The sequence below is a fragment of the Budorcas taxicolor genome, chromosome 13, assembly GCF_023091745.1.
Source record: "Budorcas taxicolor isolate Tak-1 chromosome 13, Takin1.1, whole genome shotgun sequence".
NCBI classification, from domain to species: domain Eukaryota; kingdom Metazoa; phylum Chordata; class Mammalia; order Artiodactyla; family Bovidae; genus Budorcas; species Budorcas taxicolor.
Window position 1 is genome coordinate 81,298,874 of NC_068922.1, and position 144,179 is coordinate 81,443,052.

The window sequence follows — 144,179 nt, forward strand, 5'->3', positions numbered from 1 at the left end:
GGATGTTCCATTAATCTACAAATCTCTTCTTAGATCAGTAAAGACCTTGTCTTGGTTACTGTAGCTTTAATAGTAAGTCTTGGGTTCAGGCACTTGAAGTCTTCCTGTTTCGTTCTTCTTTTCTGCATTCACTTATGGAGTGCCAACTGTGTATGCAGTCTTGCTCATTTGTTTACAGATTTATTCAAGAAACATCTGAGGGTGACCATTACACCAGGCTTGCTTTAGCTGCTGGGATTTGGTGGTGATAAAAAACACACAAACTTTCTGCCCTCATGGAGTGTACAATCCACTGGAGGTTTGGGGTTGGCACATTGGACTGATAACCAGACAAGTATGTAGATTATATTTGTCAGATATATACGCTGTGTGTGTGGTCAGACAGTAGTAAATGCTATGAAGAAAAATGAAGCAGAATGAACTTGTGGACATGGTGTGTGAGGGGAGAAGAGGGTGGGAGGAGTTGAAAGAGCAGGACTGACATAAACACCATCATAACCCGCCTGCCGTGCAGGAGACCCAGGTTCGATCCCTGGGTCGGGAAGATCCCCCGAGAAGGGAAAGGCTACCCGCTCCAGTGTTCTGGCCTGGAGAAGTCCATGGACTGTATGGAGTCGCAAAGAGTCGGACAGGACTGAGCAGCTTTCACTTTCACTTCACTTCACGTAAACTGGATCGCTGGTGGGAAGCTGCTCTATAACAGGGAGCTCAGCTCTGTGCTCTGTGATGACGCAGAGGGGTGGGATCGGCGGAATAATGGAAGGGAGGCTCAAGAGGGAGCAGATACGTGTACTTAGAGCTGACTCATGTTGTTGCAGAGCAGAAGTTAACACAACACTGTAAGGCGATTATACTCCAAGTAAATAAATAATAAATATTTAAAACAGAGAAAAACAGAGCACAGAAAAGAGCAGAGATGGAAGAACGCTCTGAGGAGGTGATGACCCCAAAGAAGGAGGTGATGACCCCAAAGAAGGAGGTGATGACCCTAAGGAGGCGATGACCCCAAGGAGGCGATGACCCCGAAGAAGGAGGTGATGACCCCGAAGAAGGAGGCGATGATGACCCCAAAGAAGGAGGCGATGACCCCGAAGAAGGAGGGGATGATGACCCCGAAGAAGGAGGTGATGATGACCCCAAAGAAGGAGGCGATGACCCCGAAGAAGGAGGCAACCCCAAAGAAGGAGGCGATGATGACCCCAAAGAAGGAGGCGATGACCCCAAAGAAGGAGGTGATGATGACCCCAAAGAAGGAGGTGATGACCCTGCAGAAGGAGGTGATGACCCTGAAGGAGGTGATGATGACCCCAAAGAAGGAGGTGATGACCACAAAGGAGGTGATGATGACCCCAAAGAAGGAGGTGATGATGACCCCAAAGAAGGAGGTGATGATGACCCAAAAGAAGGAGGTGATGACCCCGAAGGAGGCAATGACCCCAAAGAAGGAGGTGATGATGACCCCAAAGAAGGGGGCAATGACCCCAAAGAAGGAGGTGATCATGACCCCAAAGAAGGAGGTGATGATGACCCCAAAGAAGGAGGTGATGATGACCCAAAAGAAGGAGGTGATGACCCCGAAGGAGGCAATGACCCCAAAGAAGGAGGTGATGATGACCCCAAAGAAGGGGGCAATGACCCCAAAGAAGGAGGTGATGATGACCCCAAAGAAGGAGGTGATGATGACCCCAAAGAAGGAGGTGATGATGACCCCAAAGAAGGAGGTGATGATGACCCCAAAGAAGGAGGTGATGACCCCAAAGAAGGAGGCGATGACCCCAAAGAAGGAGGTAATGATGACCCCTAAGAAGGAGGTGATGATGACCCCAAAGAAGGAGGCGATGATGACCCTGAAGAAGGAGGCGATGACCCCAAAGAAGGAGGCAATGACCCCAAAGAAGGAGGTGATGATGACCCCAAAGAAGGAGGTGATGACCCAAAGAAGTCAGGGGCTGACTCATTTAACACGGTCTCTTTGGGGCAGAAGAGAGAAGTGCCCAGACACTGAGCAGAGTGGGGAATGTTTGGGTGAGTTTTCTCTAGTATGTTTGTAAGGATTTTAAAGTCAACCCACTTAGTGGTCATTTCCATGGTAAATAGAGAGAGCTGGGCGACAGCCGAGTTGCGACTGAAACGGTCTTAGAAGATGGATGCTGTTATGTGAAGAACTGGATAAGAGTTTTCTAGAAACAGGAACAGCAGGTGCAATGGCCCTGAGGTCAGAAAGCCCTCAGCATGTTCTAGAAATCAGGTTAATATGGGGGAGCCTTTGAGATGAAGCCTGACAAATAAAAGAGACCAGGGAATTTCCTGGTGATTCAGTGGTTAAGACTCCACGTGTCCACTGCTGGGGGCCTGTGTTTCATCCCTGGTTGGGGACTAAGAACCTGGAAGCTGAGCGGTGCCACCAAAAAAAATAAAGACAAGATACCTATAGGTGCAGGTGTAGCTGTAGGTGTAGGCATAGGTGCCTGTGTGTGTGCACTCAGCTGCTTCAGTCGTGTCGGAGTTTTTGCTTCCCTGTTGGCTGTAGCCCGCCGGGCTCCTCTGTCCACGGGATTCTCCAGGCAAGGACACTGGGGTGGGGTGCCGTTCCCTCCTCCCAGGAGCGAATCCACGTCTCTCAGGTCTCCCGCATTGGGAGGATTCTTTCTGCTAGTGCCGCCTGGGAAGCCCATAGGGCTTCATGAGCCAGAGGTTAAGAGTTTGGATTTTATTCTGTAGGACAGTGAATACCACTGGGGAGCTTTAAACAGAGGGAGTGTTTCTGTATGTCATTCAGCGTAACTTCAGTTCAGTTCAGTTCAGTTCAGTCGCTCAGTTCAGTTCAGTTCAGTCTCTGCCACCCCATGAACTGCAGCACACCAGGCCTCCCTGTCCATCACCAACTCCCAGAGTTCACTCCAACTCATGTCCATCGAATCAGTGATGCCATCCAACCATCTCATCCTCTGTCATCCCCTTTTCCTCCTGCCCCCAGTCCCTCGCAGCATCAGTCTTTTCCAATGAGTCAACTCTTCACATGAGGTGGCCAAAGTATTGGAGTTTCAGCTTTAGCATCAGCCCTTCCAATGAACACCCAGGACTGATCTCCTTCAGAATGGACTGGTTGGATCTCCTTCTAGTCCAAGGGACTCTCAAGAGTCTGTATTTCAGAAACTTCAAGTCTTGAGAAATCGTTGAGGTGTGGCTATACCATCTGGCGGCTTCTGGTAAACCCCGTAATCTGGGAGAGTTTATGAAAACCTTTAGGAATGAACCTCACATTTTGACTATTGAATTATCTTGGGTGCATGCAGGGACGCTTCATTTTATCAGTATGAGGTATGAGCTTTGATATACGAGGTGTGCACGTGTGTGTTCATGTGTGCGTGTGTTTGAATTCTTAATCTTCATGAGTCATGAAGTGTATTTCCACATTTCAACTAAATGAATGGCTTATTTTTATAGTTTTTCTCTGTCTCCCAGCTTTTAAACTACCTTTAATTTGAAAATAATTTAAATTTATCCACCAAGCTGCAAATAGAGAAATAATGTAGATTACCTTTTTCCCTTTATATATTTACCTATTAACATTATTAAAATTTTACTCTGTTTGCTTGTTTGGTCTCTCTCCACACACACACATACACACACAATTTCATCCTAAACCATTCATGACTTACATTCATCATGGCCCTTGACTCTCAAATACTCGAAGTATGTATTTGCTAAGAATGGGGATTCTCTCTTACAGAGCCACAATAGATTACAAAACTCAATACATTTATCCTGATGTAACAGTTTAACTTACCATCCAGATCCCAGTTTTCATCAGTCAGCCTTATACTGTTCCTTTTGACATTCCCCTTCCAGTACAGGCTCCTGTCTAGGGCCAGGGTGTGCACTTAATTGTCATGTTTTTTAGCCTCCTTGGACCTGGAACATTTCCACAGCTTCTCTTTGTCTTTTGTGAGATTAGCATTTTTGAAGACCGCAGTCCTTCCCCTGCCCTCTGCCCCACTGTAACAGAATGTTCCTCTAATTGTGATTGTCTGATTGGGTATAAGTTACGCATTCTTGGCTGCAGTGAGGCACAGAGAGGATACTGTATCCTTCTCAGGATACCCTCTCCGGAGACAGAGGATGTCCACCTGTCTGTCTTGGTGATGTTAAATACCCACAACTTTTCATCTGGTGTTTACATGAGGTAGGGGAGAGGGGAAGAAACCTGAAATAACAAAGAGGCAGATGACTCAGCATTTGTTAAGTTCCTGAGTCATCTGTGTTGCTGATTTAACCACCCAAAGCAAGGCTTTGTATAATCACAAAGGACACACACACAAACACACACACACACACTCACACACCCAAGTTCTGATCCTCTTTGCATTTTTTTAGCTGCCACCAAAGTCCTGTTTCAGCAGATGGGGCATTGGAAGAAATAATGTGAAGGTATTTTCAAATTCTGCATTGAAGAGTCACATATAATCATTACTTATATATATAAAATTATATAACAATTCTTTGGGTCTTAAACCAAGGAGGTGGTGCCATGGTTATGAGCTTTGTGGGCACCAAGCAAGCATATGGATTAATTTAAAGCAGTAGTTTTCAGCCTCATACATTCTTCTGGGTGCGTTTAACACCCAGTGCTGGGCACACCCCTACTCCGATCAACTGAATCAGAAGTTCTAAAAGTGAGGTTCATGGATGGAAGAATTTTAAGATAAAGAACCACCAGCTTAACGGTATGATTCTGGAGCTTCAATAATCCCCAAAGGTCTTTAACTTTTGGTCAAGGGCTCCCTTTAATAGCTGAAGTATATTGAGCACCTACAGTGTGTCACGGACAGCCACAGATTTTGTTTACAGAGCACCCACTTTCCCTTCTATGGGAAAAAGCTCCCTGGTTTACTTTGGCCAATACCACCACTGCCTGCAGCTCATGTGGTTCTGGGTTATTGTTGTTTAGTCGCTCAGTCATGTCTGACTCTTTGAGACTCCATGGACTGCAGCATGCCAGTCTTCCTTCCCCATCTTTCACCATCTCCCGGAGTTTGCTCAAACTCATGTCTGTTGAGTTGGTGATGCCATCCAACTATCTCATCCTCTGTCATCCTCTTCTCCTCCTGCCTTCAATCTTTCCCAGCATCAAGGTCTTTTCCGATAAGTCAGTTCTGCACATCAGGTGGCCAAAGTATTGGAGCTTCAGCTTCAGCATCAGTCCTTCCAATGAATTCAGTTCAGTTCAGTTGCTCAGTTGTGTCTGACTCATTGAGACGCCATGGACTGCAGCACACCAGGCTTCCCTGTCCATCACCAACTCCCGGAGCTTACTCAAACTCATGTCCATTGAGTCGGTGACGCCATCCAACCATCTCATCCTCTGTCATCCCCTACTCCTTCTGCCCTCAATCTTTCCCAGCATCAGGGTCTTTTCCAGTGAGTCAGCTCTTCAAATCAGATGGCCAGAGTACTGGAGTTTCAGCTTCAGCATCAGTCCTTCCAATGAATATTCAGGACTAATTTCCTTTCGGATTGACTGGTTGGATCTCCTTGCAGTCCAAGGGACTCTCAAGAGTCTTCTCCAATACCACAGTTCAAAAGCATCAATTCTTTGGCACTCAGCTTTCTTTATAGTCCAACTCTCACATCCATACATGACAACTGGAGAAACCATAGCTTTGACTGGACGGACCTTTATAGGCAAAGTAATGTCTCTGCTTTTTAATACACTGTCTAGGTTTGTCATTGCTTTTCTTCCAAGGAGCAAATATCTTTTAATTTCATGGCTTCAGTCACTATCCACAGTCATCTTGGAGCCCCCCAAAATAGTGTCTCACTGTTTCCATTGTTTCCCCATCTATTTGCCATGAAGTGATGGGACCAGATGCCATGATCTTAGTTTTTTGAATGAATTTTAAGCCTGCTTTTTCACTCTCCTCTTTCACTTTCATCAAGAGGCTCTTTAATTCCTCTTCACTTTCTGCCATAAGGGTGGTGTCATCTGCATATCTGAGGTTATAGATACTTCTCTTGGTAATCTTGATTCCAGTTTGTGCTTCATCCAGCCCAACATTTCATATGATGTACTCTGCACAGAAATTAAATAAGCAGGGTGACAATATACACCCTTGATGTACTCCTTTCCCAATCTGGAATCAGTCCATTGTTCCATGTCCAGTTCTAACTGTTGCTTCCTGACCTGCATATAGATTTCTCAGGAGGCAGGTCAGGTGGTCTGGTATTCCTGTCTCTTGAAGAATTTTCCACAGTTTGTTGTGATCCACACAGTCAAAGGTTTTGGCGTAGTCAATAAAGCAGATGTTTTTCTGGAACTCTCTTGCTTTTTCGATGATCCAACAGATGTTGGCAACTCGATCTCTGGTTCCTCTGCCTTTTCTAAATCCAGCTTGAACGTCTGGAAGTTCTTGGTTCACGTAGTGTTGAAGCCTGGCTTGGAGAATTTTGAGCATTACTTTGCTAGCGTGTGAGATGAGTGTAACTGTGCAGTAATTTGAACATTATTTAGCACTGTCCTTCTTTGGGATTGGAGTAAAATCTGAACTTTTTCAGTCCTGTGGCTACTGCTGAGTTTTCCAAACTTGCTGGCATATTGAGTGCAGCACTTCCACAGCATTATCTTTTAGGACTTGAAATAGCTCAGCTGGAATTCCATCACCTCCACTAGTTTTGTTCATAGTGATGCTTCCTAAGGCCCACTTGACTTCAGACTGTAGGATGTCTGGCTCTAGGTGAGCCATCACACCATCGTGGTTATCTGGGTCATGGAGATCTTTTTTGCATAGTTCTTCTGTGTATTCTTGCCACCTCTTCTTAATATCTTCTGCTTCTGTTAGGTCCATACCATTTCTGTCCTTTATTGAGCCCATCCTTGCATGAAATGTTCCCTTGGTATCTCTAATTTTCTTGAAGAGATCTCTAGTCTTTTCCATTCTATTGTTTTGGGGGGCTGACCCTGAATCCTGACTTAAGAAATGTACATTATTTCCTAGGTTTGGCCACTTGATCTGTTCATGAATGGCTTAAGTTGGTCAGATAAGACCTGAGTTAAGATTTTTGTTGGAATCACTGGCAAAAAGATGCTTTAATTCCACTAGGGCTTAAAACTAAGAGAATGTTAATGTGAAGTTACCAGGGGCTACTACAGAGAGGGAACCTATCTAAGAGTGAAGCCAACATAAAGTAAAGCAGAAAAAGAGATGAACTTGGTGGATATTGGTTTGAGCCCCTGTCCTGGATCCAGCCATGCCTGAACTCCTAGATTTTTTAACTATATGAGCCAATAAATTCCTATTTTACTTAAGTCAGTTTCAGTTCAGGTTCAAGAAGCAGGCAAGCCAAATCTCAGCCATAAGGACCTGATAACTTGACCTAGAGGCAAGAAGAGGTGGAAAGTAATCAGAGGTAGAAAGGCCTTAGAGAAGGAGGGACGTTCAAACACTGGTCCTCTGGCCTGTGGCGTGGGATGTCACAATCACCCACCCTCCTGGACTCCAGCTTCCTCTCCAGTGTAGCAGGGGTGGGCTAATAAAATTCAAGAATGCATTTGTGGAGTTGGTGGAGCCAAACCCTCCTGCAGAACTGCTTGGTTCAGATACTGCAAAGCTTGCTCCATCAAGCATGTGTGCTCAGAAGCCAAGCTCCAGCGTCCAGGAGGGAGCTCATGGCAAAGAAATGATAAACTAGTACTTGCTAGTTATTTACTGAATCCAGGCTGCATGCCTTCTGAAGCCCTTTACCTGCACTGTTTTGCTTATTCCTTACAGAAGGGGCAGATATTTCAGAGAAGGAAACTGAGGATACAGTGGACCAATCACTGGCTGTTACAAGAGCCCAGGAGTTCAGCCGCAGGCTTGTCTTCTTCCCAAAAGGTGCAACAAACTAGTCCTGGGGGGTTGCCACCAAGAAACCCCTTCCAAAAGGTTTCCGGGAATTTTACGAAGAGCAGTTGTACATCCATTTGGACAGGAGTTTTTTAACCTCATAGATATGTTCAGGGCACCAGAAGATGCAAAAATAAGCCAAACGCAAACTTTCCTCAGCATCTTCCCCTTAGATACAGAAAAACAAATCATAAACGATGCTCAGTAATGAACTGGTAGCCTTGACGGGCTCCAGAGCAGACCTCTAATCAGCTGGGATTTCAGGCCCCGTCCGTGGGGGGGAGGGGAAGACTCCTGCAGAGAATGTTCCGGAAAAATGTGGAGGGAGATGGGGGGCAGGAGGGGGAAAGGAGAGAATGAAACAAAGATTGGGAAGGAGGCAGGGGCGGAGGGAGAAATAGAAGTTGAGAGAGAGATGGGGGGAGGGGAGGGATGGGGGAGGGGAGGGATGGGGGAGGGGAGAGGGGAGAGAAGGACTGAAAGAGAGAGACGCTGGACGGACAGGTAGATGCTGCTGTGGGCGGGCGGTCTGGGAGGGCCGCTAGGCACGGCCCGGCCCTGGTCCCTGCAGGCGCCCCTGCCGTCCCCACCATTTTGTTCCCCGGCAGGTGTGTGAGACCAAGGCTGGGTTCAGGGCGCCTCCGAACAGCGGACCCGGGGTTGGGGGAGGAGCTCCCGGGGGCGGCCCGCTGGCCCTGGGCCGGCTCGCGCGGCGGCGGGGGCGCAGGGAGCGCGGCTCGGGCCTCCCTCCCCAGTTCTGCAAAATGGTGTCCGCGCCGCGGGCCCCGGAGGCTGAGGCGCTGCGCGCCGCGGGGTGCGGCTCCCCGCACGCCGCCTGCGCCCCGCGGCTCTCGGCTCCAGGCTCGGACGCCGTGTCCTCAGAGCGACCTGTGCTATCTGGGGCCTCGGACTGCTGCTCACAAAGAAGTCACACCGAAAGGAAGCGGGTCCCTCACGCCTGTGTAGCCTTCACCGAGAAGAAGAAACGCAGGTGCCCTCTGCTGGGCGGGACAGGCGGGGCCGAGGCGGGGAGGGGAGCGGGCTGAGGGCGGGGCCTGGGCGCCGGCCCCGAGACGGAGGCGGGGCCTGGGCGCCACGGGCGGGGAGTGGGGGGGGCTGGGGGCGGGGCCTGGGCGCCACGGGCGGGGAGTGGGGGAGGCTGGGGGCGGGGCCTGGGCGCCGGTCCCGAGACGGAGGCGGGGCCTGGGCGCCACGGGCGGGGAGTGGGGGGGTGCTGGGGGCGGGGCCTGGGCGCCACGGGCGGGGCCTGGACGCCTCTCTCCGCGCGATAGAGGCGGAGCCTGAGCGCTGACGTCCCTGACATAGAGGCGGGGCCTGGGCGCAGGCTGGGCGTCAGTCCCTGAGTTAAAGGCGGGGCCTGGGCACGACGGGCGGGGCCTGGGCCTCTGTCCCTGAGATAGAGGCGGGGCCTATGCGCGAAGGGCGGGGCCTCCCCACCTCTCACCTTCTTGTGTGACTCGCTCCCACCCTTCAGGCAAAGGGAGTCAAGCTGAGTTCTTTCTGCAAGGGGAACTAAAAACCAAAACTGAAACTGCTTTACAAGTCACTCGTTCACTTTAAGAGAACTGAAAATTTCTTCACTGGGATTTTTTTTTCCCCTGTCAATAAATGTTGAATTTCACAGGTGCCAGAGAAGCAGGGAGAAGGCAGGGGTCTTGCGGGACACTGCCAACTTGTTCATCAAAGAGAAGGGTTTGGGGTCTCACGTCCTGGCAAAGACTGTGGCTGCGCCAGGCTGGCGGGGGCCGGGGCTTCGAGGAGATGGTGGCCAAGTTCCTGTCCATTCATAAATTTTTATTGACACTTTGAGAATAAAAGAGGTGCTATTTAATGATCACAACATGTCAGTACGAGTAATTCTCGAGTGTGCCAGGCAAGGCAGACTCTTTAGCTCAGCATTGTCCAAAAACAACTTTCCACGATGATAAAAATGTTCTAGATCTGTGCTGTCCAATAGGGTAACACCAGCCCTACATGGCTACTGATCATTTGAAGTGTGGCAAATGCAACCTGGGAGATTACTTTGTCCTTCAATTTTTGTTAATTTAAACTTATTTATTTATTTTTTAGCCCCACTTCAGGGCATGCAGGACCTTAGTTCCCCACCAGGGATCCTATCAGGGGCTCCCTGTCGTGGAAGGGTGCAGGGAAAGTCATTTAAATTCAAACATGGTTGCATGTGTCCAGTGGTGGTGCTAGAGGTAAAGAACCCAGGAAACATGAGAGACACAGGTTCGATCCCTAGGTCGGGAAGATCTCCTGGAGGAGGGCATGGCAACCCCCTCCGATATTCTTGCTTGGAGAATCTCTTCAACAGAGGAGCCTGGCAGGCTACAGTCCATAGGGTCGCAAAGAGTTGGACACGACTAAAGTGACTTAGCACACACCCACAGTGACTAATCGTTTTCCTGGTAGCTCAGCTGGTAAAGAATCCGCTTGCCAATGCAGGAGGCCCAAGTTCCATCCCTGGGTCATTAAGATCCCCTGGATGAAGGAAATGGCAATCCACTCCAGTATTCTTGCCTGGGAAATCCCATGGACAGAGGAGCCTGTCGGGCTACAGTCCATGGGGTCATAAGAGTCAGGCACGACTGAAGTGACTTAGCACAATAAGAATTGGTTGAACAAATACAAGCTCAATAATCAAGTCACTGTGCCCCATGTCTGCAGTGGCATAAACTCAGAACACTTCTCAGAGAGTTCCAGGAACTTGGAGAAACACAGCTTCGCCTGGGAGAGCCGAGATCCCAGTGACATTTCCTGTCCGGAGTCCAAGGCTAACCCCAGGTCTGGAGAGTCTGCCTTGGTATATGGCACTGCCATCAGCGCTTGGAAAGGTTAGCTGCTGCCTGTTCCAGCACTTTCCTGGTAGTGTCCTAAAAGCTGGCAGAGTGAGTGTGTCCACGTGATTAGAAAAGACCTTTTACCTTTGAGGTTTTACCAACAGCTTTTAAAATCTCTCCAGTTGTCTCCTGGTGTTATAGATTTGGGAAGTGGCATTGTTGTTTCTAATTATAAATTCCTAGGTGATGTCATTCAGTCCCCAAACACCCACTGGGGCAAGGCTTGATAGAGAAAGACAGTATGCTAACAAGTTATCTGGAGGTGTCAGAAAGAAATGAGGAAAAACAGTACAGTTTGGGGAAATGTTTTCCAGGCTGCTTTCTGGTTTTAGCAACTGCGCTGGAAGAGATAAGATACACATGGCCTTTATAAGGAGGCAGCGGGATCTCCAGGGGACATGAGGCAGGAAAAAAGAATCAGGCTGAAAGCATCCGATCATCACATATTCACTGAGAAACAGATTACAATATAGCAAAAGAAGCTCTTCAAGGAAGGGCTGCTATGGGGACCTCTGGGGCCAAGATTCAGTGCGCTCTGGGACGACTTGACTTCAACTCGATGGTATTTAAATAATCTGCCAGGGAGAAAGCAGATATAGTGCACACGGTCACATTGAGCGTTGAAACTCTCAGTTTGACAATGAGTAATGATCAGCCATGCCCAGAGGCCAGGCTGACACTCTCTCAGAAACAAGCGGGGAATTGAAGCAATTATTCAGTTATCCATGGACATAGCTACTGGCCAGGGCTGCATCCCCGATTTAGCCCAGAAACAGTAACACTATTATAAGCTGTTTGCAATGTGTGGGTCTATCTTGAATTTATTAAGGAAAGGAGATTACAGAAAAATCCAGAATGTCGTTGGGAGTGCAGTAAGACTGAGTCACACAGTGAAGTGGGAGGTTGAGGGCCTCTTACCACTGAAAGGAACATCTTGCTTTCGGCCAAAATGGAAATAAAGATTTGGGTTTAGATATTTCAGATGGTCACTTCTTCATGTCACCCTTTATTATATGCGCGGTTGCTGAATTTCACATTGCATTGCATTTGTGGCCAAAAAGACAGAAAATGTTGAAACAGGACATTGTTCAGTTGTTTAATCACTAACTTTATACAGCCTCGATGCACTTCTTTCCCAATTGTGAACCAGTCCCTTGTTCCATGTCCGGTTCTATCTGTTGCTTCTTGACCTGCATACAGGTTTCTCAGGATATAGGTAAAGTGGCGTGGTATTGCCATCTCTACGAATTTTCCAGTTTGTTGTGATCCACATAGTCAAGGCTTTAGCATAGTCGATAAATCAAAAGTAGATGTTTTTCTGGAATTCTCTTGCATTTTCTGTGATCCAATGAATGTTGGCAGTTTGATTTCTGATTCCGCTGTCTTTTCTAGATTTTTGAAATACTATGAATAAAGTAATATTATTTCAGCTGTTCCTTAATTAGCCCCTTCTGGTGACTTTGGTGGGCTACAAAGAGGGAGAAATGTTTTATTCCTCTCTTTATTTCCTCCATTCAAAGTAGCTTTGCATGTCACTCAGTTGTGTCTGATATTTTGAGACCCCATGGACTATAGCCCACCAGGCTCCTCTCTCCATGGAATTCTCCAGGCAGGTATATTGGAGTGGGTTGCCATTCCCTTCTCCAGGGGCTCTTCCCAACCCAGGGATCAAACCCAGGTCTCCCACATTGCAGGCAGATTCTTTACCATCTAAGCCACCAGGGAAGCCCCAGAGTATAGTTTACCTACCTATCGAAGAAAACCCAAATATCAACAGCTTAAATAAGATTTATTTTTTCCATTTAGTAAGAAATTCAGAGGCATGGGTGTAGTATGGGTTTTAAGACCAAAATTTTGGGTCTTATTCTTCTAGTCACATAGTTTTTCAGGTGGCAGAAAAGGAGGATGGAGAAAGAGATCGCCTGAGACTTGACCACTCCTCCCTCTCCCATCCCCCAACTTGAAGGAACTTTTGGGAAGTATACCCAGGGACTTCTGACATTTCATTGCAAGTGAAAGTGGCTCAGTTGTGACTCCATGGAGGAATTCTCCAGGCCAGAGTACTGCAGTGGGTAGCCTTCCCTTTCCCCAGGGGATCTTCCCAACCCAGGGATCAAACCCAGGTCTCCTGCATTGCAGGCAGGTTCTTTACCAGCTGAGCTACAGGGGAAGCCCTAGTGGTAGCCTCTCCCTTCTCCAGCAGATCTTCCCGGCCTAGGAATCAAACGCAGGTCCCCTGCACCGCAGGCGGATTCTTTACCAGCTGAGCTTACATTGGCCAGGACCAGTGAAGTGTTAAAAAGTCTACTTCATAAGGAAGCTGGGAAATGTAGTTTTTAAAGCAGAAGTTTTTAAAGTCTCTCTTCCCATTAAGGTTGATATTCTGTTAATAAGAATATTATTGACAGAATAATATGGATAGGCGTTGAGTAGGCTTCACCACATCAAAGCATCTTAAAACAAATTAAAAAACCCTTTCTATCTAGTTTTGCAAAAGTAATATTGATCGTCTTTATGAATGACATTTATAAGTCCCACATAGAAAGACAAGGCTCATGCCTACTATTAAATACTTATATCAAAGAAAACCAGTTAGTTAAGACGAATGTGTGTGCGTGTCTCCCTGAGGGTGGCTGCATTCTTGCTGTGTGACGGGCTTCAGGACATGCCTCCTGGGGTTCTACGTGAAGTTGGTGTGACTTTGTCTGTCAGCCCCTCCGTCTCCTTCCATTAGGACCTGAGCTGAATGGGATCCTCCTGAGAACTAGCTTCCGCAGGAGTTTCTTAAGTCTGAAACACACTGTCTAGAGCAAGTTCAACTTCATTAGTGATTTGAGGAGAGATTTATTGAGCCAGAGGGAAGACGTCTGTGAATAGAGTGTGTCTACTTTGGTTAAGTAACTAAACAGTCACGGTGTTTGAATGGTTTTTAGGTTCTGGTCTGAAACAATTTCTCTGTGAGTCAGAAGGAAAAAAAAAAAGAAGTTGAAGGGAGAGGCTGGGAACTGGGGCTGGGGGACGAGGAGCCACATAGTGCAGGGTCTTACGAGCACGTTAACAGGTTGAGCTTCAGCCTGTGGCTCAGGGCTTGCAGACTCTTCAGGACCAGGCAGTAACGTGGGTCCACGAGGTTGGTCAGGTCAACAGAAGAGGGGCAGAGGCAAAGCCCCCAACTCCCCATGGGGACAGCCACTGCTGGGCTCCAGCCAGTTAACTCCATGTGAAACTGCAGACCCAGTTCTGCCAGTGAGGCGGATCGTTCAGGAAAAGCCCAATATCTGAATGTTTATATGAAATCAGATTTGATTATGTGGAGTCAAATTTTATAAAGCTGGGCAAAGTGCTGATCCAATGTGGCTGCGGCTGGCACCTTTGTGAGCAATATGGTACTAGTGAGACTCTGAAACTCTGAGAAGGGGGGCCGGGGCACTGAGTATGGTCTGAAATGGCAAAGAGGGGAGCACAAGGGCAGGGGTCTTCACCGATGGCAGGAAAGCCATTGGGATGCTCTCGTCCCAGCAACTAATAATACAATGAGTCACCACCGCACGCTGGTCTAAAGGGCCATCTTTAGAAAGTCTATAGATAATAAACGCTAGACAGGGTGTGGGAAAGGCAACCCTCCTACACTGTTGGTAGGAGTGTGAACTGGAACAGCCGCTGTGGGGAACAGCATGGAGTTTCCTCAGAAAACTGAAAATAGAGCTGCTGTCTGATCCAACAACCTCACTCTTGGGCAAACATCCAGAAAAGATGAAAACTCTCATTCAAAAAGATACATGTACCCCAGTGTTCATAGCAGCACTGTTTACAATACCCAAAGCATGGAAACAAGCCAAGTGCCACAGATATGTGTGCAGACACACACACACACTCACTGGAATATCACTCAACCATAAAAAATGAAGCATTGCCATGTGTGCAACGTTAGGTGGACCTAAAGAATATCATACTGAGTGAAGGAAGTCAGGCAGAGAAAGACAGATACTATATGATATCACTTATATGTGGGGTCTGAAACATGATCCAAATGAATCTGCATTCAAAGCAGACTCACAGACACAGAAACAAATTCATGGTTACCAGAGGGGAAAGGCAGGGGGGGAGGGGTAAATTAAGAATATGGGATTCACAGACACAAACTACTGTACGTAAGATAGATAAGTGACTATTTACTTAACTAGTTATTTTTATTTAACCATTTAACTAAGGAAGTAGAAATAGATAAGGGTGTACTGTATAGCTCAGGGAACTATATTCAGTATCTGGCAATAACTATAATAGGAAATCATCTGAAAAAATATATAACTGAGTCACTTAGCTGTATACCTGAAACTAACTCAATACAGTGAATCAACTGTATTTCAGGTTTTGAAACAGCAGCAGAAGGGGTGGTGTGGCCGCACGATAGTGCTGAAGAACTCTGTGTCGGAGGACTGAGGTAGACTGCTGCTGCTGCCGCCTTGGAAGGGGCGTTAGTCAACGTGCATGAACATAAACAGGAAGAAGGACCCACCCAGTGGTCTGGATCGACTGGTTTTAACCAGTCTATCCTAAAGGAAATTAACCCTGAATATTCATTGGAAGGACTGATGCTGAAGCTGAAGCTCCGGTACTTTGGCCACCTGATGGGAAGAGTCAACTTATGGGAAAAGACCCTGATGCTGGGAAAGATTGAAGGAAAAAGGAGAAGAGGGTGACAGAGGATGGGATGGTTAGACAGCATCGCTGACTCAGTGGACATGAGTTCGAGCAAACTCCGGGAGTTCTTGGAGGACAGAGGAACCTGGTGCGCTGCCATCCATGGGGTCACAACGAGCTGGGCACCTCTTAGCAACTGAACAACCAGACAACAAAGTGGCCTGGAGGCCCAGTTCTCAGTGCCCCTTAGAGGAGTAAAGTCCCACTCTAGTGCCCAGACAGCCAGAATCAAGAGTATTCTCTGTTGCCTCCTTGTTAGTGATGATGAGGAACCAGAAGCCAGCTAACAATGTCCATCGTAGAGTTACAGGTAAATGAACTCCGGTCCCTGGTGTATCTGAGCTGGAAAGACACAAGAAACACTCAGAAAGATAAGACGCACTAAAACACTTCCACACAAAGCCACGCCCGGCCTCTTCTCTCCTCTCTCACACATTCTCTCAGTCTCTGTGGGCGCAGGTATAGGACCCGAAGGTGCCCCTCTCCTTCCCTCAGCATTCGCAACACTGGATACCTTTGTTGAAGCAGAAAGTTTCCAAGATGAGGGATAGTGGTCACCAGGGAATCTATGTTTAAGTTGTTAATTATTTTAACTGGGAAAATGCCTTTCTGGATCTCCTGTGTAGTGGGAAATTAAATGAACGTGGAGGATGATGCATCTGGCATTTTGCAAGGACTGTTGTAGCAGGGAGTGGTGAGATGACAGCATCTTGAGGGGTAAATGGGAGTTTAAGAGGCAGAAATCAAAGCGAAGGGAGAGAGCTGCGTTAAGGTTACCGAAAGGCCTGGTGGGGGTGGTGGGTGGGGGAAACGAGAGAGAGTTCCTTGTTGGTTGGCTTTGAACGGGGGTGACTGAAAATCTCATTAAAATGGTATTTTGATTCCCTCTCACAAACCCCATGTGAAACCCCCTTTCACATGGGGTTTGCTTCTAATTTAAGATCACTCCTATGACCAGCATCCCAACTCTTCTGATGTAGAGAAGTCTAGAAAGATTTTGATAGGAAATTAAAATTGATTCGTGGGATAGGACCAGAATATCTGTATAAAGGCAACACACTCCTGGGGAGAAAATGTTGCTTGAAATAGGATACAAAGGAAGGTCTGCCAACAGAGAGATGGTTAAGTATGTTAGTATAAGAATCAGTGGGGTAGGCTTTTATGTGGTTATTAAAAATCACATTTTCCAAGTTTTTAAATTGGAAAACATGCAGAAATGCTGATAATCCAATGTTTGATTTTAAAAATGCTTGCCACAAAACTTTATGTGCAGTTGAGTCCAATTGCAGTTTACGAAAATAAGTCTATCAGCATGAGGGAAAAAAAGAAGGAAGCATTCATTTGGTAACTGTTTTTCCCTGGGTGATGGGGAAATTGGTGATTCTATTTTTCATGCATTTCTGTTGACACGACAATTTTCTATCGAAAACAGGATTGCTTTTTTAATTCCCCAAAAGAACTGTTTTTCAAAACCGTCGTTGGAAAATCGTCTCTGAGGGACGACAGCCAAGGGAGGATTCCTGTTTGGCGAAGAAGCAGACAGGCGGGTCCCAAGCAGCCTTTGGGGACTTCCCCCCGCTTTTGCCTAAATGTCAAGTGTCGGGCATTCACACGGTTAAAAACGACCTAAAATGAGCAACTTCCCCAATGCTGGATGACAAGTGTCAAGCCCTCTGCCCCTCCCATCCCAGGGGGCTGTTGTGAGTTCTTATCTTTATAGGAGAAAATGTGGAACTTGAGTGGGCTGGAGCCACAGGCTGGCAGCAGAGATTGGGTCCTTGTCTCCTTGGACGGACCCTGGAATCCTTCTGGAACACACAGGATATGTATGAACATGATGGAGCAGAACACAGTTCTCTCCCTCCTGCCGAATCCCACTTCATCGCACCAACATGGCAGGAAGAAAAATGACCTCATGGTTAAGCCTGTAAACTTGGGAATCAAACAAACCTGTGTGCAATCTTTGCGTTTTTTTCTTTTTTTTTAACCTAACAGTTCTGTGGCTTCCAGCAAATTCTGTAACTTCTTTGTACTTTTGTTTATTCATGTGCAAAATGGTGATAAAGATCACCACCACATTGGGTTCCTTTGAAGATGAAATAGGATAAAATACAGACAGTGGATGTGTGCAGCCCTATGGACTGTAGATTTTTATTCTCGGATTACCTATTTGCTTCTCACCCTACCTTAGGGCCGTCATTCATGGGATGAAATAAGAAAGGATGGTTTGGGGAGAAAGATACTCTTGGTAACCTGCAGATTTTCTTGTGAAAAGTGAAATCTCCCAGTTCCAGGTTGGCATCTGTTGGTAATCAGGTTGGCTCCAGCCAATGAACCAATTTACTGAGCACTATTACTTGCTGGGATGGCTTCCCTGATGGCGCAGGTGGTAAAGAATCCTCCCGCAATGTGGGAGGCCTGGGTTTGATTCCCAGGCTGGGAAGAACTCCTGGAGGAGGGAATGGCAACCCACTCCAGTATTCTTGTCTGGAAAACTCCATGGACAGAGTAGTCTGGAGGGCTGTAGTCCGCAGGGTCGCAAACAGTCGGACACGACTAAGTGACTAACACCTGCTAGGCAGTGTGCTTAAGCCCTCTTATAGGTATATGACCAGTGTCCACATAGATTATATTATCCCGTTACGTTTTATTCAAATAAGTCCTGATAACAGCCACTTCTCAGCACCTCTTCAGCAACGACGCTAGTCTCAGCCACCATCTTCTCCCAAGAAGTCACAGCAGGAGCCTTCTCCTTGGCCTCCCCTCAGGCATTCTTTCCATTTCCAGTGAACTTTGGAGTCAACCAGAACAGGAGAACTACCAGTCTGGAGAGAGAGTAATGTTACATACGGGGGCCCAGGGACTCTGGAATCAGGGACTGGATCCTGCCTTGCTCAGTTAGTTGCTAACATACCTTCAGGCACAAGGTAGCCACTGACAAAGGTGCTTTCCATGCTCCTGGTTGCGGGCTCCGAGGACGCCAGCCTCGCCGTCACCCATCACCCATCACCCGTCACCCGTCACGGCTGAGACAAGCAGGCGTCGAGTGCAGCTGGCTGTCTCTGATCGCCAGGGTAGTGCCTTCACTTAAGCAGACTGCTGGCATTGCTTCCTCCTCTCTGCTCCACCAGCACAATGAGAGGGAGGCTTACCCACCCAGCACACCCTAAGATTTGAGAGGGCTTCTGCTCCAGGAAACACAGTACATAGCCGAGAATCTTTCTCTGCAGCCTTTTAAAGCCAGCCCTTGGATTAACCAGACGTCTGATGAGCATTTTTTAAAAAAACATATGTCTACTAAAAGTGAAAGTACTGTTGTTTTTGTTTATAAATACATCAAAACACTCAGATCTTTTATTGATCTGTGCTGAGGGAGTTGTGGGTTTTCATACAATGTTTTCTGAAAGAGTGAAAAGCGAATACCTCAAAACGAGAATAGGATCTCACATGGTTTTATCATCTTGTGCAGTTCATTTTATTACACCCTGGTCTTATGGAAGGAATCCCATTTTGGTTTAATCTTTTGGGGCTCCCTGCTCAGCTAACTTGAAGGTTTAGCTTGGGATGTTTAATTCCATAGTCTATGATTATTTTAGGAAATTTACTAAAAAGCCAAAACACAACTATAGAGTGATCCACTGTGGTGGAGTTCAAAGCAGAGTGCTCTAGCAATTCACACACGACGGAACAGCAAAGGGGGACGGCTTAGCCAAGCTGGCACCTGACACGAGAGGCCCTAGGCCCTACTATATTTCCTGGGGCCAGAGATTGCGGCCGGGCATCCTGTGAGAAAGCAGAAGCGGGATGCACACGCGAAAATTGTAACACTGCGTCACACCATGTCGCTTAAGTGTACAAAGCACGGGCTTCTAGTGTTAGAGAAGCTGCCTGTCAGTGCAGGAGACATAAAAGAGGTGAGTTCAGTCCCTGGCTTGGGAAGGTCCCCTGGAGAAGGGAATGACGACCCACTCCAGTATTCTTGCCTGGAGAATCCCATGGACAGAGGAGCCTGCTGGGCTACAGTCCACAGGGTCGCAAAGATCGGACACAACTGAAGTGACTTGGCCATGCAGACAAAGCATAGTACAAAACAGTTTGCATTGAACTGGATAGTCAGGCAGTCAATATGTATTTTATTAATCACCTGCTGATGGCAAGGTACTTTCATAACTATGAAATAGTCTATGTAAAAACAATCTGAAGGGAGTATGTAAAAATAAGGCTGAGTCAGGAAGATGGGATTATCATGGCTTCTTTGTCTTTATTCTCCCCTAATATTGAAACATATATGCTTTCAAATGGGACCTGATTAAACTTAGAAGTTTTGCACAGCAAGGGAAACCATCAACAAAACAAAAAGACAAGCTACTGAATGGGAAAAAAATATTTGCAAATGATATGATCCATAAGGGGTTAATATCCAATATATATATATAAATAGCTCATATGACTCAACATAAAAAAAACAAGCATATTAAAAATGGGCAGAAGGCCTGAATAGACATTTTTCTAAAGAAGACTTGCAGATGGCTAAGACCACATGAAAAAGATGCTCACTAATCATAAGAGAAAATGCAGCTCAAAACCACAAGGAGAGATCACCCCATACCTGTCAAAATGTCTGTTATCAAACAGAACAGAAATAACAAACGTTGGCAAGGATGTGGAGAAAAAGGAGCCCTCATACACCGTTGGTGAGAATGTAAACGTAAATTGGTGTAGCCACTATGGAAAACAGCATGGACGTTTCTTAAACAATTAAAAATAGAGTTACCAGCAATCCCACTCCTGGGCATATATCTGAAAAGAACACACACACTAGTTTGAAAAGATAGATGAACCCCAGTGCAAGATTTATAATTACAAGCATTATTTACAAATGCCAAGATATGGAAGCAACCTAAGTGTCCAACAACAGGTGGTTAAAGAAGATGTGGTATATAAACATACACAATGAAATGCTACTCAGCCATGATAAAGCGTGAAATTTTGTCATTTGCAACAACATGGATGGAGTTAGAGAGTATTATGCTAAATGAAATAAGCCAGACAGAGAAGGATAAATATATACGATATATACAGTATATTTGTATATATATATACATATATACACACCACCACCTATGTATGGGATCTAAAAATAAACTAGTGAATATAGTAAAAAAAGAACCAGATTCAGAGAAATAGAGAACAAAGCAGTGATTGCCAGCAGGGAGAAGGAAGGAGAGAGGGAAGGTCCAGGCGTGGGGAGTAAGAGGTCCAAACTGCTATGTATAGCGTGAGCTATAAGGGTATATTGTGCAACACGGGAAATTTTTGAAGAATATTTGATTTCAGTATTTTTTTTAAAAAAAAGGATGAAAATATTTGAAGCAGCGTAACGAGAAGAGTTGCAAATGCTGATTTTGTGCTAACTTAATCTCAGGCACTGCTCTGAGCAGGCTGGGAATTTGACCTGGTTTATCTCCACAGTGATGGTATTATCAGTAACATCACTGCCCTTTTACAGTGAAGAGACTGAGATATGGTGTTTTACATAAGCCCAGTGTCTTAGAGATGGTTCACAGGAGAGCCGAGTCCCAGAGTGTTCTTGATTACTACTTTAAACCTATCGCACGAGAGTATGGAACACACTGTGTGCGTGGGATTTCTCTGATATTTGGCCTTGCAAGTGGCTGCCTCCCCAACCATCCTGGAGTGGTCTCTGCTTTTCTTATCACTCCCAGACCCAGACTCACAACTGATACTCAATCGGTCAATGAATAAACCAATCCCTCTTTGATAAAGGAGGCCAGGAATTGGGTCATCCACTTCATTTTTGCAGAAGTGTTTGTCAACACCATGGAACTTTTAAAGAATTATTTCTTTGTGTCCACCGTTCCAAACTGAAACAGATAATGGCTACTCAGTTCACAAGACAAGCAAATACTTAACCTGAGAAGACAGTGATAAAACCAGGGGCTTGTTTCACTCTGGGAATATTCCAGAAACCAAGTTTGAATAATTGCTTCATGTTCAGTTGGACACAGGTTCATTCCCACTTTGACTCACACATAGAAATACTCCTGTCTTATGAGTGATACACACACACACACACACTCCTATCTTTCCAAAATGCTAATTATGCGTGAACCAGTCACTCTTGACTTCAGAACGCTGAGTCCTTCAGTGTTAGCCCTGACTCCAGCCTTTCTCTGATCTTCACATGCAATCCAACAGCATACCCTGCCCATCCCTCCTTCTAAATCTGAGACCTACTCAATAGGCCAGCACTTGTCAATTTTGGTAAATATTCCATGTGTACTTTAAAAAGAATATATATTTTGCAGTTATTGGTTGCTTTGTTCTATAAACATTGATTAAACCAAGTGTATAAATAGTGCTGGCCATTTTTTTTTAATTGCTACTAACTTGCCTTTGTTGGTTTGTTTTTTAGTTACTGATAGAGGAAAGGTGAAGCTTAGAACTATGATCGTGGATTTCTTTCTCCTTCTAGATCTGGGGGTTTCTGCTTTAGATACATCACAGCTATATTAGCAAGAGTGTGTAGATTTAAAATTGTTCTTCCTCCTCATATCTGTAAATGACAAGGATAGAATAGGCTCTCAACAGATGTTTGCTCCCTGCGCCACATAACGGGTCAGGCACGTGTGTTCAGGCATGTCCCAGTCTTTGTGACTCTATGGACTGTAGCCCGCCAGGCTCCTCTGTCCATGAGATTTCCCAGGCAATACTGGAGTTGCCATTTCCTCCTCCAGGGGATCTTCCTGACCCAGAGATCAAACCCACATCTCTTGAGTCTCCTGCATGGGCAGGCAAATTCTTTACAACCAAGCCACCTGGGAAACCCCAAATAAAGGGTCAGGTGGGGACAGCCCAGAGCCTTGGCTCTGATGATCTCTCTTTATTCCCTGAAGGAAGATGCCTGCATTTCCCTCTGAGTCAGAGTCCACAGCAAAAAACCAAAAGTCTATTCTGGTCATTTTTCCAGAGTCGCTCTGGGAGACTGCTGTGGCACCGAGGAATGAAAGGAACATCACCACCACCACCCCCATTCCAGAATTTCCTGTCTTGTCTTGTGGTTGACTTCAAACATTTCACCTCCCGCCTCCCTCTTTCTCACCATCTCTTCTTCACTGCTAAAGAAGTTACACATTTGCAAAGGAAATGATTAAGCAAATCCAGAGATCTCGGCCAGGGGACCTGATTTTTTCAAGGCCCCCGTTTTCTGAGAGCTGAAGAAATCTGTGCGTTGAAGGGTTTGCTCATGCGTTTTCAGCTGTAGTCAGGACTGGTGCACGATTTCCTGTTTTTGTGTCCTCAAAACTGCTAAGCTGCTTGTGAACGACTGGCCGAGAGAGGGAGGGGCGGGGGCTGCGAGGGAGGGTTGTGAGCCCAGAGGGGTGGGGCAGGGCTGCGCCCTCCTCGGTTGGGCAGGACTTCTGTGAAAGTGGAAACGTTTTTCGGTGTTTTATTTTTGTCGTTTGATGGCGGCACAGTCGAGGCTGGAGGCAGAGCCTCGGATTCTAGACTTGAAGCTGGGGGCTGGAGTGGTAAAGAGAGGAAACAAGTTCTAGCAGGAATTTTAATGCGCGTCCAGATACCCAAACGGCAGCTGAAACTCAGTGTGCTGATAAGTGTGAACCTTTCTAAGGCCCAGGGAGGGTGTCTCCTTGAAGCCCGTGCAACGCACGAGGGGGCCTCCACCCTCAGCTGCGCTTTAGGCAGGCGGGGAGGGACGTGGCTTGGCCTTCCAACCCGGCCTTTGGACCCAGAGCCTGCATCCTAACATCTACTCTGTCCTGAAGGCAACGAAGGGGACCGGGTTGTCACAGGGACCGCAACAGACATGTTCGCGTATGTAGACCCAGGGAGAGGGTGGGGCCCGGACCAAAGCCGCGCCCTGGCTGTTGTTCCCTCTCTCTCAAAGCGGGACCTCAGGTTGTGCTGGGCATTGGCCTGTCGGCTCTTACTTCCTCTTTCCACGCTTGCCTTCAAACTACCTTTCCCAGGATCCTTGGAAGCCAAGTGGCTTCTCGTTCAGGTCAGCCAGTGGGAGGCTCTGGCCCCAAGACAGTTTGTCCACCCATCAGCACGAAAGCAGCGGTTCTGGAGAGCAGCCCCCCAACCTGCTCTCCTCCCCCTCCCACGCTCCCTCCCCCACGCTCCCCGCCCCCCACGCTCCCCCCCATCCCAGCCCCTCCCCTCCCACCCCAGCCGCCCTCAGGCAGTCCTCCCCTGCCCCTACAGGGCTCTCTGTTTCCCACAGGACCACGGGTTCCCTCGTCTGGTAACCAAGCCTCCCCCTGTTTTCTGTCTGGCCCGAATAGTAGCTGTGGCTTCCTTCTGGGTCTCATCTCTGCATGGTCTCCTTGTCACATGGTTGCCTTGTCAGCTCGTCCAGCACCTTTGAAACCAGTGCCGTATTAACCCCCCTTCTGTTAAACTACTTGGCACAAAGCTAGGTCCCCTGACAAAAGCCTAAGGGAGACACAGATGTTTGTGCTTTAGATACAGACCCTGAGACGAGAGGTTGCGTGCAAGTCATTTATTTGAGAAGGGGTTCCAGGGAGCACGAACGAGGGAGGGTGTATTTATGAGCCTGTTACTACTGTGGGCTCTTGCTGGGGATGCCTGTGGAAACGTGTAGAAGATCCCCCGAAATACGGAGAAGCTGAGCTATTTATCTGTCATCTTCCACCCCTCCTTGGTTGAGGGTGCCTCTGGAAACGTGAACTTTCAGGCATTTCCAGGAATCCTGCACGTGGGCTGAACAAGTTCCCACAGCCCCTGGAGGAAGCCATCAGGAAGGAAAGCAAATAATGGAGGCACCATGGAAGTGAAAGTTAGCAGGGCTGTGGGTGAACTCAGAGTTGGGCTGAGGACCAGCGAGGCGTCCACAGCACCTGCTACTATGGCAACATGGCTAAGCGGCAGATACAACCAAGGGAAATTAGAGGGAGACCTGAGTCCCCTCCCCTTAATTCTACTTTACTTTCGAATGGGATGAACACCAGGGAAAATCAACATGTTTTCCCTCCCTTCTTTCTCTTTTCTTGGATGAGTCAGACAATCAGGTTACCAGGACAGGGAGAGACAAGGATGCCGCTTACGGGTGTCCCAAGGACTGGGTGGACTTTGAGCCCTTGAAAGAAGACATACCTTCTACCTCGGGTAGATGTCCTGGGCATCCTCATCAATATGCTTTCTGAGCAAGTATTTGCCAGGCACTCTAGTAACAAGCCATAAATGCATTGTCTCATCTCCCTGGTGGCTCAGACAGTAAAGAATCTGAAATGCAGGAGATCTGGGCTCCATCGCTGGGTCAGGAAGACCCCCTGGAGAGGGAAACGGCAACCCACTCCAGTATTGTTGCCTGGAGAAGCCCAAGGACAAAGGAACTTGGTGAACTGCAGTCAACGGAGCCGCAAAGAGTAGGACATAACTGAGCAAGTGATAGACTCCAGTAACAAGCTATAAATGTGTGTCTTATTACTCTTCTCATCACCTCTAAGTTCCCCGGTTATTTCCATTCTACAGAGAAGCCAACTAAGGCAAAGTAACTAACGATCTCACAGCCTAAGGCCATAGGTGTGGGTGATCAGCTGGACGATGGGGCTAAATGCCAAACTCACATATATGACGCTTGGAAATAAGCATTCAAGCATCCTTTCAAGGACCAAAGCCATTCAGAGGTTTTATCTGAGTATTTCTTATACTCTGTGAAGAGGTTTAAAAGTAAAATGATGGCGCTTTATGGTGTCTGCTAGTTGAGGTCACTCAGGGATCCAGGGAATATTGGTTGAATTGAGTTTGCATTCGGTCCACCTGCAACCAAAGTATAAATCTGATTCTGTAACCCTCCAGCTCAGATCTCTTCCCTGCCTCCCTACTGCCCACAGGAGAAGGTTTAAGCTTCTCACTGCGGGCTCCTTCTGCGTGTCCCTGTCGATGTGGTCTTGCCTCCTCTCCAGCCGTCACCATCTGTCTTCCCCACAGTCTCACTCCAGCCATGCTGACCTACTTGCCATTCCCTCCGTAAACGCTGGCCTTTTGCACTTCCGTTCTGCTGGAAGCCCCTTTGGCCATTCTTTATGAGTTAGTTCCACCGTCACCTCCTGAACCGGCCAAGCTCCATCCCCGTTAGTCTTGAGGCAGATTCTTCCTCTAAGCACCCCCTGCCGTGCGTTTATTTATATTACAGTTGTCTTTGCGTCTATCTGTATCTCTCACAGATGCAAAAATATGCCTTTAAGAAGAGCTTAGTTGGGTTGCAACCTTGGCTCTGACCTGTGTGTCCGCAGGCTAAGTTGCTTCTCCTCTCTAAACCTTGTTCTCCTCACCTGTAAAATGGGCAGTAAACAAGAGACTCCTTGTGAAGCACAACACCTGACCTGTACTGTAAACTCCAAGGTTGGCTGTGATTATCTTTGCATGTTCAGAACTGGTCTTTTTTTGGTTGACACTCAGTGAAGTCAGAGCTCAACCTTGACCAGTGGTTTTTAATTTTCCCTGCATCAGAACCACCTGGAGGGCTTGTGAGGCTCCACCCTGGGTCTGGAGTGGGGCTAGACAATTTGCATTTCTAATTGGCTCTCAGCTGATGCTGATTGTTATGGAACCACACTTTGAGGACCACTCAGCTGGGCACCTGAGGAGGGAAGATGGATTAGAGTGATCCAACACATGGAGTTAAAGTCAAGCCAGAGCAGAAGGCAACCCTCTTTCCAATGGATACGGCCTTAAAATACTTATCAACTTACCCATCCAGATGCTATTTATTCAGTATTCACTGTGCCCAGGTATTGTACATTGATGATAGGGCAGTGAATGAGACAAGAAGGTCCCTGCTGTTGATGGGCTCACAGTCTAATGACCCCGGTCTGCAGGGCAAGGGTCATAGTTGCTCAAGTCCCATCAGGAACTTGAAGGGGCCTGGCTGGCTTGGGAAATGGGTAACTTTAAAAATACTGATATTCCCAGTTGCTTTATTGCTTCCTGCATCATCAGTTACCTTCTCAACATCAGGCTCACAGAAATGATAAATCAAAACTGATGACGGTGATCCTGTAATTCCCTCGTGTGGCACTGCTGAAGTCGACTCATTCGGGACATGGCAGAGCTAAGTCCCAGAGGATCAGAGCCAGGTTATGACAAAACACCTATTACATAAAGTGGTAAATATCCCTACTGTTGTTGTCGTTATTAACTAGCCAGCTTGAGTAGGGGTTTTCAGGTACTTGGTGCTAACATTCCCTGTGCGGTAACAGCCCTCCTGTACTGGGTTTTTTTTTTTTTAATGTACCAGCCATTGCACAAAGGGTTTGCCTTGCTCCATCTCAATCCACGCTCACAGCAGCTCCACAAGTTATGCACCATTATTACTCTCCTGTTTAGGGAGCAAACTGACAGGGTAAGTCACTTGCCCTCTCCTCTCGTTGGGTGTGAGGGTGACCTCCATGCTTGGCAGTGACACCAACTTAACCATTTACAATCACACTACCCTTCTCAAGCTTCTTCTAAGTCTGAGCTGATAAAAATGGAAAAACTAACCAATAACCAACCTTACCTTTGTTTGGGGGACTGAGAATCACAGGGAGCGATGGACTCACCAGGTTGACCCTCTTACCCTAGTTCTCGTCATTAAACTTAACCACTTTCCAGGAGTTACCCAACAAACACACTGTTAAGAGTTGCTCAGCCCAACCTCCTGGTCAGCGGTCAGAGAAAAGGGCCAGGCTGGAGATCTGGGCTCTAGGTCTTGGACTCCCTCCTGTGGCCAGATTTAAATAGAAAAGCTTCAAGGAGAAGAAATCACGTGTGATCAGGGCCAGATCCAGGTGGGGCCATTCTGTTAAGGAGTGCACCTTCGGGAGGGGAGGAAGCCTTAGAGCGACACCATTCCCTCTCACAGTGAAATACAACAGGGGATGCAGCTAAGTCCAGTCAGGGCACACGGCTTTAACTCAAATAACTCAGTCAAAAAGCAGCCTGCAAACCGTAAAGTGTGCCAATGTAAGGATGCTGTATCAGTGCCTTTGGTAAAAGTGAAAGTGTTAGCTGTTCAGCTGTGCCCCCATGGACTGTGGCCAGCCAGGCCCCTCTGTCCACGGGATTCTCCAGGCAAGAATGCTGCAGTGGGTTGCCATTTCCCTTCTCCAGGGGATCTTCTCGACCCAGGGATGGAACTCAGGTCTCCTGCGTTGCAGGCTGATTCTTTGCCATCTGAGCCACCAGGGAAGCCCAGCTGTTACCCTCACTTTCATAAAATTGCCCTGGTTTTCTATCCAGGCACTGGCAATGGCTAGTTAAAGGGCCAGGGGGTAAAGAGGCTCCAGTGAGTGGCTTTCCAAGAGAGGGAAACAAAAGAGTTAAGCTCCTCTGAAAACCAATTTACGCCAAGGACTGGATTCTGACGGGCATTCAGGCCACTGCTAGAGATCTGAATTACAAATTTACAGAATTTGCTGCTCTGTAAGTAATTCCTTTTCTTCCTAATGGAGCCCGTAATTTCCGGGGTTGTGGGGGGTGGCGGGTGTCACTTGATTTCCACTAATAGAATGAACAAGATGTATACCCGAGAGGAGCTTAATTCTACTCACCGTGCGAACTGCCTTTTTTATTAATAAAAGGGCGAGAAAGGGCTTGGGAGGATAGTCAAAAGCTGATAAGAATCATTTTAGATTTCTGCAAAGCGCATTCCCTGTATTTGCAACTTGGGTGAGTTAATACTGGCAATCATCTTCCTTTCCTCCCCTTTCAGGTAGCGTGGTGAGCAGATTCTAGATCAGTTTGGGATTCTTTGACAAAAGAAATGCTGCTCATCAGGCCTGCTCCCTTCCAGGCACTTTGAGAAGGAGCCAGCAAGGCGCAGACTCGAACCTGTTGGAGTCTCATTAAATGGGACCCCAGTGCATCTGTTTGCACACAAACAACAGCAATGCAGCTAGAGAGTCTGTGTGTGTGTGTGTGTGTGCACGCGCGCGCAAATCCCTGATAATTTGTTTAAAGGGCAGGGGGGCACAACAAAACCACAAGGACTTCGCTCTCTTTCTCTTTTCCTTCCCTTTTTGGCATTTTCCTTGGGTGGCATGTGCCCCTCTCCCCAGGATGAATTCATGAGAGACCTCAGGGGCTGCTGAGAACAACGTGATTTGAGTGAATTCTTTTACGGATATCAGTCTAGACGTCACCGTTGGCTGGATCTGGCAAGCAGAGTTTCCCTGTTGTTGTTGTTGGTTTTCCCTGACGGTGGCCAATTCAGCTCGACAGCCCAGGTCCTGCAAAGGCCACGGAGACACTTCCATGCGCACCTGAAAATAAATAATAAGTTAACAGGCATGTCAGCTTCAAAAAGGCACCTGTGCCCCCTCCCCCAGGTGTTAATTTCTCTTTCTGTTTTGGGGTGCTCTTAACATTTTACTGTGGGTGGTTTTGCTATCCAAAGGGCATTCCTGGGCGCTGCCGCTTAAAGAACTTCAGCCCCTCTGGAAATCTGTCCCTGGAGCTTTCCTGCACTCATTTGGGGAGTGGCTATTCTTTTCACCCCTAATCCAACAGGAAGCATGGAAACTAGTATTTATTGCAAATGCGTCAGGAATGGGCTTTCCAATCAAAATCAAACAAACCCCACCAAACTAAAAAAACGGAATTTTAACTTGCTTCGCAGGCTACAACTGGCTTTAGAATCTTCCCAGTAATTTTTAGAGTCCTCTCTGGCTTAAGTTTTCTTAAAAACAGAACAAGCAATTTCATTCAAAGATGGCTCTCTTTTTTTGGCCAGGAGGATGGGAAACCAGTTACGGAAACCGTTGGCATGCTCTGCAGCAAGATTCTCAGCAGAGAACTTCTTTTTAAAAGTTTGAAAAATTTTTTCCGGGGTGGGAGGGCTCCTTTGGCATTAGTGAGTCAGTCTCGCCCTGGAGACATTTCTCATCAGGGCAAAAAGCCCCTGTGTCCAGTGGGGTGAAACTTGCAAATAATACTGTCACCTCTCTCAACAGGCTGGCGTGGCCAGAGCTCAAAGGTCATGCCAGGCAACCCCCGCGGTGTTTAGAGACGAAGCAGTGACCGGCTGCCCGTTTGCCTTGAATCACCCCATGTGCTGTGATGGGGATGATGGAGGGAAAGTCACCCCCTACTGAGGTCTTCCCCAGAGGGTTTTTTCCCCTGATCTGGGCCAAGTTAAGCATGCAGACATGAAGCAGCATGAGGTCATTCTCAGCTGGGTGAGTCACAAACAGTGAGGAATGTCCAGGTTCGGGCAGGAGGGCTGGAGAAGCCAAACCCACCCCAAGGAGAAAGCCTCTGGTCTTTTCTGGAAGCTGAGCTCTCAGGTGCAGCCAGCCGGTCCAAGCTGGTAGCCAGTGGGTCCTGGGAGCCAAAGGCCTCCCAAACTTTTTTTGGTGAAATATTTTTGTCCTGAACACATTTTCCAAAGGCCTTTTTGCCCAAGCCACAGTTTTCTTTGCCTAAGGTATGGACTTCTCAGGAGCAGGCGTTCAGTGCTGTTTCTAGCCACGGTGCGGTGGACTGTACACGCGGTGGGTTTGTAGGAGCCGCGGGGCCTGCGGCTGTCAGTCACGCATGTCCGTTTGCCTGTGTAAGGCTGTGGACGTGTGCATGCGTCTGTCTATTCTGTATGAAACACGTGTTCCTGAGTGTGTGTGCATCTGTGGCTATAAATACACACCTGGGTGTATGTGTCACTCGTGGACACTCGGACTGACTCTGAACCTCCAGCCCAAGCGATCCCAGCTTCTCAGCTCAACTGTAGAAGTTTGCCTGCCTTAACACCTCCCGGGGTGGTCCATGACTCACCAACAAGGGGACAAAGGCCAGCCTCCTTGCTGGTAAGTAGAACCAACTTTGTGGTACGATTCACGTATGATTCAGGCTCCAGGGCCCCCTGGGAGACAGAACAAAACTGCGCTCCAGCTGAGACCAGACCCTGCCCCGTCCTCCTCTTCCTTCCTTTTCTCCAGGAGCCCGCCTTCAGGCTCACACCGGCACCGAGTCTCTGTGTCAGGCTCTTCTCTGTCAGTGTGGCCAGAGGCAGTGTGTATATATTACACACGTGTGTGCGTGTGCATATGTGCAAACATACACGTGCACACATCTGTGTGTGCACATGCCCACATATGAGGAGATTGAGGAAGATCTGGGAGAGGAAATAAGATGCAGGGGGGCATCGATCTTCTGACATGGGAGATAAAGCCACCGCAGACACAGAGCTCCTGGCCTGCTTTAAAAGCGGAACATTAAAAGATAGTTCAGATGCCAAAGTACTTTTTTATTAAGTCAGAAGAAGATACAGTATACATGGTATCAGTCGATCATATGGCTGGGTTTTGAGCTACACTTTAATACACCATGGTCCTATGTACCGCTCTGTACAAATATTAAAAAAACTCAGGTATTTGAGTAATCTGTAAATTTTTATTATTAACTGCGGTTATGGGAGGGTTTTATCAGAGCACATCCTGAGAACATTAGGAAATTACAGACAGGCTTGAGATAAGTGTCAGACAGAACAGATGAAGCAAGCCCCTCAGCCATCTGAGAAACATTAATAATGTAAGATTGCAGAGACCAAATCTTTGTTGGGGATACGGGATGCGGGACGAAAACGGAGACCTTGGCGCCCCCTCGTGTTGCAAAAATAAACTCGCAACGTCTTTTATTTGGTTTGGTTTGGGGTAGTTTTTGTTTTTTTGAAGTTGTAATCCTGGCCCTTGTCACTGAGCCTCAAAAAGCAGTTGTTTTCCCAAATCATGTCAAGTCCTCTCCAGTCGATCTTTTCCCTCCCATCAATAACGTTCAAGGACCCTATTTGAAAAACAACTTTCATTCATTCCTTCGTCATTCCCCACACATTCCATTCCAGAAAACTGGCAACCTCCCAACAACACACAGCCCCACGGTCTCCCTCCTTGAAACGTGAACTTAAACAAACGGATTTTCGCCTCTCCTCTTCAAGCCGAGAGGATGAGCACGCCTTGACTACAAAGCTTAATTCCTTCCAGCAGTCTTTTCCCTTCTGCAGCTTACTTGCCCCTGGCCATTTTTCATAACTTAACCAGAATACAGTCCTCTCTGCCCCTCCCCGACCCTGCTTGGGACCCATCTTCAGACCTGCCTAGTTAACCTGCTAAGCCATCTTTACAGTTAGTTACCAGGGAAGACTGGACCACAGCCGTAAATAATACACCTCAATATACAACAGCTCAGGCTTAATTCGGAGGCAGACTTTCATGGGATGGCCATCAGAAGAAAAAGTATACACATGGAGAGGGTTTGGGGGGAGACGGAGTCGGGAGGAGACGTCTCGGTGGCGGAACCTGATGGGAGCCGTGAAGTTTGTTTACTTGGATTTGCCCGCTGGCCCGATGCACACGGGGTCTGTTTGCACTTGAGCATCCAGCATCCGCTTCGGTCCCTGGAGGAAATACAAAAGAAGGTGAAGATCCGTCATATCAAAAACAGCAATCGCCAGTTATGTAGCACTTTATGCCAGGTGCTGTCGCGGGCGGTGGGTAAGAGAATGGTCTCCGCTGAGCTGCCTGAGTTCCATGCCTGTGTATATTCCTTTCCAGCTTTGTGAAATCTTGAACAAATGACTGAACTCTGTTTCCTCATCTTTAGAATAAAGGTGATGACATTTATCTCAGAGGGTTGTTCCAAGACAAAGCGAGTCCTGGCTTATGATGCGCTAAGAACAGTACCCGGGGGTGGGAAGGCGGTGTAGAGGACAGTCCCCAGGTGGAGCTAATTCCCATCAACCCTCTGTTCACCTTCTAACCATACTGGCTGTTTACTCTGCCTACAAAACATCTCTGCAAAGTTTTCATGTAACACCAAGTAGGCTGCTTCCTATCGGAGTCCAAGCAGCAGGTATAGGAGGAGGAGAGAGGGGCCAGAATGAAGGCTGTCACCAGGAGGGCAAAGGTCACATGGGCAGCGGCTGTCGGTGTAGCTTCTGGGGAGGGAGGCTGGGCTGGGCGGGGCTGAGGGCAGCTAGAAGCTCCTTTTCCATAGGTGACGAGGTGGCAATGGTCCCCTGACTGGTGACAGGCCTGCTGCTAGCACTGCCCTCTCAGGAGAGGGATCAGGCAACCCCCCGGGAAACATGCCCAGCCTGGAAGCCCTCGGGGCTTGACTGGATCTTTGCAAAGTGGCAGGAAAGCCCTCCCTTCTTCTCCACCACTGCTGGAGTCTCGTGACAACAGGAAGATGGAGGGACTAAGGCAGAAGCGTTTCTACCCCAAAGGGATGTTGCCATCATTAAAGAGGTGACGAATGCCAGGAAGCCTGGCCTCAGACAAAGGGCTCGGTGACGTGAACAAGACTTAGTGTCTACCCACCGCTCACCACCTCTGCAGGCATCACGGCGCCAAAGCACCGTCAGCTCTCCAAGGCGGTCCGAGACGTGTGCTGCCTATCTATTTGGCTGTGGCCCCTCTACGGCCGTTTCTGCACTGTAGCAGCAGAACAGTCCATGAAGGCTGTAAGCAAGGGCCCAGCATTTCCTCACTGAACAGTTTTAATAGCTTTCCTGCTCACGTAGGAGCGGGCCAGTACTCTGCGCAGCCCGCACAGCCGGCTGAGCTGCCCACTGCCCGAAACGGAGCTCCTTTTATCCGCCCCGCGCCAGCATCCCACCCGCCTGCATGCACCGGGCTCTCTGCCCCTGGGCCCCAGCAGGCGCTCAGGGTTTGTCTGGCAGAGGTCCGGCCACCTGGTGGCCAGCCAGCCGGTCGCCTTTGGAGGCGGGACCCACAGCCGGGGCCCAAAAGCCCCGAGAGGGGAGGCGCCCCGACTACCCACCAGGCCCTTGAAGAAGCCCCCGAGGGACTGCCGCCGCTTCTCGGGTCTCTTCTGGGGCTTGTCCCCGTTCGGCAGCGAGTTCGCCTCCGCGGCGGCCGGCTCCACGCCCGGGGCCAGCTCTTTGGCTTCCTGCTTGTCGCCCTTCTGCTTGTCGGTCTCCGCGGCGGCCTTCTTGCCCTTGGACGGGCCTTCTTTGCCCTTCTGGCCCGCAGCTGCCGCTTCCGGCTGTGGCGGAGCGACCACCTTCTCCGTGGGGTCCGAGGTCTAGAGCAAGTTCAAACAAAGTGCATTTTTAGTGGCGGCAAGACAACGCTCAGGAGGTGAATAGATACGTTCAGACAGAGATGTTCGAAGGGTGGATGGGGTCTGTGTGCTCGTGAGTCCTGGGGGAGATGGAAAAAAGAAGAGATGTGTAAATGCTTTCCGTGGTATGAAATCACAGTGGGGACGTTTATTTACCGATCTGGTCATTCATTCATTGATGACTGCTTCCGTGGCAAGCATTTTTTACTCCTTCTTCTAGAACTAAAAACTGGGTTCTTGGAGAACCACTACTCTCTGGTTTATTCCCTGCGGTTTTCACACGCTAATTTCATCCTTGGACAAGGACACGTGACCCAGACCTGGCCAACCAGAGCAGTGGGTATGATTGGGCTGCTGGGATTGGTTCAGACTGGCCAAACACAGCTAAACCTCAGCTGATCTCAAAGCTTTGCTAAACAAGCAAGAGAGAGGTTTGTTCCCTTTCCTTTGAGCCGGAAGCTGTGAAGGTAAAAGCCTGGAGCTTCAAGAACTATCACCATTTCTAGGAAAAAAAATCTGCTTGAAAAAGAAACCTGGGGACACAGAGGAAAAGCAGAGATGAGAGCGGACGAGAGAGAAGGGGAGAAAGACCCCATGTGTCGTTGCCATTGCGTGTGCCCCGGGATCTAGCTGTTCCTGAAGCCCCCTTTTCGCATGAGCCAGCTGTGAGAGGGTTTCTCCCACTTGCACCACGTGTGACTTTTCTTGGGTACGCCTCCTCGTCTCTACATGATTGTCTCCCTTAATCTCTGGTGTGACACTGCCATTTCACAAGACAGCAGTGAAAGAAGGCAGCTGTTTTATTTGTAGTTTTGATGGACATATTTTCCATGGTAAAGTGCAATGTTCACAGTCCTACTTGGTTCCTATGGTTTGGAGGGATGAGGCTGTAAAATCCAAAATTCTAGGTAAATTACAGACGACCAAAAATCTATTAGGAGGTCAAAGCCTTTTTCCCAGAGTTTATTTGAACTGAAATGACACTGGGGGCCATACAGATAAAATAAAAACATGAAAGAGGCTAAGGGTTAGGATAATCAAGCAGTGACTATCTCCCCACTTGTAAACGGCTGACTTTATTTTTTGGGGGGCTCCAAAATCACTGTAGATGGTGATTTCAGCCATGAAATTAAAAGACACTTACTCCTTGGAAGGAAAGTTATGACCAACCTAGACAGCATATTCAAAAGCAGAGACATTACTTTGCCAACAAAGGTCCGTCTAGTCAAGGCTATGGTTTTTCCAGTGGTCATGTATGGATGTGAGAGTTGGACTATAAAGAAAGCTAAGTGCCGAAGAATTGATGCTTTTGAACTGTGGTGTTGGAGAAGACTCTTGAGAGTCCCTTGGACTGCAAGGAGATCCAACTAGTCCATCCTAAATGAGATCAGTCCTGGGTGTTCATTGGAAGGACTGATGTTGAAGCTAAAACTCCAATACTTTGGCCACCCCATGTGAAGAGTTGACTCATTGGAAAAGACCCTGATGCTGGGAAAGACTGAAGGCAGGAGAAGGGGACGACAGAGGATGAGATGGTTGGATGGCATCACCGACTCAATGGACATGAGTCTGAGTAAACTCTGGGAGTTGGTGATGGACAGGGAGGCCTGACGAGCTGCGGCTCATGGGGTTGCAAAGAGTCAGACACAACTGAGCGACTGAACTGAACTGAAAAGCAACCTAAGGCCAAAGAACTATTTCCCCAGTTTAAGAAAAACAGTTCAAGCAATGCTGGCCTAGATGTTGGGGAGACAGATTGGAGCAGGGGAGACTGTGGTGAGCTGAATGTCACATGCCTTGTTTAAAAGGGCAACAGCTGCTCAGATCCACCAAAGATATGACTAGATTATAGCTCGGCACTCTCAGATCTTCTAGATTTTTTCAGTGGAAACTTGAAATCGAATTACGGTAAATGCAAAATATGTTTGTTTAAAAATACTGACAGCAGAAGCTTTAAAGCCCTGTTGATAGCAAACACCCAAGCGCAATTATTCCTGCGGTCACAGTTGGCCCACTGGGCACACACGCGCAACTTGTGACTCATAAAGCTTAGGTCACAGATCTCTATGGCAAAGTGGTAGTTTTGATTCAGAAGGCAGAGAGTAATCATTTCTCATCAGTGGATCAAACATACCTCTTAGACGTGAGCAAGACAGAGAAAAATTGCCGGGTCCTGAAGGCTTCCCCAGACTACAACACCCCGGAGGAAGGGTTTCCTCGGAGCAAAGCCTCAGGCATCCAGGGCTCTCCGAGAAGCTGCTGTACAAGCACACCTCCAGAGTGTTTTTGTCGGATCCCAGCCCCCTAAGTTGTAGCAGATGCTAAGATGTCAAGTATGACAGGCACCCAGAGCAGACACTCGCCTTAGAAGGAGGCAGACATCCCAGCACGCTGCTCTGCAGAAAGGCAGAAACCAGTGACTCTGCCACCCCCGTTCCCACACCCCATTAAATGGCTTTGCCCCGTAGAGGATTTTAAGACACAGCAAGTGACTGAGAACTCAGTGTCTGGAGTCAAGACAACATGGCGTGGCTCTGGTTCATCACACCCTTGCTGTGTGACCGGGAATGAACGGTGTGACCTCTCGGCTTCCTCTTCTGGAAAGGAGTGAGAATACAGCAACGAAATCGCACCTCACGGCACTGCTAGGGCTGCAACAGCTGGTGACGGAAAGCCCCCGGAGGAGGGGGTGCCTGGATGCCAAACACACAGAGGGCAACTGTCTGGGCCTCTCTGGGAGTGAGGGCGTTCCAGGACACGGAACATAACAGCTTCAAAACCAGGAAGTTACAGTGTGCTCGGTCGTGCCTGACTCTGCGACCACATGGACTGGAGCCCGCCAGGCTGCTCCGTCCACGGGACTCTCCAGGCAAGAGTACTGGAGTGGGCTGCCACTTCCTCCTCCAGGGGTCTTCCCGACTCAGGAATCGAACCCTGATCTCTTGTGTCTCCTGCATTGCAGGTGGATTCTTTACCACTAGCGCCACCTGGGAAGCCCCCAAACCAGGAAAGTCCTGGGCAAACTGGGACGAATTGGTCCTCCTGGCTTAACACTCAGCGGTGACTTTGAGGGACGGTGGGTCCCAGTGCCAGGGACAGAGGAGGCGCTCAGGAAATCTTTGCTGGATCGGGTGCCCCCATGTCTCACCGGCCTCGTCCTGGCCCTGTTCATTCTGCTGCAGCCGCCAGGGCCTCCTCTCCCTTGCACAAGCTGACTCTGAAAGCAGAGCCGCCTCCTGGCTGCGCTGCTGCTGGGGTGTCTCGGGGCTTCAGAGGCCGCGTCTTTCCCATCAGGTCTCAGCTCGGCTGTGCTCCTTGGAGACGCAGCCCCAGCTGAGGGAGTCTGAGGAAGCCTGACCCCCTTCTTGGGGAACACTGCTGAGTTTTCTTTATATTTGGGATTTCTTTGCTCATGTGGAAGTGTTCTGACTCCCTCTGGTAGAAGGGAAGCTCTGGAGGATAAGAAACCTCTGTGTCTTTTCCATTGCTCTATATCCAGCACCTCGCCTGACACATGGTCAGTCTGGAATGAATGGCCAGCAACTGGCCTTTCCAATGTTTCCAAAACAGTTCCCTTAGCTCATCACTCAGGTGTGAAGTGGGGAGTCCCCACAAACAGCTTTCCTTTGACACTGTTTTTATAGAAGGGAGCTTTCAGTGGGTCATGTCTATTTACCACATGGTAATGCCATCCCTATTAGCTTAATTTAAAAAAAAGCTTAGAAGCTAAATTCTGGAAACAATACATGACTGAGTCCTTTCCTTCAAAATGAGCTAAGAATTTGGACAGTGTATGATTGCTCTGTCATGAAATGCAGAAGATTCAGAATCTTTGCTTAGGGTTTGACCCTATACATTCTGGAAATTTACAACAAAACTTATTCACATCTGAGTCATCTGAGTGTGTCCCCTCCTAGAACCCAGGGACGTTGGCAGGAAGCTGGAGGATAAGATCATCAGAAGGTCCCATTTGATTCAGACATAGGAAGCCAACCCAGGCTGGGAATGCCTTGTGCTTTCTGTTTGTGGAAGCATCAGTTAAGGCTTTTATAACTCAGAGAGGGAAAATCTAAAAGGAGCAGAGAATGTCTACCCCTCCTCCTAAAATTAAACTAAGCATTTGTCATCTCCTAATACTACACACAAATCTTCTCATCTCTGTATCCAAGACCCTGGAAAACAGAATTCTCAAAACATTCCTAGATGAGTGTAAATAGAATGACATTTCCAGCTCATTCAGGTTTCCAGTGACTACAGTCAGATTTTAGAATCAAAATGATGGGCATTATTGATTCATGATCAGATTCCAGACAACATGTACAGACATATGTAAATATTCCATAGTGAATAACAGAAGTTTATCATGTTTCCAAGACAGTCACCTTTGGGAGTTTTAGTTCCAAGGGGGTCTAGAATATAGGTCTGGAGGAAGGGTGGGCATAGTAGTCAGGTAAAAAAGAAGGATAAAACCAATCTGAATGCCGTAAAAGGCAATATAGTCCATGTGGAAATGTGTAAGAGAACCCACTATTACAGGAGCAGAGATGATCCATTATTCAGTAATTGCTGGAATGTGTGTGTGTCTGTGAGATGAACAACATCACAGGGTAGTAATTTATCATCAGAAGCCATAGCTGTAATGAAACAGCAGCAAAAGCTATGACTTTATATGTGGGAGTCCTAATCCCCAGTGCGGAAGTGTGTGGAGTAAGGAAGAACTGGGTTGGCCAAACATTCATTCCTGTTTTTCTGTAAGATATTACAGAAAAACCTGAATGAACTTTTTGGCCAGGCAAATAATTAAGGCTAATTGAGGTCGTTAGAATGGGGCCCTGATGCAACAGGATTAGTGTCTTTGTAGGAAGAGACACCAGAATGCTCCTTCTCTCTCCTCGCCATGGCATCCTGTCGTGGCAGCTCATGCTGTTAGACAGCAACTAAACCTCGCTGACTCCCTCTAACCAGGAAATCCTCTGCCAGGAACTTCCTAAGTGCCTCACATGCATCAGTCAGTTCAGTGCAGGCGCTCAGTCGTGTCCGACTCTTTGCAACCCCATGAATCGCAGCGCGCCAGGCCTCCCTGTCCATCACCAACTCCTGGAGCTCACTCAGACTCACGTCCATCGAGTCCGTGATGCCATCCAGCCATCTCATCCTCGGTCGTCCCCTTCTCCTCCTGCCCCCAATCTCTCCCAGCGTCAGAGTCTTTTCTAATGAGTCAACTCTTCGCATGAGGTGGCCAAAGTACTGGCTTCAGCTTTAGCATCATTCCTTCCAAAGAAATCCCAGGGCTGATCTCCTTCAGAATGGACTGGTTGGATCTCCGTGCAGTCCAAGGGGACTCTCAGGAGTCTTCTCCAACACCACAGTTCAAAAGCATCAATTCTTCAGCGCTCAGCTTTCTTCACAGTCCAACTCTCATGTCCATACATGACCACTGGAAAATCCATAGCCTTGACTAGACTCTGTTGGCAAAGTAATGTCTCTGCTTTTGAATACGCTATCTAGGTTGCTCATAACTTTCCTTCCAAGGAGTCAGCGTCCTCTAATTTCATGGCTGAGTCACCGTCACATGTATAGATTCATCTAAATATGACAGGCCTATAAAGCAGTATGTTTCCTGGCCCCATTATACAGACAAGGAAACTGAGGCCTGGAGGGATTGGTTATTTGCCTTTAGTCACACAACCAGAATACAGCTGAGCCAGGATTCAAACCCAGGCAGTTTGAAGCCCATAGCCCATACTCTTAACCATGTCTCCGTATTGCCAAAATTAGAAGAATATTGATGACATTTTCTTGGAGGTGTATTTCTAAGTTAAGAAAGAGTACAGATTATAAAATAGGATGTTGAGCATGAAATGATTCCCACTGGGGAAAAAAAGGATATAGTTATAAAAACATAACTGTTTCTTCAGGATGGAGAAACTGATAGAAGCAGCCCACATGACCCCATGTCTTCCACTCATCTATTCCAGAAATAGCTGCTACTAAGTACCAGGCACCATGCAGTGTGATGAAAAAAAAAATATTTATAACAGGTCCCTGGTCCGTTCCTTGCTCCACAAGTGCTCCAGGAAGGGGTGGGACAGGGAAGGGGAGACAGGTGACTAACGGACAAATGAGTTACTGCAACATGTAATAAGCACCATGAAGTAGAAGCACGAGGTGCAGAGACGATGGCTGGAAAGGGGACAGGTTTCTGAGGAGGTGACGTTTAAGCCAAGATGTGAAGAACGAGGAGGAATTTTCCATGTGCAGAGAGGGAAGAGCGCGTGTGAGACTTTACAATAAGAAACAGCTGAGGAAAGCCAGCTTGTCCGTGAAAGTATTTGGAGTAAAAAATGAAGGCTAATTAATGTCATAAAGATGGGGCCCTCAACTAATAGGATTAGTGTCTTTGTAAGAAGAGAAATCAAAACGCTCATTTTCTCTCCTCTCTATGGTGCCGTATGGTAGCTCACGCTGATGAACACAGTAATGGACATTTATTGCATCTTCAAAGTCCAAGACGGTGCCTGGTATACAGTAGGTGCCCAACCTAGAGATGTCGGATGTGTTGGCTGTGGCTGAGAACTGATTGGACGTGAGGCTCGAAAGAACCAAGAACACAGCAGCTAAACCCACCACCGAACCGAGCTTACAGATCACTTACTTGGTAGCTGGCGTCTTTCCCATCTATTTCTTCAGAGTGGGTGATCCCTCCATCCCCTTTCACTGACTAAAATAACAAACAGACAATGGCCTTTCAGCGACCACGAGCACAGCAACAGGGAAAAAGCAAGGGAAGTTCTGAAATGGATGACCTCAGTCATTCATTGCTGAGGTGCAAGGCCAAGATAAATGGAAGACCCATGAGAAACGCGCTGCTCATGAGGCATAATTTCCATGCCGTCTGTAACCAGAGTCTGGCTAAATTCAAGTGCTGGTCTCCAAAAACAACAATAAAGTCTTAAATCCTGAGATTATGTTATTCTGGGGTAAATAAGTGATGATGAAAATACTGATGTTGGAACCAGAACATCAGAGAACACGCGGAATGTATGAGTAAGTGAAGAGTTAAACCGCTGGTAGCATTTAAGTGGGGGTGTCTCGTTGTAATCCTTTTTGCCCCTTGTAGAGAGATGGGTTACGCTGAACGTTCTCTTTTCTGATGCTTAGCACCCTCGCCGTGGCCGGTGGCATCAGGGACGTGCTGAACGGGGTTGAAGTCACAGCTTTGGCTCCTTAAACCGACAATCTAAACTAGAGGCTCTACCAGCGTGATTCTGGCGCCAGCCGCATCAGCGTCTCCTGAGAGCTGTCCAGCCCAAAGGCCAGTGAGGATCTGCGCCCTGCACACAGGTTAGACCCGTTCAGGTGGAAGCCAGCTCTCTCCTCCCTCTAGGCTTCCTGCGTCGCTCTACAAGGCCCGTCTCTTGAGAACAGTTAGCAGAGGAAAGGGTTCTTGGTTGTTATTTTGCTCCCTACAACCAGCTCCTTCAGGTCTCACCTAGAAGTTTGACCTCTCTGGGGTTCCGGGGGCCTCTAGAATTCGGGCTGTGTTGTCACTGACCCTCCTACTCAAACACGCTCTATAGGGTCCTTTAGAACACAGCGCCCTGCCCTCACGAGCTGGCCGTTAGGGAATGCGGGAAGGCAGAAACCAGCCAAAGTGATTTTTAAGGAAAAGCTGATGGACATTAGGAGTCATGTTGCATCCCCCTAGGACAGAGACTTTTAACTTCCCTAAATTGAATTGTTTCAGTTGTCTACTGCTGGGTACTTGTCACTTTAAGACTGAGATCTGCCTTCTTCTCTCTTCCCTTTGCTGCTGGCCTTTGGTGGGAGTTGGGGGGAGGGGGCCTTGGATTGAACCTGCGGGTTCCCTTGGCAGTAGTGGATATAGGCGGCCATCCTGAAAACAGACCCTCAGGATGCCAGGGAAATCACTGCGAAGAAGTTCAAAGTCTTTAAAAAAAGTAAAGGAGACTGCCCTCAGCTTTTTCATGATTGTTCTCTGCTGTTCATTTTGAGGTATAGTTTAGTAGTTAAGTTGCTAAGTCGTGTTGGACCCTTGCGACCCCATGGACTGTAGCCCGCCAGGCTCCTCTGTCCATGGGATTTCCCAGGCAAGAATACTGGAGTGGGTTGCCATTTCCTTCTCCAGAGGGTCTTCCCAACCCAGGGATCAAACCTGGGTCGCCTTTATCAGCTGAGCTACCAAGCTGTACTTATGAAAAGGTAGCTGTATGGTGAGTGTTCTTGCCTGGAGAGTCCCAGGGACGGGGGAGCCTGGTGGGCTGCCGTCTATGGGGTCGCACAGAGTCGGACATGACTGAAGCGACTTAGCAGCAGCAGCATGGTGAGTTTAGACAGAGTCTTGTTAAGTCTGTCTGCTGTCTCTTCAACATCAGCAGGTACTGACGATTATTTCCCTGCTCCCTCCCTCCCTCCCGTCTTCCCTTCCTCCCTCTCTCTCTGTCTCTCTCTCTCTTGCATTCTTTCCACCCCTTCTCTTTCCTCTCTGCAGAGCCCTCTTTCAGTGATAAATTAAAATAGTTCCTGTTGGGCTTTGTACTCAAAGGACTGTAACCACAGCAGCTTATTTTTCCCCCAGCTGTCAAAAATAACAGGCTTGCTGTTTAAAGAGATGAAAAAATCCGTTCAGAGACTATTTAGTACTTTAAAGAACAGTCGGAAGACTATTAAGTAATTTCAGAGATTTCCCAGTGTGATATTATTGAGCAACTTTCTTTACAGAGTTTATTTTTATTCATGGGAATCAAAGATGAAGCATCTCAGGGCCTGGATTCGCAACCAAGCCTTGCGTGTTAATAAAATCACTTTTTAAATGTCTTTCATTGTGTCATGCATGACCATAGCTTCATTCTCAAAGAATGATTGAAGCATCTCCGATATACATCACTTATTCAAAATCCTAGTGGAAATGTTTGGTGGTCAGTTCCCATCTCTTTGAAAGGAATGCAAATGTATTTTGATAGAGATTTACTTCAACTGAAGTTGATATTTTAAAGAATAATTGGGATGACATTTTATTTTAGCGAGTACAATAGCCTGACTGTTTACTAAATCAGCCTCATTACAACAGATTCAAGGAACTGGATCTGCTAGAAAGCTCCAGGACGAACAAAGGTTTTGAGTCCAACCTTTGTGTTTTACCAAGAGGCTCACTTGAAACGGAACTGGACAATTCAGACAAAATGACACAGCCAACATAAATCTCATTTTAGTGGCAAGTACATTCAGAAAACTTGTGTCCAAGCTTTACGAAAGTCATGGATTAATTCTCCTATCTTTTGCTTTGTCATATTTTCAGGTAAGCCCAACACATAGAAATGATGTTTCCACAGAGAACATTAATAAGAAAGTCACAAAAGTGGACCTTTGGCTGTTCTCTCTGCTTTTAAAGAAAACAGCTCCCAGAAGCACAGGAAGCATCACTAACATGCGAGTACCAGCGTGAGCTTTAGAAGCAACGAAAGCCCACGTGTGCATTCTGCCTCTGCCAGTCACAGCTCTGCGACCTTGGGCAGGTCACTGAAACACAGAGTCTTCAATACCCCCGTGTGCACAGTGGGCCAGTAAGAGGGTTTGCGGGCAGGGATTCTGTGTTCTAAATGAGTTGATCCATGCACTGTGCTTGGCACAGGACTGGCCGCATAATTTGCATGCAATAAGCAAACGGTAGCTATTATTATTACTATTAATAGCTGAGACCTGCCAAGTGACTACAGAGTCCCCTTTCAGGGTAGGAAGGAATGCCAAGTCTCTGGTGAAGACAGGAATTGCCCAAAACAAATGCTACTTTAAAATGCCTTTCCTTAACGAACAACTTGGTATTCATATTTTAATACTCAGGGAGGAAGCCAAGATCAAAAACTTTGGCCAAAAGACTCCTGTGTTTTGTTTTAGAGTTAACCTTACAAACAAGTCTCTTTTTTTCCATGAGATAGTCCATGTCAGCAGGTTTTCTTAGACTTAACTGCTGCTGCTGCTGCTGCTAAGTCACTTCAGTTGTGTCTGACTCTGTGTGACCCCATAGACGGCAGCCCACCAGGCTCCCCCGTCCGTGGGATTCTCCAGGTAAGAACACTGGAGTGGGTTGCCATTTCCTTCTCCAATGCATGAAAGTGAAAAGTGAAAGTGAAGTCGCTCAGTCGTGTCTGACCCTCAGCAACCCCTTGGACTGCAGCCTTCCAGGCTCCTCTGTCCATGGGATTTTCCAGGTAAGAGTACTGGAGTGGGGTGCCATTGCCTTCTCCGTCTTAGACTTACTAGATTGATGCAATTAACAAAACCCCTCTGATTTCATGGCTGTCTCATTTGGGCATTTAATTTTCTCAGTATTAAAGTTTAAGAGTCTCTCTTATCTAAGCCTGAGATGGTTATTCCAACAGAGTTTCTTACAAAATCAGTGGTCTAAAGAAAGAGACAAGAGGAGGATTAGAGGAAGCGCTGTGGCAATAGTGTGCGGGAGAAAGCACTTCTCAAGGGCAAGGTGTTACTAATATTGACAGAGTGGGAATCTACGTCTTTATACTTCCATCCACCACCTTTCTTGCCTGGAGAATCCCATGGATGGAGAAGCCTAGTAGGTTACAGTCCATGGGGTTGCAAAGAGTCGGATACGATTGAGCGACTTCACCTTCACCTCACCACCTTTCTGGTTTCATCTGCCCACGTGGTTTGTGGGTCACTTTGTAAAAAGACACGAGTGCTTCAAATAGCCAATTTCCTGGCACGCTGTTGAGGGAGCACACGTGGGCATCGCTTTCTATCCAGGGTGCGACAGACGTCTTAGCCATTCCTCGCAGCTGTCTCCAAAGTCTGCAGGAGCCCACGGGATCTTTGTGAAGTGCTCCACCGACACGTGGCCGATGTGGGGCTAGGACTGACATGACTCTGCTTTCTTTCCCTTGAAATATAATTATGTGAAAATGATTTTCATGAAAGAATAATTTCTGGGAAAAAAGATCTCTTTAGAAATCAGCTGGGCAATGCATTTATTAAAAAGCAAACTCGACCAACAGGCACTTTGCCATGAGAGAGTAAAATGTGCTATTTCTGGAAGAAATTTAAGGGAAGCAAAGATTGGAAAGCAGAGAATCAATGGTCAGATGAACTGACCCTGATTCCAGAATGAGGGTGATGCATTTGTAATTGAGTTTCCTCTTCTATTACAGTCAGTTATTTTTTAAAATTTATTTATTTGTAATTAAAGGGATGCTTAAATTAAATTTACAATATTGGCTCATTACTAAATATAAATATACTGTTTTACAATACACAGTATTGTAAAGTTTTATAATATTGTATATTTTATAATATTGGCTCATTACTAAAGTCAATTAATATTAAAAACTATATTCTGCTAAAAATATCTGAATTCAGTTTAAAATATTTACTTATTCAATTATAATGCTTAGGCACATACTTGAAAAAAATAAAAAAGAAAAATCCCACAGTGATAGGCCAGATGCTGTCTATCTTCAAGCCCTTAGACAAGATTTTTATTTTTCCTACAAAAATCCAAAGACTTTGGAAGCCGTGAAATGTTAACTGCAAGTGTTTCCTGAAACTAATTGCTAGTTGCCATCTTGCAGGAGTGTACTCCATGGGGATATTAACACCTGTGCAGAACACAGGTTCTAAGGATGTTCATGCAGTTTGGTGAAGCAGCGGAGACTGTGAGTGGAAGATACAGGGTGTGTGCCCCCTGAATGTGGCATAGACTTCAAAACAAATCTGGTTTCTTTACCAGGTTTTGTTCTCCATGAGGACGGGGACCACATCTGTTTATGCTCATTGTTGCATCTCTGTTGCCTGCAATATAGTGGGAGCTTAATGATATTTGCTGAGTAAGTGAATAAATGAAATGCAGAAAGTTGGAAACAAACCAAACGTCCCTCAATAGAGCAAAGGTTCATCAGAACATGATAATGTAATGATAATTTAGTATATTTCTATATGGATATTTATATGTAATGATAATCCAGTATATTTATATATATTCAGTACAATCATGATAATTCAGTAATGTGAGTGAATAATTAGGATATCTGGAACTTTAGGGGAAACCCCAACCGTCATGGAAGCGTAGGGGTTCGAACATTAATAGGAGGCACTCATATTCAAATTCCCAGGTCTAACCTTTTAATGGGAAACAGGAAATGAGAATAATGGGCATTGTGAGACCAGATGCGATGAACTGACTGAGGGTCACTTGGGGGAAATTGTGTCCTTTTGTACCTCATCCGTATCCTGCAGAAAATCGATTCCAAAGGACTCTTATTTCCAATTTGTTCCCCTAACAGTTCAGACTTACAGTTTCTACTGCTATAAAACATCCCCAAACATCACCGAGTGGATGACTCTGGAGGATGAGTTTAAACATGGGCCCTCACTTGAATTCGAGGATGTGTTTGGAATGGAGGCAGTGGGTGGTTGAGAGGTCTTTCCGTGCTTTGTCTGGAGTCCCTCATATCTTTCTCTCTTTTAAAGGAAGGAGTCTCATGTCAATTATTTGGAAGACAAAGTCATTCTGTTTGCCTTTTCTTTTTTTGTATCTCTCAGCTCCATCCAGAAATGAGAAAGCTGGATCACCCTCAGTGTTGTGATGAGTTATTTGGGGATCCCATTTGTAATTCAGATGGGTTGCCAGAAAGAGGCCAAATGTTCTTTTCCTTCCTGATGTAAAAATTGATTTAAAAATCTCAAATCTCGAGGCCTGTTTTCAGTGCCAAACTGCAGAATGACTGGCCAGGAAGATGGATGGGGTCCCGGTCAAGCAGATTGCCCACTTCTTACTCTATGAGGATTCGGCAATAAAAGAAAACGATTCCCATCAACAATCTCTGACAGTGATTTTTAATATGCCTCATCTCCCACTGGCAAGGGTTTTGTTCTGTTTTGTTTTGTGGACTAGAAAGAATTCCTTAACAGGTTGAGCTTGTGAAATTAGAGAGTTGCTTTCTCAAAGGATTAAATTCCCAAATACTCCTGGAAATAAAGGCACACTATAATGAAATTCTTGCTTTTCATTAAAAGAGAATTAAACCAATGACCTTTTACATGTTTTGTGTTTTTTGTATTCCAAACGATTGGGGTTTGATTGCATTATATTATTTAAGTTCCTGGATGTTTAGATGTTTAATATACATAACTCTTCATAGACACCCAAAGATGTCTGCCCACATTCTTTCCATGCTATAGAAGTTAAGAAGGGCAAATTCACCAGCTAAATTACAGACACTATTAGGAAACTGTCATTTCCGTTCATATCATATCCTGTCTGGAACTGTCTATAAACAGGCTTTGCCCAAATTTGTGTCACTCACACATCCCCTTCAAAAGTTTTCCAACATCAAAATATAAATTGAACTATTTATTACTCAATGCTTTAAAAACGCCTTATGTTCTTTATGGAAATAAACGTATTTTCAAAGGAAACTGCATATTATTATCATAACGAGGAAAGCAGAAACGCTTGCCAAAAACAGAAGGAAACTTTTAAAAATAAATAAAATCAAAAGTGAATAACACAATTTCCAGGTGGTTACTGTTGGCCGCCATGGCGCAGGGGCCTAGGCGACCTCTTCCTCTGTTAAGGAGGAAGTTAGCAGGGGTTAAGGGTTACTGGATGGCATCACCGACTCGATGCACATGAGTTTGGGTGGACTCCAGGAGCTGGTGACGGACAGGGAGGCCTGGCGTGCTGCGATTCATGGGGTTGCAAAGAGTCGGACACGACTGAGCGACTGAACTGAACTGAAGGGTTAAGGAAAATAAGCAATGAGGAGACATTCTCTGTGATTGAATCAGCAGGACGAAAGGGAATTTTCTCTGCACAGTTGGTGTTTAGTGGGTATTCCGTCCATGCTGCCTAGAGCCCTGGCTGACCACCTGCCTTGGGCTCTTGGGTCTCAGAAGCGGGTGCGGGCATCTCAGTTGCCCTGAACCGGAAGCAGAGCTTACCATCTGTCTGAGGAGCGCCATCAGGGAGGGCCTCGAGGCTTTGCGTTCTTCTCTCCTGGGCGTTTCTTCTGCAGGCTCAGGTGTGCGCGGTCCTTCCTCGCTGAGATCCACTGTTTGTAAGGCTGATTCTACCTCCTCGGACTTTACAGCCTCTACTGGTGATTCACACACCACCTGGATTGTTCGGCCAGGTGATAAGACAGTGGGGGGTAAGAAACCCACCCCCAGACATGTTTTATAAAGTGGGGTCCTGGTTGTCCCCTCACCCACATGGTTGCTGCAGATGGGAGCCTAGAGCCATTTCTACACGGGCACGTCGTCAGGAAGTAACCCGCCACACCACGTGCTCTCCAAAGACGTGGATTCAGAAGAGGCAAACTTCCTGCCCGGTGAAGCCACGAGCTTCGGCTGAGGATGCCCTTTTAAGAAAGGCCCTTCAGGGCACATTCAGCACCTTTTTCACTCTATTAGACCCTATTTAGACTTGGGCTCCCGTAGAGAGTCACACCCGGCTTAGGTGAAAATCTCGGGCGTCACCATTTGCTTAAGAGTCCGCACCTGAGGACGGTGGCGGGCGGTTCCCACTGCACAGCCTAGCTGCCCACCGCTGGAGAGAAACCACCCTCCTTGCGGAAAGGACGGCGGGCAGCCCTCTCTCTCATGGCCTTGGCTTCCTCATACCATTTCCCACTCCTCAGACGAGCCATTTGCTCCTGTTGCTTAACTGGAGTTCCTGCTCTCAGAAGCAGGGTGAACGCTGAGCTCCGCACGGTCCTCAGCGAGCTGTCTGAGCGGTTGGCCTGCAGTGGGGCTGCCGTGGGGCTGAGACAGGAGCCCTGCCCTTAGACAACTCACCTGAGCCCCCAACTCACCTGAGCCCCGACTCCAGACCTGTCTGTCTGCATCGCCTCCCTCCCTCCCTCTGCGCTGTGCTCCTTACACCTGGGGCGGCGTTTGTGTTTCATTTGTCCTGGCAACAGGATGGGGCTAACTGGCCTGGAGAGAGTTTTATAGCTTCCTTCTTGTTTCCGCAGGCAGGGGTTGGCAAACTTCTACCAAATTCTTCCCAGAGTCTGCTTGGGGATGGCCCCTGAGCTAAGAATAGATTCTACATTTTTAAAGGGTTGGAAAATTTGTTTAAAAAGATGAAAAAATTGGCAACGGAAACCCTATGTAGCCGGCAAAACCTGAAACATTCACTATCTGGCCCTTTCCACAAACGCTTGCCATCTCTGCCTTGGAGAGAAGTCTCTAGAGCCAATGGCATCTTTGCATTTGTTTTGGCTGGTACCAGACCCCTAGCGTCCTCCAAATTCTTTTCTTGCTGTTAGGGTTGAGGTGGGGAGGCGGGGAATAAAGTCATTTCCAGAAACACAGCATGATTGTGGAGAAAATATTTTCCTTTCTTCACGCAGAAAATATCACTGGTTTGTAAATAACCCAAATGATCTGAATTGAGAAGGACCCTTCATTCCATATTGTCAGTTGAAGCAAGAAGGCATCCATCAGCAAATCAACGTACAGACACATCCTAAAACAGGGCAATTAAATCATAGCACTCTCTCCCCACCTTCCATTTCTTAAGGTATTGACAAGTTCCAGCATTTCCTCTTTGTAAACTAAGATCTAGGTTGGGAAATTATAAAGTCAAAAGTCCCAGAATGCAAGGTAGGTCACGTCAGCATGGACTGACCAGGGGTAAGACAAAAAGGAGGGGACTGTGGCAAACGAAAGTTAAGTTGTCCCATCAAAAGATGTTAAGAGACTAAAAGTACTGAGCTGGCCAACCAACCGTGTTTGTAACGAGGTTTCTGCTGCTGGGATGCTGAACTTTGACCCAGGCCTGTCTTTAGGAAACCAGGCATTGACCAGGGCCAAGTAAGAGACTGGGCTGGCGGTCAAGTGCGGTCCCGGATTTCTGCATCCGGGACTGATTTAGTCCAGTTTCATTTCTGTAAGAGAAGTTCCAGCTGAAGCGCTGGCAGCCTGCTACAGAGACTGAGAGCAGCGTCCCGCGCCAGCCAGCCTGGGCCTAAGTCCAGACTCTGCCCCTTCCAGGGGCTCGAATCCAAGGTTCCCACTCAACGTCCCCGCACCTCGGTTTTCTCATTTCTTGATGGGGACAGTACAACACATCAGAAAGCTGTTCTGAGAATTAAATCAGGCAACATGTTTAAAGTTCTTAGAACTGTGCCTGACACACAGCAAGCATTCAGTTAATGCCAGTGGTTGTCACTTTGAGAGCGTGGGCATGAATTATCTGGAATCGCCCACCGTGCGCGAATCCACTGTTTAGAAAAGATATCAACAACTATCTCTTGTTATGTCAGATGTGCAAGGTATTTTTAATATGGTACCTCAGTAAAGGATAACTGAGCTACTCAAGAAAGCTCAGTCTAGTCTACAGAGGAAGCTTCTAAATGAGTGAGTGACAGAGCCAATATCATACCAGCAGGGAATTGGCCATTTCAGTGAGGATGGAGCTGTTCACCAGTAACCAGATATCCAATAGTGTCTTAACGAATAACAGTGTGGACAGGATGTTAAGGGGTTGGCTTGGAGGCTCCACAAAGTTTACAAGAACCTGGGCTCTTGCTACCCTCTGCCACTCTCGGGCTTTCCACCCTTTTATTTGCTACCTCATGGGCATAAAGTAGCTGCCACAGTCTCAGGCATCACATCCTCAACCCAATGTCCTAAGAAGGAAGGAAGGTCACAACCAAAACGTTTCTCCAAGTGAATTTCTGTATTTTGATCCTCTAACTCAGAGTACATCTCATTGGCCAAACGTAGGTCACATCCTTATCCCTAGATTAATTATTGCTGAAGAAAATGGGATTTGGTTTAGACAAATCACAACCAAAGACTTGGGGCTGTGGTAGTGACCAAGCTTACCTAAGGTCAAGGGGAAAAGGGTGCAGGAATGAGAACGGCCGTTAGGTAGGTAATGAGCAGAGACTAACTCACTGATTCTGGGTTTAGAACTCTTGTGTGGTTGAAGCAGCAAGTTACCTGTGCACGCGCGTGCGCGCATGTGTGTGTGTGTGTGTGTGTAGGGACGAGAGGGACAATTACTCATATGATAAAATGACCATATGGCAATAACTTTGTAAATCAACTTTGAGTGGAAATGGTTTCTTGTTGGGCCTTTTCAAATGTCAAGAGGTGTCAACTTATAAATCCTAGCCCACAGTCCACTCTTCAACACACAACTATTTCAGTAGGGAAAGAAAAAGAGACTTTTAAAGACTCTCATTAGCTTTGAAGTCAGGCCAAGAAGTTGGCTTTCAGCAGCCAAGGGGAAAAAAAAGATCCATTAACATCCAGTGTGGAAATCTAGAAGGATTTGAGCTAAGTGAGGATCTTATTTACATATACAGACATGAGAATTTGATTTTTATTTGGATAGTTTTCTGATTTCTTTCCAGGCCAGAGCTTTGGAAAAAAATGCTATTCCTTATTCAGAATATATGACTGCCTCTGAACATTTTAACTCTGGGTGTGATGGGCATGGTGAAAACCAGATTTGCACTATATTTTAGAATTAAATCTCCTTTGCTTGATTTCAACTGTTGTTCAGTTGCTAAGTCGTATCCAATGTTTGGCAACCCCATGGTCTGTAGCTCACCAGGCTTCTCTGTCCATAAGGTCATGTCCAGGCAGGCATACTGGTGTGGGGTGCCATTTCCTTCTGCACGGGATCTTCCTAGACCAGGGACTGAACCCACATCATCTGCACTGGCAGGTGGATTCTTTATCACTGTGCTACCAGGGAGCCCTTGACTTCAGTAGGGCATGTCCCATGTTGCATGAAGATGGCTGGCTGGTACAGTTAACACAGACAATACACACTTCAGCAACAGGCCTCTAATACTACCACCACTACTGAGTCGCTTCAGTTGTGTCCGACTCTGTGCGGCCCCACAGACGGCAGCCCACCAGGCTCCCCCGTCCCTGGGATTCTCCAGGCAGCAACACTGGAGTGGGTTGCCATTTCCTTTTCCATGCCTCTAATATTATACCATATTTACTCTTAAAATTTGGTTTATATAGTTTTTACTAGAGCTATGAGTTTCAGAAAGTGATTTATAGCAAAATAGGTTACCTCCACTTAAACTTCACCTATGCCATGATAATATTGATAATATTGACAATTTTTACTTTAGAATTTTTTTAGATTCTTTCTGATTTGATTTATAACCTGTCATATATAACCTGTTATTTGATTGCAAAGATACTGTAGTGATTTTACTTTTATACCCAACTCACAGCTGATACACAGCATAAGTGAGGGGGGAAAAGGGATTTTTGCTCTTGAAAACCCCTGGCACTGGGGCTTGGTTGTTACTGCAACACGACCTGGCAGATGCTAACTAATAAAGCATGCGAACCCATTTAAGTCAATGAAAAAGAACAAATTCCAGGACATGCAGGGTTGCTGCTGGACGGGTCTCTCTCCTTTATTCTGCACTGGCTGACGTGCTGTTGAAAATCTGAGAAAGTAGCCAGGCCAGGAAGGCTGAGCCAAGGGAGAGCGTGAGGGCAACAAACTCCACTTTCTTTTCCTCCAGGTAGAGCTGGGTGTGCTCTCACTTGCAGCTGACAAGTTCCTCACTAAGAGAAAAACAGCAGAACTACCTGTTCCGCTGATCTTGGAGCTTCTTGGGAAGGAAAGCTTTCCTCCCCTCATGAGTTAGAACACGACCTCAGGTTAACCAGTGTTCCAGATGTTTTCAGATTATAATGAAAGGATTCAATATTCTCAATATTAATCGGGATGAATAAAAACTTTCCCAATAGAACCAGAGGTTTATTCTATGAAAAGAGTTCATTGGTCTCAAAAACCTTATTTTTCTTTTCATGAAACAATTTGAAATCACTGTGCTCTTTGATTTGCGCTGGTTGATAGATCAGTTTTGGGAACTCATGGTGGAGATATTTTCTAAAAGTAAATTCAACCACATTTTAGCCATAAGAAGTTGCGAGTGAAAGGGCTCTTGTAGCGCGTCCCGTTCTGAAAGTCTAGAGTACAGTCCATAGCTTTGACTAACGCCACCTCTTTTACTCAGGAGAAGCAAATTAAACTGATTAACTGTTTTTCATACATCTTCACTCCATGTGGACACTGAGTCAGCTGGGAGGTGTGTAATTTCACAAGGAAACAGAAACCCTGATCACTGGGAAGCGCCCACTTTCCGATGTTACCATGTGCACTGACGTTCCTGCAGGGGGCAATAAACTTCCTGCGAAAGGCCCTGAGATGGCTCCACTCTGCCCTCGCGGCCTGAAAGCAGCGATAGGCTGGGCAAAGGCAGGCAGGCGTCTGTGTTCTAATAAAACTTTATCTATAAACGTGGAAATTTGAATTTTGTATAATTTTCATATATCACAAACTTTTTCCGATTTTTCTTTTCCAACCATTCACAATGTAAGAACCATTCTTACTTAGCTTGTGGGTTATACAAACACAGGTGATGGGCTAGATTTGGCCCGTGGACTGCAGTTTGCCAACCCCTGAATTACTGAGTTCTTTTGTGTTTCAGGCATGATTCATATAATTCTCACAAGAATCCTTACGAGGGGTGAGTCATATTATTACGGCCATTTAAGAGGTGAGTAAACTGAGGTCCGAAAGGTAGCAGAGCCTGGGGGTGATGGGGCCAAGATCACAACATATTTACCATATTCTTTTCAACTAGTAGTCAATTAGGAGATGAAATGTGGAATCTTAAAATGAGAACATTATTGGTAGGGCTAAGCAACTGAAAGCATTTTAAAATGCTTTTTTATTTTCTTGACAAAATATTTTGCGTTTCCTTGCGTCTCTGTCTGATTTTGCATTATATCTTTTGGTGCCAATCATCTAGCTCTAATTCATGTTTTTCTGTGTCTAAATTTCACAGCAGAAAGTGAGACACTTCATATTTGCCAATTAGAGATTTACCCTGCATTTGCACATGCAAGCTGCAAGAGACACGGGATTCCTCGGATAGGATTCCTACACACAGGCAGACAAAAAGACGCTTCGTTTCAAAAAACATGGAACTTGGAAGCTAACAGATGCTTTGGATTTAACCTGCAGCTTTTAAATTTAAAGTTCCTGGGAAGAAGACTCATGGAGTTCCCCCTTGTAGGGTGCTGAAATGGAGAGTTAGATTTTTCTAGAAAATACCCAGTAAACTCATGAGAATTTTCTGGAGTTACAGGAGTCCTGAGCTTTACAAGCCAGTAAGTTTGGCTCCAAAAAGGGGGAGGGAGAAGGGGAAGGGAGGGAGAGAGAAGGGAGGGAGAAGGAAGACAGGAAGGAGGGAGGAAAGAGAAAGAAGCAACGGCAGCGACAAAGCAGATTCCGAAGCTGTCTCTCCCAGCGAGAATCACGACACAGCCATTCCAATTTTCACACAGTCAGGATTTCTGGACATATTTGGATTTTCGACTTCTGCTCAGTTCCAGCAATTAAATAAAAGTGAAAACACAAGCCCCGTCCATGGCAAGCAAACAAGAGACATCTCGGAAGAGCCAAACATATTTTGCTTTGGTAAAATGATAGCAATCGGTTTCTTTCTTAAGGAGTTGTGAACTTACGTAGCCCACTTATAACATTTTTTTCCAAAGACTGCACTTCTTTCAGAGCAGACAGCTGCTGCTTTGGGTCTGACACTCTTGAGGCCAATTTGTTCATCTCCCTGGAAGATGTTTTGAAATGATACATTTGTGTGATGGCTTACACAGAGCCATCTTCTTAGACATGAATGCACTGTCTTGAAAGTCTTGATCATCACTCTTGGAAATTAAAGCCCCCAAAGAGAGTGAGGCTCAACTTGTGTCTGTCAAGTGTAGACCCATGGAGTCAGCTCTCCTGCCCGAGAGAATGTCTCACAGCATCTACTGCAGCAATGTGCTCTGAGGCCTGGTGCAGCTACCTGTCCTGGGCACCACCCACGGTTAGGAGAGAATCTAGGTTGCCATGGAAATAAAAGCGAAAGAGCAATCCAAGTAAAACGAAGCAGAGGGCGCAGCATCATGTCCCTTAAGGAAGGCGTGAGATGCTCTTAGGTTGAGTAGACTCTTTCAGCCCCTAAATGGTAACAAATGCTAAAAATGCATGCTCTGATCCTGCATTTTATCTGCATCGATTCAATGGGCGTTACAACTATTGATGCAAAGTCACTCCCCCATGGTCACTAATCACGCGAAAGGGTGAAAGAGTCTACAGAGGGTGAATCACACTTGAAGCATGCAAGAACCCAGAACCCCAGAGCTGACGTGCCCAGGGGTCCATCACGCCAGAGATGAACATGGAATGATTCTGTCATTTCGCGTGTAACTTACATTCTCCTCTGCACCTGTGGGGACTGAATCCTCTTTAACTGACTAAAGGGAAGACAGAAACAAAAGCAAGAGTTAGGATGTTACCAAAACCAGGCCTAACAGCTTTCTGTGCCATTTTTGGACATTGCTTATGCACACCTTGTTCCAAGATGAACTCAAACGAGGTTTATACAAATATAAACAGTGTAAATTAAATGATGTATTTTAAAATGCAATGAAGGAACAATAAGCATACAGATGCAACCTGGATACAAATGGAGTGATGAGGGGATGCTACAGGAAACACAAATGGCAGCACTGGCTGCGGGCAGGTATTAATAACACATCTGCCTTGACAGTTCCGATCTGTCACCCGAGACAGTCACTGTTAGGTAAGATGCACGAGCTGCTCGGGAAAATTCTGCTCATATGTCCAGAGCAATCCAGCCTGTGATCCTCTGAGAGGAAGCAGGCACTGCTGTCATAAGCAGGGTCCTCAGCCTTATCCTGATGGTCGGGCAGTGGCCAGCATCTGAAGCTGCTTCTTACCAGCCTTCGATGTGGGCCAAGGTCATTGTGCCAAAGAATAATCGGGTTAAAATACTTCTATGGAGGGCCAGAAGGCTGGGGTCCAACATATCCAGCTTCCAATCCTGTTAATTCCTGCAGTAAGTCTAGCATCTCGGTCCTGCCCCAGATAGGAGCGGTATTACCAAATTCTATCAAAGGTCAATGTCACAATCACCCTATAGGTTTGCCAAGCTCCAACTCGAGAGTTCGTCTTTGCATATTTCTTGCAGTTGTTCTGACTCATTTTGAGGTGGATGGGTGGTGGTTACAGGCCACTGCGAGACTCACTTGTCAGAGCTGGATTCTCTTCCCAGAAAAGTAAGCTTGAACAAAATATTTCACAAAGAACTCCAGGGTGTCCATAGACCCTTGCATCTCTTCTCTTGGACGCCAGGGCAGGAACTCTTTCTCTGTCGGTGTTTACGTATTTATTTCTCTTTGCCTGTGCTGGGTCTCCGTTGCTGCCCCCGGCTTCTCTCCGTTGCTGCCCCCGGCTTCTCTCCAGTCGCGGCGAGCAGGGCCTGCTCTCAGTTGCTGGCCAGGACTTCTTACTGCGGTGGCTTCTCTTGTTGTGGCTCGTGAGCTTCAGCTGCTGTGGGACGTGGGCTCAGAGGCTTGGCTCCTGGGCTCCAGATCACAGGCTCAACAGTTGTGACGCACGGGCTTAGTTGCTCCGAGGCACGTGAGATCTTCAGGGACTGATCTCCTGCATCGGCAGGGGGATTCTTTACCACTGAGCCATCAAGGGAGCCCCATCTATGTCTATTTTGCCCCAAGCCCTGCCTTTATTTTTACCTTGAAAACATGCAGTGTGTGAGAGAGAAAGGATCTGACATTTACAAACATATCTTCTTTATTTGGCGCTTTGTAAACATTATCTGACTTTAAGTAGTCCCAAGCGGTCAGTATGCTGATCTTCACTTACACAGCAAGAAACAAAGTTCAGAGAGCTGGAGTCACTTGTTTAGGATGATAAAACCAGAAAATGATGGAAATGGTTCCAAAAGCCAGTTTTCCCCCCTTTCATGATGATTTGAAGGATCAGAAACATTTTTTGGTAACTGTGTGAGCTTCTTTCTCTTCTACCAGAACTTTCTCTCTAGATGAGATCTTCAGATTTGACCACTAATTTTTACTTATCTTCTTCTCACACTGAAGCTTACCTGAGCACAGAAAAATGTCCCTAAAATGGATTGTGGGTTTTCTGGAAGCTCCTGATTGTTGGAAAATCATAGAACATTCAGAAGCAATGGCCAGTAGTGTAGCTGCCTTGGAACCACACCCCTTCTTCCCAAGACCACGCGGGTACTGTTTAATCCTATGGAAAGGCAAAGAATTAAATGACATTTTAAGCAGACTGCCTTCAACCTGACCCACAAAAGTTTCAAGAGTCAATATACTGTGTACACTGAGCTGAAAAGCCCTCCCTCCATGTGAGAACAGCACTGCTGGCTTGCCAGGCTCTCTCTGCTGCCCGGGGCATTGGAAGGAGACTGGTTTGTGCGCTGGTTTCCTGTGTTGGGAAAGCTCTTGGCCATTGACGGCTCACTGTTTTCCAGAGGAAGCTGAGAGCTGAGTGCAGGCGAGGCTGAGATGCGGAAGGGACGCCTCCGGACAGTGAGGTTTCCATGATCTTCATCACGGCTCCACTCGTCCCGATCCTGCTCATGTTTCAGGAGTTGGCTTTTTAAGTATTGTCTGTTCCGAAAGATATGGCTGTCTCTTACTTTAAAGCTATACTACCCAGCAAAACACTCCTTATGTTGGGAATTAGTCCAGTGGACCATTTCTCAAAGTAATCTGCATACTGTTTCCACAATTCTTGACCTGTCCGTGTACATCTGTATTTACTTGATATTTTCCTTTAAGTTGACTATCTTTTCATTTAAACAAATGTATTTTAAAAGAAAACAGCTTGACATGAACGTCATATCAATGTCCTCCCTGTAACCAGAAGAACGTGTTAAAACCACTGCAATGCGTAATGGTGCTCATTAAATTCTAATTATTTTTAAGTCTTTGTTAAAAAGAGAGATCATCAAGTGTAAACACAGTAAAAAATGCTTCTTAAAACCAGGAAGAGATCTTATAGTTAATGTCACCAGAGGAAATGGAGTAGAATGGAAAGAAGATAACTCTGCATTACATGATGGATTAAATGTTTAGAGCTGTCTCCAGGAGCCATCTAAAACCAACTTGCACTTTCCTGTACATTTGCACACTAGCTTATGGGCCTAACCTTCAAGCTGGGGAAAGCTGAAATATCTGGTAAGAAGAAGGACCCCAGATTGGGTAATGAGACACCAGGTTCTTGTTGCCCTTTAGGGTCTGACACATGTACGGCAACCTGCTCAGAACCCAAGTCCTGAGCGTCTTGGACTGTGGAGTCAGGTTCAAATTCACTGTTATAGCTGTGCAACCTTGGGCAAGTCAACCACGTCTCTCTCAGCCTCAGTTCACACACCAAAAGCGGGCGCTTGGATGGTTGTTCTGAGGAATACACACAATACAGCCTGTGAAGGGAGAGTCGTGCCTGAGGCAGAGCTGAGACTCATCTACATCTGGGGGCTGGGGTCCGGCCACCGGGCAGCTCCTCCCAGGGCAGATGTCAGGACCTTCCTTTCCACGGGCGTCAGAGACACCGCGAGGTGTATGTAGGAGGGTAAGAACAACTTGAACTATGTTGCAATGAGGTTCAGGTGTCTACAGTCTTTTCTAGAAGTGAGGGGGTACGGGAGGAGCAGAAATAAAAATTTTAAGAACTGGGAAGAGATCTCATCCATGGAAGTAAGGACTCTGGGGAGCCAGCATCCTGCAAGGGTCGTTTTGGGGAGGATGCTGGTGGTTGGAGAGCCCCTTATCCAACCCAGCTTAGCTGCCCTCGAGCTGGGTGTGCCCTGGGGCAAAGAGGGCTGCATGGGTGCCAAGGGTGTCTCTCTGCCCCGAGCAGCTGCTCCCGGAGCTGAGCTTCCCAAAGAGAGTTTTCTCCACCGCCTCTCGAGTGGCAGGGGAGCGGCGGCAGGCTCCGAGGACATCAGCAAAGCGTCGGGTCAGGTGGCGGGGACCTCCTCCTCGGTGGCTCTGGGGGCGGAGGTGTGGTTTGTGAGTGATCGCAGGAGGAGCACAGAGAGGCCTCAACCGAGCCACGATCACCTTTCTCACAGTCCGAGAACTACCCGGACGGGGTGAGTCGGCGTGTGCACTGGCGTGCTTCAGTGTGTGGAAATGGCCAGCGCGAAGGCGAGGGGTGTGGCGCGCCTAGCACAGCGCCGGCACGGAGCACGCGCTCGATGAGTGGAAGGGACTCTCGCGCATGCTGGGGGGAAGGGGCATCACCTAGGCCTACCTGACCTACTTCAGGCTTTTCTTAGGGAATCTCCCTACACTGTTGATGGGAATGTATACTGGTGCAGCCACTATGGAAAAGGGTGTGGAGCTTCCTCAAAAACTAAAAACAGGGCTGTTAGATGATCCAGGAATCCCGCTCCTGGGCATATATGCAGACAAAATTCTAATTCAAAAAGATATATGCTCCCTAATTCACAGAAGCACTATTCACAATAGTCAAGACATGGAAGAAATCTAAACGTCCATCAACAGATGAATGGATAAAGACGATGCAGTGTACACACACTCACGCACACACTCACACGCACACGCACACACTCACACGCACACTCACACATGCACACACACACACGACACGCACTCACACACACACACTCACACATGCACTCACACACACGCACACACACTCACACGACACACACACGCACTCACATGACACACACGACACACATGCACACAACACGCACACACACTCACACAACACACACATGCACACACATGCGCGCGCACACACACAACACACACGCACATACACTCACACACTCACATACACACACACACTCACACACACACGCTGAAATGCCACTCAGTCATAAGACGAATGAAATATTGCCATCTGCAACCAGACAGATGGACCTAGAGATTATCACGCTAAGAGAAGTGAGTCAGACAAAGGGAAACGTCATATGATATCCCTTATATGCGGAATCCAAAATATGACACAGATGAATTTATCAGTGAAACAGAAACAGACTCACAGACACAGAGGAGAAATTGTGGTTGCCAAGAGGGAGAAGGGGTGCGGAGGGACGCATGAGAAGTTTGGGGTCAGCAGATGGAGACTATCACACAGAGAAAAGCTAAGCAATGAGGTCCTCCGTGTAGCACAGGGGACTGTACTCTATATCCTGTGACGAACTGTATCGGGAAAGAATATGGTAAAGAACGTATGACGTGAAAGTGAAACTGTTAGTCGCTCAGCTGCATCCAACTCCTTGCAACCCCATGGGAGCCCACCAGGCTCCTCGGTCCATGGGATTCTCCAGGCAAGAATACTGGAGTGGGGAGCCATGCCCTTCCCCAGGGGATCTTTCTGACCCAGGGACTGAATCTGGGTCTTCCATATTGTAGGCAGATTCTTTACCATCTGAGACACCAAGGACACATGTCTAATTGAGCTACTTTGCCGTTTAGCAGAAATTAACTTTGATAAAATAAATTTTAAATAACTTTTCCTGATTAATATCATGTTGCTTTTAAAATTCCCTTGTGTCTGGCCCAGACACATGGTTGTTCGTGAATCCCTTTGGAAGAGACATTTCTAACACTGCTCTTGGGTTATATTAAGTTCTAGCACTGGAACAGGTAACCGGATGGCATGGCTCTGTTAAAATATGTGATGAGCTGCTCCCATCAGGACAGTGGCACGGTGAACTTCATTAAACAAAAAGCCCAGGACGTCCTAACTTCAGCCCACTGTGCCAGTATTTTGAGATCCTTATTGCATATATTTTGGATTTTGCATTAATGAGACCACCCAGCTCATAAACTTGATAAATGTGCTTCACAGTTTATTGACCAAGTTACAAATAAAAACTCTGAATAAACAGGCCTGAGGCCAGATTCCAGACGCCACCCCGAAGGCAGCTTCATGCATGTGGTTCTGATCCTCTAATAAACATTCTTTGTTGGCCTGCTTCTCCCTATCTTGTGAACATGCCTCAGATGCAACTCTATAGAACTGAAGAAACATAGTAATACTAACAAAGATAATAATAAAACCCCACATTGTTGGGCTATGTGTTAGGCAGCAGGCTAATATATATATTTTTTACATTAGTATTCCATGTCAGTTTGCAAAACGGAAGCAGACCCCCTGTAATTTCTAGGTCTCTGTTCCAATACCTATTAAACTGTAGCTTTTATTCTAAAACCACGCCTCCCTTTGAAGTTTGAGGTGTGTCTCTAATTCTCCTTCAAAGCTGACATCCTGGAGCTCACATTCAATGTATATCTGTAACCAGCATGGCTTCCGTGCTCAGAACACAATGACAAACTCATCCAACAACTTCTGCTTTCTCTCCTCCTCTTTCCCACACAGCAAACGCCTGCGAGCTGAGGACTCAGCAGGACCAGATTCCAATCCATCATTTCCATTGCCAGCGAGTACGCTCTGGTGGCTAATATTTGAGGAAGAGGAGAGACGACTAACTCTTCCACATTGGGAATATGTGCCGGAAGGGAATTCAGACAGGAAGCAGAATCGGAGGGCACCACAACTCACATCAAAATGAAGACAGAATGATTCTAGAATGCAAGGTCGATCTCGGCACACCAGCGTCGTCAAGCCTCTCAGTCAGAGGAACACGATAAGGTGTGATAAGCAAACACACCGAAGGTGGGATTCTCATCCAAACCTCAAAACCAGGAGCGCTTCAATCCTTTTCAACAAACTGGACATCTGACCCTTATCTAGTGAGTTGCAACTTGTGCAGCTTTGTTAACAACGACAAAAACCCAGTTTGAAAGCTAAAGGATCTGGTTTGGACATTTATATTGCTGAGAATAAGGATCTAAACGGCACATGTACTTCTCATATAAACTCAACTTACAAGAGCGCCTCTCCTTTAAAGAGCACTGCAGTTCTTAGAGGAGTGCTTCTTTAAAATGCTGTCAGGTGGTAGCGCTTCGGCCAGTAGACACCCTGTTGCTACCGGGCCTTCCAGGAGCGCCATCGGGGTCACGCGGCAGCCGTTCCGCATTCACTGACTTCACCGCGGAGCTGAAGGAAGACCTTTCCTATCAGGTCTGAATGCTTAAGCCTGTCTTTCGAGTGCTTCCATAGTCATCCAGACCTAGGCCAGCCTTTTCTTGGTTTATTTATGTATTTTTTTGGCTGCACCATGCAAGCAGGCGGGATCTTAGTTCCCGGACCAGGCATCAAACCCCTGCCCCCGGCACTGGGAGTGTGGAGTCTTAGCCACCGGCCCACCAAGGAAGTCCCTACGCTGGGCTGTCTAACCGAATCCCAGTGGACTCTGGGATTCGCTTTGTGAGCAAATAAGCCATACGAGCCAGAGGGATGTTTAAATTCTCTTAGTCTACTTTGACCTACCCTGGCTGCCCCCTTGTCTCAACACCCGTGGCACTGGTAACCTGCACCCCCACGGATTAATATTAGACTCCACACTTGACTGTTTGGGAATGAAGCTGTCACTCCTCAAATGCCAGCCACTTTGTACCCACTGTCCAACTCCTCTCCCAGGTCATGAAAGGTAGGAATCATTTCCTGTTTTCAGAGTTGAGGAAAGTGAGGCTTAAGAGGGTTTAAATTCTTCGCTCACGTTCAAATAGTCACTGTCAGAGCTGAGATTTGATTCTGTGTCTCTTTGGCTTCAGAGCTCACATTGCTTTTCTACTTCATCATTTGTCTCCTCCAAAGGAAAGTAGGAAAAGAGCCATTTTGAAGATACTCCAAATAAATGCATCATTTACCAACCGCATACAGGCACACACACATACAGGCATGCATGTATTCATACATGTGCTGTCCCTCCAAGTGGATTTCAAGCCTTTCGACGGCAGCAGATGAGTCTGATATTCCCTTTGCACCGCACGGGCCGTGAGCTCCAGAAGTGGCACTTGGACACTTAGTTTGTAACCAGTGATGTCACACTTGAGCAAATGAGAGGAGCACTGTCCGCTGAGCACCTGCTACGTCCCGAATGCTCTCCACGTAAATGACGGACTCCCATAACAGCGCCATGAGACGGACGTGGTCCCTATGTCACAGGTGAGAAAGTGAATGCTCGGAAGGGTCAGATAATCCGCCTAAAGTTATAGAGTCCCATCTTTCTGATTCTGGCTATTGTGCCAACTTGCCATCCCCAGGGTTTCTTAAGATCAGCTATTCCGATCTTTTTACTCAGCAAGTGAGGAAAAAGAGACCCAAACAGAGTAAGTGACTTTCGCGAGGTCACAGAGCAAATAGTATCCCAATTACTCTGAAACGGTGCAGTCAGTCCACAGAACTGGGCTTAAACATCTTTTTGGCAAGCATAACAAAATGTGAAATTAATTTTCTCAAAGGTTATTTTTGTTTATAATAAGAACCACTTTAGCAATCAAGACTATAAATCAAAATAATGTATAATTTCATATTGACAGCCTTTAGGGGAAAATTTCATTTCTGATGTTCCTAATTGCAGACTTAGAGACTTCGAAATTTGTTTGTTTAAAAGCTTCTCAATTAAAAGAAAGCGAGCTTAGAGTTAGTGAAAATATCAGAATTTTCTAGTGTTTCTCTTTGCTCTCAAAAATTTTACAAGAATGGTTTTATAACCAAATCTTCTTCTAATTTAAAAAAGACAAAGACTGCCATTTTGCTCCTACAAGAAATAAGCTCCTCTAAGAGGATGGAAGCTACTGGAGGGCAGTAAGCTCCCCTAAGAGAACGGAAGCTACTGGAGGGCAGTGATCTGTTCCCTGATATTTTTTCAGTGCCTAGGACCTGCACACACACACACATTAAAAAAAATACTTAGCACCAAGAGAGTGATTAAAACTGCTGTGGGATGAGGGAACCTCCCCCTCACATCCATACAGATCTGTTTTCTCTGCATGCAAGAAGACAAGACAAGATCAGAGGTGATTTGGTTCAGTTTCTCTCAACTTCATCGTTTGTATGACCTACTAAAGAAATAAAGCAGATGCCGGTGCAAGAGCCAGTGAGACTGAAATAAATGAGTACCTGAGTGCCAAGTGGTCCTGACTTTTATTTTCAACGGGAAGAGCTGAAATTTCAAAGAGGAACCGGCGCATCTCTCATAGATGCCAAAGGTCAGGAAAGATAAAGCATGGGCGGTTTTTACGTTTAGAAGCTTCGCCAGACTGGCTGACACAGAGAAATGTCACAGTGGGCCTGACTCACGCCTCAACCCTCGAGCACGTGGGTGAGATGCAGGCTCCTCGGCCGCTGCTGTGTGACCCACAGGGCGGGGTTTTACCCATGTTCCTTAGTCCTCACCCATTTCCATGGCACGGGGCTATTACTGTCTGCACTTCTCGGGTGAGGAAGCCGAGGCTCGTGGAGGTGGACCGGGACTCAGAGTCTGATCTGTACGTCAGTGTGCCTCAAACTTCCATTGTTTGCCAACCTCCTGGGTAGCTTTGGCCACACTGCACATACCCTTGGGGCTTCCCTGGTGCCTCAGCGGTAAAGAAGCTGCCTCCCAGTGCAGGAGACGCAAGTTCGATCCCTGGGTCGGGAAGATCCCCTGGCATCCCACTTCTGTATTCTTGCCTGGGAAATCTCATGGACAGAGGAGCCTGGCGGGCTACAGTCCCTGGGGTCACAAGACTTGGACACGACTGAACAACACCCCACCTGTGGCAGCTGTGGCCGAGAGCGGCTCCCATCTCCCTGTGAGCGGGGCCGCCTCTGAGGGTCACGACTTCAGCGCCCACGACCTCTGTGCTCCCCCGCTGCTCCTTGGCAGTGACCGAGCCCAGAGAGTGCTGGAAGCCCGACACAGGACCCCTCGCGTGAGCTCTACTTGGCCCCCGCTCAGCAGCACCCCCAGCCAGAGGCCCTCCGGCCCTCTCCTCCTGCCGCTCTGCCCCTCCTGGGCCCCGCAGCCTCTCCCCTCCCACACCTCCCCACGCCCTTTATCCTCCACAGTGGTTTTCCTCCAAGAGACATTCTACATATCAGCTCTGTCTTCATGTCAGCCTCCTGGGGGGCCCCAATTTACTACTATTTACTCAGCACTGTTAACTGTTCAGTCGCTAAGTCATGTCCATCTCTGTGACCCCACGGCCTGCAGCACGCCAGGCCTCCCTGTCCATCACCACTCCCGGAGCTGGCTCAAACTCATGTCCATCGAGTCGGTGATGCCATCCAGCCACCTCATCCTCTGTCGTCCCCTTCTCCTCCTGCCCCCAATCTTTCCCAGCACCAGGGTTTTTCTTTCCAAAGAGTCGGCTCTTCGCATCAGGGGGCCAAAGTACTGGACCTTCAGCATCAGTCCTTCCAATGAATATTCAGGGTTGATTTCCTTATTGGCATTAGTACCATTAACTACATAACTCTTTCTTTGGATAACTTTTTTTTTTTCCCCCAGCTGCAGCCCGTGGCATGTGGGATCCTTGTTCCCTAACCAGGGATTGAACCCTCACCCCTGCACGGGAAGTGCAGAGTCTTAACCACTGGACACCAGGGAGGGCCTCCTCCTTGGATTACTTTTTTAAACTAAATACATGTAACCTCACCTTGAGCAAAATATATGTTAAATCTTGAGCTTATTTAATGTGCTAGTTTTATTTTTCCTAATACATTCTGAATAATACATACGATTATTGAAGTAAAAATGTCTGAATATGAGCCACTTAAATCTATCCCTTGCCACCAGTATATGGATGTAACTTACTCGGAAACTGTTCCCTTCATTATAGTGCTGATAAAATATTTTGTTAAAGAAAAAAAAGAGAGTGAAATTGATGAGGAAGGAGAATAAAGGTGGATCTGCCGAGTGACATCGCCCAAGGTTTTCACTAAGTATTACTGCTTGTGTTTCAGGAAGAACCCAGAAGGGAGATTTCTGTACAATGGAAAATCAACAGGAAAAGGTTTCCGAAATCCTGCTGGATTCTGGACAAGAGAAGAAACCGAATACCCAGCGGCATCTGTGTTCACCGCCTTCCTGGCACCGTGCACCAAGACGCACGGATGTGCCACTGGAATTGCTCATCTGGCATCTCCAACTCCCCCTCCCACAACTCCTTGCTCATCTTTGGCCACATTTAAAGCAGGCAAGGGCTCTGAACATGTGTGGCAGCTGAGGTTTGCTCGGCAGGAGGATCACAGAATAGCTCTCAGCATCAATCAGTGTGCCCACCTCGCTTCCTTGCTCTGCACCTTCACTCTACAGGGAAAACTCAGACAGCGGTTTGCGTGTTCCCATTGGAGGGCGCGCTGTGTGCCTGCCCTGGTGGTGAACTGGTTGATGGCTGTGGTTCTCCAACAGGAGAGCGAGGTCTCAGGGCTGCTGCCACCGAGGCTCTGTAGCTGGGGGAGGAGGGACGGAGCAGCCCAAGGCGGTCCACGGCGCCAGGGCGGGAGGAACCCGAGGACCACCCCCCACCACCCTGCACTAGAAAGAAGACAACCCACAGAACACCACCGCCCTCTGTCCCGAACCGGAATAATTCCAAGAAGGAAAATTCTACTTGTTCATTTCCTGTTCTTTCCCACAAAACACATGCTTGTAACACGACAGACGTTGCATTTTTCTCACGGGGTGAGTTACAAGTCTTCAGCTCAGTGGTGAGTTGAGTCAGCTTGAAGAAGAAACTCCATGCATCATTGAATACCGTGACTGGCCCACCAGAAACCATTTCTCAAGTCATCCTGGCCCCAGAGACTCTCCAAATCTAGAGACTAGGACTTACCTTTTTCCAGAACAGTTTGCCCAGAGGCAGAGAGCTGGGGCCCCCTTTTTCCTTGGCACCATCCTTTGCTGTTTCAGTGGGTGTAGAATTCTTGGCGGCCCCCTGGGGCTCCTGGAGCGTAATGTTGGCTTTGTCTAACTTGAGGTTGGCTGAAGAGGCGGCTGACTTTTCCTCTCCCTATAAAAGTTACAAAAAATGTTAATCATCGCAGGATTTCAAAAGCGAAAGGGCTTTTCTTTACAAATGTGGGCTGAGGTTATGCATGTTAAGTTTCCCTTTCACAACTTTCTGTATTTTCCAAATATTCCATGTGGTTGTGGATTTGTGTTAAAATCTTGGGAAAAGTCCAGATACTTCTCTTCTGCAAAAATATATAGAACCATTATGTATCATATGTATGTTAGTAACACATTAGGGCTCAAGGTGACAGAAAGGGGCACTTGGCTGTTAGAATGTTAGTTTGTGCTGAGGCCACGGGTCTTCTTTAGACTGTGGTCTCTGCAGAAAAGTGTTCTGAACATGCATCTCCAACATACTCATGTTTGTTTACACGATAAAGATGTATTGTCTTACTGATCCAAAATTTGCAATGAAAGATGGGTTCTGATACATCTGCTTTAGAAGAGAAGGGCTGACAGTCTGCTCTCACTCTGCCTGAGAGGTCACTGCAGTCAGTGGTTCCCAACCTCATGGGCCCCAAGCACTGGTTCGTGGAAGACAATTTTCCTGCAGACTGGGCTTGAGGGAAGGGTTTCGGGATGGTTCCGGTGCGTTACGTTTACTCTGCGCTTCATTTCTGCTGTTATTATATTGTGATATATGATGAAATAATTACACAACTCGCTTGTTACTCACTCACAGGGCTCTGATACGTGTCTGCGAATAACTGACCTGTTGCAGTCGCTGGGCAGCCAGACCTCTCTGCTAAGGATCATGGGTATCCGCAGCTGCTCCCTGCCCAGCTCCCTGGCTCAGCCCCTCCTCGGCCATCGGGCAATAGGCTCTCTCTCACAAGGAGCACCCCACCTAGACCCTCGCGGGCTTGGTTCACAGCAGGGCTCTAGCTTCCCCGAGAGCCTCGCGTGGCTGCTGAGCTGAGACGAGGCAGGGCTCAGGCAGCCGTGCAGGCGACAGGAGCCGCTGTAAGTACACGTGAAGCTTCACTCACCCGCCGCTGCCCGCCTCCTGCTGTGTGGCCCGGTTCTTAACAGGCCACGAACGGGTCCTGGCCCTCGGCCTGGCGGCTAGGGACCCCTGACTACAGCGATCTGTAGTCTACAGAGATCCAAAGATCTAACATCTATAGACTTTGTGTGAGGCACTCGGGACAGAGGTTTGGGTCTGATGAGCCATCCACAAGCCCCATGTCTCCACTTGTAGACGCAGCCTCCTCGTCTAAAGTAGATGCCAGTGAGTGGACGGACACTGGCATGGAGCCGCACACTCACTCAGGCCCTGGGCTTCCTGCCTCCCCACCCCCTCCCCAGCCCTCCTCCTCCTCCCCGCACTCTGAGCAGCCAGACCGTGCAGCGGGGGCCATCGGCCCTCCTCAGCGGGGCAGGGGAAGAGCTGGGAGGCTTACAGTCTCTCTGTGTCTCTACACAAGTGAGCACCATGTGAAACATTCTAACACTGGGCTCGTCTGGCCTAACCTCATCGTCTTACGCATCTCCATTTTAACGATGCTTGGTCCAGGGACTCGTGACACAACCTTTTAAATCCCCAGGGATGTCAGATCTTTGACTGCATTTTCTGATTAAAAGGAAAAAAAAAAAAGTCTGAGAGTAAAAACAGAGTGTGGAAACACTCAAACCTTTCAGAGTATTTCTGGTGTTGGAAAGAGTCTTAGAGGCCATCTAGCCCCATGCCCGAATTTTCATGAAAGGGGAAACAGGTCTGTGACCCGCCCGGCACAGGGGCGCAGTCTGGCCTCAGACCCGGACTCTCCTCTCCGAGCTGGTGCTCTCCCCACACTGCACATTACCTCTCTGAAGGAAGCTCACAGATCACTGAACTTCACTGTCCGATGCAAGACACAGTATCTTCTGTGCTGACTTTTTTGATACTAAAAGGGAGTCATTTATGGAGCAGATTCTACATTTGAATCAGGAGCTAAAGGGCCAATGTATAGAAATGACTTTTGTGACAGGTGATCCTGGAATAATCCCAGTTCCATTTAGAAACGTATAAAACCACATAATGCTGGGGTTTAAAATAACCTCTGCCTTGTATCAACAGTGTGATCAAACTGGTTAGGCTCAGACGATTCTGCACTTATGCATGTTCCAAATGGTCTGGGACACCTGGAGCTTTAAATGGTAATTAAATTAACGAGGACTGGTTGAAGGGGAAGTGCCCTCCACCAACTAGCTTGCTGTCTTTTTCAGAAAATAGGAGGGAGGCATGCCGATGTATGCATTTACTCGGGAAAATGTGATCGACTGCCCTCTATGACCTGTGACGGATATTGAGTGCTGGGGTGGCGTGTTCTCATGAAGAGAGAGAGACGCCAAACAAACAGTCCCGCAGGTGAGTGTGAAACCCCAGCTACGATGAGTGCCACAGGGCAGAGGGAAGGAGCCGGTGCTACAAGCAGGAGGGCGCTAGACCAGATCTACTGTGACAGTCGGGGAGGTCTGACAGAGGAAGGGAGACTGTGCTGTGATCTGAAGGGCGGCTAGAAACTAACTGGGGCAGAGGGAGGAGGCCGCTGGCCCAGGGAACGGCGTACGCCCAGAGCCCTCAGCAAGCGCCAGAGGCCAGGACAGAAGCAGGAGCAGCAGGAGGGGCCAGGCACGGTCCCCAGCATCAACTTCACTTCTGCTCTCCCGGGAAAATCCCCATTGGCTCGAGGGGTCCGTTTTAGACCAAGAATCTGGGCTGGGGGCGGGGCTGACCTCACTCCCATCTCTTAGCAAGCACTGTTGTTGGCTTAAGTAAGTCATCGGTCCTGCTCACGTCATACAGGAAATGCTCCATTACTCACTGGGTCCCACACTGTTTTCATTTAAATTCTGCTGCTTTGCTTCCTCTGTTGAGAGGCCGTGTTACCAGCTCAGGGCTGTCCCTTCACAGGTGCTCAGCCTGCTCAGTCAAAGGTGCATGGGAGTTACAAGAAAGAGCTTGGTTCTGGAGCTCTGGCCTTCTACCAGGGCAGGTCCAGTTGCTAAGCCCACAAGACACCTCTGGTTTGGCCGGTTTTGCCTCCTCCCCTCAGCCTCCTGTCTCCCTCAGCCCCTTGAAGAGGGAACTATGGTCCTAGGGAACTGGGCAAAGAGATGTCCAACTTTGAACTCTGATGTAACAGTGATAGAAGGCACCAGTGCCCAGCACCATTCCAAGCCACTGAATGTTGTAACGGCAGTCTGATGAGGAAGGAATGAATGACTGTGCCCATACTGGTGGTGAAGAACCCACTTGCTGATGTGGGAGACACAGGAGACTCAGGTTCGATCCCTGAGTCAGGAAGGTCCCCTGGAGAAGGAAATGGCAACCCACTCCAGTATTTTTGCCTGGGAAATTCCATGGACAGAGGAGGCTGGTGGGCTACAGTCCGTAGGGTTGCAACAGCTGGACGTGACTAAGCAACTGAGCACGCACGCATGCGTTATAGTTAGGGAAGTTTTGGTCCTGGCTGGTTAAACAAGTTGCTTGCGACCGCACTGATCAGCGGACAGAGTTGACCTCTGAATCCAGGGTGGGTGATACTCAAACCTGGACATTCAGTCCCGTGTCTCCTGCATTGTAGACAGATTCTTTACCACTGAGCCACCAGGGAAGCTCATAGTAGGTGCACAGCGATGTAACCAATGTATTGATGTAACTGCTGACTGTGCATCTCTCTGGCCAGACTGAGCTCTTGAAGGTACAAGCTTTTATGTAATTGTCACCGTTACATCCCTAACCCCATTAGATCCTGTATGTGGCTCAAAATGCATTATTAAATAAATAGCAAATTAATTGATGATGGGGACCACAGGGAGAGACCCACGCAGGATCCTGCCATGTCATGTTTCTGCCCATCCACCCCCTCGTACAGGGCTGTGGAGTCACAGATTGCCAAGAGTCGTCCTCTCCCTGCCCACACACCTCCTCGCTTCCCAGAGATGTGTTCCAAATGGTGTTCTGCCAGCATCAACTGAATTCATATTCTTTGTTTGCATTACGGTGGAGACTACGCAAGTTCTATCCATGTTTTTTGGAGAAAATCTCCTGGGTAGGGTTGCCAGATTTAGCAAATAACAGTGAGACCACAGGATGTCCTGTTAAATCTAAATTTAAGATCAACAGAGGACAATTTTTTGCCTAAGGATGTCCCAAATATTGCCTGGGACATACTTATGTTTATACTAAAAAATTAGCTGCCATTTATATGAAACTGAGTTGAACTGGGTACCTGTTATTTATCTGACAAACCTACCCGTGAAATTCAAAGGTATTAGAATTGGAGGTTGCGTATCAGAGGACCTTACCTTCCTCTGGAGTAACTTTTCATCTTCTTTTCACATTTGGGTGTGGAAGAGGGGAAGTGTTAGTAAGATATAAACACTGTACCAAGAACCAAAAAACAATGAATGTGTGGCAGAAGCTTATGAATCCCATGAGGTAGCTGCTGATATTTTACTGTCTAACCGACAGAGCAGGCACTGAGCCAGCCAGAGTGGGGAAGGGAGCATTTCTGGGCAAAGACATGCTAAACCCACGTCCTCTGTGTGCACGGCCGTGTTCAAAGTCTGCAGGGCGTGTGACAAAGTTTTATGCTGAAGCATCATGTATGATTAAGCCAAGAGAAAAAAGATTCAGATTCAGCAAAGAAATGCTGACCTCCTTATTATTTATAACAACAAATGTATTCCACTGATTAACTCCAGGCTTCTCCATTCTTTTAAACTAAGACAATCCTTTTTATAAGAAGGAAAATTGAGCTATAAAGAAACGAACCTAGGAGTTAACCAGGATTGGTAGCCCTTATATTCTTTTAGAGCAAAACCAGAGGACAGTGTTTTATCCTTGACTTTGCTTGGGTGAGGTCTCCTTTTTGGTCCTGGGTCACAATGAACTCAAGGAGGAGGAGTATCACACCTCCCAGAAGCAGGCACCAAGGTTCACTGGTGGACTCTGGCTGGTCTGCTTTAATGGCCCTTTCCCCCTGTCTTTTTGGATGACCGAACAATCCGTTGAGGAAAAGACAAACATTTTCTGAGGCAGGAAGGTAAAAGCCAACAGGGCCCACCAAACTGCCGTACAAATGAGAGTGGAGAACGTCTGGGACTTGTCCCCTTAGATGACGTAGAACAATAGACTGAATGTGACTCAAGGCAAAACCTTTGGTCTGCTGTAAGAACCCCAAAAAGGGTCACTTCCACATCACCCAGGAGTCCCAGAGTCCTCTCCTTTCCCCACAGGCACCTGAGGGGCAGGAAGGGAGACCAAGGGTTTCGGGAAGCCCTGGGAATACTGAACTTGGGTGGTCCACTTGTGGGAGGGGAAGAGACTCCGGAACTTGGTATTAAATGGATGTCAGGAGACATGCAGGTCTGCTGGGGGAGGGGGTGGCGGTGGGGGGAGGTGGGCAGTCATATCCGTCTTAAACTTCCAAAGTGCCCTCCTCACAGAAACTCCCTGTTTGGGAATTCAGCTAGATTCCTTTGCCCCAGTCTCTGACCCATTCCACCAGCAGTTACCAAATTGGCTACCGCATCCAGTAGTACCGCCTTTTAATTTCCCCTCCCCCACTGCAGAATCTCTCATCCACCCCCTTCTCTCTTTACAGAACAAAATAACCCTGCAGGGAACTCGAAGGGAGGCTTCATAATAGTTTGTTTATGCAAATATAGATTCAGCCAGGAGAGCTCTCTATGGAGCTTTTATTTGCATACACAGTCCAGGGACTCTAATATCCAGCTGGGGATGTTTTTAAAATCAGTTCATTCAATTTAGTGGAGAATGGTGGACATTTTGAACAACTTTAGAAGCATCCTGGCCCAAGTCAGGAGTGCTTTTAACTGATGACGGCTTTAGACAAATACTGGCATTTTCTTAGACACGAGAAGAATGCAATCTCCAAAGCTGACTTCTCGGTTGTCCTCACTTGTCAAGAACGTGGAGGCAGTTTGTTCTGCCTTCATTCATTGTTTGCGGTGCCTGGGCTTCCAGTTGGGTTCAGTATAAGTTTAGTTAATACAGGGAAGAGATGGAGCAGAGCGGGAGGCGGAAAAATCTCTAGGTTAGAAAAGTGTTTCCCAAAGTGCAGAAAGCAGACCATCGGTGGGACGAGAGACGACTTTGGGTTGAGCCAAGATTCGATATTAAATAATATTAAAACCGTAAAAATACTCCTCCTTTTTCAATTCTCATCCTTGTAAGACAATTCAGGAGGAAATCTCAGTCTGGCTCTGGTAGAGAAATCTTTTTAACATTTCCCTACCGTTGGCTAAGTGCCTTTCCATAAAGCTAGAAAGGCCAACGGTTCAGAGCTTAACATGAGCCAGGTAGCTAGAAGGTAATATCTTTTTTTATTGCTTATATAATGGTACCTTCTTATGAAAATTGATTCTGCTTTTCCAAGTGTGATGTAATGTCAAGTTTCAAGATAACTTTAAATAAGGAGTAAGTCAATTTCAATATAAAAATATTTAATAGATATGAAAGTCTTTCAGTTGTGTCTGACTCTTTGCAACCCCAGGGACTATACAGTCCATGGAATTTTCCAGGCCAGAACATTGGAGTGGGTAGCCTTTCCCTTCTTCAGGGGATCTTCCCAACCCAGGGATCGAACCCAGGTCTCCCACATTGCAGGTGGATTCTTTACCAACTGAGCCACCAGGGGAGCCCCAAGTAAGTAGTGGTATATCTCAAAAATGATGGGGCAGGTATGCAAACATTCAACATTTGGGAAACACTGGGTTAGAAGAATCTTAGAACCCTGGTCGACACTAGTGATCTGAGACATTTATAACTATGAGGACTTTAAAAAAATCACTGAAAATTGTCTCACACAGTATTTAATTTCCCTCTAATGAGCCCCACCACCCAAGGCTCTGTCTTCACTGAAGAGGAGCTGGGTGCACACAGGATGTGCAGGTTAGCCACAGAATGAAGACCAGGGTTCTATTTTTTTCCCTCCTAGTTTAACGAGATACAGACCTTATGCCTAAAGAATTTTCTGAAGGCGAGTCCTAGCCTGGGGCTATGCAGGTGCTTTTTCTTGGCGCCTTTAGCCTGGACCTCGGATGTCTTCTGCCCGGCTTGTCCATCAGAGACACTTTCTCCCTTAGATGCCTTTCGGGCAACAGCAGTCACAGCTCAGAACTTTGTTTTTAAACAAAACCCATTTTTCTCTTTTGTTTTTAAGTGCGGTAATCCTGGTTGTCAACTATCTACTGATACATCACCCCCATCTTCCAATCCCAAGGTATCATGTGAACACTTATCTTTATCAAATTCTCAGACTCGGCTAAAGAGCACTGTCACCGTCTATTTTTTGTTACACGTTGATTTGCAACACGGTAACCTTTTTAAATGACCCAGATTAGTGCAGCTCCATCTGCTAAAGATAATGACAAGATTTTTAAGCTTTGTCTATAGGTCATGAAATAACCAGGCGAAAATTTTTTTAACACGAAGGAGAGAATGAAGTCCCTACTGGATGGCTTTAAATATCTAAATGCTATTGTCATGTGAAGAAGAAAAAAATATATACCTGAAGATAAGCAACTTGTTTTTGCATCCTGGACTCAAGGCAAATCCTGCCACTAAGTGGCTTTAATTCTCAAACTGATCTCCCCTTTTTTGGTATTAGAAACCTCAGGGGAACAGTATTACCCACAAAAGATTCAACTGATTTCTAGATGGGCAGATCTCCTGGGCAAAAGATGTTTCTAGAATGAGCCAATCCTCTGAGCCAAAATGAGACAAAATTGGGACTAAAATAGCCCAGTTACAATTATTCAGAATTGCTGACTCAAGTCACAAATGCTGGGGGATTTTGAGTGTGCTAAAAATTGCCTAGAGCCAAATGAGAAGATGGACAAAGGTTTCAAAGGCACGAATCGAAGAACCTCAGTAGAAAACATGTCCAGGAGACAAGCGTGTGAACCAGGTTGGAAGGTCTGTTTGTGGGTGTCACAGGCAACCTACATTCACAAAACCCTCTTTTGAGATCCAGTTGCCTCAGTAATGAACCCACCCCTCTCTGGGCAGAAGCATGAGATTTTTATCTCTAGGTACTTTCTGCTGGGACCACATTCTAGGTGAGGCAGGAGCAGCTGATGAGAGGGAGGGCCCCAGGTCACTCGGAAAGCCACACGTCACACCCACACACCCTACTGTTTTCAAACAATGCAAGTCGCAGAACCCAAAGAGAAACCCGTGGACCCAACCAGTCACTGAACTTGACCCTAGCAGCCTTGTAGCAAATAAATAACTTTATAGGAAAATGCACGTAGATGCCTCAGATATATCTTTCTTCCCCCCACCCCTCCCAACGGCAAAAGAAAATTCTAGAGGAACCGATCAATACAAGCCAAATGTAATCCTGGTGTCCAGTCTGTCCTGCAGGGATTGGGGAAATAGGAATCACCTACATTTGAGTAGAGCTCCCTGGGCTTACCAGGCATGGTCACACCTTCAGTCCTGGGGGTGGGGAGATAGAAGTTTTATTGCCTCGGCTTTACAGATGTGGAAATTTGTGTTCAGATGGGTTAGGATCACACAGCCTTCGAGTAGCAGGACTGTGGCTTGAACACAGGTCTGAGACAAATTCTAGGATCTTTTTCATAGCTCAGCCCCTTCAAATATGGGAAGCAGATGGACCAAGTTGGCCAAGCCGTTTGTTTGGTCCCAGTGTCTTTCAAAGCACTTTCAGTCACCAAAAGGAGGACACAAGACACTCCTCTGTCACCAAGTTAAGTTTTCCTCGTGATTCCCGGGAAATTCAAACCATGTGTCCTACTAAAGAAAACCGGCTCTGTCTAGCGTAAAGCGAAAACATCTCTAGAAAGTTGTCGTTCCAGACAAAGTGTACTTGGAGGGGAACCGGCTGAATTTCTAGGATGACGGTGAGAAAGGGCACGCTCTCCAGGGCATCCTAACCCCTCCATTTGGCAGGTGTCAACTTGCGACTGTTTCACGCCACGAAGCGATTGCCGTTGCAGTAGACATTAACTTTTTTTTCAAATGACATGAAAAACAAAGCAGGACCTAGGTTTTTAAAACCAAAAGCCTAGAGGCTCGCATCTGCTTTAAATTGGTCCCACCGCTGTCTCACTTCCAGTGGCTTTCACTCTATTCCCTGGGTCTCCCCACACACAACGAAAAAGACTAAGATGACATATAATTGTTAGTAGTCTGTTCTAATTCTGTGTAAGAAATTGTTTTTTGTGACATTATTTAGCCACAATTGGCACATATTTCAAGTTTTCCACCAAAATTTTCGTTAAAATACCATTAACGTAAATGGAACATTTTAAGGACAACCTAATGGCAGTATTAAATTGCTAAATATGTATATATGTATCTACACACACACATAAAATTCAAAAAACAAAGAGGACATAACCCAAATCCAGTTCCACACACAAACCCAAATATAAACATGCTTCAGGCTACCTACCGTGTCTTCCGTATCTTTTTTTGTTTCAGCTTTGTTAGGCGAAACCTTAAAAGTTTGAAAAAAACAGATGTTACAAACCATAGCTCTTTAGGGTGATTTTCTTTCTTTCTTTCTCTCTCTCTCTCTCTCTCTCTCTTTCCTTTCTTTTTTCAGCCTTGCTGCAGAATCATAGTTTCCCAACCAGGTACTGAACTCGAGGGCCCATGGTGGAAGCATCAAGTCCTAAACACTGGGCTCCCAGGGAAGTCCTTATTTCATATTTTTATTTAACACAGTCCAATTTACTCTACAGGTAAGGAATATAATAAGAAATCCTGGTAATGCCTAGGTATAGAAAAGTTAATGAAGTTAATATTTCATAGTGAAATGCCTCAGATCTTATACATTCACCCAGAGCTTGATCACATTCCAGATTGTCTCCTGGAAGGCCACAGACTTTCCAGCGAGGCTACCACTGATCCAAACAAACATACAGCCCTTTGGTGTTTGTCGCACATGCTGTTGATTTTTTTCTATTTTATCCTTTGAAGCTGGTCTTGGTCTTTGGAAATGGTCCAAACGCTTGAAGCTGTCTGTTTAATTATGCATGCACTCACTCAGCCCTTTTCTGAGTGTCTGGCATGGGCCACGCTGTGGCCCTGAAGAGTCAGAGATAAGCAAGCAATGGAAGGCGTGGGTCCTTGCCTCGACCTGACGAGAGCTTTAGACGTAACAAGATAGAAAGTGACTTCTACAGTTCGATTTGCCATTTGAGTGGCAAAAACGCTTTGACAGGTCAGCAACTCAAGGAAGTTTTTTCCAATTATTTTTATGGTCAATGACCATAAGACACCAACTGCGGAAGAGTTCCATGACCACATGGCTCACGTTGTACTGAAAGCAAAAGGAGAGGGGCAGCTGAGGATGAGATGGCTAAGTAGCGTCACTGACTCCACGGACGTGAATCTGAGCAAACCCCAGGAGAGTGAAGGACAGGGAGCCTGGCGTGCTGCAGTCCATGGGGCCGCAGAGAGTCGGACACGGCTTCGCCACTGAACAACAACAGCGTGGCTATAGTTTGGTCACCTGCCATGCTTCTCACAGTTGCCAGCAGTAAAGACTCCTTCGCTGAAAGCCAATTCCCTTACGAAACACCTTCCCCTGTTCTCCAGGGTCTGGCTGCACCAAGATGACACCCTGTTTAGAGCAGTGCCATTCAAGCCTGTGGCATTCTTAAAACTAGCAAAACTGTCTCGCAATAGAACGTAGGAACAGAGAAGAAAAAGAGTTGAAATTACTTACCAGGGTTTTAAAGAAGCTCATGATGGAACTGTTCTCTGCCTGGGTGTCCTCCTTTGCAATCTCCAGTTGCTCAGGGTCCCCGGGGACGGAGCGGCTCACAGTTGGGACTTCCTGTCCTCCCTTTCCCTTGCCGTCAACTAAGTCCTAGGATCGAGACAGAGTTTTCACGGTTGCAACTTGTCGAATGTGGACTCTCAAAGTAATATTTTTGCTTCCCGCCTCTTTCTCCCTTACCCGCTAATTCCAGCCATACTTCTTCAGCCCACGGCGGTGTAGAACAATCAGGGGTTTATGAGAGTCACTCTTCCTTCCCTGCCCCCTCTTTCTAACAGAATCAGCATCTGCAGTCAGTCGGAGGGACTTTGGAGCCAGAGGCCAGCAAACACAGCAGGGCGCGGTGCATCCCAAACAAAACCCTCTTCTCCCAGCTCTGGAGAAAGGCTGTGCAGGATGCCAGCGCTCTGTGGTTCCCCAGTGATTGTGGGAGATCCTTCTATTTGGTTTCCCACCGTCCCCACGCTGGTGGATTGCATCAACTAAGAAACGCACTGATGTTTTAGAATAATAATCCCGTCTTCAGGATCTGGGAGTTTATTGGTGAAAAGCTGGGGTACAGGGATGGACTTCCTCTTCTAACCCACCCAGGACGGCAGGATGCTTGCCAAAGTGGCCTCTTTTGTTTTCTTCACTCCCACGACCTTGGGCTAAGCCAGGTGACCTCAAACCCATCCATTCTGCAGGCTTGGGCTCAAGTTTACATTCTTCGCTGAAGTCTTTCCGGGTCACAGCACTCACAGGACCTGTTCCCTTCTTTGGGTTTCTAGATCGCCTCCCCGTGCTGAATCACTTGGCACATAGGTTAGCCTAGTGCCAAGGACCAAGCCGGAAGAGTCTGCATCAGCAACGGGGCTTTCTTTGGCACTTCCCTGGTGGTCCAGACTCAGCACTGCCAACACAGTGGGCGTGGGTTCGACTCCTGGTTGGGGAGCTAAGGTCCCGCATGGCGTGGCCGAATAGAGAATGGGGCTGCTGTTTTCTGAACAGCTATGAAAATGTATAAACACATTTTGGTGGATATTTTAAAAGGTAACAACGTGTGTATTCCACAAAGTTTTCCTCAGTTCCAGAGCTCTCTCTAAATGGAGCAGTGCTTCTTGTGAAATGCCTCTGAAAGAGCTGGAACTTCATAAAACCCAACTCAGATCAGAGCCACAGCTCTAAGTTCTCAGCTTTTCTAGTTCATTCCAGGCAAAACGAGTTTTACCTGGGAAGAGATGCCCTGTTAAACAGGCTCCAGCATACCTTCTTGTTCATGCTGTGCGCCGTGCTGTGCTAAGCCCCTTCAGTCGTGTCCGACTCTTTGAGACCCCATGGATTGTAGCCCGCCAGGCTCTTCCATCCATGGAATTCTCCAGGCAAAAATGCTAGAGTGGGTTGCCATGCTCTCCTCCCGGGGATCTTCCTGACCCAGGGACTGAACCTATGTCTCTTCCATCTCCTGCACTGGCAGCGGGGGTTCTTTGCCATTAGTGCCACCTGGGAAGCCCTTTCCTGTTCATATTAGACGTCTAATATGAGTTGAATTTTTGGTAATTCCAAGGTACAATTCGGATCCAGGTGGTTAATTAAGCAGGTTGATAAAGAGGATGGCTGAAAATTTTGTGTCTAGCAGATGAGTGGCCTCTGAGGTGCATGCTCGTGGTAAAGAACTCACCTGCCAACGCAAGAGGCAGGGGTTCAATCCCTGGGTCGGGAAGATCCCCTGGAAAAGGTAACGGCAACCCACTCCCATGTTCTTGCCTAGGAAAACCCATGGACAGAGGAGCCTGGCGGGCTACAGCCCATGGTGTTGCCAAGAGTTGGACACAACTGAAGCACCTTGGCATCAGCGTGCGGTGCGCCTGTGGGCGATGATTTGATTTTAGGTGGTGCGTACACATGGACACATACAGACGCAGGAAGTTATTCTGTAGGAGTGTTTGTTTGGAAAGATACTTCTTTGGTACAATGAACAGTTTTGCTTGGATAGAATTGAGTAGAAAAACTTTAGATGAAATACTAAATCAAAAACATTACATAAATCACCGAACAGCTGTGTGTAAGATGAGCCAGCATGGACGTGATACCAGCACTAAATCTGACGATGTGCCCCACCAGGCCTGCCGGAGCTGATCCTCGGAGAGAGTTACTTATTTCCCCCCACTCATTCATGCACCTTCGTTCAGCAACGTGGCGGGGGAATCCTGACCAGGCGCAAACTGTAGAGCGGCCCCCGGTGTGAGTGCCGCCCCGGAGCCAGCCCGCCCAGACTCCGCCCTCTGCTCCGGTCACACCCCTGCCTTCGCGGGCGTGTGCCCTGATGCCTGTGCCCAGAGTGCTCGTGGGCCAAAAGAGCAGCCCCTGCCTCTGAGGGCCGTCGGGGCGTCAGCGGGACGATCTGTCTAGAGGGTTTAGCGCGTGTGTGGCACGCACTGTCGTTTTGCTGTTCAGTTGCTCAGTCGTGTCGGACTCTTCGAGACCCCACGGACGCAGCACGCCAGGCTCCCCTGTCCGCCACTATTGCTCAAACGCATGTCCATTGAGTTGGTGATGCCGTCCAGGCATCTCATCCTCTGTCGTCCCCTTCTCCTCCCGCCTCAATCTTTCCCAGCATCAGGGTCTTCTCAAATAAGTCAGTTCCTCGCATCAGGTGGCCAAAGTATTGGAGCCTCAGCTTCAACATCAGTCTTCCTAATGGATATTCAGGACTGATTTCCTTTAGGATGGACTGGTTGGATCTCCTTGCAGTCCAAGGAACTCTCAAGAATGTTCTCCAACACCACAGTTTGAAAAGCGTCAAGCACACAGTAAACATTCAGTAAACGCTGGTACTGTCATCGTCACTGTTAAGGTACTGAGCCTCATCCTGAGCCCGGTGAGATTGACAAAATTGAACCAGACACGCTCCTGCCTCGAAGTGCTTACAGTCTCATGGTGGATAAAGGCCGGCAGAGAAGGAGAAGAACTTGGGTAAAAGGATGCATGAGTCCCAAGAGCCCACTTAGCTGCCATTCAGAATCAGCTGGGCAGCATTTTACACCAGCGTTAACACCCAGACACTCCCTCAACCAATCTGATCAGAATGTCTGGAGGTGAGGCTCAGGCATCATCATTTTTAGAGCCTCTGGGTGATTGCAATGTGCATCAAGGTTGAGAACAGCTGAGCTAAGAGACGAGGAAGGGCTGAAGATGGAGCGGCACCTGCCCTCGGGCCTGGAGCCTGAGCTGCGGGTGGACACGTGGGGTGGGGAGGGCTGGGGTGGAGAGGAGTTTCAGACGGCGGGAAGGACATGAAAGGAAAGGATGAGGTGGGAACCCGGGCGGGAAGGGCTTCAGGGGCAGGTTATTCAGTTCGACTGAGATCCAGGGGGCAAGACAGGCTTCCCAGGCAGCTCAAGGGTAAAGAACCCACCTGCAATGCAGGAGACCCCAGGAAACCCCAGTTCAATTCCTGGGCCGGGAAGATCTGCTGGAAAAAGGATAGGCTACCCTCTCCAGTATTCTGGCCTGGAGAATTCCATGGACTGTATAGTCCATGGGGTTGCAAAGAGTCGGACACAACTGAGCGACTTTCACTTTCTTTCACCGGTGGTCCAGTGGTTAAGAATCCACCTGCTGAACAGAAGGTACAGGTTTGACTGCTGGTCCAGGAAGACCCCACGTGCCACAAATCCTGTGCGCTAGAGCCTGCGCTCGGCGACAAGAGAAGCTGCCGCAGTGAGGAGCCTGGGAACCGGAACCAGAGGAGCCCCCGCTCGCCACAGCTAGAGAGGGCCTGTGAGCGGCAGTGAAGACCCCGAGCGGCAGGAATGAAATAAATAAAATAAATAAACAGAAAGTTTAAAAAGATTAAAAAGTTTATACAAGCATTACAGGAGGAGAGGGCTGAAAAAGTAGGAATGAAGAACCGCTCAAAAGTCTCCACAATCCGAGAACAAGTAAATAAAGCAACATGTGGAATTTACCTATGGACCACGTGACGGGATATTCTGCAGCCACGCATTCTTTGAGGAATGTGGAATGAGAAGGAAAAATGTCCAGGGTAATATCATTACAATGATAATGATCAGCCTTTATGTGTCAGGCCCAATGCTAAGCTAGTTAAAAAGAGCTCATTTAGTTCTTATAACGATTTGTAACTCCAGTTTTACTGATGAATAAATTAATTCATGAAAAGAATAAATAACTTGCCTTTGATCTTAGACTGAAGCTAGGATTTGACCTTAGGTCCAAATGATTTCAGAAGCAAAAACTTTTAAGCACCATCCACACTGCCTTACCCAAATGTCAGCTTTGTACAGAGAGTTATCCTGCTTTAATTTCCCTCGTCTCTGTTCCTCTTCCCTGCTATTTTCCCCACATTTGTCATCATTCACATATAACACACGTTCGATCCCTGGGTCGGGGAAGATCCCCTGGAGTAGGAAATGGCAACCCACTCCAGTGTTCTTGCCTGGGAAGTCCCCTGGACAGAGGAGCCTGGTGGGACAGAGTCCATGGGCTCACAAAGAGGCAGGCCCGACGGAGCGCACACAACAGCAACAACATGTAACACACTTCGACCAAAGCCATACTCGAGTTTAGTGTGTGATACAGGCTTTTATATTAAAGGACTCTTTATATTGAAGATGTAGGGACACCTGGGTGGCCATCTAAAAAGTTAACACAGCGCCATGATCCTGAGTGTGTGTGTGTGTGTGTGTATGCGTGTGTGAAGTTGCTCAGTCGTGTCCAACTCTTTTTGCGGCCCCGTGGACTGTAGCCCACCAGGCTCCTGTGTCCATGGGATTCTCCAGGCGAGAACACTGGGGTGGGTTGCCAATTCCTTCTCCAGTGCCATAATCCTGCTCCAGGGAAAATCTAAATGGATAAACACACTAGAAGAGCAGTTGGGAAAAACGTTCATAATCTTGGATTGAAAGAGCTTTTGTAACTTTGACTGAAACTCCAAAAGTCGTGAAAGGAATGGTCGACGGTCGAAAAGTCCAAATGTTTGAAGACGTTCTGTGAGGAGGCTGGGGTGAGAAGCAGGCGCCCTCGTGTTTTACTGAGTGAAGTGCAAGTAACTTCAGTCCTGATGGAAGGTGGGTCGGAATTTTGGCACTACCAACTAAAATTAAAAACATATATATTCTTTTAAGGAGTTCCCTGGTGGTCCAGTGGTTAAGAATCTGTCTTGCAATGCAGGGGACGTGGGTCGATCCCTGATCGGGGAACTTGAGATCCCACACACTGTGGAGCAACTGAACTCCTTGAGCGGAAACCAGCGAGGCCGTGCCCCGTGGTGCAGACCCTGCGTGCTGCACCCAAACGGGTGACGGATGAAGGGTACTGTAAAAAGCATATATTCCATTACCCAGCGATTCGGCTCCTAAGAGTTGAGTTTAAAACTCAGTTCACGTTAAGTATGAAATAACAAGCTTATTTATTACAAATACACAAGCTTATTTACTGCAATGAGGTCACAGCAAATGCTTGGAAGCCTGCCAAATGTCATTAATAAAGTCCTGGTTGAATAACTCATGGTACATCCATTCATTGGAAAACTGTGTGGCCCCGATTTGGAAGCTGTACGGACACAGACAGTGGTGTCAGCTGGGGAAAGAAAGCACGGGCTAGGACACAGTGTGTAGTGTGTTACCGCTCGCTTAGGCAAGAGGGAGCGGGGGCTCAAGCTTGTCTTCCACTTGCATATGCTCAGGAAGGATCCATTTAACAGTACAGACAGTGATTATCTGTCCGGAGCGGCACTGCTGGACAAGTACGCCATTTAATAATTTCTTATTTTGAGCCATGTGAACACATTCTGTATCAAAAATTAAAATGAAAACAACATGTGTGACTTCCCTGGTGGCGCACTGGCGAAGAGTCCACCTTCAGGGGACGCAGTTTCAGCCCCCGTCTGGGAAGAGAAGCAGCTAAGGCCGTGGGCCCCAACTACCGAGCCGGCGCTCTGGAGCTGGGAGCCGCAAGAACTGAGCCCGCGCGTCCTGCAGCCCCGCTCCACGGCAAGGGAAGACACCGCAACTACAGACGAGCCTGCTCCGCAATGAGGACCCAGCACGAACAAAGCTAAAGAAACACAACAAGATGGGGACGACTGGTTCCAGATTTCCAGAAGACACCCAGAGAGCCAGACAGCACCATGGGGAAGGCGGTCCGGCCCACGGCCACCACCGTGTGGCTGATGCCTGAACTATCGGGTTATTTGTAGGATCTTTGTCCCTAACTACAAATATATCTTCGCTATTTTCATCAGGGCTCTGGATCATTCTGAGCAAACAGAAATTTTAGACAGAAACACAGGCACTCTCCAGGAAATATCTGGAAACTTCTTTTTAAGCAAACAGGTGTCCATGGGGTCAGCTTGTTTTTCATCTGTGCAGGAGACACCTACATATATTTTTTTCCCTTTCCGTTGACTTCAAAGGGCAAACAGATTGAAACGCTAGTTAACGGACCACAATTTGTCATGCTGAGAAACTGCTGCCTTATCCTAACTTGACTGTCTATGATCAAACCCACATGGGGCTTCTGGCGCCTTCCTTCCACTGTAAATTGTCAGCCGGGTTCCTTCTCCCTCAAAGCAAGGTCTGCATCGTCCAAGTGAGAATATAAGTGAAGGCAGGGTGATCAAGGCTAAGAAAAGCCTCACCTGGAACTACTTGTAATGAGCGCCTACCTCATCTAGGGGGCCCCACTGATCAGGCAGCACGGGGTTCATTCTGAATTTCTGTACCAAGAATCACCGTCCAACACGCTGCTTAACACAGGAAGACTTGTCTAAGCAATGTCGACTGGTACAGAAACCCAGTACCCCACTCTCTTCCATCTGTTAGAAATTCGAGCCACATGCTGTCTGGGATGAAAGAGAGAGCTACGCTTCCTCTCCCACGCGGTTGCCCCAGACGCACAAAGGCCATCACCGGCTCAGCAACAACGGGCTCCAGACAACACCCAGGCTTCGCTCTTCTCCCTCCAAGAGCACACCACCTGCACACACCCACTGTCACACCGAGGGTGAAAAATGGGATTCCGTTCATGCTCAAAGCTAAACATTCATCCTTCAGTTTTCTTAGAATGGAAAGAAATTAATCAAATAAGCAGGAAGGGATTCCAAGACCAAAGTCTACTAAAAACGTTCAGTGGAAATTTAACATTTCTGAAGTAATTTGGGAATTTTTCTTTAACACCTCGTTTTACTACAAAGCTCAAAACCACCGAAGGAGGATCTACCCCGGGAGTTTATCTCGTATTTTCACTTTTCCCCTCTGTATATGTATTTTTGGCTGCTCCGGGTCTTCTCTGCTCTGTGCACGCTTTCTCCAGTTTCGTGGAGCAGGGCTCCTCTCCAGCTGTGCACGGCTTCTCACTGCAGCGGCTTCTCCTGTTGCAGAGGACAGGCTCTCAGGTAGCCGGGCTTCAGTAGCTGTGGCCCCCAGGCTTAGCTGCTCTGAGGCATGTGTGATCTTCCTGGACCAGGGATCGAACCTGTGTCCCCTGTATTCCAGATTCTAAACCACTGGGCTACCAAGAAGCCCTTTCCCATTATTCTTGCCCAATTCACATCAACGGATGGAAATGCATTCACATCTTTTAAGCTCATGGCAAAAATAAGGAAAGAACTCAAATAGCACAACCGTAGAAGAGTTATGAAAGGGCTTGGCAAACTGCCCATCCGCAGTGTCTTCTCTTTCCAAAACACACATTGGCTGTGCGCTTTAAAAGCCAGTGTTATTTCTGAACAAGAAATTGCCACGCCACCTCTGGATTGCACAGTTCCAGAATGACTCTAAGAGAAAATAACCCCTGTTAAACCTCTGGTTACCGCTGCAGTTTCTATTACAGCTCAGGACGGCGCAAGCTTCATAGCGCCGTCTAGTGGAGGAACTGGGAAACTACCGAGATTGCAATATTTTCCTTCTACTTAGGCAGTACTGCGTGCTTGCTTCATTTATGAGAGAGAAAATTCACATACGCAAAGAATGAAAGTATTAACTGCGCCCATTATCCCATTACAGCAAGTAACTACTGCCAACAATCTGCAGCTTTGCGTTTGAAGTCCCTCTTTGGGTCGAAGGATGAATGTACGTGTTGACAGGCAAGGCAAACATGGTATTTATCCTGAAGGGATACTGCCGTATCTATTACTTTGAAACTTGATTTTCTTATTTAACATTATGGTCTATCTTCACAATCAATAATTCTATTTCCACGTCATCTTGTTCATGATCTCCAGTGCAAGGGTATACCACAGTCAGTGCAAAGTCTCTCTGACCTTTTCCATCTTCCCAACTTGAAAAACTATGACCAACCTAGACAGCGTATTAAAAAGCAGAGACATTACTTTGCTGACAAAGGTCCGTCTTGTCAAGGCTATGGTTTTTCCAGTTGTCATGTATGGATATGAGAGTTGGACTATAAAGCAAGCTTAGCTTTGATGCTTTTGAACTGTGGTGCTGGAGAAGACTCTTGAGAGTCCCTGGGACTGCAAGGAGATCCAACCAGTCCATCCTAAAGGAGATCAGTCCTGGGTGTTCATTGGAAGGACAGATGCTGAAGCTGAAACTCCAATACTTTGGCCACATGGTAAGTATTGGCCAAATACTGACTCATTTAAAAAGACCCTGATGCTGGGAAAGATTGATGGCAGGAGGAGAAGGGGATGACAGAGGATGAGATGGTTGGATGGCATCACCGACTCAATGGACATGGGTTTGAGTAAACTCTGGGAGATGGTGATGGACAGGGAGGCCTGGTGTGCTGCAGTTCATGGGGTTGCAAAGAGTTGGACTCACTGAGCGACTGAACTTTTCTCTTACAAATAATGTGGGACTTCAAAAAACACAAAACCTTATGGATAAAACATTATGCATTTTCTCAATAAATTCCTAGATGTCATATTGTCCTTTCAAATTTCTTAAGACTTAAAAATTGTGTACTGCCAGAGTGCCACAGTTGAAATAAACTTCCTAGTGAGCCAAGTAGTTGATTAAGAAATTACCAGACACTTCAGAGGGCAATAAAAATAACATAAAAATATTGAAGTGCAAAATCTAGATATAAAAAAATTCACATTGGCAACTTTAAAAATTTATGTATTTTTAAAATGTATCTAGGCCTTAGTTGTAGCACACGTGACCTTCATCGTGTCTCGTAGGGTCTGTGTTGCTGTACTCGGGCCCTCCAGGATGGCACGTGGGCTTAGCTGCTCTGCAGCACCCGGATGTGGGATCTTAGTTCCCCAAGCAGGGACTGAGCCCCCTGCCCTGGGAGGCAGCTTCTTAACCACTGGACCACCAGGGAAGTTCCTGAAATCTAGGCTTTCCATCGTCTTCTGGCGTTTTCTAGGCGGGAGACTCTTCATGACACAGAGCTGAGAATGCTCCACTGACCTGTTTTCTCTTTTTTTGGAAGGAGAGAGGCAACCCTGTTTGTTTTAGCTGCTTATCCTGATTGAATCAAGCCAGGTTGGACCAATTATCCCGTATGATATGCTTTATTACAAATCACAAGCTCACCACCTGTTTTAATACTCTGTAGACTTCACCTCAGGTTATTAATAGCTCATCTTACACCTTTGGCAGCAGAAGTGTAATGTAGCACCTTGACATGAGAGAGCCTCATTAGCCCATGGTATTGACTGAGGCAGAGATGTTATATTTATGAGATTAAACAAACCAGCTGTCCATTTTAGTCATAGGTGGAAGGTGGAAAGAAATCTATCAGAGAAAGCAATTCACACTTTCTTCCTATAAATAAGGGTCTTCCATTTTCTCTCTTAGCAACTCCTCCACTTGAGGGGTAAGTGAATTTTTCAACTTGATTTCTGATGGCAAGTGAAATGTGGGTAGAGAATTAAGCAATAAAATGTTCTTTCCTTGCTTCTTTTTCTGGCAGCAGTAATTACTTTGGGGATATTCCTAAGGACACAGGAGTTGGCATATCCTTAAATAAAGTCCGCTATGTATGATATAAAATTGAAAAATACGATTACAGTGGGTGAAGAGTGGGCACAGAGTAATTCCAGGTCACGTCGGGCAAAAAAGAATCTGTGGCAGATGCTTCTGTCCTGTGATTAGTTCCAACCTGGACAACCCCCAGACTGATGACGACATTTTACATTTATCGGAGAGAAAAAAGATCCAACTTTAGAAAAAAACTTTAAAATACAAAAGCAAATAACCCATAGCCTAGAACAAGTTTGTCATCTGTTTAACAAACTCTTCCCGAAAGTGAGAAAACTGTTTTGAATGCTGCAAAATTAGGTTCCATATTTTCTAAGAATTGTTTGGACTTATTCAGGAAAAGAAAAATCACATCTTTTTTCCTGAATTTTTGCATTAGACCGAATCTTTCCTGACCCTACCCTCTATCCAATCCTAATTATCAGCTTCCTCTCTCCCCTGCTTTCTATCTCAAAACTCTGTTTATTTCATTTGTAACCCTTTTCATACACTGGAACTGCTTATTTTCTTGGTTATTGGTCTCCTCCTTCATGGATCATAGCCTTGACAGCATAAAGAGCAAAGACATCACTTTGCCAACAAAGGTGGTTTTCCCAGGAGTCGTGTACAGATATGAGAGTTGGACCATAAAGAAGGCTGAGCGCTGAAGAATTGATGCTTTCGAATTTGGTGCTGGAGAAGACGCTTGAGAGTCCCCTGGTAATCAACCCTGAATACTCACTGGAAGGACTGATGCTGCAGCTGAGGCTCCAATACTTTGGCCACCTAATGCAGAGAGGAGACTCACTGGAAAAGACCCTGATGCTGGGAAAGATTGGAGGCAAAAGGAGAAGAGGGCGGCAGAGGATGAGATGGTTGGACGGCATCATTAACTTAACGGACATGAGTTTGAGTAAACTCCGGGAGACGGTGATGGACAGGGAGGCCTGGTGTGCTGCAGTCCATGGGGCTGTAAAGAGTTGGATATGACTGAGCGACTGAACAACAGCAAAATTGTTGTTCTTTATGCTATAATGGGAGAAAGAAATGGCAACCCACTCCAGTGTTCTTGCCTGGAGAATCCCAGGGATGGGGGAGCCTGGTGGGCTGCCGTCTATGGGGTTGCACAGAGTCGGACACGATTGAAGTGACTTAGCATAGCATGCTATAATGAGAGCTCGCATGGGGCATAACATTCTGTTCATCCTAAAATCACTCCTGGCACAGAGAAAGCACTCGGATGTTTGATGAATGGGTAAAGGAAAAGTACTGACCCTTCCGATTCGCTGTTCAACACCCGCTTACGAACTGACCCTAAGGCTGGGTTTACAGCTTATTAGCCTGAATTGCTTCAAATTGTCTCACACGCTACGGAGGATGAAAAGCGGTCTCTGTTGGAGATATTTTACTGCGCTCCCAACTCTGCCACGAGAACAGAGCAGCGCAAGTGTTGTCGTGAAGAGCAGCGCACGAGCTGCGCTCTGGGGGCCGATGGGGGAGGCGGGGGCGCCGGCAAACTGGAGGAGGGCCCCGCCCGAGGGCAGGCACAGCGCATTCCCAACCGCAGACGGACCTTCCCACTTTCAGAAACGCACGAAATAGCGCTTCTACTGAAATCTCACACTTCAAAACTGCTGTCAACTTCGTCAATTGAAAAATGTTATCAATGGACTAAAATATTATTATAAAACACTGTGTAGGCCAAATGGGCTTCCCTGGTGGCTCAGACAGTAAAGAATCCACCTGCGATGCGGGAGACCTGGGTTCCACCCCTAGGTCGCGAAGACCCCCTGGAGAGAACGGCTACCCGCTCCAGGATTCTGGCCTGTACAGCTGCATATGCTCCATAAGAGCCCATTTTCCAACCTTGGCCTATGTGCCTAGCTCAGCATTTTCTAGAAGAACTATTCCTTGGGAGACATACCCAACTGGTTGGACAAATGATAGTTCCATGCAGACTGAAGCCTGGGAGACACCCAGGTAAACAAATCGAAGCAGGGGTGCCTGCTGCAGGACTTCTCAGAGCCTTTAGTAGGCTGATGTCCACAGTGAATCTTTGCGAGAGATGACAGACCGACTGCTATTTCCCAAAACTATGTGAAGGTGGTACTCTATGTCCAGGCTGATCTCATTGAATGGATGAGTCTACAGAGTATCAATTTGGGAAACACTAGCTTCAGGAATTTAAACAAGATATGAGATGTTTATAAAAGTCCAAAATGCTCCCTCTTTTTGAGCTCATGTGCACAGTGGTCAACCCCGTGGCTGACAGACTGGAACCCGCCGCTCTCCAGCCGTGTGGTCTCAGCCAAGTTGTTCTCCGCTCTGTGTGCTACTGCTGTGACAGTCACTCGGTCATCTCTGGCTCTTCTGAGTTAGTAAATGCTCACCGAATCAGGGCTGCTGTTATAACCCTGAAGAAGAGAATCGGACTGGATAACGCCAAAGGGTTAGCAAACTCAAAACATAGTTTGCAAGTTCACTGCAAAACACAATTCACTTAATACTCATCCATGAGGATTAGCACCATAACATATTAAAGACTGAATGAAAATATCAAGTAAACAGAGATATATGATTCTGCAGTTTATTAGAGCGTCTGCAGCAAATCCCACGGACGGGGGAGCCTGGAGGCTGCAGCCCACGGGGTCGCTAAGAGCCGGACACGACTGAGCGACTTCCCTTTCACTTTTCACTTTCATGCGTTGGGGAAGGAAATGGCAACCCACTCCAGTGTTCTTGCCTGGGAAATCCCAAGGACAGAACGGCCTGGTGGACTACAGTCCATGGGGTCACAAAAGAGCTGGACGTGACTCAGCAACTAAATAACAACAACAGCCCAGCATATAAATATTTTGAAACCGTTTTTCTTGAAAGTTGTGTTCAGCAGAGCTAATCATGAGATTACAACAACGTCCTCTAACACGCTTTGAAAAATTGGAACACGACGGGTACCGTCTCTATCCTTGTCAGATTCATCTAAGGAACATCGCTGCCTGCCGAGGTGCGCCAGGCAGGACCGCCTGGAGACGCCCAGTTGCACAAGGAGCAGTCGCGCCCTTCAGGATCACTGTCTCCCTGCGTGGAAAGGATGATGGTGGCAGAAGAGCCCTTCCAACTTCAGATGGTGACTGTGGGGGAATGGAACCTAAGTTAGTGGGTCAAAACCAGCGTGGTGGTTGCTGTTGTTGTGTAATCACCAAATTGTGTCTGAGGCTTTGCAACCCCATGGACTGTAGCCCACCGGGCTCCTCTGTCCACGGGTTCCCCAGGCAAGAAGACTGGAGTGGGCTGCCTGGCCTCCTCCAGGGGATCTTCCTGCCCCGGGGACGGAACCTGAACCTCCTGCATTGGCAGGTGGATTCCTTACTGCTGAGACACCGGGGAAGCCCAAAATTAGCATTAAAAAGTATCACATGAAATAGGCTAGAAAGAGTAGAAAATGCCAGCCCGTGTTACTTGCTGTAAGAATGGCGCTGTTTTGCGAATTCTCCGTCTCATTCATATTTTTCTGTGGGTCACAGTCAAGGTAAAGAGCTAGTGCAACCAGCGTATTTACATAAATAGCCGTCGGGAGATGCCGCGGTAGCGTCTACCGGCTCCATCCATTTAGTGAGTTTCTGACGTGAAGTTGGATAGAAAATGATGTATCTGCTTTCTACCTGTGGCGTATCACCTTTGCTGGCAGAGCCTGCTTTCTGTTGAAGGGACTTTCCACCCTTCCCCCACCTTGCACCTCCAACCAAACACGTGACTCAGTTCCTCCAGTGGGTGAATTTTAGGAAACTCGTCTTTCACCTGGCAGGACATTATGGCTCTGCACACTGCTTAGAACTCTGGCAGCCTTCTCAAAACCACGAAACCAGTATTTTATAGCAGCTGTGAATGGAGCATAACTTTAAAAACTGTGAATCAGTACGTTGTGTGCCTGAAAGTTAGAGAATACTGTACATTAACTGTACCACAAAAAAAGGAAATGAACGCCCACAAGGGACCAGGCCCGTGAACCAAGTCGATACCCAGAGGGTGCTGGAGACAGATGCATCCTGGGCCCATGAAAATGCTCAACTGGACGGAACCCTTCACTTCTCAAATTCTTACATATTATGTACAAGAAATGCACATTTTCCACATGAACCAAGCTACTGTCGAGTCAGCAGCGTTGTTATTTTTTTTGCCTGCAGCCAAAGGCATCCTGGATGATCTGCCGTGCAGACTCCGTCAGCCGGAAGGCCGCTCGCTCTTCCTCCTAATTCTTTATTTCTAGGTTTCTGACAGTTTACCAAATACCACCCTTTTACTTAGCCTCCTTGTTACTGACGGCTATGTCACCTTCTGTCCTCTCAGCAGCCTCTAGGGCAGGCAGTGTCTTCCTCTTGTGGATGAAACACAGGTTCGGAAATGGCAGAGTGGCACAGGCTTTGCTCACCGCCGGCTCTCAATTCCAGCTCTGCCTGCGATGCACTTGTGTGGCCTTGAACCAGTAACTTGACTTCTCTGAGCCTCAGTTTCCTCATTTGTTAAAGGGCAACAAAAAGAGTCTACCTTGTGGTGCTGTTACAAGAATCAAAGCAGGTAAGGTGTGCCGAGTGCTTACTGCCCGGCCCAGGGATAACAGTGTGCCGAGTGCTTACTGCCCGGCCCAGGGATAACAAGCTATTGAAAACTGGACTCAAAGCAGGTAAGGTGTGCCGAGTGCTTACTGCCCGGCCCAGGGATAACAGTGTGCCAAATGCTTACTGCCCGGCCCAGGGATAACAAGCTATTGAAAACTGGGGCAACAGCTATTATTTAACTTTACCAAACAGCTAGTAAGTGGCAGAATCTGAACTCATACCCATTCAGGCCTCCTATCCCTTACACATCCCCTCGGCTACTATAAACGTTTCATATGAAATGTTTCTTAGTGCTAATTTATAAAGTTCATAAAATTACAGTGCTATAGCTAAAACTGTGTTATAGCTAAAATTTGAATTGTGATGCTGTAGAAGACCCTTGAGAGTCCCTTGAACAGCAAGGATTAAACCAGTGACTCCTAAAGGAAATAAACCCTGACTATTCACTGGAAGGACTGATGCTGAAGCTGAAACTGAAGCTCCAATACTTTGGCCACCTGATGAAAAAGAACCAACTCACTGGAAAAGACCCTGATGCTGGGAAAGACCTAGGACAGGGGAAAAAGGGGGCAACAGAGGATGAGACGGTTGGATGGCATCACTGGCTCCATGGACATGAGTCTGAGAAAACTCCATGAGATAGTGAAGGACAGGAAAGCCTGGCATGCTGCCATCCATGGGGTCGCAGAGTCGGGCATGACTTAGCGACTAAACAACCGTAGCTAAAAGCCTTGCTTATTTCATAACCTGGTGATTAAAGGTGAGTTTTCCCTCTGTTTTGACAAAGTCTTTTGGGCAGATACTTCTCTTAACTTATGACCTTATCACCAGAGGTAAACAGCATGAAGTAAAAACACACCTCATAATTTACTTGGCCTTTCTGATGTTGGAGGTAGGTGGGGTTTTTTGTTTGTTTGTTTTGATTTGAGGTTAACTTGGTATTCCCACATCTGCATGTACTAACATTTCGGAATAGCACTTCCTCTCATCTCCATTCAGCTTTCCACAGTCACGGTGGTATTGCAATTTCAAATAACTGGTAGAAATATAACATTGAGAATGAGAAGCATGGGTTTTGGAGAGGGACAATTGTTTTTTGCTGCATAATTGGGGTAAGTGGCTTGGTTTCACTAAAGGTCTGATTTCTTAATCTGTAAAATGATAAAGATATTAAAATTCTCTTGGCCATTTTGATGTTTCAATAAGATGATTCTTTCAAAGAGATTTTATTGCAGAATTTCACTGAATATATAGAATACCCCCAAGATACTAGAGGAATTCATGTCCTCAGAAACCACCCAGGGTGGGGGACATCTGGTCAGCTTCATGGAGAATTTGGCCCTTGAAGGTAAAGTCAATTTCTGATAAACAGAGAGAGGGAAGGAGATGAACGCAGAGAGAGGCCTGGGGAGCAGGCGGTGTCTGCACAGGTCCCATGTTGGCAGTTTCGACCAGGTGAATTTAAGGGAATAGGAGAAGGTACAGTTAGGAAGACAGACAGGAGACAGCTAGCAGAGACCCTGAATGTCACACTAGGAAGCTTGTGTGTACAGGCACTGAAGCTCTATTCCTTCTAAACTAATTTCACTGCTTCTGCATCTTTTTTTTCCAACCCAGATTAGGACACAGGCCGTGGCTCAGGCAGCTTTCGAGTTAGATTCAGCTGTGCGATCTCTGCAAGTTTTAGCTGGAGACTGCGGAAGGGAAGAGAAAAAAGACTAAGCCTGTGAAGTAACGGGAAGAAAAACCACGGTAGCAGTTAGATTTCATTTTTCTCAAAATGCAATATCTCTGTGGTAAGTACTTCAAAGACTCAGCTGTCATAGGTGTGAATACTGTAGAAACGTGCTTGATATGACTATCATCCCCATTGTACAGATGGAGAAACTGAGGCTCAGAGTAGTGTGTAACTTGCCCAGGGTCGCACAGCCAACAGGTGACAGAGGCAGACTTGGAATCCATGTTGCCTGACGGCGATGCTTCTGTGTTAGTTCGATGCTTTACACCACACAGAAGGACTCTGGAGACCCTGGCTCTGCCATTGCAGTTCCACCACTGGAAAGCAGTGCTGTAAGATGGAGTTGCCGTTAACCGAGGCGAGAAGCCCGTGGATTAAGTGAGTAGGCGTTTTGTGGCCATCGTTGTGGGGTGTGGAGGAACAGCTCAGTCTGGGACATATTGAGACTGAGATGATCAGTGCTTCTCTTAATATCTGCAGCTAAATGTCTGACGCTCTCTTTAACATCTGTAGCCTGAACGAATCTGTGGATCAATGCCTTCATCACAACCTCCCTTTTAATGTGTGTCTCGTATTAGATTCTACAACCTCTGAAGGTCCAGGACCGTAATGTTTTGTTTTAGATGCCTTGCACAAATTTGGTGTTTAAATAACAATCGAAACATTTACTTCAACCTTAAAAGAAAAAGAATATCCTTGTTTAAATCTCCTGAATCTGTGTTTGGCAACACTTAAAACACCCCTCTACCCCCAACACAAAGACACCTCTGGAATTGCCAGTGACAACAGAATTTAGTGTTTTCCTTTTTTTTTAACCAAAAAAGGTCAAGTTTCCATGATGTGATCAGTTTTCAGGGGAATGAAGCTCCTAAATAAATGCTTATCTTAAAGTTCTGGTTCAATTGTTGGGGAGAGGAGAAAAAAAATGCCCCCCTGCCAACACACTGGTTTGTGTGAATCACAGCTCAGTGAAACCTTTCAGGCATATAATTTATCTTTTCTTTGGCCTATGTAGTAAATGCTTCATTTGTTCATGAATTCTGGCCTTGTTTTAATTATGCTATGCTCTGAATGTAGTTTTATGAGGCACAAAAATAAGATTGTCGTTCTGAAAACACAGAAGATTTGTGTGTTTCGCCTAGAATGAAATGGTGGTATCTTTTTCCCAGTTCACAGCTCTGTGGGTTTGCGGTTGGAATTCCAATCCAGCAAGGGACACAGCAGTGAAACTGGGGGGAAGGGTTTGTGTGGGCGGGCGGGGAGGGACAGCTGAGCCCAGGGCATAATTTACCCTCAGAATTCTGAATCGATACATTGACCGCCCGGACGCATAATGCGCTCTTCCCACCAAGAAAGCCATTGATTGATAAGTTTTCTTCCTGTTACTTTCTGAGGGCCATCCTCTTTCATTCCGCTTCCAAGAAAATTGATTTCTCCCCCTAAATACAGGCTGTACAGCCAGAGAGCAGGCCAGAACTCTTAATAATCAGAAGGCTGTTCTGTCGTTGTTAAAAATCTTTGCAGATACGTATATCTGAATATCCACAAGCTAACAGACTAGCAGAGATGTCAGTGGCTATTTCACAGCTTTCCCATTTTCATCAGCACATAGGCCAGCGCAGCTTGGATCCCGGGGTCAGGAAGAACCCCTGGAGGAGGGCATGGCAGCCCGCTCCAGCATTCGTGCCTGGAGAGTCCATGGACAGAGGGGCCTGGCGGGCTGCAGTCCATGGGGCCGCAAAGGACATGACTGAGCGCACAGGCAGACGGGCAGAGTGACCACTCCATATTTCAAGTACCGATGATACAACCAGCCAAAAACGGAAACTTGCTGTGTAACAAACACAGATGAAAACTTCGTGGCTGAGTCTAAGGAAACAAATGCACCTAATTCCAAATGGACGATAAGTGACAATTTTTAGATCTTCTGAGAGGTTACTGTAACTTCAAAATACCACCCATGGGCCTGGCTATATTAAATACCTGCCATGTTGCCAACACAGACCCCGTCTCCTGGATCAAATTTGATTTTGGAACTCATTCCACTTCAATGAGGTGCTGTCCCAAAGAGCATGCAATCAAAAACAATAGAGCTGGTCAAGCACGACTCTTAACCTTTCCTACCCATTTTTTTAGGGTAGGAATGGACTGACTGCCTTAAGGTTTTATGGTTAAATATGTTCAGGGGTCGGTTACCAGAGACAGAACTGGTTTACTTGACCACTTTGGGGATTTGGATGAGTCAAGAGACTTCTGTTCAGAGATGGGATACTCAGTCCTCCATTCTCTTCCCACAAATAACACAGTCTTTCCTCAGTTCGGGCAATGGGCTGGCTTTGGATGCCCATGGAAATGAAACGTGACCTTGCAAAACTCAGAATGGCCTGGGAGCCCATGACCAATAACAGGAAGCCGCAAGAGACCCCCGGTCAGGTAAGTCAGCAGTTTCTCAAATATTCATGAATACTGACGTCCTTGACCCAAGACAAGGACTCTGGGCTCCAGGTGCAAAGATTTGATGGGCGCCTCCCTGGGCCACCTAGACTGATTCTCCTTGAGTCTGGACAACTTCCCCAACACTTGGCCTCCCTCGCTAGAGCCCTGGGTGCGTGCATTGTAACTGTGGGTTTTTTGCACCTCTTCTCTCACAGACCACAGACTCCCTGAGGCCAGCGACCTTTTGCTGTCCGTGGTCGAGCCTCACCTGTGTCTGGCAGCATCACACTCAGTAAAGATCTGATGTGTGCGTGCACGCTAAGTTGCTTCTGCCATATCTGACCCTGTTGACCCCATGGACTGTAGCCCGCCAGCCTCCTCTGTCCATGGGATTCTCCAGGCAGGAACACTGGAGTGGGGTGCCATTCCCTTCTCCAGGGGATCTTTCCAACCCAGGGGTTGAACCTGAGTCTCCTGCACTGCAGGCAGATTCTTTTACCGTCTGAACCATGAGGAAAGGGCAAAGATTTGATGCCAGCACGCATTTGAAGACTCACTTTGAATTAAACAGAAAGTTTATGCAGAAGGCTCCTGAACTGTTGCATTTAGGGAAGGGGCATTTAAAGGGCAATTTTTCTAACTTTCGAAAGAAAACTGAAAGAGCAGTTCTTGGAATAAAAATTTACAGGAAGGACAAGAACGCTGATAGCGTGAGCCTTAACATACAAACCTTATGATCTTTCCCCAACTCTGTCCAGAGTTTTCAGCTATTGTCTAGTATTTATAATATCATTCCTGACACCACCTGTTGGTGTCAGATTAACGCGATATTTATTTTCCTGAAGAAAAATAACATCCGGACAGTGCCCGGCACATTGTCAATGCTGAATAAATGGCAGCCAGAGTTACTGTTAGCAACTTGGCAGGGAAGCCTGCTGTCATTAAGACAATCATATCGACAGCCACGTAATAATAATCAGCCCACCTAACTTTTTCCTGTCTCTAATCTCAACTAGAGATTCTTGACTCCCAAATTTTGAAAAATACTGCTGCTTAAAAATCCATTAACTAAAGGAATAAGTGCCTTAAAACACAATGTATCAACTTTTATTTCCTTCTTCACTCAAAGAGTTCTTTTCTGGGTTCCCAATACAAACAAACTCTCAAAGTTAGAAGTAAATGCTCTTTTTTAAGATGAAAAGAACTTGCCTTTCTTTGCACAGGAAAGAAAGCAACTGATTTGGATGCCTCTTAAAGGAAAAAAAAAAAATCTTGCTTTTACAAAGGGATTACCCCAGCTTGTTGGAAAATAATTTGTACACGAAAGAGTTGGCCTCAGCTGTAAAAGCCCTTTACACACACTTTAGTGCAAAAGATAGTTAAAGATTAGCCCAGGCTATTAAAAGTAAGAAATCCAATGCATTCCAATAAAAGCCCATAAACACACTGTATATGAAGCCAGCTACTGAGACAGGCAGACATTGCAGTCTTTTGGAAACTGTCTTCATTCTGCTAACGCCTTTCCTCCAGACTCCACTGATCATAAATGCAACCTGTCCAGCTCTGCCTTTGATAAATGGAAGGACGGATTCATCCGTATGTTAGTCACCTCCTCTTTTCTGTTACATAAAACAGATGCCACAGCTGTTATTGTTCTTGCAACAGATGTTTCTGCCCACAGAAACACGGGCAGGCGCCAGGCTATAGTGTGCTGGCTGTTCTAGAGGGACCTACGGCCTGTCCCCTTGTCAGGACCCCTCAGTGATGGCAGAGCAGGACACGCGCGATCATGCTGCCCACAAGTGCCCCCGGCACCCCACCCCGAGCTTGCACTAAGAGCAAACGGGTCGTCTCACCCTCTCTGCAGGGCCATCCTCGGACTGCGTGGGTAACCCAGGAGTTTTGGCGGCTGAGTGAGGGTGCTCTGTGCTCTCAGCCTCCTGCGGGAGGTCCACGGGGGCTCTGTCCCGTCCCTTGTCCAGCTTGAAGAGTTTGTCAAAGAAGCTGGAGTCCTTGGGCTTGGCGGGGGCTGCTGCCCCGGACTCAGACGGAGGGTGCTCCGGCCCAGGGGTGGCAGGGAGGCCCTCCGCCTGGGCCGGGGTCTGCCCGGGGGTTTTATCCGGGCCATGCCCGGGTGCAGCTGCCACCGGAAGGGCCATGGGCTCACTCGAGTCTTTGTTTCCTGGAGCTTTATCGGAGCTGACATCAAGCCTCACGGACCTACTGGATGAATCCGTGGCTTGGTCTCCGGTACGCCCTGGTACAGGCCGAGAGAGCGTCAAGAAAAAGCGAGATTTAGCAGCTGGTGCCTGGGGTTTGGCCTCCTTCCCAAGACTCTCCCCGTTGGCCTCTGCAGCCGCGCTGGTCTCCATTGTCTCGGGGGAAGAAGCGGCCACATTATCCTCCTGGATGCTGACTCCCAGATCGACTGTAAAGGCAAACATGAACAGCGGTCATTCACCCCAGCGAGGACATCCAAGGGTCGGGGACGGACTCCCCGCATTTCACATGCAGAGGCGGGGAGACAGGCTCGGGACCCTGCCGGGCCCTGGCCTCTCTGCGGGGCAGAGGTCAGCTGTCCAGGCGTCTTCCGACCAAGGCCAGGGGGAGGAAGCCAAGCAGGAAAGCACCCGCCAGGGGCCGTGTGAGGGACACACCAACTGTCTGCTTTTACCCCCATGGATCCTGCGAGAAGCAGGTCATCACGGTTTCACCTGGGAGGCAGGCCAGCTGTCACGGGCTTAGGAGAACAATCTCCCGACCTTGGCCTCCTGTCTGGGTTGGGAGAATTCTTTGCCGGGTCTACCTGGTGCCCCACAGGGTGTTGGGCAGCACCCCACGAGACGCTGAGCACCCCAGAGTGCCCCAGCCCCAAGAGCACCCCGAGCGGGAATGCCAGAAATGTCTCTGGGTGTTGCTGAAATACACATTTGAGAAGCGCAAAGCTGGACTGTTTGACTCTGAGTCACTGAGCTTTTTTCTGCCTCAGCTTTCCGGTAAAATGAGGAGAACAGTGGAACCCACCCCCATAATTTGTTACGGAGATTCCTTGGGTTAATATTCTCAAAGCACATCAAGCGGTGCCTGGAATATAGCAAGTGCTCAATGAACGGCATCAACATTAGGCATCATCGTTGCCGAGGGAGAAAAGCGACAGCCAGGGAAGCTGGGGCATCCTCTCCCGGCCGCCCAGCGTGCAGTCAGCTTATTCCAGAGGCCACGCGCTCTCCGTCTCACCTGCATTAGCGTCGGCTGCCGAGAATACAGGCGGATTTTAACAAGGACTACTCAGACGCTTCCACTCTGACGTCTGGAAGTGCAGGTCCAGACGTCACCACACAAGCAGGTGGGTTATACCTCCGGCCACAAGACTGCATACGGGTTCTGCCTCCTCCAGGGAAGGGCTCTGCTCCCAGAATCCACCCGTTTCTGCTTTGAACTCTGCATAGACCTCATTGAACCACCTCACTTTCTGGGTCGCTTTTATAAAGCAGTGCGATATTCAGGAGAAAGATACACTGCAAACCTGGGCATCACAGGAGAAGATCAAGACCCTCGGGCTGCCCTGGAGGCGGGGACTGAGAGCCCGCCTGCCAGTGCGGGGGACACAGGTTGGACCCCTGACCTGGGAAGACCCCACAGGCCACAAGGCAACCCTCAGGCTGCAGCTACACAAGCCCGCGCACCCTAGAGTGTGTGCTCTGCGACGGGAAAGGCCCGACCGAGGCAGCAGCCTCTGCCCGCCACAGCCAGGGAGGGCACGGGTGTGTGTGCAAAGGCGCAGGGCAGCCAAATCAATCAGTCATATTTTAAAAGATCAGGACTCTATCCACAAGCTGAGTGACCTTGGGCAAGTCACTGCAAATCTCTGAGTTTCTTTATATGTAAAATGGGAGAAAGAGAAGCTCCCATGTAGAGTAGTTGTGATGTTTCAAGGACAAAATTCATACAAAGTATCAGGAACACTGCCTTTCCATAGTAGCTGGTTAATAACTGACAGATAACTGTGATTGTGTAGTTTGGAGTCAACTGTGTCTTAAAATCTGTTTGTAGGAAAAGAGAAAGAAGAGGTGGTCCAGTGGCTAAGACTGCATGCTCCCCCTGCACGGGGGCCGGGTTCCATCCCTGGTCAGGGAACCAGATGCCACAAGCCACGTGAAAAGATTCTCCCATGTCGTAACTACACAATGCCCCAACAAAGATCCAAGATCCCGCATACTGCAACTAAGACCTGGAGTAGCCAAATAAATAAGTTATTTTTTAAAAAGAAGAGAACTGAGGTTTCTTTCGGTCATACATTGCTCATAAGTAGTAAGAGATACACACATCCATTAGCAATTATTTTTGCCAGACTCTAGTATCTCACAGGGTCTAAAGTCAGGAACAAACAGTAAAGGAGAGAGAGAGAGAGAAGCAGGGAGAGTGAGCGTGCGCACCCGGCCCCTGGGCAGATGGCGGCCTCCTCTTCCAGCTTTGAGAGCAGAGCGGAAATGGCGCAGAGGACCAGCGCCAAGCACCAGGGGCCGCCATAAGCTCGGGCCTCAGGGAAACCACTCTGCGTGAACACTGGATGTATCTTCCAGCTCCTGTTTATCCTTTTTCTGTGATCCTGGACTTCATAGTTGTGGTAAATATTATACTCAGAAGGGAAGAGGGAGGGAGGGAGAGGGAACGAGGAAGTGACGGATGGACGTGTCAGGATGCCAAGCACGCACGTCAAGCAGTCCAAGTGTCAGAGGGAATGTGGATGACTTGCGGGGATGCCCCACGCCGGGAGAAGAGGATGCAGCTGACGAGAAAGGGGAGCCGAAGAGTCACAACAAGGGAGGGCTTCTCAAAGGCCAAGAACATCGCCTGACCTCTGAGCTTTTTGCCTCCCTTCCTTACTCTCTGGCCGGGAACCAAAGGACCTAGTGCTAAGTAAGAGCATTTTGGTCACAGAAAAAGTGTTTGAAAAAAACCTTTGCAGGGACAGACCTTTAAAAAGTGCCAATGCATTGCTCTGATAAAGGATCCATTCTTACACAAAGAGCCTGGGGTGAATTTCAGTGCACCAAGGGTTACAGCAGACGCCAGCCATAAGCTCTGGTATCAGAGGATGGGTTCAGTGTTTTGATAACTTGTGAGACCTAGGGCTTCTTAGATAGGGCAACCGGTAACTACGAAGCTCTGCCCACCCCCCAAACTTGGGTGAGCACATATCCAGCCCCATCACTGGCAGCTTCTACTTCTCTTGCTAAAATGCTCACCTCTCAGGTGGGCACATGACCTAAGCTAGACTAACAAAAATAAATCTTACGATTTTTGCTGAACCTACTAGAGCAGAGCTGTGATCTTTGTGCTGGAGCAGGCAAGCCAGTGAGGGTGTGCATCTGGGACTGGTGGCCTTGGATGTCACATTTGCGAGCGCTTGCCTGAGAATCAGCACAGACAAGGCCCCAAGAGATCCGTGGTTGCATTTGGACACCTGGATCCAGCTGCCCCTGAAGCTGGCTTACCATTCCACAGCCAGAAGATCTTCTTTCTTGTTTTTCCACTTATGCCAGTTTTAAATTAAGTACATACTCTGTGACTTGGAGAGAATTTCAGCGACTTAGTCAGTACCTATTTCGCTTGTTAATTAATAGCAATCAGTCTTCTCCTTGAGAAGCTGTCTCCAGGCTCTTCAGATATATCTAGGAGGCATTTAATATGAGATGAAGGAGAGGAAAGAAAATGAAATGCAAGAAAGTCGTAAGGAACTGGATAGATACAAAAAAAAAAAAAAACAAAACAAACCCATCAACACTTTTCTTTCTCAGTAAAAAGGAAGGAAGAAAATTTACGTGGGGAAAGATATTACAGTCACTTGAGACCTTGGATAAGCATTAAAAAGCAAATAAATTATATTCTGAAACAGTAACTTACACATGCACAATCTTTGTGAACGACTAGGAAGAAAACTCACTGGAGTTCTAGGGTTTATAGTCTTGCAAAGAGAGGGATGACCTCCATGCCTTCCTCACATTATTATGGAAAGAATAAAAAGTTCCTTCTGGGTGACCGGAACGAAGCTTTTCATTCCTATGAAAACCTTGGGAGAAGTCCATCTGGAATCTGGTTTCAATAAGAAGTTTTCTCACAAAGCAGACAGACGACATACCAAAGAGGTTTTACCTCCCCTGTAATAAATGTTTAAGAGTTTAAGGAAAACAAAAAGAAATCATGTAAGAATGCAAATGGTGGCTCCCAACTATTTAGGAGAGTTGAAAATGTTGATCTCCTTACTGCAGAAAAGACATTTTGTATCGTGTCCGTGTGTGTATGTGTGTGTGTGTGTCTTACTTAAGAAAGTCATTTTATCTAGACACGTGATGCAGAACTTACTTCCCATGGCACCTTAGTGTCACTGGAAAGTACTTAGATTGTGGATCAGAGGAACCTGGGTTTAACTCTAAAAATGAAATATGTGACCTGGACAAGTTCCTTTATGTTTCCTCAATTTTCTTAAAAAGAAAAAATGGACAGGAAAATAATTGTCTTCTTCAAAAGGTAATTGTGAGGACTAAGCAAAATGCTTCCTACAAGGTACTTAACACAGGTGGGTATTTAATAAACATTAGTTGTTTTATTACATTTATATGTTATTCATCTAATGACCATGTCATTTCCTAAACAGAAGCCTAAGGAAGGGAATTATCCCAATGATTTAGCCTGCACACTTGGGGGGTCTGGAAAGACTTTAAGATATTAATGATCTGGGCTTCCCTGGTGGCTGAGGGGTGAAGAATCCGCCTACCAGTGCAGGAGACGTGGGTTCGGTCCCTGACCCAGGAAGACCCCACACGCTGAGCAGCGACGAGGCCCACGTGTCACGACTGTTGAGCCTGTGCTCTGGAGCCCGGGAGCCACGGGCACTGAAGCCTGGGTGCTCTCCAGCCCCGGCGCCACAACAGGAGGGGCCGCGGCACTGGGGGCCCACAGCGCCCGGCTGCAGGCAGCCCCGTGGGCGTCAGCCAGAGCAAAGCCCGAGCAGAGGCGAAGACCCTGCACAGCCCAAACCGACGCATGCAGTTTAAAGGGCAACCGTACGAGCCCACGGAGCTGCAGAAATCTGAGAACCTGGGCCGTGGGAGGCTCGAGGATGCTTTTCCCAAGCACCAAGTATTCTTAGTCAAGACAAACTGCTTCATCAGCAACCTGTTACCTATCTAACACACACACACATACAAGGTCATATGACACTATTCAGAATTTCTGAGTAACGGCTACCTTTCATTTGCTTTTTTCATGAGCCAAAGCTACAATCTTCACTTGATACAACGGTAAACACTATAGCTGATATTCACTGAATGCTTCCTGCATGTCAGGCGGTAAAGTAAATGCTGAATGTAACAAGAAATGTTTTGTTTCTGTATTACAGCAATCCATGCCAGGTACCAAGGTCCCTCCCATTTACAGGCGTAGAAACTGCAGCTCTAAGAATAGACCCGCTTTTTAAAAACCATTTGGCTACACCAGGTCTTAGTTGGGGCGAGTGGGGCTGGTTCCCTGACCAGGGGTTGAACCCCAGGGCCCCCGCATTGGGAGCCCGAGTTCTCAGCCACGGGGCCACCAGGGAAGTCCCTAGAATTCTTTTCTCTCAAGAGCTCAACATCCAAGCGCTTCTAGGGCTGAAGGTTAAAGAGGGAGCTAGAAACTGCTGTCATGATTTTGTTCATGAACGAAGCGTCTGCTTACGACTCCCCACTCACGCACTCTCATATGCGTCACTGTGGGGACCAGTCAGGACAAAAGCGAAGAGGAAACACGACGCACACTAACCGCAAAGGGAAATTGCAAATGATGGCGGAGTTCACAGAGCCGTGTAAAGATCACACACATGGTTATTGCTGGATGAGGACCCGAGGGAGTTAGAACAGCTCACCAAAGGAGAAGGAAAAGGAGATGATGGCACACTAAGTCTTCAAAGCAGAACTCTGGTGGAATATCAAAGGATTACCACGGGCCCTGGGGCAGACGGATGAAGACCTCAGTTTTGCAAAAATGACCCCTCCGCGGTCAGGCTGCAGGAGTCAAATGACACTTCAAACAACCAAGGCTTTATGTGTCGTGTAAATGCGTTTGTTGTTTTAAAGATCTTGAAATAAGGATTCACGGGTCAGCTGCTTGGGGCTTGAAAGAAGATGTTAGATTTGAAACCTTCACCGAATGATCGGAATTCATGCTTCCCATCTCCGTATTAACAGGGCAGGATGTCCACTCCAAGAGAGTCTAGCAAAAGTGAAAGACAGGAATAGGTTTAGGGGGCAGGAGGGAAGAATCCTCAACTGTCAGCTCAATACGACGTGTCTGAACATTTGGTGACAAAAATGCTGGGTTCAGACGTTATGTGGGCAAAAGGTGACTTACCCCACACTCTCTCTTGAAAGCATCCTCTGAAGTCAGCAGTCACTGTTAGTCACTGTGGGGGCCAGACTGCACCAGCGACTCTCAGAACTCCCCCCGCCCATTCTTTCATTTTTGGCTGTTGGGTCTCCATCGCTGTGTGGGCTTTTCTGCAGTTGTGCTGAGCGGGGGCGACTCCCTACTTGCAGCACCCGAGCGTCCCTTGTTGCAGAGCCTGGGCTCCAGAGCACGGGCTCAGCAGTTGTGGGGCACGGGCTTAGTCGTCCCGAGGTATGTGGGATATTCCTGGATCGCGGATCCAACTCGTGTCTCCTGCACTGGCAGGCGGATTCTTCACCCCTGTGCCGCCAGGGAAGCCTCCCTGCCCCTTTGCAAGCATCTCCTGTCAGTCACGAGCTTATAAAAGTCTGGAACACGCAAAGATTACCTACTGCAGAACCAGTCTTTGCCCCAATATGAACAAATACTGCCACTCAAAGACAGATGTTTTATTCTTTCTCAATTTACTAGTAACACGCATTTAACACGTGCTTACCTCCCATATGATTAATCTCTCAATGCTTCCTTTTCCCTGCCTCTCTCCCTCACCTTCACTGCAGTATAACGAATCTCTGCAGCTTGGTGTAGTTTATCAGACTTCGTTCATGCTCAGACAAATACATACAAGCATCCCAGATACAAGTACTAGGAGGCTGTATTTGTCCTTGTTGATTTTTACAAAAATAGATATCAGATATTAGATATCATTTTTGATTGCTTTTATGTATCATTGTTATGGATTGAATGTTTGTGTCCCCCACAGTTCATATGCTGAAATCCTAACTTCCACTGTGATGGTATTAGGAGGTGGAGCTTTTGGGAGGGGATTAGGTTATGAGGATGGAGCCCTCATCAACAGGATTAGTGTCCTTATATAAGAGGTCCCGCCTCCACCATGTGAGAATACAGTGAAGGGATGACTAACTGTGAACCAGGACCTTGTCCCTCCCCAGGCAAGGAATCCGCTGGCACCTTCAGCTTGGACTTCTCAGCCTCTAGAACTATGAGAAATAAATGGCTACTGTTTAAGCCTCCAGGTCTCTGGTATCTTTGTTCAGTTTAGTTCGGTCACTCAGTCATGTCGGACTCTTTGTGACCCCATGAATCGCAGCATGCCAGGCCTCCCTGTCCATCACCAACTCCTGGAGTTCACTCAGATTCACGTCCATCGAGTCAGTGATGCCATCCAGCCATCTCATCCTCTGTCGTCCCCTTCTCCTCCTGCCCCCAATCCCTCCCAGCATCAAAGTCTTTTCCAATGAGTCAACTCTTCACATGAAGAGGCCAAAGTACTGGAGTTTCAGCTTTAGCATCATTCCTTCCAAAGAAATCCCAGGGTTGATCTCCTTCAGAACGGACTGGTTGGATCTCCTTGCAGTCCAAGGGACTCTCAAGACTCTTCTCCAACACCACAGTTCAAAAGCATCAATTCTTTGGCACTCAGCCTTCTTCACAGTCCAACTCTCACATCCATACATGACCACAGGAAAAACCATAGCCTTGACTAGACAGACCTTAGTCGGCAAAGTAATGTCTCTGCTTTTGAATATGCTATCTAGGTTGGTCATAACTTTCCTTTCAAGGAGTAAGCATCTTTTAATTTCATGGCTGCAGTCACCATCTGCAGTGATTTTGGAGCCCAAAAAATAAAGTCTGACACTGTTTCCCCATCTATTTCTCATGAAGTGATGGGACCGGATGCCATGATCTTCGTTTTCTGAATGTTGAGCTTTAAGCCAACTTTTTCACTCTCCTCTTTCACTTTCATCAAGAGGCTTTTTAGCTCCTCTTCACTTTCTGCCATAAGGGTGGTGTCATCTGCATAACTCAGGTGATTGATATTTCTCCCGGCAATCTTGATTCCAGCTTGTGTTTCTTCCAGTCCAGCATTTCTCATGATGTACTCTGCATAAAAGTTAAATAAGCAGGGTGACAATATACAGCCTTGATGCACTCCTTTTCCTATTTGGAACCAGTCTGTTGTTCCATGTCCAGTTCTAACTGTTGCTTCCCAACCTGCATACAGATTTCTCAAGAGGCAGGTCAGATGGTCTGGTATTCCCATCTTTCAGAATTTTCCACAGTTTATTGTGATCCATACAGTCAGAGGCTTTGGCATAGTCAATACAGCAGAAGTAGATGTTTTTCTGGAACTCTCTTGCTTTCTCCATGATCCAGCGGATGCTGGGAATTTGATCTCTGGTACCTCTGCCTTTTCTAAAACCAGCTTGAACATCAGGAAGTTCACGGTTCACGTATTGCTTAAGCTACCCGAATGGACTGAGATAACCTCAGTTCTCCCCTTCCTCAATCAATACATCCCAAATCTATCTTATCTTTTAAAAATAGCTGTAAAATGTTTCTTAATGTGAATATACCAAAGGAGATTTATGTCACTGGCTGATCAATGAACATTCTGATAGTTTCCAAATAATTTTTTTCCCATGTTCATTACAAACAATGCTGGGGAAACTTCTATGATCAAAAGTCCTAGGCTAGTGCTTTATTTCTATAGAATAGAGTTACACATGTAGAATCGCTGCACCCAAATTAATGTGCATTTACTTTAAAAAAATAGACAATGCCAGATTAATTCCCGAAAAGAGGCTCCAGAGACTCACATTTCCGACAGCAATATGGTAAGCGTCTCTCACCCCCAAGGGTGGCAGGGAAGAGAGGCAGCAGGAATGCTGAGCACGCACACAGTCTTAAACACCTTTAAATGCTCAGAGAAAGACGCTCACCAGCGAAAATCATGCTGCACTCTCCTAATGCTCTCAGCTATCAGGACATGAGCGCCGAACCTTGGAGATGGCAGGCGGGAGCAGGCTGAATTCAGCCTGCACGGAACACTGCTGAACAGTGGCAAGTGCTACTGTGGGGCTGAGAAGAGCTAGCCAGAAAGTGATGTGAGACAGGGGCTCCGAGGAAAAGGACGGGGAGAAGAGCCAAATCAGGAAGACCTTACAGGGACTTCTCCGGTGGCCCAGCGGTAAAGAATCCACGTTGCAATGCACAGGCCATGGGTTCGATCCTTGGTTGGGGAGCTAAGATCCCACATAGCGTGGAGCCACTGAGCACACATGCCACGACCGCTGAGCCCGTCTCCTGCAACCACGGAACCCGAGCGCCCTAACTAGAGGGTCCGGGGGCTGCATGGAAAGATCCCACATGATGCAACGAAGATCCCCTGTGCCACAGTTAGGATCCAACACAGCCAAGGAAGTGAATGAAGTCTTTAAAAAAGAAGGCGTATTCTCCAGAGTGGGAGATGCAAATGATCAATGCACACAGCAGAGGATGTTCAATATCCTCAGTCATCGGGGAAAGGCAATCAAAACCACCACGTGTTACCACCTCACACCCACCAAGATAACCATAATCAAAAAGACACTGCAACCTAGATGAACCCTGAAAACGTTACGCTCAGTGAAAGGGCCCAGATACAAAACGCCTCCTATGGTACCACTCTCTGTATATAAACTGTCCAGGGTAGGCAAATCCAGAGGCAGGAAGCACATTCGCGGTTGCCACGGTCGGGGAGGGGAACTAGAGATTAAGTGCTCAAGGGATTTGTTTGATGAAATTTCTTTGATGAAATGTGGAATCAGACAGTGGAAACGGCTGTACTACCTTGTGGATATAATAAAGAGGACTACGTGGCGTAATACACTTGAAAAGGGTGAATTACATGGTATCTGAGTTACAGCTCGGTTTTGAAAATGAAGACCCTGCTAACAAACACCAGCGCAGCTCCGGGGCGGGGCGGGAACGCTGAGCATGAACAGAGGATTCACAGCCACAGGGCAGGTGACTTTCGAGCCAACGAGAAGGAACGGGTGGGAGACGCGTATCACACGGAAATTCCCCAGAAATTCTGACGAGGAAAAGCGCTAAGAGGCGGAGAAGCATGAGATTCCACAGAGCATGTGCCTGCTGCAAGGAGGGGCACGGAGGTGGGCCCTGGCGGCCCGTTTCCAGAACCGTCTGTACCCGCTGGAAGCAGCGCGCTGATGCCGCGGGGTCTGTGTGGGTGGCGTGTCCAGCGGGGCTGCAGGGGGCAGCGCTGAGGGTCAGGAGACTGTCTACCGAGGGAGGCGCATCGAGAGAGAGCGGAAGGGCAGAGAGGGCGGCGCCCAGGACAGGCGCCAGAGCCCGGGTAAACGCGCTGCTCTCTGCGGTTCAGCTGCGTCCTCGGGAGTCCGCGCCGGCGGACAGGAGCCCGGGGCAGGGGCCGGCCCGCGCATCCTCTTCGCCCAGAGCGGTCCCCGACCGCCCAGAGCCCCCGCAACTATCGTGGGCTCGTGCCCTCCTGCTGGCCCGTGAGGTTTAAGCGGACGCCTGCTTGGGGCATGGGCTTCCGGCGAGGACCCTCGTTTCGTCCCCAGTAAAGGGAGAAAAAACAGCGGGGCACCGTGGCCTTTCCTGCTTTGGGGTCCCACCGCCCGAGCACGGGACGCGTGGGTAGGGGCCAGCTTGCAGCCGCAGCGCCTATTTAGCACGCGCACTGATAACCTGACAATGCTGGCGAGCCGCCGCGCCGCACTTGGAAGGGCTGACCCCCCGACTCCTTTTCATAACTAAAAGTGCCCTTCACCGAGGGCTGCATTACTTGCAGAGGATCCATCAGGGTCTAGGACTTGCTCTTTAGCTGCTTCTCTTGCTCCTCCACTGCCGCTGGTCTGAGGTGTCACGGTTCACTAACCTATCAGTCCTCTGCAAGCGTTCTGTGTATCTCAGAGCCTGGGCTAAACTCTAGGGTTATTGCAACAACAAACGAAATGTTCTGTTCTCGGGAACTTTTATCCAAGTAGGGGAAACAGATTTAAAAAGCCAGCCAACTGGGGGAAGACCGTGAGTGCGCTGCGCACAGACCTATTTACTCCCTTCCCAACCAGTGACGCTGGTCCCAGGTTTGTCCTTCTACCAGGTGGCTGAGTTTTGGCGTTGGCTCTCCCAGCACACTTTGCCCAGGCATCCTGACTGGCTTCTCTTCTCACTCGTTATGGCACAGCATTGGCAGGCGGACCGTTTATGCAAGTCAGGATTTTTCAGTCCAAAAATTATTCCACTTACTTCTTTAAAAAAAATCAAAATTAGGCAATTTTTCTTTTTAGGAAAAAATTGACTACAAACAAAAATGAAACACTATTTTTTTTTTTTAGAAACTTCTTATATAGGTGAAACAGAGATGGTCTTCTGTTTCTGAAAAATGACGTTTTCTGACAAATCATGCCTTAGTCTCTGCCATTCGTTAGCAGCGAGAACAGCTTTCTTAAAAGGGTGAACTATTGTGATACATTTGATTGAGAGAAATCAAAAAAGGAGGAAAACGAGGTACTTTCATTTCCCTAAAATCTGGTGAGGTTTTAGGTACATGCACAGGTGGAAAGTTTGGTCAGGGGATACAGCAGGGGAGAGGCCAGTGATAAAGGACATTCTGGCTGTGTTTTTTCCGTGTCGTGTTTATTTCTTCACTTATCCTGTGCCAGTCACTCTATACAGCTCATGTTATTATTATTTCCACTTTTCGGGAGAGTCTCTGAGAATACACATTTCTCACCAAGGTTACATAGCTACAGAGGGACAGAGCTGGGCTTCCCAGGAGGCACTAGCGATAAAGGATGTGCCTGCAAATACAGGAGACGCAAGAGATGCAGGTTCGATCCCTGGGTCAGGAAGATCCCTTGGAGGAGGGCCCAGCAACCCACTCCAGTATCCTTGCCTGGAGAATGCCACGCACAGAGGAGCCTGGCGGGCCATGGTCCACGGGGTCACAGAGAGTCAGACCAGACGGAAGCGACTTAGCGCACACGCGTGACAGAGTCAGCGCGTGGTCTGTGAGCCTCCGAGTCTTCAGAGCACTCGTGTTAGTTTCTTGCTGCTGCTGTAACAAACTACCCCCATTTTTGTGCCTTAAAACAACACGTGTCTTATATCACAACCGCCAGCGCCATGACAGCTGACAGTTGCCATGGCAACAGCTGAGAGCCTGTCTACAAGGACTGAAAAGGGGTGCTCTCCCAGCCCTGGGCATATTATACCCCGTGCTCGGGTAAGTCATGAATACTCCTCCCTCTCTTCACTCAGCCCCCTCCCTTTGGCCTTGACTTTCCGTATATACATTGTGTCCCAGGCCAAGTCAGGGTGAGAAGTTGATTTTCGAACTGAGTCCCCGCTTTTCCATTCTTTGGCCATTGAGTAAAGCTTGTGCTGATTTAGGCTCAGCATCAGTTTCTTTTCTGATCGTGTGAATCTGAATGAAAAAAGAAGCTTCCCCACCGAGGAAGAGGGCTTCAGTCTGGCTAGGACCTAAGTCGACATGCTGCTGTTCAGTTGCTAAGTCGTGTCTGACTTTTTGTAACCCCAAGAACCGCAGGCTCCTCTGTTCTTCACCATCTTCCAGAGTTTGCTCCAATTCATGTCCATCGAGTTAGTGATGTCATCCAACCATCTCATCCTCTGTCGTCCCCTTCTCCTCCTGCCTTCAATCTTTCCCAGTATCGGGGTCTTTTCAAATGAGTCAGTTCTTTGCATCAGGTGGCCAAAGTATTGGAGTTTCAGCTTCAGCATCAGTCCTTCCAATGAATATTCAGGACTGATTTCCTTTAGGATGGACTGGTTGGATCTCCTTGCAGTCCAAGGGACTCTCAAGAGTCTTCTCCAACACCACAGTTCAAAAACAGCAATTCTTCAGCACTCAGCCTTCTTTATGGTTCAACTCTCACATCCGTACGTGACTACTGGAAAAACCATAGCCTTGACTAGATGGACCTTTGTCCACAAAATGACGACTATACATCTCTTTGCCTACAACCAATTTGGTAATAACCCTCTTAAAAGGACCCTGTGGTTATATTGGGTCTACCTGAATAATCCAGGCTCAGCTCCCTACCTCAAGATCCTTAATTTAATCACATCACAAAACCTGCTTTTGACATGGAAAGTGACATATTCCCAGGCCCTGGGGATTCGAATGAGGACATCTGGCCTCCTGTTCTGGCATGACGGTTTTCTGGTCGGGGGTGGTTCATTCCTGTCTCTGCACAGGGGTGTAGCATTGTGTGAGTCTGCTCTAACTGATGCAACCACTCTACTGACGGACATGTAGCTCTTTGGGAAGTACTTCCCCAGAGCTACTCTGGAATCCAAATTAACATGTATCAGAAAAAGAAAGGGAAGAACTGAAGAAACGAATTTAAACAACCACGTTTTGACAGAGGAAACGCATTAGCCTCTGACCCAAAGGTGCAAGAAACGGGGCTGTGCACAGCAGTAGGTCACGTGGCACGTGGCTTTGGCACCATTACCAGCTTCCCTGAAACAAGACTTTCAAATAGCATCTGAAATTGGCAACTGAAGGTAGAGATATAATATGGAAATAAACATCAGACATTTTTATTTTCTGAGATGCTGTTATTGAAGATGAAGTATAATGCCAAGCTTTGTGGAGAAACCCTCACCTGCATGAGTTGTACCACGTGATGCTGGTTTGATATTAAGATCCCTAGTCTCTTACCCTCACCAAGAAAAAATACTATGCGAGATGAATTTATTTCTACAAGGAAATAGAATGTGATTTCATGGATCGATTGTAAAGAAGGGCTGTGCCTGATTGATCTCTCCCACAGTGTGTCCAGAAGACAAAAAATAAAACACTGAAAAAGTATAAGGGATGCAGGGAGAAAAGAAGTTTCGAGGTTATATTTTAGATTTGCAAAGGCTATCTAGATGGAGCTAGTACAGTAACTTCATACCCGAATGATGGCCTTTATCAACATTAAATCCAAAACAGAAAAATAAACTCTCCTCACATGTTGACCACATGTCAGACTCTCTTCTGTACTGCAGGTGCATCAGCTCACTCCAGCTTCCCAACAATCTTCAAAGCTTTGTCCTGCCGTTATTACGATTCCCATTTTTCAGATGTGAGACCAGAGAGGCTCAGCAACTCGCCTAAGGTCACACAGCACAGCACGCCGTGAGTTTAGGACCCTGCTCCCTAGGCTGTGTGCTCAGGCACTGCTTCTCAATAGGTCTTCATGGGAGATGTTCCCGCATGGCAGTGGCGTCTTTAACAGGAGAACAAAGGAAAGGAAAAGCATGGATAAAAAGAAGGAAAACAGTCACCCAGGGCCCACGCATCTATTTCTCTAGTCACTTTTCTCTGTTGCTCAGTCTCAGTCATGCCCAGCCCTGTGTGACCCCGTGGACTGTAGCCCACCAGGCTCTCTGCCCACGGGATTTTTCAGGGAAGAACACTGGGGCGGGACGCCATGCCCTCCTCCAGGGGATCTTCCCCACCCAGGGACCTAAGCCGTGTCCCCTGCATTGGCAGGCGGATTCTTTCCCGCTGAGCCACCAGGGAAGCCTGATTCTCTCTCTGTGCACACACACACGCGCACACCAAACAAACACAAACGTGCACCAGAAGACGTGGCCGGAGAAGTTTGTCCAAAGGGTTAAAAAAAAACCACCCAGGATCCCACTTTTGTAGCCCTTTAGAAACTGCACTGAAAGTGATGATAACCTGGAGCAAACAGCTCAAGGATGATAAGCTGCCTTCCCCACTCAAAGGGATAATCACCCTAAAGTGAGATGCAGAGGGCACATGGTCAGTGGACGCAGGCGGAGGTTTTGGCTTCAGAGGATTAACTTAAACTTGGTACAGATTCTTCAGCGGGTGCCGATGCAAGGCTGCGTCGTACAAAAGCTGGTACAACCAACCACGGGTCACTCAAAGGAGGTTTTTTTCTTCCTGGGTATGTAGGTATCCACAGCAACACACGGTCCCAGATTGTTACCCTGTATTTCTGTTACTTGTTTTCCTTTTTCCAGGAAGACCTGCTAATTATATATATATAACATGTAATATATACATGCATTACATATATATACATAATATATATATTTAATTGCTGGGAGCAGAGAGGAAAGTATGGAAGGGGAGAGAAAAGAGGAGAGGGAAAGAACAAGAGAGGGGACTGTCTCAATTTCCAACATTTTGTTCCCATGTTCTGCTTCTGACACTCTCCTCACCCTTGTGCCCCATATTAAAAATAGGGGCAAAAAAAATAGGGGCATAACCTCAACAACAACAGTGATTGAATGACGCCAAAGAAAACCACTTCTGAAGGACAGATTAGATTGTCAGGGCCTCTGGGTCAGTCGAGAATGTCAACAGTTTGCAAATTATAAAAACGATACGATTCTCCTCCCCAAGTGTGTGCATCTCAGCCGCCAGCTTTACGCCGCTCTCACCAAAGCTGCTGCCGTGAGTTCAGTCCATTCCACCCACATCAGAGCAGAAATCTGACTCACAGGTTGAAAGGCAGGAAGAGACTTGTGACTTTTATCTCATCCTGTGGTTGCCAATCCTGCCTGTGCCTCAAACCCTCTAGAAAACGTTCAGCAGTTCAGACCCCCAGGGCTCAACTGGAGAGTATTCTGGAAAGATGGGACCTGAGCATCTACACTTTTAATAAGCAACCGAGGTAAGACCCTGGGACATCATATGATAAGAAATATATGTTTGGTCTTCATCCCTGTTCCTGGCACAGAACTCCTAAAACTTACCTTTAAGAGTCAAGAAGATGACCTTTGTTACTGATAACAAGCCAGCCCATTTTAACCACATCTGAGTTTATGTTAATGAGGTGACTTTGGAAAAGCCCCTCTAAGGATGGGGGCCCCGGTTGCCAGAGAAACAAGACATGTGATCAGAGGGCTAGGATTTCAGCTTCACCACCCCGGCCAATCTTCCAGGAGGGGAGAGTGGCTGAAAATTGAGTTCTACCATCAATAGCCATCGATCTAATCAAGCACGCCTATGTAATGAAACCTTCACAAACATCTCTGAAGAACGGGGTTCAGATTGCTTCTGGGTTGATAAGCACGTGGAGGTTCTGGACGGGTGGCTTGTCCAGAGAAAGCACGGACGCTCCCCACCCCAGGGTCCCTCCCCCGACCCTCCCATCACCTCCTCCATCGGCCGCTTAGAATGAACTGGTGGCTTGGTAAGGGGCTTCCCTGGTGCTGAGCGTAAAGAATCTGCCTGCCAAGGCAGAAGACATGGGTGCAGTCCCCGGGTCAGGAGGATCCCCTGGAGAAGAGAGTGGCAACCAGCCCAGTACTCTTGCCTGGGAAATGCCATGGACAGCGGGGCCTGGGGGCTACAGTCCAGGGGGTCGCAGAAGGATTGGACATGACTGCGCAGGAGCAATCTAGCAGGCACACGGCTCTCCTGCGCTCTGTGAGCCGCTCTGGCAAATGACTGAACCCAAGGGGGAAGTCGTGGGAACCTCTGGTGTGTAGCCGAGCAGGACAGAAGTTGTGGGTGAGCCGGGGACTCCCCACTTGCCATCGGCGACTTTAGTGGGAGGTAGTCTTATGATACTGAGCCCATAACTGGTGGGAGCCGAAGCTAACTCTTGGTAAACGGTGTCAGAACTGAACTGAACTGTGGAACACCCAGCTGGTGTCACAGAACCCCTGGGTATGGAAAGCCCACATAACTGCTGTCAGATGTAGGGTGAGCAGCAGAGCACAGCAGGGGAAACAGAGGGCAGTGTCTTCGCTTACATTAGGAAATTCTAAAGCTTCTGGAACCAGTGCTGTGATTCATCTCCTCACTGTTCAGGGAAGGGCACTGAAGCCCAGAAACTCACATGCAAATCACAGCAACCATAACCATCACACTGTCATGGCAGCTAATACGTACAGAGCACCTACTATGCGCCACTGAAATGTGTGCTATTATGTCTGATACTTATGTTTAGGTACTGTTATTATCCCACTTCACTGATAAGGAGGCTGAGGTTCAGAGAGGTTAAGTAACTGGCTCAAGGTCACACAGCTGGCAGATGGCAAAACCAGCAGTCTGAATCCAGAGCTCTTACCCTCAACCATGGGGACACCCTGCCTCTTACATAATTTACTGATATTTTTCACATAGTAGAACTCAGTCAATTTTCATTTTTGGAATTTATAGCCTTGCTGTTGTTTAGTTGCTAAGTCGTGTCCGACTCTTTGTGACCCCATGGACTGCAGCCTACAGCCTCCTGTCTATGGAATTTCCTAGGCAAGAATATTGGAGTGGAGTGCCATTTCCTTCTCCAGGGATCTTCCTGACCCAGGGATCAAACCTGCACCTCCGGCCTCTCCTGCACTGGCAGATTCTTTACCACTGAGTCACCGGGAAGCCCTCACAGCCTTATGCTCAGAATAAAATCAAAGAGAGAAGCACGTTGCCCAGTTTCAACACCACCCTCTGCCGCCTTCTATATTTCACTTGTTTCTTTCGAATTCCTAAGTGCTGGGTAATAAGTAAAATGCTTGATCTCCTCGAGTTCTCTCATCAATTCCATGAGATAGGTATCATTATCCCCATTTTACAGATGAGAAAACTGAGGCTTAGAAAGCCACGTGACTTGCTCCAGGTCCCACAGCCAGTAAGTTGCAGGGCAGGGGTTTTAACTTTGGTCTGTTGGACTCCAAAGAACCCAGCCTCCCAGTGTTTCTATTCTGTTGCTTTTCACTTATTGCCGTAAATCCTCAGACTCTTCCAGACATCACACACAGCCCAGAGAGACGAGTGCTGTTAAGCGAATTGCTGAGATGCTGGAGTCCCAACCCCCAGTTCCTATGACCTCATTTGGAAATAGGGTCTCTGCTGAGGACCAAGTCAAGATGAGGCTGGGGCTGTGCCCAGCCCCATGTGCCCATGTCGGTACAAAAGGGAGAGGCTTGGACCCAGAGACAGATGCTCATAGAAGGAAGATGCTGGGAAAACCAAGGAGGAGCACTGTGTCGAAGCCAAAGGTCTGAGGCCCCCGGGAGTCAAAGCAGAGGCAGGGGACAGTCCTTTTTTTCTTTTTTTTTAAGACTTTTTTTTGTTTGATGTGGACCAATTTTTTAAGTCTTTATTGAATTTGTTACAATATTGTTTCTGTTTTTTGTTTTGGTTTTTTGGTCATGAGGCATGGGGGAGACTTCACTCCCTGACCAGGGATCGAACCTGCCACGCCTGCGTTGGAAGGCAAAGTCCTAACTGCCAGACCACCTGGGAAGTCCCCGGGGAACAGACCTTTTCACACGCAGATCTCTCAGAGGATCCCGACCTTGCCCACGCCCTGAATTCCACTTCCAGCCCCAGCACAGTGAGACAGTACGTTCCTGTGGCTTGAGCCGCCCACTCTGTGGCGCTGTGTTTGCAGCCCCAGGAACAACGCACGTGCCTTCCACGCGGCTTCAGCCCCGGCATCTGTTTCCCCGTCAGCAGGGCCAGCAGCCCTTCCCCATCCTCATCCCCATGCTCAGGACGAGCAGCCCGCCGGGACACTCACCTTCATCGTAGAGTTGAACGGTGCGGCCGGATATGATGGCCGGCAGGCCGTTTTGACCACACGCATCCCCAGATGTGACCTGGAACAGAATGTGTGGGACTATTAGCCAAGTCTTGGATGAGAAAAGTCAGAAAAACTCAGGAAAGAAACTCAAGGCCGCAAGGGCACCTCACAAATTAAAGCCTCCACTTCTAGAAACCACCCCGCTTTCTATGACGCCTCACAGAAACCAATTCCCTGATCTAAAGGACTGGATTCCCGGGCTGACAAGAGCTTTGCACGGTCTATGCCTGCTCTCAGCAAGCCCCATGAGCCTGGGCAGGACAGACCCCTCCGTATAGATGGGACTCCTGGCCAAAGGGGGGTGCTGGTGTGACCAGTGAGCGGACAAGAGCATGACGGGCTGGGAGGTTAACCACACCCCAGGGTCCCGCACACAAGCACAGCCTCCAGGCCACACTCTCCTCAGATTCAGGAAGCCGCCCGTTGCTGTTTTTCTGCTCCACACCCACCCCCTTCAGGGAGCTATTGCAACCCCTTTCCAATTTTAGGTCACTGCTGGATTATTTTTTTTTCTTTTGTTATTTATTGCTGACATTTAAAAAGGTTACACATATATACACATATAGGTATACTCACATGGAAAGAAAAAAGGATTGCAAAGAGAATATTTGCTACCCAATGTCATTTTCGTAATAAATGATCCCACTCATAATTGGCATTAACTGAATATCGATTATATGCTAAGTACTTTGCATATCTTATTTTGTTAATATTATTAGTAGTGTAATACATGTTAATAAGTGCAGAGAGGAAAAAAAAGCTAAAAGACTACGCATCTTTTGGAAGACTTGACTTTATATTTTGGTAGCAGTTTTGTTTAAAAGAAGCTTGTGTTTGGAAGTTTCCTGGACACCGGAGTTGTGACAACCAAGAAACGTCTCCAGACACAGCCGGTGGCGAGGCAGAACCACCCCCAGTTGAGAACCACCGGTCCAGACCCACCTGCACTTGTGCACCGATGGATGGGAATCAGTCACCATGGAGACTCAGGTTCCATGGGCCCCCTTCCCTGCGATTTCTGGCTCCCTGGGCCTTGAGTGGGGCCCCTAAGAGCCTGCACTTTTAACAGCACCTCGATGGGTTCTGGAGGTTTGCGTCCCACTGAGCAACCCCCGGCAGCAGCAACCGCCGCACCGCTCACCCCGACGAGCCTCGGGCAGGCTCCTCCTTCTGCCGTCACCCCGACCCTCCCGACCAATAGCTAATGACGCAGAGACTGTAACGACACCACCTTGTGAGTGTCTGCTTCCGGGTCATTCTCTTGGTCTTCAACTCTTCGGGGAACACTCATTTGGTTACCCATTGTTCCTGCAACAGAGAAAAAGAGAGACTCAGCAAATTAAAACCCAAGAGGAACAGAAGTCTCACGTCTGCATACAAAACTAAGATGCAGAGACCTGCCCAGTCACTGTGGGTGTGTTATCACAAGCCCGGGGAGCCCAATTGTTCATGTCTGTTTTGAGGAATGAGGGAAGATTTGGGGCTCATGAATTCAACAGAATTAAAGTTAAATGCAGGAGCTTCCCTGGTGGCCCAGCGGTTAGAACTCCACACTTGAGCTGCAGGGAGCACAGGTTCCATCCCTGGTGGGGGAACTAAGGTCCCACATGCTGTGTCGTGTGGCCAAAAAAAGTGTAATAAAGAGTTTGGTGGTTTAGTCGCTAAGTCGTGTCCGACTCTTGTGACCTCACAGACTGTAGCCCGCCAGGCTCCTCTGTGCACGGGATTCTCCAGACAGGAATATTGGAGTGTGTTGCCATTTCCTTCTCCAGAATAGTTTGGAACCTAAACAAGAGTGGGTGTATGCGTACGTATAACTGATTCACTGCTGTACCGCAGGAGGCCACACAGCATTGCGAACCAGCTATACGCCCATAAATGCTCTCAAGTTGTATTTGTCTTCGGCTGTGAGGGGTCTCCATTGCTGCACGGATCTTTCTCTAGCTGTGGCTTCTCCCTGCAGAGACCTCTCGTTGGCAAAGCGTGGGCTCTGGGGCATGCAGGCTTCGGCAGCTGTGGCTCGTGGGCTGGGTACTTTCAGCTCCCTGTCTCTGGGCCCAGGCTCAGTAATTGTGGCACACAGACTCAGTTGCTCTGGAGCGTGTGGGATCTTCCTGGACCAGCGATGGAACTTGTGTTTCCTGCATTGGCAGGCGGGTTCTTTACCACTGAGCCGCTATGGACGATCCCTAAAGTTTCTTTAAAACGCAGTCCCAGTTTTCAACTGTGTTTCATTTCTGGGGGATTATTATCATCATGAAAAGCATATTCCACGTAGATACCATTTTCTTCCTTCTTAGCCAGTCACAGCTGTTAGATCAAGGAGATTTTAGAATGGGGACAGTTAAAATGATACTTCTAATTTTTAATATTCTCTGATCCTCAAACTAAATTAAGTCCTCTGTTAAAAACCTCTTGTAGCACAGGCATTTTTCCATAGCACTTAGCACTACATGTTACATATGTATCTATCAGATAGATATCTATATTTATATATACCTATTTGGCTATATTTTCATTCATTTAGTGGTTCATCAAATATACACTGAGCACCAGCTTTGCACCATATGCTGAAGCAGACACCAGGGTTGCAGCTGTGAGTTAAACAGATGAGCCCCTTTGACTTCATGGAGTTGAAATATGTTGAATGGACAGTCAGTAACAGACAGTAAATCCACACATCAGGCCACGTCTGATAGCTCAAGGCAGCACGTGCAGTGGTGGTGAGCACAGGGCAGGAACAGGACAACCTGGGCTTGAACGCTCTCCCTGCCCCTCGCTGCTGTGTGTCCTTGGATGAGTTAATTAGCTTCTCTGTGCCTCACAGGGCTGCTACAAGTATACAACGAGTTAATGCTTGTAAGGTGGTTAGAACAATGCATGGCTCTTTATAAGCAATATAGAAGTGTTTGCTAACCCAAACACATACGGTTCAATGCTATGAACAAGAAGGTAATAGGTAACATATCTATTATTATATATGAACATTAACGGGGGCACAGAAGAGGGCAGGAAGCGGCAACACTGGGTAGGATGGTTCTGGAATGAAGCACAACTGATCCAGACTTAACTTGGAGGGCAATACAGAACATTTAGCTTCCATCTCCCTTCCCCATTAGCTGTAAGCACCGTGAGCGCAGGGACTGTCTCTCTTGACCCACAATTATAGCTCAGCACTGCGTCTGCACTGATCAGGTGTCAAATTATAACTTATTAGTTGGGCGGAGGGAATAATTACTAATAACAATCCCTCACCCCGCAGCACTGAACTAGGCACTAACCCACGTTATCCCTAGACCCTTCAAGAGCCTCGTGACAACACTAATGACGATAGTTCACAACTGTTCACACGTCCTCAGCCCCAAGTGCTGCTTTCCCAGAGCGTGTCCTGTGCCATCTCACGTGGCCCTGCATGCCCGCGTGAAACAGGTGTTCCCGCCATGTCCCTCTAGCGGAGACGAAGCTGAGTCACAAGGAGGTAAAACCACCTTCCAAAGGTCGGCTGGTTAAAGGCTGCAGAGGGAGATTCCCACACAGGCTGCCTCTGCTCCAGCCTCTGGGATGTTCCCCGCAGAACTCCCTTCCCCTAGAAAGGAGGGAATCGAGTCTCCCGAACGCGCCCAGGACACACATCCAGAGAAGGGCCACGTGAGGTCTTGGCCCAGAGGACGTCTGCTTCCGGAGGTGTGGCTCCTTCAGTCCCTCTAGGCTGCCTGACTAGTGAAAAGCTGCCTTTTCACGCACACAGTGATTCCAAGGTAGCCCTTTTCCAAAGACCTGCCTGCCGACTCATCAGCCTGCTGGCTTTTGGAATAACAGCCAAGGATTTTAATTCCTGGCCAAACGCAGTCAATGCATCTCCAAGGATATCCATGGGAGGAGACTTGGGTAATCAGAAATTTGGGAGGCCACAAAAGGGCTTTCTTGGGGGAACTTGGTAGATATCAGAATTGGGATTTTATGTATTAACAACAGGTCATTACAACAGGTAATAAAGCTGGGCAGTGCTAAAGCATACCGGACCCCAGTTATGTTGCAAAATTTCCTATTTATAAAATCCGAGATATCCGTGCTCCCAGTAGGCCATTGCTTCATCTATAAATGGGACACTATGAAAATAATATTTGTGGGGCCCTAAATGGGAAACCTTAAAGATGGGTTAGCTTTGCCGTGGGAAACTAAGTTTGCGCCTGGCGGAAGAGATAGGGGCGTGGTCTATGTTACAGTTTCTGATTGGCTCTCTTGATTTCCATGCACGTGGACAGCACGTGATCACCATAGAAGCCTGTCATAATGAAGGCACATGACAATTTGACCTTTAACTTGATTGGTGTAACTATGGCACATGACAATTTGATCTTTAACATGATTGGTGCAACTATCGCACATGACGATTTGACCTTTAACGTGATTGGTGCAACTATAGAAAGTCCCTCGCAAAACCCCCCCCCCCCCCCGCTTGCCTATATAAAACCAAGAGCTTGTGGCAATAAAGCGGAATTGCTTAGACGTAATCTACGTCACGTCTGATTGTCTCTCGCTCGCGGTGGGGCTTGGTTGGCGGACAGCAGGCTCACCTCTCCCCGGGATCCCTCGGCTTTGCTGAGGGAAGTTCCACTGCTGCTCTCTCTTTATGCGGAGCCCCCCCCCCCCCCCCCCCCGCCCCCCGCAATATTGAATATTCAAGGCCAGGGTCAGCAAATGACAGCTAGGGAACAAACCCAGTCCACGGCCTGTGTTAGGCTGGCCTGTGTGCTAACGGACTTTACACTTATAAAGGGTTGGGGAAAAAAAAATCAGAAGAATCATAGTGTGACACATGAGAATTAAATGAAATTCAAATTGTGGTATCCATAAATAAAATTATTTTGGCAGACAGCCATGCCCATTCGTTTATCTGTAGTCTACCTACAGCTGCTTTCATGTGCTGAGGCAGAGTTGGGGAGCATCAACAGAGACCAGATGGCCTGCAAAGCCTAAGATATTTACTGTCTGGCGTTTTCGAGAAAGTTTATAGGTTTTGCTCAACATCAGCCTCAGTAACATATACTCATTTTGCAAATAATGAGATTGAAGCAGCTGAGAGATTAAGTGTTGCGCAAATTAAGACTGACCAGGAACTGAACCCGCTGTGTATAAAAATAATGACAACGCTAACGACCTTAGTAACGAGGAGACAGTAATAGTAGCAGCTTCTCTGGTGGCTCAGTGGTAAAGAACCCACCTGCCGGTGCAGAAGACTCGGATCTGATCCCTGGTCCAGGAAGCTCCCACGTGCCTCGGAGCAGCTAAGCCCGTGCGCCACAGCTGCTGTGGCGTGGGCTTCAGAGCCGGGTGCAGGAACTCCCGGGCCCACGAGCTGCTGCCACTGGAGCCCTCAGCCCGAGCGCCCGTGCGAGGCAACACGGAGAGCCTCCGCAGCGAGAAGCGCCTGCGCCGCGTCTGGAGAGCAGGCCCTCCGGCAACCTGAGAAAAGCTTCGCACAGCAAGAGACACCTGGCACAGCTTCAGTAAATAACATTACGTTTGAACGATAGTAATATTAATAAAAATAACGTTGTAGTTTAGTTGCTAAATCACGTGTTAGTCGCTAACTCATGTCTGACTCTTTGTAACCGCATGGACTGTAGCCCGCCAGGCTCCTCTGTCCATGGGATTCTCCAGGCAAGAACACTGCAGTGGGTAGCCATGCCCTTCTCCAGGGGATCTTCCCGACCCAGAGATCGAACCTGTGTCTTTTGCTTTGACAGGCAGATCCTTTACTGCTGAGCCACCAGGGATGCCCCGATATAATAATAACAACAAATTTGACGAGTGCTCATCACCTGCTGGGAAACTGTCCTGAGAGCTCCCGCGTGCTGTAAATGAATTTACTCCTTACGACAAATCCGCAAGGCAGAGGTATCATCGTTCCAATTTTATAGATGAGAAAACTGAAATCCGTAGGTTAAACGCCTCAACCAAGGCCACTTGCAAAAATGTACACACAGTAGATGATGTCTCCATCTAAATCTAGCTTCTTACAAAATTAAAAATAATTTACCAATGGGCTTACAAACTTTCAAAGCTCCTATTATTCAATTCACATTTAATCCAATTTGGGAGGTAACGTCAATTAAAATGTTTGAGGTTATGAAAAATCTTTGCCCTGAGAGGGGCTGTGGTGTGTGCAGACAGGACAGAAACATTGAACCCGCAGGAGCCTGGGTTCCGTATCCCGGCCATTGCAGGTTTTAAGGCGCCTCTCCGGCAGTGTCGAGGCCAAATGGCCTAAAAGAAGGAAAATCCATTTGCACGTCTTTTGCAGGGACAACTTGGACTCAGATAACGTTGGTTTCCGCCAGCAGTTACAACATATGTGTTGTGAAATTGCTTCTGCCTTTCAAATTTTGCAAAGGGGCCAGATTTCCATGCGACGAAAACAAACGGTTACTGCCACCTATCGGTCAACGTCAGTATTGGCCGAAACAAACGTATTGGGACTCTGCGACCCCGTGGACTGCAGCCCACCAGTAAGGCCAACAGGTCTGGGGACGTCAAAGGAAAGGCTTTCACGTTTACAATTACACCTTTCGTTAAAGGTTTGCATGAGCGTGGCAAGTCCTTTTCTGCCCCAAAGATGTTGCTGCTGTCTTTAGTCGCTCAGCCACGTCCGACTCTGCGACCCCGTGGACTGTAGCCCACCAGGCTCCTCTGTCCGTGGGATTCTCCAGGCAAGATACTGGAGTGGGCTGCCATGCCCTCCTCCAGGGGATCTTCCCGACCCAGGGATCGAACCTGCATCTCCCACGCTGCAGGCAGGTTCTATACCATCTGAGCCACCAGGGACGCCCGCCCCAAAGATGGTGCAACTGATAAGGAAGTAATGTTGATCACAGCTGACTGGGGGCGCCAGTGCTGAGACCTCTAGAGAGCAGTGCCGTCGAATAAGGGTGAGGGCCCTGGGGGCTAAACACCCAGGTGCGAGTCCCCACTCAGCCACCTACTGAATGAGTGACACCGGGCCAGTTACCGAGCCTCACAGGGCCTCAGCTTCCTCTTCTGTAAAATGCGGATAATAAGGGCACACACTCCAGAGGTTGCTGTGAGAGTTCAAGGCACTAATCCATAGAAGGTACCCCAAACAGGGAGTGGCACGTGGTGAAGGGGTGCCCTGAAGGTGTTCTCCGTGATTAGAAGTATCACCGTGATCATCACTGATACTTTCAGAGATGTCTGATACAAGCAGCTAAGGAACTTGGCGGCGCTTCTGATTTCCGTGATCACTTCACACAGTCGGACCGGGATCCTGGATCTGTATATTCAGCAAGTGCACACAGGTATGGGGGCTGTGATGGAGAGCAACCCCCAGGATGTCCTGGGGATGAGGACATTCTGGGGAGGCAGACCTTTCCTGTTACAGCCAGGGAAGTCCTAGGCAAGCCAGGATGAGTTGATCACCCTGAAAGCTGTGTCAGGGACTCTGTGTGGCAGGAACCCTTTTTATCCCCATTTAGCAGATGGCAAAACTGAGGCTGCAGGTGGTCCAGACTGGACCATTCCTGTCTGTAATGAAGCTTCCTCCAGTCTCCAACAGAGGAGAAGAATACATTAGATGATGAGTTTTCTCCATCAAGAAAAACATATTCTTTGAAAGAGCTCGGTTTTTATTTTGGACAAAAAAAAAAAAAGAATTTGAAGGTGGTATCAAAACGTCCTTTCATGACCTGATGGTGTGCGTAGTTTTATTCTTATGAATGTTCTCCTTTAATCTGACATTAAACACAAGTCTCCATATGGTAGAGAGGTTTGTTTTTGAAATTAGACTCAGGGCCCTAGCATTTGGAGGACGTGGGCTAGGCCTTTGGCTGGGGGTCATTCAGAGGAGAAAGTCTCCTTACTTTCCATTTCCCAGCTCTGTTATTGAGGCCAGTCTTCACACTGTTACACATTCCAACCCCCACGGGAGATTTCAGTCCCCGTGTCCAGGCCCCGCCAGACCCATCCCATCAGAGCCCCTGGCCGGGGCCTGGGCATCAGAATATTTCCAGGATCTCCGGGTGACTTCCATGATGGCGAGGGCTGAGAGGTGCCATCCTGGACATCTTGGGCCAGGGACTCCCCCAGGTGCTGGCTCCCCTGGTACATAGAACCAGGGTCCGGATTCTCAGAGAGAGGAAGGGCATTGGCTTTCACCATCCACAAATCACAGCCATCTCAGCGAGTCTGAAAATGTTTGCAACCCTTTCAAAGCACTCTTTTTTTTTTTGGCCAAACTGTCCACGTGGCATGCAGGATTTCAGTTTCCTGACCAAGGATCGAACCCAGGCTGTGGCAGCGATGATGACCATCCTGACTACGAGGCCGGCAGGGGCTCTCGAGGCGGGAGTTTTTAGTGTTCTCATTTTACAGATGCATCACATGAGTTCAGAGAGCCTGAATTCCTTGCCTAAGACCATGCTGAATTATGTTCCCCTACAAATTCACATGTAGAAACCCTAACCCAGCATGACTGTATTCAGAGACAGATTAGAGGAAGTTATAAGGGTGGGGCTCTAATCCTAAGGATTAGCAGCCTTATAAGAGAAAACACCCAAGAGCTTGCTTTCTCTCTTTACCATGTGAGGACCCCACAAGAGGTCAGCGGTGTGAAGGCTGCAAGCAAGGAAAAGAACTTCCACCAAAACTGGAATTAGTTAGGATCTTCATCTTGGATTTATTAGCCTCTAGGGTTGTGGGAAAACAAATATCTGTTGTTCAAGTCACCCAGTCTGTGGGCTGTTTGTTTTTTTTTGTTACACTGCTGGAGCTGACTAATACAGATCATCGGCTAGGAAGAGGGAGCATCAGGACGTAACCCTTAGCAGCCTGGCTCCACAGTTCGAGCTCTAAACTTTTTCTTTCTCTTGCTGTCTCCTCTACCATATAAGTTATGTTAAATTTTATAAAGTATTTGCATATAATGTAATACAACATAGACTATAAAAAATTTACTGCATATCTGTTTTTGCAATGAGAAATCAAAATCATAACTAGTCAAGGAACATAGCCAGATCCAAAGTGAATGAAAAATTGAAAAGTCATCAATAGTCTCTGGGAAGATTTAGCCCAAGGGCTTGGCAGCAGTCAGACGAGAAGAAGGTTAGTTCTCACTGTTCATTTCTCCTGTTACTGATGTAATCACCTTAGCTCTGTTTTGACCCACAAGTGAACTGGCCATTCAGGGAAGTTGCATCTCTCCAGGGATTGGTGTTCATCAGCCTCCTTTAATGTAATTAATCAATTAATCAATTTTAGAGGGTTTTAACTGAATGACTTTGACATGAAACATTTATAAGCTTAAAGTGCAACATGTTGTACTTTGATACATTTATATAGTGTAATATGGTTGCCAATACAGTGATATTTACCATATGATGCAAGTAAATGTCTGCATCGGTTTCCTGAGCCCTCAGTCTCCATGCTACTGCTCCTTACAAGCCCCTTCCCTTAAACACCTTTCCTCTTGTCCCCGACCACTCCTCCCACCGCTGACTCTTCATTGAGCTACAAGTTAACGATATGTCCTCCTTTTCCAACCAGATCAAACACCAGACGTGGTACCAGCTGCCCCAGAGAAAGAGCGTTTCTGCAGCGGCCGTGCTGGCAGCTAAATGACTGTCAGAGCGAGGAGGAAGTCCTCAAAGGGCGCAAGGGCGACAGAGTTAGTCACTGGGTAAACGGAAACACCTTTGATCAATGCAGTGGAATGTAGGTAAACTGGGGGCCCTTCTCACCACCCACTGAGGGCGGTGCCAACAGGAGCAGGCTGGCATGCCCAGCAGAACAAGCCCTCTGCCCCAGCTCCAAAGACAGCATCAAGGTGAGTGATGAGAACAGACGTGCCGGGCCCCGCAGTCCTGCACCACCCGTGGTCCTGCACGACCCGCGGTCCTGCACTGTGCTGGAACACGGGCTGCTGTGTGCAGAGAGGGCTGAAAGCAGTTCTTCTCTGGGCCCCAGCCCTGTGCCCAGCGCCCTGGTATGTGTGGGTTCAGGGCGAGGGCCTCCTTATCAAACCGCTGCTGAGTGTTTAAGGAGATCTGGGAATTGAGGTCCTGCTATTGGAATGCTTTCTTGTGTTTGCGTCCCTTTACCCATCGCGGTTTCTAGAAGGCTCGGAGCTCAGCATCTTATCCCGAGTGTTGCCCCAAACATCTTTAGGCTAATAGTGATGGCAGGTAACATTCGCCGCAGCCTTACTATGAGCTTGGCAGGGTCAGGAGTAGGGTGGGGCAGGAGAGGCGTCAGGGCCCACAATGCAAGGAGGCGGCCCCTTCGAGGTTGGGCCGGTACGGTGGGCACCTCAGAGTGAGTGCCTCCCCACATTGCCCCTGCAAGGTGCCCAGCACTGGGCACTTGACTTCCATTGTTTCCGTTTTTTCTTACAGCAGCCTGTTATCCCCAAATTACGCAGATAAAGACACTGAGGCTTAATGATGCAAGCCCTTCACCCTGAGAATGTAAGCTCCTTAGGGGCAGGAACCCCACTTATCCTGCATGCACAGAGTGTGCCCTCGAGTTATATCTGCTGATTTAATGGAAAGAGGAGAGTAAAGGAGCCCTGATCAGACAGAAAGTTCTGGTGAGGCAGAGCTAAGGTTGATCCTGGTTCCACAGGACTAAGGCATTCAGACCCTTCAGGCTGTCCAGCCCAGCCCGGCTCTGGGCAGCAGGAGAAGCTGCTGACACGGTGACTCTCCACAAATGTTTGAGCCATCAGTGGCTCGGGCGGGCCTGCAGGAGCAGCTCCACCCTCCAGGGCCTTTCCCAAACCTACTCTGTGCGTCCCCGTCGCCACCAGAAGCCAGCCAGGATGGGCTCACCCAGGCCCGGTTCTCTCCTGAAGCACATGCCTTTCCCTACAAAGACAACCCTTCCTGAGTTTCAGAACCCTTTGGGAAAAAACAGCCACCCTGATTTGGGACTCCTTCAATCGAAATCCATGTTTGCAGGGCCCTCCCTTGGTTTTTATTTAGGGGCAGAGCTATACGGCTTCGCAGGTGGCTCATTGGTAAAGAATCTGCTTACCAATGCAGGAGACGCAGGTTCAGTCCCTGGGTCTGAGAGAATCCCCTGGAGGAGGGAAGGGCAGCCTACTCCAGTATTCCTGCCTGGGAAGTCCCATGGACAGAGGAGCCTGGCGGGGTACAGTCCATGGGGTCACAGAGAGTCGGGCAGGACCGAGTGACTGAGCGTGCGTGTGCACGCACACGCACACACACACACACCAGAATCTATACGCTCCAGGCCTCTAAGGCAGCTCAGCTCTAGCAGGGCATGATGACAGTGGGGTCAGATGCCTCCTGGTGCAAAACTCAGTGGGGTGCCAGAAAACTCAGCCATCAAGATAAATAATATATATATATTTCAATAATGTATTATCTTAAAAAAACAGAATTAATGCTGGGACTGATTCTTCACAAAATGTGTGGTTACTTGGTTCATTGTGGATGTTTTCGCATTCATTGAAAATTTTAAAAATATTGCTTTAAAATATAATTTATTTCAAAGATGGAGTTCTTCGGTGTCTCTTAAATTCTGCCCCCAAGGAGAGGACAGAGCCTCACTCATCTCGCTGAAGTCGGCTCTGACGGGAGCCCAGTTTCACAGCTTCCCTTCCGAGAGATCCAGGAGTCCCTACCCACCCCTCCCCAGCCTCATTTTCCTGATATCACATGGAGACGACGATAACAATGAAAATAACAGCTAATGCTCATTAAGCACGTCGCTAGGTGCTCCCTGCCTTGGCCCCTCAGTCCTCGTGGATGTCACTTTGATCTTGAGACTATTAACTTGCCTATTTCACAGACGAAGACCCTGAAGCTCAGAGAGTGCAGGCACCCACCCCAGGGCGCCCCGCCGGTCGGTGGCGGGGCTGAGCCTGGACCGGGTGTCAGCAGGGGTCCAGACCACCTGCTCTCCCATCGCCATCGCTGTTCAAGGCAGCCAACGGAGTTTCTGAGGGCAACGCATTTTTCTGGAGTCTGCTGCTGGGATCGGAATCCTGCAGGCACCTCCAGGGGAGGTCATCAATGTTAAATAAGAGCCCAATTCACAAAAGTCCCTGGGGGAGTCCTTCTCCCCATCTCCTTCACCTCCTTAGGCACTGCCCCCAGACACAGCCTCAAAGCTGGCTCTGCACTGGGGGACTCTAGTTCTGATGGTGGTCTCCCAGGCACACAGCATGCCCCTCCATCCGCTGACTCTCCCCCCAAGGTTTACACTTGAAGTGACATGCAACGGGTCTGTGCAAATAGGAGTTATTTCTGCTGTTTTGAACTCAACACTGCCCACACTATCATGTAATCCTTGTATCCTTTTAGGTAGGGCTATCTTTGGGTCCATTTCGCAGATGGTGAAGCTGAGGCCCTCGCAGACCCAACGCCACACAGTGACTCACTGGCAGAGCCAGGGTCAAGCTCAACCCTCTCTGGCCTCTGGCTTCTACAGTTCATCATCCGCAAAAAACAAACTCTCCGGCCTCGCTGAAAAGATCTCGAAGCAGTTACCTGCAAGCCCCCGGTGGGAGTGTCTTCTGTCCTCGGTTTCTCCTGGAGCTGCTTCTGCGTGGAGTACCGTGCGTCCAGCTGGTGCTGCCCAGTGCCAGGCTGTCAACTGAGCCCGGCTCCTTGCCCTTTGCTTCCTCGTCCGGAGCCTGCTGGCTGAATACACAGAGCAGGGCAAACACAAGCCTGGGTGGAGCTCGCCTCTCCCGGGCCGCCCTGCAGGAGCGGCTTCTCTTCCTGGCTCGGGGGCTGGCCTCGCCTCTCCCGGAGAGCCCGAGCCCCCGACTGCTCTTGTGCTGACGCCTCCCTGGCCCCACGAGCGTCCTGTCCTCACCGGCCGCGTCCGCTCAGGCTGACCCGGGCAGCTAGATCCCTTCCCCAGTGACCGCAGGGCCTGGGGAAAGCTGGGAAAACACGTTCTGTGAGGTTTTGCAGTTCTGTCTGCCTTTCACCTTCATTCTTTCTGAGACACCACCGAAGGGGGAGGAAACACCATCTCACCCCCCACAGCCTCCAGTCATGTAAACATCCCTCCCAAAGGCCTGTGGGTACTGGAAAGCAGGTAACCTAAGGGTGGTTTACTGCTCTGGAGACAGGGCCTGGCACTGGAAAGGGCATTCTTCTTTCCTGCAAGCTAGAAATTCAAGACGGGCCATTCAGTGCATTTAATTCCAGCAAGGATGATTACTACAGCATCTTAGGAAGACACATGTGATACAATAGGAGAGCGTAAACAGAGAGATAACAAGGGGCTTCCTTGGCGGTCCAGCGGTTAAGACTCCGCACTTCCAAGGAAGGGGGCACAGGTTCAATCCCTGGTCCAGGAACTAAGATCCCATAGGCCACATGGCCAGAACAAAACCAGAAAGCTAAGCTGATAGTTATACAACTCTCTAAATATACCAAAAATCACTGAATTGTGCAAGTAAAGCAAGTGAATTGTATGGTATGTAAACTGTAAGTCAATTTTTAAATTTTTAAAAAAGATAACAAAAGAAGGCATCACCAACTCAATGGACATGAGTTTGAGCAAGCTCCGGGAGTTGGTGATGGACAGGGAAGCCTGGCGTGCTGCAGTCCATGGGGTCTCAAAGAGTCAGACACGACTGAGCGACTGAGCTGAACTCAAGTGAGCAAAAGAAGATAGAAAAATGAGAGTGGGTACATTGAATGGGGGTAAGACCACTGGCGAGTGTATGTGTGGGTTTATAAACTTGCTCAGATGTGGCTTTGAGCTTCCCAACAGCCAGTGCAAAAAGGGAAGTGTGATGAGCTATGTTATTCAGTGTTCTTGAGAAAACATTCCAGAGAAATAAAACCAGTAATTACTCTGGCTTTGTTCATTAATATACGCATCCCAGCACCCATCATGAATACTTGTCAAGCCCCAGCTGTCTACAGGCATATGCTTAGAGGCCCTGCCCCGACCCTGCCCAGGCCTACTATAATTAAACACGGAGTACTGGAAGGAAACAGAGTCACAGAGTGGGATCCTCATTATGAAACGAAAGCTGAGGCTGCTAGGCAGGAGAAGCAGGGGGAGCTAGAGAAGGCCCCTTCAGAAAGCCCCGTTTAAGGAACAGAGATACTGCTGAAATAAACGCTGAACTCACAACAGGATGCTCCATAATTACCTCTATAAACCGGATTCCAGCTTCGCACTGTACCTTTAAATCGGGAATGTAACAAGCCTGATTGCTAAGCAGCTGTCAGGCGTGCACAGCATACCAACACAGACACAAGCACGGGGTGAGGTGGCCTGCAGGTCGAGGGCCTGGGCTCCCAGACCCCGGGCCCACAGCGGACCCCAGGCCCACCCCATGCCTGACCGGCTGCTGAGTGGGAGCCAGCGGCTCGCTCTCCCCAGCCCTCAGTCTCTGCCGCCCCTCTCGGCTGCGGTGCTTTTGTATTTATTGTGTGCTGGGTTCTGTGTCTCTGACGCCCAGAACCCTGCAGAGCAGGATGGCCTCTCCCTGCCGTAGAGGAGGGCTCAGCAAGCCCTCCCTGAGTGGACCGGCTCTCTCGTCAGTATTTGTGACAGGCAGTACCCTGTGGATGGCGTCTTTCCACGAAGAAACATCGTCTAGGCAGGGAGCTTGTCTGGTCTATCACAGACCCTCCCCGAGGGTTGCTGAGGAGTGGTCCCACGGGCAGGGCTGGCTCAGTGATGGGCAGGACCTAATCCAGAGACCCTTGTTCTAAAAGCAGGAAGCAGTGCTGGGAGAGGGCCTGTAGGGCTTCCCAGGCGGTACAGTGGAAACGGACCCGCCCACCATGCAGGAGACGCAGGAGGCTAGGGTTTCATCCCCGGGTTCCTGGAGAGACCCCCTGGAGGACGAAGTGTCAGCCACTCCAGGATTCGTGCCTGGGGAATCCCATGGACGGAGGAGCCTGGCGGGCTACAGTCCGTGGAGTCGCAGAGTCGGACACGACTGAAGCGACTTAGCAGCAGCAGCAGCAGCAGCAGCAATATCGGTTTTAAATGCAATGAACTCCTTCTTGGAATACCCCAATTCACACAACTTATATCCCCTTTTTTACTAAGACAGAGTAAGTGCCGTACACACTGGCCCGATTGCAGGTGTGGCTTCGAGGCACCCACGCGTCGGACCCGCACTGTCTGCCTCCAGCTGACTGAGCAGAAAGGGCAGGTTGAGGGGGAGCAGCTGCTGGCTGCTTCATCTTCCCTCCTCTCAGCCGCCCCTGCAGGGAGCGGGCGTGAGGGGGAAGGGGCGCCGCGGGCTCTTCTGCTGTCTGTGCTTCTCAGAATGCGCGGCCTTCTTTCTGTTCTGAGACCATTTCTGATTATGAATGGAAACCGAGGCTGCTCCGGGTTGCCAGTGCCCCGACAAACCCGCTTGTAGCTGTAACACACTTCACTTCTACTTGCCTGGAGCCCTGCTAGACACCCGCCCACCAGGGTCCGCAGGGATTTCCTGCCTGTGGGCAGCATGGAGGCCTGTGAACGGGCAGCAACAGACAGTGGACGTATGATGACGTGTCCTTCCTGTGTCCACACACCCGCCCCTTTCCATCAGGTTTTTTTAAAGACTCTAATTTTTTAGCTTCACAGCAAACTTGAGAGGAAGGTACGGGGATTCCCTGTATACCAGCTGCTCCCACACGTGTGCCCTCTACCCCACTATGGCCCACTCCAGAATGCGACATCTTTTACCATCGATGAACCTACATTATAACTACTCAGAATCCATAGTTTTGATGGATTGACATATCATACGGGATAATAATAGTGTCATACAGGATAAGGTCACTGTCCTAAAGATCTGTGTTCAGTCTCTTTTAGAATTTTTTAAAATTAACTAATTTTGTTTAAACTAGAGGACAACTGCTTTACAATGTTGTGCTGATTTCCTCTGTACAAGAGCACGAACCAGTCATAACTGTATCTATCTGTATATACCTATCTGTATATATCTATGTACACATCTCCCTCCCCTCCCTGAAGAGCCTCCCTCCCACCCAGCCCCATCCCACCCTCTAAGTCATCACAGAGCGCCGGGCTGGGCTCCCTGCCTTACAGAGCAGCTTCCCACCAGCTGTCTATTTTACACATGGTGATGAATACGTCAAGGCCACTGTCTCAGTCCCTCCACCGTCTCCTTCCCCTGCTGCGTCCACAGGCCCTCTCTCCATGTTACAGTCCACTCTTGATGGTATATACTCTACGGGCTTGGGCGAATGGACAGTGACATGTCTGCCACTGAAGCATCATACAGGATACTGTCACTGTCCTAGATACAGGATACTGTCACTGCCCTAAAGACCGTCCGTGCTCTGCCTCTTCCTCCTTCCTTCCCCCTCCCTAAGCCTTGGGAAACTGCTCACCTCTTTAACGTCTCCATAGTTTTCCTTTTCCCAGGACGTCGCGTGGTTGGATCACACAGCTTGCAGCCTTCTTCAGATGGGCTTCCTGCACTTTGAAATACGCATGTAAGTTTCCTCCATGTCTTTCCATGGCTTGCTAGCTCATTTCTTTTTAGCTCTGGATAACAGAGTGAACGTCAACATTCTAGGAATCAGCGAACTAAAATGGACTGGAATGGGTGAATTTAACTCAGATGACCATTATATCTAGAACTGCGTGCAGGAATCCCACAGAAGAAATGGAGTAGCCATCATGGTCAACAGAAGAGTCTGAAATGCAGTACTTGGATGCAATCTCAAAAACGACAGAATGATCTCTGTTCGTCTCCAAGGCAAACCATTCAATATCACGGTAATCCAAGTCTATGCCCCAACCAGTAACGCTGAAGAAGCTGAAGTTGAAGAGTTCTATGAAGACCTACAAGACCTTTTAGAACTAACACCCAAAAAAGATGTCCTTTTCATTATAGGGGACTGGAATGCAAAAGTAGGAAGTCAAGAAACACCTGGAGTAACAGGCGAATTTGGCCTTGGAATGCGGAATGAAGCAGGGCAAAGACTAATAGAGTTTTGCCAAGAAAATGCACTGGTCATAGCAAACACCCTCTTCCAACAACACAAGAGAAGACTCTACACATGGACATCACCAGATGGTCAACACCGAAATCAGACTGATTATATTCTTTGCAGCCAAAGATGGAGAAGCTCTATACAGTCAACAAATACAAGACCGGGAGCTGACTGTGGCTCAGATCATGAACTCCTTATTACCAAATTCAGACTCAAATTGAAGAAAGTAGGGAAAACCGCTAGACCACTCAGGTATGACCTAAATCAAATCCCTTATGATTATACAGTGGAAGTGAGAAATAGATTTAAGGGCCTAGATCTGATAGATAGAGTGCCTGATGAACTATGGAATGAGGTTCGTGACATTGTACAGGAGACAGGGATCAAGACCATCCCCATGGAAAAGAAATGCAAAACAGCAAAATGGCTGTCTGGGGAGGCCTTACAAATAGCTGTGAAAAGAAGAGAGGCGAAAAACAAAGGAGAAAAGGAAAGATATAAGCATCTGAATGCAGAGTTCCAAAGAATAGCAAGGAGAGATAAGAAAGCCTTCTTCAGCGATCAGTGCAAGGAAATAGAGGGAAAGAACAGATTGGGAAAGACTAGAGATCTCTTCAGGAAAATTAGAGATCCCAAGGGAACATTTCATGCAAAGATGGGCTCGATAAAGGACAGACATGGTCTGGACCTAACAGAAGCAGAAGATATTAAGAAGAGGTGGCAAGAATACACGGAAGAACTGTACAAAAAAGATCTTCACGACCCAGATAATCACGATGGTGTGATCACTCACCTAGAGCCAGACATCCTGGAATGTGAAGTCAAGTGGGCCTTAGAAAGCATCACTACAAACAAAGCTAGTGGAGGTGATGGCATTCCAGTTGAGCTGTTTCAAATCCTGAAAGATGATGCTGTGAAAGTGCTGCACTCAATATGCCAGCAAGTTTGGAAAACTCAGCAGTGGCCACAGGACTGGAAAAGGTCCCTTTTCATTCCAATCCCAAAGAAAGGCAGTGACAAAGAATGCTCAAACTACCGCACAGTTGTACTCATCTCACACACTAGTAAAGTAATGCTCAAAATTCTCCAAGCCAGGCTTCAGCAATACCTGAACCGTGAACTTCCTGATGTTCAAGCTGGTTTTAGAAAAGGCGGAGGAACCAGAGATCAAATTGCCAACATCCGCTGGATCATGGAAAAAGCAAGAGAGTTCCAGAAAAACATCTACTTCTGCTTTATTGACTATGCCAAAGCCTTTGACTGTGTGGATCACAATAAACTGTGGCAAATTCTGAGAGAGATGGGAATACCAGACCACCTGACCTGCCTCTTGAGAAATCTGTATGCAGGTCAGGAAGCAACAGTTAGAACTGGACGTGGAACAACAGACTGGTTCCAAATAGGAAAAGGAGTACGTCAAGGCTGTATATTGTCACCCTGCTTATTTAACTTATATGCAGAGTACATCATGAGAAACGCTGGACTGGAAGAAACACAAGCTGGAATCAAGATTGCCTGGAGAAATATCAATAACCTGAGTTATGCAGATGACACCACCCTTATGGCAGAAAGTGAAGAGGAGCTAAAAAGCCTCTTGATGAAAGTGAAAGAGGAGAGTGAAAAGTTGGCTTAAAGTTCAACATTCAGAAAACGAAGATCATGGCATCTGGTCCCATCACTTCATGGGAAATAGATGGGGAAACAGTGGAAACAGTGTCAGACTTTATTTTTTTGGGCTCCAAAATCACTGCAGATGGTGACTGCAGCCATGAAATTAAAAGACACTTACTCCTTGGAAGAAAAGTTATGACCAACCTAGATAGCATATTCAAAAGCAGAGATATTACTTTGCCGATTGAGATCCGTCTAGTCAAGGCTATGGTTTTTCCAGTAGTCATGTATGGATGTGAGAGTTGGACTGTGAAGAAGGCTGAGCGCCGAAGAATTGATGCATTTGAACTGTGGTGTTGGAGAAGACTCTTGCAAGTCCCTTGGACTGCAAGGAGATCCCACCAGTCCATTCTGAAGGAGATCAACCCTGGGATTTCTTCGGAAGGAATGATGCTGAAGCTGAAGCTCCAGTACTTTGGCCACCTCATGCGAAAAGACCCTGATGCTGGGAGGGATTAGGAGCAGGAGGAGAAGGGGACGACAGAGGATGAGATGGCTGGATGGCATCACTGACTTGATGGACGTGAGTCTGAGTGAACTCCGGGAGTTGGTGATGGACAGGGAGGGCTGGCGTGCTGTGATTCATGGGGTCGCAAAATGTTGGACACGACTGAGCGACTGAACTGAACTGAATATTCCATTGTCTGGATACGCCAGTTTATTTATTCATTCACCTTCCAAAGGACATCTTAGTGACTTTCAAGGTTTGGCTGGTATGGATAAAGCTGCTATAAACTTCCACGTGTAGGCATTTGTGTGAACGTAAGTCTCCATTCCTTTGGGAAAATGCCAAGGGTGTGACTGTTGCATCACATGGGATGAGCGTGTTTAATTTTATACGAAACCGCCAAACCACCTTCCAAAGCGGTCGTAACGTGTTCCGTCCCCGCGGCCACCTGCGAGCGCTCCCGTTGCTCCACACCCTCACCAGCACTTGACGTCGTCACTGCTCTGATCTTTCTTTTCTTATAGGCTGTTTTGACTTTCCTGGTGGCTCAGATGGTAAAGCATCTGCCTGCAATACGGGAGACCCAGGTTCGATCCCTGGGTTGGGAAGATCTCCTGGAGAAGGAAATGGCAACCCACTCCAGTATTCCTGCTTGGAGAATCCCAGGGACGGGGGAGCCTGGTAGGCTACAGTCCATGGGGTCACAAATAGTCAGACATGACTGAGCCACTTCACTTCACTTCATAGGCTGTTTTGCGTCCACAACACAAGTTTGATGATAAAACTGTTAGTGAGCCCACGAAGGTGACTGTCGAGCATGAAACCACGCTCAGGGCCCTGGCTGGAGGCAGCAGCGAGTCCACAGGCTTCTGGGGGACAAGTCGACTTCTGACTGTGCACTTGGCGGGAGTCGCTCCCAGTCACGCGTGCTTCAGCTGGTGCTCACCGTCACACCTCATGACCCGGTTTCTCCTCCTAATCTTCTTTCTTACGCTCTCCACCCCTCCTCAAATATTGACACACTCATGAAGCTGTCAGCTCCTCTTATCACACTGCTTCCCTGGAATGTGGACAGGGGGTGGTCCCTGCGTTGAAGAGCCACTGGAAATCTGAAGACCCTTTGACACCTTTTCCAGGCCTCTCCGGGCCAGAGTGGCAGACACATCTTTCTGCACGCAGGCCTCTCCCGACTCAGTCTGAGTCAATTTCAATCATGCTTTTGATCAGTGCCCCAAGAGGGGACTGGCTCAGACATCGCAGTGCAGTCCCGCACGCCCGTCCAGCTTGGGCTAGACAGGGAATCCGGTGCACACCCTGCCGCTCTGTGTCCGCTCTCCACTGGGCATTTTCAGGTCACTCTCTTCCACCTGATATATATGTGTGTGTGCTGAGCTGCTTCAGTCATGTCTGACTCTTTGTGACCCCGTGGACTGTGGCCCGTCAGGCTCCTCTGTCCGTGGGATTCTCCAGGCCAGAATGCTGGAGTGGGCTGCCGTTTCCTCCTCCAGGGGAGCTTCCTGACCCAGGGACCAAACCCAGGGCTCTTAACGCCTTCTGTGCTGGCAGGCGGGTTCTCTACCACAAAGGCCACCTGGGAAGGCCACGTTACTGATGTGCTCCTTAGTAAAATCCCCTGACACAAGAAGAAGTACCCACTTGGGTAAGGAGGAAACAGAGTTTCAAAGAAGACACACGTCTTGCTCCAAATTAAACCATGGACTGATTCCGGAGATAGTGAAAGGCAAAACCCAGGGCCCAGTCTTGCAGAGAAACGCAGGCTCTGGAGCCATGCAGTCTGAAAAAGAATCCTGGCGTGAGTGGCTGACTAGCTGTGTGACCTTGAGGAGGTGGCTTGCCCTTTCCATGCTTCAGTTTTACCATCTGTGAAATGGGGGTATTGGCAGCACCCACATCATAGACTTGTTGTGGGAGTCAAATGAGATCACAGAAAACACTTCGTCCCAGTGCCTGGCACAAAGTATGGGTCTTGGTCTGGAGGCCGGGAAGAACCCCTGGAGCAGGAAATGGCAACCCACTCCAGCATTCTTGCCTGGGAAAGCCCATGGACAGAGGAGCCTGGCGGGCTACAGTCCGTGGGGTCGCAGAGAGTTGGACACGGCTGGGAAAGTGGTGATATTAGCGTCCACGTGACAGCGCTGAGGAGCAGGGGAATCATGGCCTCCTGCAGCCTACTCTGGACCTGGGGACTCGATTTTGAGCGTGCACAGGGTAAAGGGGCCCCCACAACCTAGCCCGCCTGGTTTTGCACACCAGTCTCCAACTCCAGCTCCGCAGCGGTTTCCACCTGCTTGTTCAGAATCTGCACGGACACACAGGCCGCAGGAGGAACCGCACAGCTCGGGGCGGCGGCCGAGAAGGCGCGCGGATCCACCCGGACTGCCCTGGACACCTCGCGCCTCGCTAGAGCCCCAGCTTCGGTCATCCGGTTCTTCCTTCTCATCGTCGGAATTAGCGGCTTCCCAGTTAGCCCCTGTTCTTGGGGATGATAGGATCTGACTTTCTCCCGTCTTTCTCGCTTGTTCCAAGGCTTCATTACTGCGAACGTGGGCTAAAGCTGTCGAGATATCGCACTGTTGTTAACGTGCTCTGCGTAAGAGATTTCAGTCAGAAAGCTGTTTTACGTTAGAAGCATCTGTAAATACTTCTGCAAATCAAGCTGGAAATATGGTGTTATGAGGCGCTAATAATTTTCCCTCCTCGTGTGAATTCTCACGGGGTTTTCCTGCTCACAGTGACTGAAAGAAGAGGTGGAAAATACAGACTCCAGGGCAGGCAGGGGTTTCCTTTGTTTTCTTTTCCCGCTTTCAGGAAAGTGGATGGGGTTTCCTGAGCAGGAGTGTCAGAAAGCCACCTCAGCTCTGTCCGCATGACGGCAAACGTGAGCCACGACCCAGAGGCCCACAGAGACCTCTTTCTGTGCGGGCTTCCGGAGCAGAGCGAAGGCAGGCGCAGGCCGCCGCCGCGTTCCTCACGGCCACGTGGGTGTAAGAGGCGTCTGCGGCCCCCGTAGCCGGGGACCCCCGCTGCGGTCTTTTAGAGACGGACACGGGTATTTCTGGGCTTCCCGGGTGCCGCCGTGGTGAAGCATCGGCCTGCCGATGCAGGAGACGCGGGCTTGATCGGTATTCTTGCCTGGAGAATCCCCATGGACAGAGGGGCCTGGTGGGCTACAGTCTACGGGCTCACGAAGAGTCAGATGTGACTGAGCATGCGCAGGTGTGCATATGCGCACGTGCCTATTTCTACACCGATTATTTCACTGTATCAACGAGCGCGCTTTGGAGTTTTCAAGGCGTAGTTTCTACAGTTTCCTTTGCCCTTCCTGGTCTGTTAGCTTGTTCCCATCACCATGGGGAAGTGTGTGAACCTGCAGAAAAAGGCTTCCACTTTCGCAGAACCCAGCCCGTGAGAGCCCAGAGCGAACTGCAGGTTGCCCTGCTTGTCGCCTTTGGGATTGGGAAGCAGGGCAAGTTCCCCCGCGAGAGGAGCAGGGAGCCAGCATCCTCGCCAGACAGGCTGGGGACAGAGCCCGCCCTGCATCTCGTGCCATGAACTTAGGGGTGAGCCGCGACGGTCACCACCCACAGGGATGGGCGGACGGAGTCTGCATCGCAGGAAGAAAGTGTTCGGGGTCTCTTTACAGAGGCTCCAGAGTCAACTGGAGGGACGGGGTTCAACCCCAGCTCTGACACTGAAGTAGGGGGTGGCGCAGTGCCCGCTCAGACCGCCCCTCCAGGACTGAGGGCTTCATCCCAGCTTCTGGAGGCTTCGCTGGGATGGGCTCTCTCTGTCTCTCTGGAACTTGCCCACCACGGATCAGCATGTTCCTTGGGCAGTCGGCATCACATGAGAGGTGTGCAGAGATACACAGACTGGGTCACCTGGCCCCAGTGGGGCAGCCCCGAAAGGCGGACTCAGCTCCCCGTCGGGTGGGCAGGAGTGCCCTCCTCCCTCTGCCCAGCCTCACCCCATTCGCGCCCCCACTGCCCTAGGAATGGCTGATGGGCGTGCAGCCCAGTAAGCTCCCCGGAGGCAAATCTCCGTCTCAGAGTCTGCCTCCCAAGGAACTGATCTATGCTAATGACCTTAGGAAAGTTGATTTTTAAAATGGAAATGCACCTGGGGGAAAGTGAAATAATTCAAAAGGTTGTTCAAACAGAAGTAAGCAAACAAAAGAGTGGAGCTCTCACTCCAGCTCTCCTAGGCTGACGCCCCAGAGCAACACACTTTCTTTCGGGGCCTTTACGGTGGCGGTCCTCCAGCCGTGGTCCAGGCATCCATCTGGGGCCGTCTTCGAGCCTTCCAGGTGCCAGTGAGGTTACACAGTGTTTGGATTATCACTCAGACGCTGCGTGCCTTTCTCACTCATCTGCCCACAGGAATAGAGAGAAGAAAAAGCTCATTATATGGCTTCAGATCTCACACTACAGCTAACCTTAAGAAACTACCCCTTGTCAAGTTTTGGTGTAGCTACATAGCACACGACCTCTGACTGTCTGAAGAGGGTGTTGAAATACGTTTTCCTTTTCCAACTATGAAATGTGTGGGGCTGGATTTTCTTCCTATATTTTAACCAAAGCAACATATGGAAACACATCGGACACAGAGCGTATTTGAGAATCCAGCCGTCTCCTCTGAAGGCAGAAATTAAAACGATTGGCAAACATTAAAAAGCATCCCATTACTTTCGCCTTTTGTTTCAGTTTTGGAACAAACGAATCGTTTTGTTGGAAGCTATTAGAAACAGAGCTATTTTTCATAAAGTGTTCATTTTATTAACATGGTATGGCTTTATCATTTTTTAAAAAAATGAATTTATAAGTAATTGTTCTGAAAAGCCTCAGTTTTAATTTCTAATATAGCAAATTTGTGTAGCTCTAATATGCATCAATAAAAGCACTCTGGGATTCCTCAACAATTTTTAACAGTTTTAAAAGAGAGAACAAAGCTTCAAAAACTGCTCCCTTTCCCCCTCGCTACAGAAGGAATAGGTGTTCATGATGAAATATACGGAGAGCAAACGTAAAAGCAACAATAATCTATAATCTCGTCACTGAGAAGCACTCTCTTTTGGAGTTTGTCTCACTCGCTGTCAATCCGCAAATACTGTTCGGTCACTAAGCTGCGTCTGACTCTTCACGACCCCATGGACTGTAACTTGCCAGGGCTCCTCCGTCCATGGAGTTTTTTCAGGCAAGGATGTTGGAGTGGGTGGCCATTTCCTTCTCCAATCACAAATATTAATGATTCTGCAATACCGTTTTGAAGCTAAGACATCGTGCTTTTTTTTTTAAATCACTGTAAACCCTGCCAAATATGTCATTTAAAAGAGTGTTGGGAGTCCCTTTGTGTGGCTGTGTCCCAGATGGGACGTGCTAACTGTGTTACACAGCTGAGCGTCTGACATTTTCCACTCTGATGAACATGACAGAGATGGGCATCCTTACAGCAACATTACTGAAGTCACTTCCTCGATTTGCCTCTGAGAAGCATTTCCCAGATGTTGAATGTGGGATCAAAGCATAGTCATGCTTTAAAGGCATCTGATACACGTGGTCAAATTCCTCTCCACTAGACGGGCTTCCACGAGGCCGGGGACTGGTTCTCCATCACTCATGAATATATTCTGTATTTCTACAGATGAAGGGATGAGTGAACCAGTGTGTGAGAGGGACAGAGTCTTTGTGTCCAGGTTAAATCTGGACATTCATAGTTAAAAATTATTTTATATTTGCTTAGTGAAAAAGGATGACCTCACGTCAGTACTCCACCTCGTAATTTTTTCCTCCTTAGTGAACATGAGGGTGAAAACGTTGTCACATGTTTATTGGACACGTGTCTTTATTCTTTGTCAGCTGCCAAAACAATTGACTCTTAATACCCGATTCCTTTTATTTTCTAGGACTTGGCTTCCGTCCTGATCAGCTTTCATTACACAACCAAGGCAGAGGTGGAAATAAGTGATGTGAGGGCCATGATCTTAGTGACTCATCTCCCTGGTGTTGGTAGAGAGAAGGGTGTTTCTAAAAAAAAAATTTTTTTTGAGTATAGTTGATTTACAATGCTGTGTTAGTTTCAGCCATACAGCAAAGTGCAAGAGAATCAATTATCCATGTACACGTATCCACTCTTTTTTAGATTCTTTCCCCATATAGGCTATTTCAGAATGTTGAGTAGAGTTCCCTGTGTGGTACGGTAGGTCCTTATTAGCTCTCCATTTTATCTATAGTAGTGTATACATGTCAATCCCAAGCTCCCAATTTATCCCTCTCCCTCTTACCCGCTAGGTGACCATAAGTTTGCTTTCTCCGCCTGTATCTCTATTCCTGTTTTGTCGATAAGCTCGTGTTTGCTTTTTTGAGACCCTACATATAGGCAATATCATATGATATTTGTCTTTCTCTATCTGACTTCAGTACGACAATCTCTAGGTCCAGCCGTGTTGCTGCAAATGGGATTATTCATTCTCTCTTGTGGCTGAGTAACATTCCCTTATGTGTGTGCCGCGTCTGTGTGCACGTGTGCACGCATGCAGCCTCAGTCCCTGTGGTCGTGTCTGACTCTTTTCAACCCTGTGAACTGTAGCCCCCCAGGCTCCTCTGTCCATTGGATTTTCCCAGGCGAGAATACTGGAGTGGGTTGCCATTTCCTTCTCCATGGGATCTTCCCAACCAACCGAGGGATCAAACCCGCATCTCTTGTGTTTCCTGCATTGCAAATAGATTCGTTACCCGTTGAGCTACCTGAGAAGCCATGTCTTTATCCATATGACCCAGCAATCCCACTCCTGGACGTATATTTAGAGAAACCCATAATTTGAAAAGACACATGTACCCCAGTGTTCACAGCAGCACTATTCACAGCAGCCAGGACATGGAAGCCACCTGGATGTCCATTGGCGGAGGAACAGCTAAAAGGAAGAGAGTTTTTAAAAGCAGGAATTAATTTAATAATCAGGGAACTTCAAATGAGAATTCACAGTTCAAACTGGGAAAGGGCTTGAAAGTAGCCTCTTATCACTGTTGGAATGGACTGGATATTGGCTGTGCCTTTTTAAAGAGCCATGTTCTAATGTTACTAACTATAGATTACGTTCAAATTTCACAAAATTTTATGCTGCTGCTGCTGCTGCTAAGTCGCTTCCGGCCATTATTTGTTTTCACACCTTATTCAAAATTCCACGTTGTATTTAGTTTTACTGAGCATTTTAGCAGCATGCAACAAATTCTGGTAAATTATTTTTTCATTTTTACTCCGATACAAACATTTTCAAGTTTCCCTTGTTATGGCTTCTTAGATTCACCCATCATTTAAAAGTGTGGATTTAATTTCCAAATAGATGGGATTTTTAAAAGTGCCTTTGATATAATTTCTCATTTAAATGCTTTCTTCTCTGCCATCACCCTCTGTGTCTTTTTCCATCTTCTAACTTTATAGAGGCTTTCCGTGGATAAGTCAAAGATCTCTCTTGGTAAATGTCACGTCACACTTGAAAATATGTGGGTTATTTTCAGATATCTTTTGATATTTATTTCTAACATAACTCCACAGTGAACAGACTCTGCATGATTTCAACACCTTTAGACCATGAGATGTTTGCACCTTGTTTATGTCCCTGGATATGTTCTAGTGTCTCCTAGTTTAAAGTCTATGGGAACGTGAATAGAATTTGTATCCCACTGTTGCGTGAAAACTGAATAAATCTTAATTTTGCTGAATTGGTTCACAGTGTTTTTCAGGTCTTTTATATCCTTCTACTTTTCTGCCTATTCATTCTCTCAATTTTTGAGAGTTTGATATTGAAATTCCAACTAGGAATCTTAATTTACCTACTTAAAAAATAATTGTAATCTACAGTCGAACTGTATGCAACTTTGTTCTGTATTTTCCAAGTCTCCTGTAAATGTGTTACCATAGAAACAAAGAGCCGTGTTCCCTGTTCAGGTTCTGACCCACGTGCCGCCCCCCACCCCCAGCCTCTCTCCCCCTCTGGCCCTGAGATCCCCCCACCCCCAGCCTTTTTCCCCCCTCCCCCTCTGGCCCTGAGATCCCCCCACCCCCAGCCTTTCTCCCCCCGCCCCCTCTGGCCCTGAGATGCCCCTGCGCCCAGCCTCTCTCCCCCTCTTCCCTTCTGGCCCTGAGATCCCACGTCATTTTCCATTTGTCCTCACCTCGTGCTGCCATTTTTCTGAGGGCAAATTTAAAAGAAACGGGAGCTGCTGCTTCTGGGCAAGTTTCTATCAAGAGTACCAAAAAGAAGAGGAGACACCATTGTCTCCATGAAAATGTGCACACACCCTTGTGAAAATGAAGGTACA

The 144,179-nt window shown here is 47.7% G+C and overlaps 1 protein-coding gene across 1 annotated transcript; it reads right to left on the minus strand.

Moving 5' to 3' along the window:
* Positions 1 to 31,748: 31,748 nt before the first annotated feature.
* BCAS1 (brain enriched myelin associated protein 1) lies at positions 31,749 to 118,042 on the minus strand. The gene is made up of 12 exons (XM_052651143.1): positions 117,971 to 118,042; positions 116,677 to 116,755; positions 97,762 to 98,333; positions 77,130 to 77,273; positions 75,849 to 75,893; positions 73,382 to 73,516; positions 66,236 to 66,412; positions 54,890 to 54,931; positions 47,558 to 47,731; positions 40,236 to 40,301; positions 33,278 to 33,541; positions 31,749 to 31,889 (listed from the first exon to the last, which is right to left on the minus strand). Exons 1-12 carry the CDS (start codon positions 118,040 to 118,042, stop codon positions 31,815 to 31,817), a joined length of 1,845 nt encoding a protein of 614 aa, XP_052507103.1. The 3' UTR covers positions 31,749 to 31,814.
* Between the last annotated feature and the right edge of the window lie 26,137 nt (positions 118,043 to 144,179).

Bases quoted from the DNA above. Each gene is read 5' to 3' on its own strand.
- BCAS1 (XM_052651143.1), bottom strand. From the start codon at position 118,042: ATGGGTAACCAAATGAGTGTTCCCCGAAGAGTTGAAGACCAAGAGAAT. The intron at 77,274-97,761 runs GTGAGACGACCC...TCTCGATCCTAG, and splicing joins AGGATGGCCCTGCAGAGAGG to GACTTAGTTGACGGCAAGGG. The intron at 47,732-54,889 runs GTAAGTTACACG...CGAACAATCCAG, and splicing joins CCACAGGTGCAGAGGAGAAT to GTGGTGTGTGAATCACCAGT.